At 41.4% G+C, this 144,179-nt stretch overlaps 2 protein-coding genes and 1 long non-coding RNA gene across 6 annotated transcripts; 2 read left to right on the forward strand and 1 right to left on the reverse strand.

Annotated features, from left to right (window-relative positions):
* Window positions 1-675: 675 nt before the first annotated feature.
* TRANK1 (tetratricopeptide repeat and ankyrin repeat containing 1) lies at window positions 676-60,999 on the forward strand. The gene is made up of 24 exons (XM_072853694.1): window positions 676-725; window positions 14,117-14,251; window positions 15,888-16,011; window positions 17,402-17,552; window positions 18,560-18,678; window positions 20,890-20,973; window positions 24,464-24,602; window positions 25,195-25,326; window positions 27,440-27,607; window positions 30,957-31,115; window positions 31,495-31,746; window positions 32,604-32,780; window positions 34,257-37,136; window positions 37,745-37,944; window positions 38,412-38,549; window positions 42,354-42,491; window positions 43,813-43,969; window positions 44,552-44,640; window positions 48,747-48,850; window positions 50,490-50,622; window positions 51,516-51,661; window positions 53,421-56,497; window positions 58,085-58,186; window positions 59,425-60,999. Exons 2-24 carry the CDS (start codon window positions 14,118-14,120, stop codon window positions 59,535-59,537), a joined length of 8,916 nt encoding a protein of 2,971 aa, XP_072709795.1. The 5' UTR covers window positions 676-725; window position 14,117; the 3' UTR covers window positions 59,538-60,999.
* Window positions 61,000-76,348: 15,349 nt separating this feature from the next.
* On the reverse strand, window positions 76,349-81,679 carry LOC140648151 (uncharacterized). Its single transcript, XR_012041126.1, has 4 exons — window positions 81,491-81,679; window positions 78,076-78,174; window positions 77,236-77,405; window positions 76,349-76,659 (listed from the first exon to the last, which is right to left on the reverse strand). It is a non-coding gene; the product is annotated as an uncharacterized lncRNA (long non-coding RNA).
* A 2,228-nt stretch (window positions 81,680-83,907) lies between these two features.
* On the forward strand, window positions 83,908-116,932 carry DCLK3 (doublecortin like kinase 3). 4 transcript variants are annotated; one of them, XR_012041127.1, is made up of 6 exons: window positions 83,908-84,104; window positions 97,669-99,542; window positions 107,086-107,218; window positions 108,143-108,310; window positions 109,231-109,658; window positions 110,351-116,932. XR_012041127.1 is itself a non-coding variant. In XM_072853695.1 (5 exons), the coding sequence occupies exons 1-5, from the start codon at window positions 84,035-84,037 to the stop codon at window positions 109,425-109,427; spliced, it is 2,442 nt and encodes an 813-aa protein (XP_072709796.1). In that variant the 5' UTR covers window positions 83,908-84,034; the 3' UTR covers window positions 109,428-116,932. The 4 variants fall into 4 exon arrangements, 2 of the variants coding, with proteins under 2 accessions (XP_072709796.1, XP_072709797.1); XR_012041128.1 differs by having other exon boundaries at window positions 109,231-109,644; XM_072853695.1 differs by having other exon boundaries at window positions 109,231-116,932.
* The last annotated feature ends 27,247 nt before the right edge of the window (window positions 116,933-144,179 follow it).

Here is a 144,179-nt window from a genome sequence, read left to right on the forward strand (position 1 = left end):
ATGATTAGCAGAAAGTCATTTTTATATGAGCAAGATGTGGAGACGGTAATACTTGGTGAGAGAGAAAAACCCCATTAAAAACGTGGTTCACCGAAAAGCGGATTATTGAATGATCCCTTGTAAAGTATTCATCTGTGGCTTATTGATCCGCTTTTCCCAGTGTGACAAGACAATGGGAAATGATGAATTGGGAAACAAGTACGTTACAGCGGGAGAAGCCTCCACTCCCTAGGGTTTCCTTAAACCGTGGAAGACCAAAGCAGTAGCCGCTTCTCCTGAGCAGTGGGGTTGTCTTGAGAAATCACGGGTGACAGTAACGCGCGTTGACTGAGGCGGGGACGAAGGCTGGTTTTGCACGTATGCTGAAGACACTGCTACGTCATTTAAAGAAAATGGCATTGACACGGTGGGCGCACAAAGCCGTCTTGCAGCTTTCCGAATGTGCTCTTCGGAGATGCGTGCCTGCTCCCACCCAGCTCCCTCCGCGCGGGGGACCCCCGGCCGCGACCCGCCCTCCCCGGGACCCGGCGCGGGGGGGCGGGGGGAGGGGGGACACCCCCCAGGGCGGGGCGGTCTCGGTTTCGATTCCCCGCGCGCCCCCCACTCCCGCGGTGACGCGGGCGGCGGGGGCGGGGCGGGGGCGGGCCGTGGGGCGCCCGTGTTTAGGGACGGCGGCCGGCGCGCGCCCCGGGCGCCTCGGCGCGCGGCGGCGGGGGGACAGGCAGGTAGGACTGCGCTCCCCGGGGTACGCGCCTGGGGGAGAGCGGGCATCGGCCGCCCTGCGCCCGCCGGCTCGGCTCGGCACGGCTCGGCTCGGCACGGCTCGGCACGGCTCGGCTCGGCACGGCACGGCTCGGCACGGCAGAGCCGCCGCCTCTGCGGCCGCTCCGTGCGGGGTTTGGGGGTGCGTCTGACGGAGCCGCCGTCGGGGTGTCTGCCCGCCGCGGCGGGAGCTGCCCGCTCTGCTCTGCACGGCCCTTGCGTGCGTGCATTGCGCGGGTCGCCATGCAGTGCACGGCTCCGCGGGCACGGCGGTGGGAGCCGTTGCCCCTCGGGGGCGGCTTCCCACCTTGGTCGAGCTTACGCGAACTTCCCGTGCACTTAAGCGGGAGGTGCCCGCAGCTCAGGAGAGGGGCCGTGCTTCCCTGATAAGGAGCGCGGGGCTTGGCGTGCGGGGTGGCGGGCAGCGAGGGTGGCTGTGCTGGTCGGGAAGCCGGCCAGGGAGTGTGTGGGGTGGTGGAAGGAGAAGAAGGGAAAAGCGCATTCCTGCTCCTGCCCGGCGTCTGGGAATGTGTGTTGGCCTGGTACAGCTTGCACGGAGGAGCTGGGGGAGATGTGATGTAGTATCTGTGCTTGAAAAGAAGAAAGAGAACTCCTTTGGCACAGCCCTGAGCTACGCATTGTCTTCAGTGGTTTTGGATCCTTTCCTTGAAAAGCAAAACTGTTGTACAAGGTCGTGGAGCGGTCACTTAACAAAACGGGCTTTTTCATTTGAAAAGGAGTTTGGGCACAGTGTGCACTTCAGAAGAAAAAAGGCAAAAAGGTCTGTCATCAGTCTTTGGTTTTCTTGCCCAGTTTACAGAAAATGAACTCCAGGTTGATAGAGTGGGTTTATTGCGAATGGGAAGAGGCTTTACTTTCCCAAGAAGTCATGCAAAAGGGAGTGTTTCCTGCCAGTGTTTTTACCAACAGGCAGTTAAACTTGTCAACTTGTCACGTTGGCTGTGAACTGCAGAAGCTTGAAAACCTCACTGTTAGGGGAATCTTGTTGTTTTGGTTAATTTTTTTTTCCCCCATTCCAGATGCGATATCATGTTGAGCTAATCTATGCAAAGGAAATATTGGGACTGTTTGTTGCCATTGCTTTCTTACCTGTTCAGCTCTGTTTGATGACAGGAACATTGCTAGGCTGAGCCAACAACTGCAGCAGTGTAAACACCTCCCTCTTGGACTGAGATAGGGCTTGTATGGCTGAGCTGGACTAGGGATTTCAAGATTTTTTGTGTTTCAGAGGATAGGAAGCAGGGTTAACTGTTTACACTGTTTTGCGAGGTTTTGGGTTTTTTTTTGTTTTGTAAAACAGTAATGACACTGTGTAGATAGCATATTGAACATGTTTTTGCATCAGTTTTTCTGTATATAAAATGGGAGATGCAAGTCCCTTCTTAGTTTATTAAAAAAGTGTTGCTATTGGAAATCATAAGTATGTGTATGTATACACAGAGTTTTTCCTGAAAATGCAACTCCACACTTGCCTTAACCGTATGTTCTCTTAGGTATAAATTGTTGCTGGTAGGTTACAAAGAGGGGAGAATAATTTGAAACTGAAAGCAAAAAAGCCTGTTTTGTTTCCCTTAGCAAAACAGGATGTGCTGGGGAACAAGGCCAGACTGTCACTGGTGCAAGCTGTGAAGCAGTCTTCAACAAAAGCTAGTCCACGTGTGCTTGGCATGAGTTCAGCTTGCGGGGAAAGGAGGAAGGATGTTCCGAGATGCCACCGTAAAGCCAGGATGATGTGTCACGCCCTTGTGTGAGGACCTGTGTTGCCAAATTAATCAACAATGCGTTGAGGTCTTGCCCAGAAACTGAGAGCGCTGTGATTTTTTTGTCTTTCAGTAGTGTTATTTTTACTTGTAATTTTTCTAGGGGGCTTCCCAAAATGGGGTGTAATTTCAATGACCTGAAGATACCTTATGGACAGGCTCAGGACATCCCAAGTGGTCTGTAGGAGCCAGTCTGTCAGGTTTCCGTTGCTCTGCTCATGGATGTAAAACGCCAGTTTCACAGGGAGTGCTCACAGTATAAAGCAGGTACAGAGCTGGTGTCCTGGGGTGTATGCAGCCATCTTGTTTCATCGGAAGTGTTGTCCTGTTCTTAGTGACATGCTTTTGATTTCCATTTCCTTGTTATGTTGCTTCCTGGCCTAGTACCTTTCCTGTGTGAAAGTCAACCACAAATCCCTACTCTAGAGGATTTATCTGTAACATTTTAGTAGCGTCCTTGTCTTGAGGTTTTGCTTGGATTACTGTGAGTTGGCAGGGCTGGCCCAATACTTCTGGCCAGGCTTGGATCCTGTTTCTGTGGTCTTGTTTGCTGGTCATGCATCTGAAGAGGAACTGAGCTGCTAAGCAGTGTCAGCTACGTGAGTTTGGTATGTGGCTAGCTGGAGACATCAGGCAGCTGGGCTTAGTTATTAGTAATAATTACTTTATAACAGTTTGCATAAATAGAAACCAACATACAGTGGTAATCTGGAGAAGGAGGACCTTGGGAGGTCATTCAGGCCAGCCCTGCCCAGAGCAGGGTCCTAGGCAAGAGCTTGAGTTTTCTTGTGTTTGTAATCCACTTGCTCCCCTTGTTTCACCCAGTCCTTGCACACATCTCTTCCTTATCTAATTTGTACATAGTGTTTGAGGTATCAACAGACCATTGAGACGTCTGTGCTAATCATATCCTGGGGTGCGTTTGCCAAACGATGATAAGGATGTATGTCTTGTTTCTGACAATATCTGTGCCCTACAATCATCAGTTTACTACAGAGCATGTTTCCAGGGGAAAGCTTGGTATGAAATGAAGAGCAGCCTGGGATGTTCTGTCTCACTCAGTGCACCAGCAACCATTTAATTTCTTGTCCTGGTTTTGGCTGGGATAGAGTTAATTTTCTTCCTGGTAGCTGGTATAGTGCTGTGTTTTGGATTTAGTATGAGAATAATATTGATAACACACTGATGTTTCAGTTGTTGCTAAGTAGTGCTTACACTAAGTCAAGGACTTTTCAGCTTCTCATGCTCTACTGACTGAGAAGGCTGGAGATACACAAGAAGCTGGGAAGGGGGCACAGCCAGGACAGCTGACCCAAACTGGCCAAAGGGATATTCCATACCATATGACGTCATGCTCAGCATATAAACTAGGGGAAAGCTGGCTGGGGGGGCCGCTGCTTGGGGACAGGCTCGGCATCAGTCAGTTGGTGTTGAGCAATTGTTTTTCATTTGCATCACTTTTCTTGGGTTTTACTTCTCTCTCTTTTTGTTATTTTCCTTTTCATTATTGCCCTGGTTTTGGCTAGGATAGAGTTAATTTTCTTCCTAGTAGCTGGTATAGTGCTGTGTTTTGGATTTAGTATGAGAATAATGTTGATAACACACTGATGTTTTAGTTGTTGCTAGGTAATGTTTACACTAGTCAAGGACTTTTCAGCTTCCCATGCTCTGCCAGGTGGAGGAAAGGGACAACCGGATTTACTGGACTGTGTGGATTTGATGGCCTGGCACATCAGACCCACGGGAGTATAAGGCTCTAGTAGACACCGGTGCACAGTGTACCCTAATGCCATCAAGCTATGTAGGGGCAGAACCCATCTGTATGTCTGGAGTGACAGGTGGATCCCAACAGCTAACTGTATTGGAGGCTGAAGTGAGCCTAACTGGGAATGAGTGGCAAAAGCACCCCATTGTGACTGGCCCAGAGGCTCCGTGCATCCTTAGCATGGACTACTTCAGGAGAGGGTATTTCAAGGACCCAAAAGGGTATTGGTGGGCTTTTGGTATAGCTGCCTTGGAGACGGAGGAAATTAAACAGCTGTCTACCTTGCCTGGTCTCTCAGAAGACCCTTCTGTTGTGGGGTTGCTGAGGGTCAAAGAACAACAGGTGCCAATCACTACCACAGCGGTGCACCGGAGGCAATATTGTACCAACCCAGACTCCCTGATTCCCATCCATAAGCTGATTCGTTGGCTGGAGAACCCAGGAGTGATCATAAAGACTCATTCACCCTTTAACAGTCCTATATGGCCAGTGCAAAAGTGTAATGGAGAGTGGAGACTGACAGTAGGCTATCGTGGCCTGAATGAAGTCACGCCGCCCCTGAGTGCTGCCGTGCCGGACATGCTAGAACTTCAATACAAACTGGAGTCAAAAGCAGCCAAATGGTATGCCAGAATTGATATCGCTAATGTGTTCTTCTCAATCCCTTTGGCAGCAGATTGCAGGCCACAGTTTGCTTTCACTTGGAGGGGTGTTCGGTACACCTGGAATCGACTGCCCCAGGGGTGGAAACACAGCCCTACCATTTGCCATGAACTGATCCAGACTGCACTGGAACAAGGTGAAGCTCCAGAACATCTGCAATATATTGATGACAACATTGTGTGGGGCAATACAGCAGAAGAAGTGTTTGAGAAAGGGAAGAAAATAGTCCAAATCCTCCTGAAAGCCGGTTTTGTCATAAAACAAAGTAAGGTCAAGGGACCTGCACAGGAGATCCAGTTTTTAGGAATAAAATGGCAAGATGGATGTCGTCAGATCCCAATGGATGTGATTGACAAAATAACAGCCGTGTCTCCACCAACTAGCAAAAAGGAGGCACAGGCTTTCTTAGGTGCTGTGGCTTTTTGGAGAGTGCATATTCCAAATTACAGTCTGATCTTAAGCCCTCTCTATCAAGTGATCTGGAAGAAGAACGATTTTAAAAGGGGCCCTGAGCAACAAGTCTTTGAACAAATTAAACAGGAGATAGTTCATACAGTAGCCCTTGGGCCAGTGTGGGCAGGACAAGATGTAAAAAATGTGCTCTACACCACAGCTGGAGAGAATGGCCCTACCTGGAGCCTCTGGCAGAAAGCACCAGGGGAGACTCGAGCTCGGCCCTTAGGGTTTTGGAGTCGGGGATGCAGAGGATCCGAGGCCTGCTATACTCCAACTGAAAAAGAGATATTGGCAGCATATGAAGGGGTTCGAGCTGCTTTGGAAGTGGTTGGTACTGAAACACAGCTCCTCCTGGCACTCGACTGCGAGTGCTGGGCTGGATGTGCAAAGGGAGGGTCCCCTCTACACATCATGCAGCTGACGCTAGGTGAAGTAAGTGGGTCACACTGATCACACAACGGGCTCGGATAGGAAACCCCAGTTGCCCAGGAATCTTGGAAGTAATTATGGACTGGCCAGAAGGCAAAGATTTTGGAATATCATCAGAGGAGGAGGTGACGTGTGCTGAGGAGGCCCCACTGTGCAATAAACTATCAAAAAATGAGAAGCAATATGCCCTGTTCACTGATGGGTCCTGTCGTACTGTGGGAAAGCATCGGAGATAGAAAGCTGCTGTATGGAGTCCTATATGACAAGTGGTAGAAACTCCTGAAGGAGACGGTGAATTGTGCCAATTTGCAGAAGTCAAGGCCATCCAGCTGGTTTTAGACATTGCTGAATGAGAAAAGTGGCCAGTGCTCCATCTCTATACTGACTCATGGATGGTGGCAAATGCCCTGTGGGGGTGGTTACAGCAATGGAAGCAGAGCAACTGGCAGCGCAGAGGCAAACCCATCTGGGCTGCTGCACTGTGTCAAGATATTGCTGCCTGGGTAGAGAACCTGGTTGTTAAAGTACATCATGTAGATGCTTATGTACCCAGGAGTCGGGCCACTGAAGAACATCAAAACAACCAGCAGGTGGATCAGGCTGCTGAGACTGAAGTGGCTCAGGTGGGTCTGGACTGGCAACATAAGGGTGAATTATAGCCTGGTGAGCCCATGACACCTCAGGCCATCAAGGAAGAGATGCAACATATAGATGGGCTCGTGATCAAGGGGTGGACTTAACCATGGACACTATTGCACAGGTTATCCATGAATGTGAAACATGCGCTGCAATCAAACAAGCCAAGCGGTTAAAGCCTCTGTGGTATGGAGGACAATGGCTGAAATATAAATATGGGGAGGCCTGGCAGATTGATTATATCCCACTCCCACAAACTTGCCAAGGCAAGTACTATGTGCTTACAATGGTTGGCTGGAAACATATCCTGTGCCCCATGCCACTGCCCGGAACACTATCCTGGGCCTTGAAAAACAAGTCTTATGGTGACATGGCACCCCAGAGAGAATTGAGTCAGACAACAGGACTAATTTCTGAAACAACCTCATAGACACCTGGGCCAAAGAGCACGGCACTGAGTGGGTATATCACATCCCCTGTCATGCACCAGCCTCTGGGAAAATCGAACAATACAACGGACTGTTAAAGACTACACTGAGAGCAATGGTTGGTGCGACATTCAAACACTGGGATACATATTTAGCAAAGGCCACCTGGTTAGTCAACACTAGAGGATCTGCCAATCGAGCTGGCCCTGCCCAATCAAAGCTATTACATATTGTGGAAGGGGGTAAAGTCCCTGTAGTGCACATAAAAAATATGCTTGGGAAGTCAGTCTAGGTTACTCCTGCCTTAGGCAAAGGCAAACCCATTTGTGGGATTGCTTTTGCTCAAGGACCTGGGTGCACTTGGTAGGTAATGCGAAAGGATGGGGAAGTCCAGTGTGTACCTCAAGGGGATTTGATTTTGGGTGAGAATAGCCAATGAACTAAATGGTATGATGTTAATTGCTATATAATACTATATGACGTCACTTTTATGGTTGCTGTATGCTGTATCAATGATATTACAGTAAGAATCACCCAGATTAATGAAGAATGAACTTTGATGAAACCAAGCAAAGTGCAGCAATGATGGAACCAGAACTGGCTTCAACATGCAGCAATCCAACACCACACACCATCTCTCCTGCTCTGAAGGACTGTTACGACAGATGGAGCCCAAGGTCATGGACTAAATGAAGTCAATGGACATTTTAGAGGGATGGCCCATAGACTAAGGGAATGATATCTGTGTGTATATATCAAAAGACAGGGAAAGTGGTGGTGATTAATTGGAATGTATTGGAAAGGGTAGGACCTGGGCATGACGTAGATGGTTTGGGTCAACTGTCCTGGCTGTGCCCCCTCCCAGCTTCTTGTGCACTTGGCAGAGCACGGGAAGCTGAAAAGTCCTTGACTGGTGTTAACATTACTTAGCAACAACTAAAACATCAGTGTGTTATCAACTTTTTTCTCATACTAAACCCAAAACGCAGCACTATACCGGCTACTAGGAAGAAAATTAACTCTATCCTAGCTGAAATGAGGACAATTACCATTTTATTATTATTATTATTATTAATAATAATAATATTTTATTTCGATGAAACTGTTCTTATCTCAACCCACAAGTGTTCTCACTTTTACTCTTTTTTACTCGTTTACTTTTTACTCCCCATCCCACTGGGGGGAAGAGTGAGCGAGTGACTGTGTGGTGCTTAGTTGCCAGCTGGGGTTAAACCATAACATATCTCCTGAAAGCACAGCCAGAACTGAGAAGTCTCACAGCTGACTTTCAAAATACAGACGTAGCGCTTGCACGCTAGACGCAGTGCAGGTACGAATCCTGTCTCAAGAGTGAGAAGTGCTTTGTGCTGGCAAGGTGTGCTGATTCAGTGTGGTGCTGTGCTGGTGGAGCCACAAAAAGGTAGGTTGAGTTCTAGTACTAGTTTTGGCTGAACACTTAGGAGGGAAGTGTATCTGGAGAAGCAAAACTCTAAGTGGTGTTTAGGGTTGTTTGTTTCCAGTTATGGAGATTGTGTTCTCCAGTTCAGACTGAAACAACCTGATAAAGTTTGCTCTCTGTTCATTTACCTAGGAAATTGTTTTCTTTGTCCTTTTAGAGGCAAACAGCTACAGAGATGCATGGTGTCTTCACCTCTGGAGTACTGCGATGCATAGGACAGTGGCCAGCCACAGAGCCCAGAAGCAATAAAGAAACTTCATTTGGTCCAATTTGTGCTAAGTTCAGGGCAACATACACCGATAAGAAGCTATCACTATGCTGCTCTGCTTGCCCTAATCTGTTTGAAATTTGACCTAGAATCTCATTCTTTGTTTTCAAAGTGGTGCTGGCTTTTACTGGGAGCAAAGGGTCTTTTGGCACTTCCAAGCTCTGGTATGGATCTGGCAAGGTGACTTGTTACAGCAATGTTTTTTTTGTTTCATAGGGCAGAGTAAGAATCTATCTAATGATGATAAGCTATCCCTATCTATCTGAATCTATCCCTAATGATAGGGATGTTTAATGAGAAGCTATCTAAATTATAGGCTTTTCATTTGAGTTGATCAGCTTCTCCAAGATGAGCTGACATATTTTACAAGGACTGAACACATTCGTCATGAGATACTGGCTGAAGGTTCGATTAAAATGTTCAGGTAATCACAAATACCACTATGACTTTTTCCAGACTGAACAGATCCATGAGGATGGCCATGTCTAAATCTCAGCTTCTTTCCCCTCTTCTGCATGGGATTTTCTAATGTGTCTGCTTATGGCCTGGTCAGTTATAACCTGTTCATCCTGATTGCAGAACTTGTATTTTTGTCTCTGCCGTTTCTCCAAGGCCCCCTCTGAAAGTACAGGCGATTTCAAGATTTTTCATTTGCCATTTCAGCATTTGATGGAAAAGCAAAGCTCCTGAAAGAAGCACATTTTTTCTGCTTTTCACTGTCAGGGTTATGCTTATATACATTCAAAGGAGGCTGTGTTCTGTAAATATGTCTTTGGTAGCTGTTGTTGTCAGGAAAGCAAATAAAACTGGCTAGCAGGCAGACCATTGCCTCTTCAAGTTATGGCCTGCTAGAGCCTTCTCATCCTGTAATTTTCCTCTTTTCTTGGGCCTGCCCTGACATTCACATACATCTGTACCAGGACATACTGAACGTGTCATTCAGAAGACCTATATGCAGTGTCCTTGTGCTGGGTGACTGCAGGACTGCCTGGACAGATGGTGCCAGTGGTGGTCGCATGGCTGGAGGGGTCCCTCTGATGTAGCAGGTCCGGGTGACACAGCAATTCCTTCTTGGTGGCACCATGCTCTCGGAACCAGTGTGCTTTTGTTGGGCAAGAGCTAATGAGGGCCTGGAGGTTTCCTGATGAGAAAACATGAAGTATTTGAATGCTGATGAAATGTATTTAGTTGTCACTCAACCATAGTTTAGATGTGCTGTTGGGCTTTTTCTCTCCCTACCTGTTGCCAGTTGGTAATGTCTGCCTGTTAGGTTAAAGGAGAAGAAGGAAAGATTATTTATTCCTCTGCTTAATAGGAGTGAGGAATGCACAGTCTTTAGAAGTTGGATTTCCTGGAAATAGGAGGATGCTCATTTTTCACCACTATTTTAATTCAGATGCAGAGCCTCCTGGGTTGCTATACTTCATTTGTTGCTAGCATTATGGAAAGCTACTATGCTCAAGAATAAAAACGTTATTCTACCACCAAGTAATGCCATAGGGACGGAACGTCAAAGCTTAACTTTCAGTATCAACAATAATTAAAAGCATGGCTGAGTAGACCTTGCACTTTTTCTCTGTGAATAAGCAGTGTCACACAGTTTCTCTTTTAAAACGTGTAAACCAGATGCAGACAGAACAAACCAACTGCTTGGGTTCACTCTCAGATTTATAGTTTTTAGTATTGCCAGCTTCAGATGTTCAGAAAGCACAAGCTGGCCTCTTGAGACTGATAGATGGCGTAAGGAACACAGCATTTTTTCAAGAATGACAAATGGGTTTTCTGGGCAGTGTCTGTTCGTGTTTTCAAGCTTCTCTGCTGAAGCGAGAGGAATCAAAACTTAGCCTTGTAAATCCCCCAAACTGCCCTGCTTCTGAGGACAGTTGGACTGAAGCAGTTCAGTGGGACACTGACCATCACAATAACGTAAGAGTTGGCAACATGTGATATAAATGGGAATTTTGCCCACTGGCAGCAGTAGGGGTTGGAGCCGATTGTTTCTGATTTAACTGTATAATCTTTTGTTTTAATTCTTTGAGTAGAAATTAATATGCTTCATTTTGCTGTCACGGTCATGCTGGTAGCCTCAGGAGCCATAAAAAAAGTGACGAGAGTAGACCATCTTGTCTGGTTTTTGTTTCTTTGAAGGACAACGTCTCAACAATGCACTGGGAAGGGTCTCCCAGACCTTAGGGTGTCCCTGCACATTTATGCATTTCATGGACTCCATAGCTTAGGAGAAATTCCCACTTTATGAGGGGAACCTGTCTTACTCTACTGTGTCTGGCTGGGATGGAGTTAATTTTCTTCATAGTAGCTCATATGGTGCTGTGTTTTAAGTTTGTGACCAAAACAACGCTGGTAACACACTAATGTTTTAGCTGTTGCTGAGCAGTGTTTGCACAGTGTTGGTGCCTTCTCTATTTCTCACTCTGCCTCCCCCACTGAATAGATTGGGGGTGCACAAGAGGTTGGGAGGGGACACAACTGGACAGATGACCCAAACTGACCGAAGGGATAGTCCATGCCATGTAACGTCATGCTCAGCAATAAAAAGGGAGAGGAGGGGATTTTAGGGCGATCAGCCATCCCTAGCTAGGGAACTGGCTCGGCGTTGGTCTACGAGTTGGAGGTGGTGAATGATTGCCTTTGCATCTCTTGTTTTGTTTTCTTTCTCTCTTCTGCCACTTCTCTTTTGCTTATTAAACAATTTTTATCTTGACCCACAAGTTTTCTTGCTTTTACTCTTCCTTTCCTCTTCCCCATCCCACTGGGGGAAGGGGGGGAAGCAAGCACTTAGCTGCCCACCAGGGTTAACCCACAGCACTCACCACAACAAAATCTTTCATTAGTTATATTCAGATGCAGCTGTGACCTTTACCTGTGCGGGTTAAGCCAGAGTAATAGACAACATTTTTGTTTAATGCTCGCTACGCTCAGTAGACTTTATATAATACGTCTTCAGTTAGTCCACTGGTTTTGAGTTAAAATTGTTTATGCTTCAGGAAGATGTTAGGCAATAGCAAGACACGCTGTGCTAGTCAGCACAGCAATTCTTTTGGATCATTAACTTAGATGTCAGATTTGCATGTATCTCTTGGGTCTGCAAACTTGGGTGTAGTTGCTAAAGCCCGCAGCAGACATCCCAGTTATTTAAATGACCTACAGTTTGGAGTTTTGGCTGGGAGACTCCAGTGCTGGAAGAGGATGGGAATTTGAGTTCTGCTGGAAATCCTGCCACCCGGAGCAGGGAGGGGATGCCACGTCCTGATCTGAAAGAGGGAGTTCAGTTCCAAAATTTCTCAGCACAGGACACGTTTGAAAGTCCTTTTAAAATGTATGTTGCAATTGGGCGTCTTTTGCTGTATTGTGGGAAAAATAATCCTTTAAATGTCTTGTAAATGCCTTTTATTTGTAATTGCACTTTAAGTAGATTCCAAGGAAAAGTAAGGTAAATATAATTCTGGGTAAAAATTTCACTCTAAGTAGAAGCATAGCCTTCTTAAAAAAAAGAAAAAGCTTGAAATTCAACTATGATTTAGAAAACCACAGGTTCATATGTATACCTACATCAAGAAGCTCATGTGTAATTGAACTGTTTTGGTATTATTCTTGGTGAAAATAATTTACCTAACCTTCTGATGCTAAAAAGTTGAAAGCTGAAGGAATTACGAAAATACGAGCTAGAACCATCTTTTAGCACTTGCTTTTTATTCTTTGCACTGTTGCTCTGTTATTTTCCTTTTCTTCACCTCAATAGTGCTCATACTGTGCAGTGTAAAAAAGTCATGCTTATGCTATGAGTACACTTGATTCACTGTCTGGATAAGTAGTATTTTTAAAATAGATACTGTATGCACATTGCTCAATGAAGTGATGATTTAATTTACCTAGGGTAAATGTCATAATTACTCCTCTAGCGTGACTCATCGTTGTACCTCCCCCCTGTAGATGGGAGCTATTTTTCTTCAGTTTAGTTTATAGCCAGGAATTTCATCTGTTCTTGGTGCTTCCCTGGAATTAGCAAGGAGATGTTTGGATTGCAGACATCATCACAGAGTAACTTCTGACAGGCCTTTTCCCACCCGGCCTGAAGCAGTCTGGATCTGAGCTTTGTGGTTGCACCTGGTTCTTCTGCTGTTGCCTCTTCAGAGTTGTGGGCTGCTGCTCCCCTGTCTGCTTAGTGCAGATGTCATCCTGCCGAGCACCTTTTTGCGCTTGGATAAACGAAGGAGGCGCAGTGCCATCTGTAGCGTGCCTCTTCATACGTCTCTGTTCACAATACAGTACTGATTCTCAATGTTTCAGGTTCATCATGGGAATACTACAGAGAAAATATGCCGGTAGTATTTCTTGGTTTGTCTGTAGGTTCCTATACTTAAAAATATCTAGTTTGCTCTGTTGTGAAGAGATCTCGCAGATTATGTTAGCAGGCTGTGAAGTTACAGATTGTTACTGTTTTTTTTCCAGGCCTGCTAATACCTGGATAGTAAGTAAATCTGTGCATTCCTTTTTGGTGAATTAATCTTATTTAATAGTACTGAGATTTGTGAGATTCATACAGGTTTTTGCAGGTAATGGAATTGGCTTTTAATAATCAAATCCATTCGTGAAGAATGGTTCTACACAAGGCTTTAGCATTGGATTTTTCTCGTCTGTGATTTTGATGTGCTGTTTCTCAACGTACATGTAGCTGGTTTTCCTCTTGTGTTTGTTTCCTTTATCTATCTGCTTGACCATGTGATTAGTTTTATGTAATGAACCTGATTTTACAATTTTAATGGTGAAATTTTTTTTCAACCAGTTGCAGTTGATGCCTGTTTCAACCTTTGTTTTCTTCAGGTTCTTGCTATATTCATTTTAATAACTGTTTTAAATCTGATTCGAGGTCCTCATGCACTATTAATATACTTATGTTACAGTATTTTCATGCAGTAATCAAGTTTCAGTGCAGTTTTGTATACATTGGATTATTGAATGTCTAGCCAGAGAGGCTTGACAAAAAAGTCATAAAGATAAATAAAAAGCAAGTAAATTAGTTTTGTGTTTAATTAATTGAGATGTATAGCTTCATGTATTTCTTAAGCATATGAACTCTGTTTGTCCTCTCGGATATTTCCTCCGGCATTTAGTGTGTGCACACACATTTAAATGATTTGGAATCTTAATTTAAAAAATATGGTTTAAGACTTGAGGAGAAAAACTGAAAAAAATGCATACCAGTGGTAGATCTGGTTAGCTGCAGTTGATTAAAAAATAGATGGGAAGCTGAGGGATCAACAGCAAAGATGAGGCTATCACCTGAGTTATATTTTACTATTCCAACTGCAGCAAACAAAAAAGTTGTGCTCTTTTGTCCTCCTTTTCAAATATGCAAAAACTAAGGTGAAAATTTAACTGGATTTTAGGGAAAGAAGTGTCTCATAAATCAATGCTTTTTTTTGATTCATTTTTTTTTCTCTTAATTAGCATGGATGCCATGGAATATGCACAGCATATGAGACAAGCTGGGAACCAGGATTTTAAAAATGGAAATTACTCTTTGGCCATCAGAAAGTATGATCAAGCTCTACATATGCTCGGCTATTTAATGCAATGGGTCCCGTAAGTATTCTTGAATTACAAGATGTAAACCATAAGACAAGTCTGAAATTTGTACAGTACTACAGTTAACTCAGAACTGTATTTCTTGCCCTGACACCTGATTTTCTTGTATCTTTTGTCACATTCTTTAGTGTACCAGTTTTATGATTAAAGAGGAATTGCTGTTCCTGACATATATGTGGGAGATTAGTTAGTGACTGTAATCTGAATATATTTATATAAGCATCAATTATAAATTAGTGTAATTAAAGCTCAAATTAATTTTCCATAAACCTTGTTGGTTTCTGTTAAATTACTTCTGTTTCTTAGCTGACATGCTAGATATGGATTAATCTTGCTGTGATTCTGCCATGTACTGGTCATGTCTATGGCCTGTTGTTACATGGGTCATCTGATTATCTTTAAAAAGATTCATGCAAATTGCTTTGTTCTTGTTATTTGGTCTTTCTTAGTATTCTCAGATTTGTTAGAAAATAATTTTTCAGCAGAACAGTTCTTTGAGTATTTCTTTCCTAATGTTAAGTGCTTGTTTTCATCAGTTAACATCAGTTGCTAATGTTATTAGTGATTAAATAGTTGAGTATTATGTTAACTGTTAAATACTCATTACTACCATGTATTAACGCTGCTGTTAACCTAATTTAACACCAGCCATTCATTTATTTTGACTATTAGCCATTTAGACTAGTAGACAAGTAGTAAAATAAGTCTGGAGCATATGCAGGGAGTAGGACCGAGCGAGGACAGAGCCGAGCAGGCTACCTCCAGCACCTGCCCCTCGCAGGCAGTGGGGCTTCGTCATACCGCAGGGATCTATCTGCTCCTGAGCATCTCCTTTCCCCTTGCCATAGGTTGCCTCGTCAGGATTTGCTTGCTTGCAAGAGTGTGCTCTGAATACATTCACTGTAGTTAAAACAACTTTCTTGAGTGTAAATTAGTAGATAGGAGTAAGATGAAGGATGCAGCTCCGTGACATGTACTATTTGTTTGAGCGTAGGCAAGACAGGCTTTCCAGGCTCCCCAGCAGGCCGTGGACTATAGTCCTGTAATTTGTGTGCAGCTCTTTCCAGAAACTCTCTTGGATCCAGCGGATGCTTTATATATTTTAGTATATTCTGTTCTCTAAAATACATTTCTTTATTTCTTAGCTGGTGTAAATGTGGATAGTTCTGCTGACTTCATCAACTGGTGATACAGTAAAATGTGTTTAGGTTGTTTTTTGGTGACCAAAATGTGTTTAGCATTCTTTCCATCTAGCAGCTTCCATTTGTGTGTCTGTTTTCTCCTGTTCTTGGACGCTGGCTTTCACTGAGCCATATCTAGGTGCGTTGAGATGGTCTAAACACTTTCTAAATCCTCATTCTGCATTAGTCCAGTGGGTTGGCTTTCTGCTTCAAAAGAGACCAGGATATCACTAAGGGTATCGCTAAGGTATCATTTAGGATGTCACTAAGAGATTTTATAGCTGATGTTCAAATCATCTTTATTTTCTGCAACTCCATTTTTATCTCTAATTTTGTTAGGTGGGTGATATGTAGACTTTTTTCTTTTTTTCTTGTTGCTAACTATGAAGTAAGATGCATCCTTTTTCAAGCAAATAAAGAGCTATGCTAAACACCTAAAAACGTATTTTTAGGTGTTCCAAGGACATAGCTGTGTTACACTGCAACAGATCGACTGCCTTGTATAATCTTGGTAAATGGAGAGAAGCAGTGTGGTCAGCCTACCAGAGTTTACACTGGGACCCGGAGTATGTTAAGGTATTCTAATGTTTAAGCTGGCAGTTTTTGCATGCCTTACTTTTAAAAACAAGTGTCAATATCTGCTTTTTATTGTGTTTTGGTTTTGAGGTGTGATAAGCAAATATAGCATAAAATTCCAGAATCTGTGTCTGACTCTGTACATGAGCATCAGAATTACTGCTGTAATAGTACCCTTAATAAAATGAAGCAGCTCTCTTTTGCACCAGGAGATGCTGGTTCTTTCTGAGTCCCAACAAGAGAGGCACCAACGCTTTCAAGGAAAATAACTATTTTATTAATACCCCAGACAAGGTGATAGCAGGTAATAAAATCTTACGTGCCCTTGTGATGCTGGAGACCTGGGGATGATGCAGCACCGGCCAGGTCTCTGGTCAGGCCACAGCATGGTGCACAGATCCCGTCTGTGGTGAGGGTCACCAGCTCTGTGTTCACTTGTGGTCTTACAGAGCCTGGCTCATGGTACAGATTCATCTGTCACGGACAGCAGTCAGGTCTGGGATGGGGACTTAGCTTTGAAGGCTCCCTTGAGCAGTGTGCCCTAATATTCTTTACACGTTAATAAGCCTACAGTTCCTGGGAACAGTACGTGGTGATGAAGGTCATATTGTATTTCCAGTGGACAGAACAATACACTACACATATGCTCGTGGTTGAGTACACACTGATTAAGTACACATTGACTCAAATACTCATCTGTTAGAAATAAGTAGCGGTTGCACAGTATTTATGATACGGAGGCATACACTTGGATTGCCTTTTATGTACAATAAATAGTATTCTGGACTAACCACTACAGGCTCCCAGAGACTTTAGTAGGAGTTATTTGATTTACATACGGTAAAATTGCATGCAAATATCAATTTAACTTGCGCTGTATTGCAGCATGCCAGTTACCTGGTTTGAACAAATTGACTCCACTGTGACTCTGAGCCAGTACAACCTAGTTCAGTGGTGAATATAAACATGTTCAGGTGCCATTGGCTGAAGAATATATGCATTGTGGTAAATAATATCTCCTGCCAAAATGCAGTGACATGGGGACATAAACATCTATTCTGGACCTTGTGGCAAAAAAGAAATCCTGTCCAGAGGAGGTTAAAATATAGTTGGTAACAGTATGTCTTTCATCCTGTAGTTATTTTCCAAGTTTTGTATTCCAGGATTTATCACACTTCGACAGTATCTGTGATGACATCAGCATATCATGAATTTCAAGGGATGTTTATTGAACTTTTTTTGGATCTGTGTGTAAGAAGCTATAAAAATAGTACTACATGTCATTTTTATAGCATAATTAGAGAATTTAGGAAAAAATTATAACATTTGTTTTGTAGTAAAAACCTCAATATTTTCCCAACAATGGTCTTTTTTGTTCTTTTTTTCTCAGGCTTATTATAGAGCTGGCCACTCATTGATCAAGTTATCAGACTTTTCTAAGGCGATTTCTATGTTTCATAAAGGATTGATTCTTTTGAATGCTTCTGCAGATCGGAATGAAGTTGCTGATTTTGTAGTAGGAATCTTCATGAGTGTCAACGGTAAACTCAAATTAAGAGCGTAATTTTTCTAAGAGCCTTTCAGTAGCGATGACAACACAAGTCCTTGGTAGGGCGTCCTTCGTGAGATCACTCATTTGGTCCTTAGTGCCACAGGTCTGTTTAAGGATTATGAATATGTTGAGTGGCCTAATCAAAAGAATGTGGTGAACTTGGTCCAGTTTGTATACAGCAGATACCAACAATCCCAAGACACTGTGCAGGGGAGTGTGTGTCCCACAAGAACACGTCAGTTCTGGAATAGTTAGAAAAGGTCGAAATTCAGAGTCAGGGAGACAAGGTTGGAGATTTGGAGCTCCAGACCCTAAGGCTTTAGTGGGTTTTGTCCCAACCACTCTGCTTTTCTTTTAGCTAGGTAGATTTGAAAATAATTAGAAGATACTCAGCTTAAACTTGAGTTTACAGTGCAGTGTATTCCAGTGTGGGGGACTTTCCCTCGGCTAGTAATGGGCAGCAATGAAAAGAGGGAATTTGGCCTTTCTGTGGCATTGTGTGGGTTTTTTTGAGCAATGTCCTCCCTATGTCTCCCTGCCCTCTCCTCAGTCTCTCCTCCTCTGCTTTTGTCCAGTTCACAGGCTTTGTCTGATGGAGCCTGCAGGTGTGCCAGGAGATTTCAGGTTGTGCCCCTGCTGCATTTACTTGAACTTGTAGCCCCATGTTAAGGAACTTGATTAGCTTTAGCAGCATCTGTAGCTGGGCTCACCCATAAGTGGAAGAACCACCACGAGGTTCACAATGTCTTGGGGCTTAGAGGTGTTTCTTGAGGGCAGGGATTAATTTTTTTTCCCCTTGTTTAATGAAGACTGGCTGCTGATAACAAGGTGCTGTATCAGTTGGGTGGCCAGGGATATTTAAGCCACCATTTGGCATTCTCCTGGGTATTAATCAGTGCTAAAATTGCCATTGTGCAATTAAGTAATTTAGTTAAGACCCCAACTTTAAAAGTGCCATGTATACTAAATAGTTTTCTCGATTGCTTATTTTTGCAGATGAACGAGTCTTTCCACGAACCTTTCCCCCTGCATATGATTATATTTTCAGTGCAAGGTTTGATGCACTGATTTGGCAAGCGGTGATAGAAAGGTTGGCCCAGAAAGGGAAGTTGCGGGTAAGTATGTCACTGCATTACGTACTGCTGCATGGTAGGCACTCATGCCTTACCTCTTCAGGGTAAGCTTGTGTTACCTTTAAAATCCAAAACAATGGGTATTTATTGTTCCCTGCTTCAAATGTCTTGATTTTTAAGACTTGAAAAATACTTTTAGTGATAAATAATTCCTGAAATTCATTTCCCGAAGGGATATGATGAACTTGAAATCCCGCTTGTCTCTTGCTGTTGTCTCTGTTGTAATTACGGTGCCATCTGGTGTCATTATTCTTGAAAGAAATTAGAGGAAAAAAAAAATCCATGTTTCTTTGTGGTCCCTTTTACTTTTCCTTCTGCATAACAAGCTGGACTTCTGAAGCTGTCTGTGAAAGACCCACAAATAAAGGAGCATCTCAGTGGAAGTACGTGGTTATTAAACAAAACCAGATCATTTAGAAAAATCAGAAGGTGAATCACCTGAAATTATTTTAATCCTCTTTTCTATGGTGACTGTATAAGAAATTGATTGTTGTCACAATTACTTGGGTGTTGGTGGCGAGGTGCTGGCAGTGGGGGCTGCAGGGGCCTCTGTGAGGAGAGGCCGGGGCTGCCCCGTGCCAGACATGGCCGGTTCCATCCGGATCCAGCAGGCCCACTGCAGGGCATGGCTGAGCCTCTCAGCCAAGAGGGAGGCCTCTTGGGGAAAGTATGTTTAAGAAAGGGCAAAACGCTGCCTGGCAGAGTGAGGGGAAAAAAGTGAGAAGCAGCCCTGTGAGCACCACAGTTGGAGAAGGAGAGGAAGGAGAGGGAGGAAGTGCTCCAGGCATGGAGCAGGAGTTCCCTTGCAGCCTGCGGAGAGACCATGCAGGAGCAGGCTCCTGACAGGAACCCACGCTGGAGCAGGGGAGAAGCATAAGGAGGATGCAGTGACAGAGAGGGACTGCTATGGCCTGACCACAGCCCCACATTCCCCCATCCAACCTCCCTGCTGTGGGCAGGGACATTTTTCACTAGATCAGGTTGCTTAAAGCCCTGTCCAACCTGACCTTGAATACTTCCAATGATGGGGCACCCACATCTTCTCTGGGCAACCTGTTCCAGAGCTGGACGCAGTACTCGAGGTGGAGTCTCACCAGAGCAGAGTAGAGGGGGAGAGTCACCTCCCTCGACCTGCTGGCCACGCTTCTTTTGATGCAGCCCAGGATGCAATTGGCTTTCTGGGCTAGAAGCACACATTGCCGGCTCATACCCAATTTTTCATCCACCAGTATCCCCAAGTCCTTCTCCACAGGGCTGCTCTCAATCACTTCATCCCCCAGCCTGTATTGATACTGAGGATTGCCCTGACCCAGGTGCAGGAGCTTGCACTTGGCCTTGTTGAACTTCATGAGGTTTGCATGGGCCCGCTCCTCAAGTCTGTCAAGGTCCCTCTGGATGGCATCCCTTCCCTCAAGCCTATCAACTGCATCACTCAGCTTAGTGCCATCTGCAAGCTTGCTGAGCAATTGAGTGCACCACACAATCCCACTGTCTGTGTTACTGAAGATACTAAATAGTGCTGGTCTCAGTACGGACCCTTGAGGGACACCACTTGTTACTGGTTTCCACTTGGACAGCAAGCCATTGACTATAACTCTTTGGATGCAGCCATCCAGCTAATTCCTTATCCATCCAACAGTCCATCCATCAAACCCATATCTCTCCATTTTAGAGCTAAGAATATTGTGGGGGACTGTATCAGAGGCCTCACAGAAGTCCAGGTAGATGACATCCGTAGTTCTTCCCTTGTCCTCTGGTGAAGCTAGGTGGGTTTTCAAGGAGCAAGGTAAAGTTTTTAGGGAAACTGAGAAAATGGAAAAAGATACAGTGTGCATTTCTTGCTTTCTGCCTCAGGATGTTGGTGTAGCTGGGGAGTCTCATCCCCATGAATGTAAAGGTCCACTGCTAAAGCAAAGGGTCACTTCCAAGGTGTATTGGAGAGACTTTTAGGGCCTGACCTTTCTACATGTTTTGTATTTCTGAGGAACCTTTCATTGATCATAGCTTCTCACAGTCCAGTGTATATTACATTCATTCAGTTGATAAATGGAAAGGGAGATTCAGTAATCTTACGATCTTAAAAAAAGATCTGAAATGTTGTTAGCCCTCAATTGCTTTCCTATGAGATCTGATAAGGCAGTGAAAACCAAAGTTTCTAAGTGTGCTTATAAGATCACTAATATTTTTTTTCAGTCTTGTCTGTTGTTGTTGACTGAGAAGAAAGAGTTGCCCACCAATCTCAGAGTCAACCAGTTATCACTGAAGAATCTCTTTGAGGTAAAGTAGCATCCTTTTTTTTTTCTTTTGTCTTTCTTTTATTCCTGTTCACTTTAGTGAAAGATTTTCCATCTTGTTTGCAAGGCTAAAACAGATCAAAATAAAATAAAATGGAAAATAATACATGGATTTTGTATGATTATATTAAATCACCTATTTTGTCCCTTTTCATTTGAACATTAAAAAATCCTTAATTTGCATAACTTCTGTATGTAATTTAGTGTTTCCTTTAATTTGATCAAAGTAAACCATCTTCCTCTCAAGCACAGCAAGCTATTCATGCCATGCTTGGAACCTGAGAATTTAATGCTGAAAAATGTCTGACATCAGTTAAGTTGGATATGTTTTCCAACCAGGACAATTTATGATATCCCTGGGATAGGGTATTCTTATACTTTGCTAGCCTGTCTGTGGACTGCTTCATGGTGCTGAGTATGATTAAAGAGCGTTGAGCTGGGTGCAGTTTTAGAATTTTCCCTTCCCTCAATGCCCCAAATTTTTGGTAGGTTGCCTTATACCTAGGCCGCAACTGCTAAACATTCTCCCTACAGGCTTTGACACTTTCCAAATGACTTAGAGGATTTTGGCAAGATGGAAACACGTAGTCGTAGACCAAGTAGCCACAATTCCTGATGCCTTTCACTGAGATGATGGCACCTGCAGACAGCAGAATTTTATCTTTATGTTGCTCTTCTGAAACTTGCCCTTTTATTTATCTTGTGATACCTTATGTTCTGCAGCATTTGAGAACTTCCAAAGCTCTCTATGCTGGCAGGATAAAATAAAATCTTGCAGCTGTCATAAACTGCCATGCTCACGCATACTTTGACTGCTGCTGGCTGGCTGTGCCTGCCTGGTTCACGTGCCATGCTGTGCACGCTGGTACACCCCAGAGCCTCTGCTGCCCACATCGCTGTGGTGGCCTTGTAGGGCTCACTGCTGCTTGTCTCTGCCTTTGTGCATGGGTATCCTGCCAAAATGCTTTGAATGCATGAAGGGGTGTACAGTCATTGCTTCTGGCCCCTTTGGAACCAGGGGGTAGCCGAAGGCCGACTGTGAGCCAGGAGCTGCTGGGAGTTCACCAGCTCTGCCACTCAGGAACAGCTGGTGTCCGTAGCAGTAACATACCAACTTTCTAAAGGCACCTCACAGTGTATGTGTCTGTTACCACACAGTGGATGCCCAGTCTGTTTCAATTGCAGTTGAGTAAATAATCTCTTATGGACCATTAAAAAATTCTTCTCTGTATGCATTTTTTTTGTTTTATTTTTCCATTTCCTTGTGTGTATAAGTTAATTAACTATAGTTCTGCAGTATGTAACCTACTTTTAAAAGATATGGTTACATATTCATTGAAAAATTCCATTAGGCTTTATGCTGAAGTATACTAGATTTCTTACAGCACTGTGGTTTTCCTGATGGAAGCTTTAGAAGATGTTAACTGTAGGCTACACAGTACATTTGCTTGGCATTTACGGGCTGGCAAATTAACAGTTTAGGGCATATTGATGGAATATGCCAGAATTTGCTATTTGGCTGTTACAGTGCTTGTGGTACTTCTGTCATAATCATTTCAAGTTGGGGCTTTTTCCATAAATGTATTTCAGTTAGGTGCCTGACAGTGAGCGGGAGTAATTCTGAAAAAGAAAGGTAATGCAAAGGAAATAAATGGACATCTATTCATAGGCTTGTTTATAGTGATAGCAGAAGACTTAGTGGATGAATGTGCAAGCATGCCTTGGTTAGCTATCATTAGGCAGGTACGCAGGTATGCCAGCGGAGTAGCTCATATGGGACTTCATGCTACCCACCATCATCCCTCATGTGTTTGCTCAGTTTTTTGCAGGAAGGGAGGGTGGGTCAGGGTTCAGTCCTGGATCAGCCAGGCCCATGGCCAGGCAGCAGCAGGGCTGTGGTACTAGAGCAGCATAGCTGTGTTGGGAACAAGGCATGAGAGCCTCGGATTAAAGCAGCTCCCAGTCAAAGGTGCCCGCTGCCGCTGCCGTGGTTTGCATCTCTTAGCAGCACCCTGGCCTGGGTCACAGCAGCAAAGCAGTCCTGCAAGGGGTGAACGTGCTCCTCGTACTGACAGTAAAGCATGGCAGTGCAGTAGAGGAAACACATAGGGTGTCTTAGCAAAAAAATCATCCTTCCTAGGCAAGCAAATCAAAATGCTTCATTGAGAGAGGAGGATAAAAGTGGGTTGCGTTTGCAAAATAGTATGTCCTTCGCTGCTGAATTTGCCCCACCAGTCTTCACTATTCTAGTGGCTTTGTTGTACATATGGAAGACTGAAAGAATCAAGATGAAAGATCCCTAAGCACTGCTTCTCTTTTGCAAAAATTAGACAATGTGGCTTTCTGACAACTCAAACTTCCCCTGCTGCCACTACATACTCCCTGTAATTTGTTGTATTTTGATTTTGTAACTGCACAAACAGTAATTCTTGCCAGTCAAAATTTGGCATGAGGTGTTAGAAAAAAAGATTTATTTGTGGATGTTAGAAGCATGTGTGAAGACTGCTATTTAAAAAGATGACTGGCACAAATGGAGAAATTATGTCTGAATACTGTTTCCGAGCATCCCGTCATGTCTTGATCCTTCTGGCATATTGTCTCAATTTCCATCTGAGCTTCCTGTGCCCATCTCCAGGGTTCCCCCTATTGCTGTACCCCTTGTAGACTGTACTTCGTGTTCATTAAGTCCTTGCTGGAACATCCTTTTTCAGTTCAGCTGCCTCCTGCTCAGGCTGTGTGCTTTCAGTCTTGGTCTGTAAACTTCCCTGTAAATTCCATACTTTTATCAGATCACCTTCTAAGAATTTATCTGGCCAAAAATGTGTCTCCTAAGGCCTAACACCTTTTCTTTGCGTGAGCAGTCTGTGTTATCATTGTTGTCTTAGTAACACCAGATGCTTCCTGAGCTGGATGAGAGTAGAGCTTTGTCCTGCTCTCCATCCATGGGGTTCCTGAGCTGTAAAAGGACTAGTTACCTGAGTTCCCTAAGCCTCCTTCCCCCAGTCTCTAACCCACTTTTCCCAGTTTAAAGTATTTCTCCAGCCTTTTCTTGCTTTGGGGTAACTGCCTGCATAAGCTGCTTCATCCAAGCTTAAAAGGCACAGTATCCAATTACAGCGATATTTGCAATGAGATACAGTAACATTTAATAGACAAGTGTCAGGCAGAAAGTTGCAGTCAATTACAGAGAAGAAATACAGAAATACGTATTATAAAGTAGACCTAAGGGTCAGTGCTCATCAGAGCAGGACGAGATTCTTTTAAGATTCATGAACATCTCGTAGGAGAAAAGTATTTGTTTTGAGCTTCTACTGGAATTGTTACATATATAATAAATGTTTCATTTTACAGTGGATATGGCTTGATTGCTATTCTGCTGATTCTTGTCATAAAAAACACGGAAATAGGATTAAAAAAGAAATGCCTTTTGTGTGTGTAAAATAATGTGTTGTAATTGTTCTCTTTGTTATCAGACTTCTGAGTTGTACGGGCATGGTGAGAAGATGAAAGAAGTAGCGGAGTTAGTCAAGTGGCTAATTTCCATTGGGGCGAAAGTTGAAACCATCGGAGTGTATCTGCTTCATGCTGTTATCAGACTGTGTATCAAAGCAAGTGAGTGACATCCACAGCTAAAATGAAATGATGGTGGCCTTCATCAGAGAACTGACAGATAGAGCTTTTTAATTTTTTTTTTTTTAAACTAGTGAGATGAGATCATCTAGGTATAACCTTGCATGTGCCAATTAGGCACTATTTAAGAAATGTTGTAAACACTCTCTTTGATCATCTGTGCCTGATAGTGGTATGAACCTAATATGGTGGTTCTCTTCCGTGGTTTGAAGTGGAAGTATGATTGATGTGGGTCTTTCAGAACCTGAATATATCAGCTTTGAAAAAAAGACAGTATTTCTTCCTGCAACCTCAGTGTGGTGCAACAGTTTCTGTATGTGCTAAAGAGTCATGAGTCAACCTCAAAGTTGCACATGCTGCGAATCAGGGAGAACATAGCATCATGTCTCCCACAATGCAGCTGGCTCTTACCATGATTTCATTTACAGGTTTCTCCCCTCTCCTACTCTGTGTGTTCGGGAAAAGGTTTCATACAGATGCATCTTGCCACTCCATAGGGGAAAAAAAACAGGATCTGTTTCTGCTGTATCTCTGTTTACCATTTATAACAAGCGGGGTGTTTTGATCATTTCAGGAAAGAACCATCTCTTCAGGTGGTTACTGGCTCAGAGGCCAGACTTGAAGGATAGGATCAACGAGCAAGACAGAGATGGATGCACTCTCCTGCATATTGTGGCATCTTCCAGTGAATATTCCCAGAAACGCAGTAAATACAATTCTTTTTTTTGTGTGTGTGGTGTTTTGTTTTCATATGGAAAAATGAATAATGGAAGAAAATTTCAGACCCTGGTGTTTACTATTTCATGCTAAGGAAGAAAATGAGAAAGTTCTGTTATCTGAACGTAGACTTTGTAATGGTAACTAATATTTAAACATTTCAACAATTCCCTTTTAAATTTGTATACCTGATTTGTGACCATTTTCTTTGCTCTTTTGTTTGACTGGTTATGATTTTCCCACAAGTATGCTGCAGTTTTTAGAATCATAGAAGTTACCTTTTAAAGTTTGATGTGCCCTTAAAATCATATTAGACCACCTGGAGACATATCCTGTTCTTTTAAATAGGTGAAGATTTAAAACCTAAATAACAGTGTACCTTCTCAGAGGAAGAAAATGAAGTGTTTTCCTTTACGTTTTTTGTGGGGTTTCTTCTATGTTAACTTTCGCCTGACTTTTTTTCTTGTATTTCTTACTCTGCCCACTAGGTGGCAACAGGAAATGAGCATCAATGCCAAGATAACACCAGACTTAGGTCATTAAACGCGATGACATTCTGGTGGTTCTCGTTAATAGTATGAGTGAAATACACACAACCTATATCTAAATAATTTCATTTTCTGGAACGGTGTAACACGTCTTTTGCAGCAGTTCTATCTGTTGCTAAATGACTCTCGCATTTCCAGAAGAGACTGTTTGGTTATTTATTTATTTATTTAACTGTATGTATTTATAATTATATTTATGTAGTATATATTATATAGAGAGTATACATTTTTATATGTATATATTTATTTACATTATATATATATATTTATATGTATACAACATATAAATATATAATACATAATAAATAGTACATATATGTAAGGTTATATAGTATGTATATTCTCTATGGAATATATTTATTTAAAGTATACATTTACTTAATAAAGTTTATTTATTTATATTTATATAGTATATATATTATATATAGCCTATATTTATAAATATATATAAATATATATATATAAAATAAACCCTTGCACCCATCTGTTAACAAAAAATAATCCCTAAAATAGCTTGAATGGTAAGGCTTAGACAACCAAAGCAAGACATTTGTGTTAGCCAGCATGATTTTTTCCTCATCTAGGTTTTGCCTTTGGCACATGCAGTAACAGAGGCTGTGTGCTATGGTGGTGTGCCTGGGGGAAGTGTGGTGGTCTAACACTTACTTGCTCACCGTCGCTCAGTCTTCTCTTGTGTGACTTGGTGGGTTGGTGCTCCTGTACTCTCCCAGCTGTTCTCAGGGCACGGTTTATAGCAAATGTGCCTCTTTGAGGCAAGAGGAGTACAGGCAGCTGCTTGCAGGGCTGTAAAGTTTCCCCTGGTAGTGCAGTGTGACATACTAAGAAGGGAGCATGTCATCTTCCAGAATATTAGATACTGTGTTAAGGCTTTAAATCACCACTACATTTATTGTGTTTATGTGTGATCGGTAATACTTGTTGTGACTTGTTGTGAAATGCTATAGAGGATAGTAATTTCTGTTCAAAGCAATGGTACCTACTGTTAGTCAAACTCGACATCTTTATTATGAGGCTTATTACCAAGAAAATCATGTGTTTTATGTTGCATAGGAAAGAAACTCAGTGCTTAGCTGTGTATATTCATGCCTGAATATGTGAAATATTCTGGTTTATTGAGTCACCTTCCAAACAGTAGCAAAATCCCTTGGTTTGTTTTTTCTTTATGTACAGAGCAGTTTGCCTAGAGCCTGGAGAACAGGGTTGGGGCATACGGGAGGAGGTGAATTCGACATACTGCCTCTGGCCAGTGAGATGCTCATGAGGCACCCAGTCACTTTCTGTTTCTGTACTCCCATTTCCCAATTAATAATAATGACGATAGAGTTTTAATTTTTTTGAAGGGGTCTCTTTTGGGGAAAAATACCTAACAATACCTAATTCTTATGACACTGGGAAAATTTAGATTTTTTTTTTTTTAATTAAAATTATGCTAGAAATTGTGCCAGGAAATTAAAAATACAGAGGAAAACAGAACAAAACCCCTGAACAATGAGAATTATTGTTCCTCTAATGTTTATTCATGTAATGTTTTAGGCCAAACTGAAGATGTGATCATGCTCCTGAATTTTGGGGTTGATCCCACTGTTCCAGATGCGCGGTCAAGATATGTCATAGATATCTTGAAAAAGAACAAAAACTTCGATGCTGTAAAAGCAGTCAGCAATCACATTGAGAAACACACTTCCTCTGAGAAACAGACAGGTACTACATGGACCATGTGCTTTTCCTGTTTTAAAATTGCATCCTTTAGATACAAAATTGTTTTATTTGTACTTGGTAATACTAGGTGGTTTTTATGTAACTTTTCCTATGAGTTGTCACCCTGATGTCTTATCAGTCAATGATGAATGTTTTGTCCTTGCCTGAAGGTGACTGCTGTCCAACTGATGTTCTCAGTATATCATGCAATAAGTAACTACAAGTTGCTCTGAGTTACTATAAGGCACTGTTTTTTTCCTCACCCTTAACATGAGGCTCCCCCCACCATAGAAACTGCTTTTTTTTTTGATGCTTTTTCAGTTTTAACCTTTTACGTTCACTTTAGTTTTTGGAAAATGAAACGTTTTATTGAAGTATTGGTGGCATATTTAAAATGCTTTTAATAACAAAAATACTGAAAAAAAAAAAGGGAAGCTCTGAAATTATGAGAATGAGTGAAAAGTTGCTGACGTTTTTAAAAACAAAATAACATTTTAGTAAGAGCTCTTTGTTCACAAAGTTTTAGCCATCTTTGATCTATGTTGGTGATATGCAGATAAAACTCCTGTATTACCTGGAAAATTTTAACCTCTGCACGTGTTTAGGGAAATGAGTAGCAGAGCACACTACACTATCAGACTAAAACTACGAGAGCTTCTCATAACCAAAGCAGGGGAACTAAAATTTAGTTACACTCTTGGAGTATGGTATGATATTTCTAGGCAGTTTGCAAAGGACCTGTTGTCATACAGAAAGACAAATCTTAATTGCCCCAGTGCTAATATGAAATTTCATGAACTGGGGTGATAAACTGATTTCCAGTCTGCTTTTTTATAATAGCCTGTCAGTTCTGAAAAGGATTCTGCCTTGTCAGGTTTTTTATCATTTTCCATTCTGGAAACTAATGTATCAAGTGTGATTGCCCAAATAATGGGAATTTCCTCTTCCACGCCAACAAATGAGAATGAGAAAACATACAAATTGTACAATACCACCCCAGTGTGACAGTATCGAGACTGGCTAGCCCTTATATAGCTTCTTGTCTGCCGTAACAAATGGAGCAAGCCTGAGCTGCCTGTACTGCAGTATGGTCAGAGAGATGCTAGTGGGAGCAGGAGATTGGGAGCTGTCTACCCTCAGGACTGGAGGGTCTCTGCAGGATGCACCTTCTTGGCAGCATGGCACTACAGCTTGGTTGCTACTTACATCCTAGCTCTGAAGGAGACTGTAGTAGGCCACAGACATTTCCAGCAGAGGATCCACTCATAGGAGGCCATTCGGAGAAGCTCTTGTGAGTATCCACATGAGAACTGATGGATTGGCTGGTGAGGCAAGATGTTCCTGCAGGACTCAGGTTCAGAAATTCAAGAGGTGGATCCTGCAGCTGATCTTTTCAAGCCATGGTTCAGACTGCTGTTTAAAAATAAGTCCCAAGCATGGACATTGTTCATCTTGAAAGCATTTCCTCAGTACAGTCTTTCTGAGATGGATTGGTGCCTGATCTGGTTGTTTTCCTTGGCACTAACCAACCAAAACTTTAAGGTAACACCTGTATTAGCATTATTACTGTATTAGCCCGAAGCATAACCTTTTCAAACCAGAACTTGCTCATGTTGTGCAGATCTCAAAGCACAGATGGAGCAAAAGACTGCACAGGCAAATCAAACTTGGCAAAAAGCAAAGTTTTTAGGGTACATCCCCAGTTTCATGTGTGTATTGCATATAAGTTTGCTGGAAAGCACCAGATTTCATTGCATTACCATCTTATGGGTCCTGGCAAGCAGATTCCCACAGTTCCTCTTTCTTTACTGTAGAGATCTCCTGCCCTGCTCTGGAGAAGGTCTTAGCCCATTGGTTCTCAGTTAGGAGGTTAACACCAGTCCCCCTGTGGTGGTAATGGCTTTGGTTGGTGTTCCAGGTAGCTCAGGCTGTCTTTTGTGGTCAGATGGGTTTTTTTGCCAATGCACAGCCCCCAAGAGTTTTCTAGGCTTAGTGCAAAATGAGAGGCTGGAGAATAAGCCACTGCTTTACAGATAACAGTCTGAGGTTAATCCTGGTTGCTAAAAAGATGACCAACCTTGTCTGTCTCTTTGTCCTAAGGGATAAAGCTACTGTCATGTTTGATCTTTGATGTACTTGAATTCCACAAAGCTTTTAGGAAAGTCAGGCCAAGTCTTTCAGTTTTAATTTAAGGGCATTTATTAGGACGTAATTTAAAATCTGCCATTGCCCATTACCTAAGTATCTCTTAAACTTGTAGGTATGATTTTGGTGTGGTGGGTGGTTTTTTGGTTTTGTTTTTTTTTATTTTTATTTTTCTTCTTTTAAGAGGACAAATTATTTTATGGCTGTATTTCCTAAATGCCACTGAGGAATCAGACAAGCTCACTGTCATGGTTTAGCTTCACTTGGCAACTAAGCACTACACAGCTGCTTGCTCACCCTCCCCCCCTCCACCCCAGTGGGATAGGGGAGAGAATCTGAAGAGCAAAAGTAAGAAAACTCATGGGCTGAGATAAGAACAGTTTAATAATTGGAATAAAATAAAACAATAATAGTAATAATAACAAAAACAAAAATAGTAAATTGTAATGAAAGGGAAAACAGAGAGAGAGAGAGAGGAACAAAACCTAGGGAAAAACAACAAAAACCCAAGTGATGCAACTGCTCACCACCCGCTGACTGATGCCCAGCCAGTCCCTGAGCAGCGATCGCTGCCCCCCAGCCAACTCCCCCAGTTTATATACTGAGCATGATGTCATATGGTATGGAATAGCCCTTTGGCCAGTTTGGGTCAGTTGTCCTGGCTGTGCCCCCTCCCAGCTTCTTGTGCACCTGGCAGAGCATGGGAAGCCGAAAAGTCCTTGACTGGTGTAAACATGACTTAGCAACAACTAAAACATCAGTGTGTTATCAATGTTATTCTCATACTGAATCCAAAACACAGCACTATACCAGCTACTAGGAAGAAAATTAACTCTATCCCAGCTGAAACCAGGACAGTCAGGATACCTGATTAAAACTATGCTGAAAACATTACTGTTTTTAGTCATCTACTCTAAAAATTCTGAATAATGATATCACTGCAAGGCAGCAGTGGCCCGCCTGCATGCAGATCAACTTGTGAACTATTACAATTTTCAGCTTAGTGTATTATGGTAAAGAGTGTATCAAATATCCTTTGGGATATGAAGTCCATCACAGCACTGGCTTTGGCAGTAGGAGTTTCAGCCACATGATTTTAACCTGCTACTACACATTTCTTAGAGCCCTGAGACGTAACATATTACAGTCCTGCCCTGAAAACATGCCAGCAAGGAACTGGATTTTCAATTTCTGTAATGTTTTGCAGGTGGGAATGAAAGCAGAGCCACAGCTGATACAGATTCTCTCCTGGATGTTCTAGAACAGTTTGTCCAGTTCTACAAGTTTGAAAATGGAGCACATAATAAAAATGTATTGAAGGAAGATGCAGTTAAGCGATTTCTGAAACTGCTGTCTTCTGTGAAAGGTACAGCGAGTTCCCATTTCTCCCTTTCACAAAACTTAATCGCTGTGAAAAATGTGTTTGATGCTAACATATAGTTTTTGCTCTCTTACCCTTCCTTCCCTGCCCTGTTTCTGCAACTGGTATTACTGGACCACTGTGCTTTTGCTTATTTTTACTGTTGTGTTTTGCACGTAGAACCACTGGAATATGCACAAAATTTCAGCATGATGAAATCAAAATGTTCAAACTTACTTGGCTGTCAGCATCAGGACAAAAAGATGAAAGCATTGCATTTTGCTGTTCTGTACTTTCAATTTAATGAGTTCATTATTCTGAAATTAGTTTACAGTGATTTTATTATGCGGTTTGAGTGAGTTATGTTGTCTTGACTGTCTTGCAGAAATCCCTGAAGGGGTAGTTTGCAACATCTCCCATGACTGTGCTAACAGCTTCATAAAACAGTTGCTGGAGAAGCAAATGTGGCATAAAGTTTTGCTGCTGCTAACAGGGAAAGCCAGTGGGGAAGACACGTCAGGTGGAGGACTCTTCAAAAACTGCAGTCTTTCAGATGTTGACATCGGCAACGTTATCCAACAGTGTGACAGATCGGATAAGCAAGTGCATCTCATAAGATGCTTGATTGAACAAGGAGGTGAAAAACTGTGTTATTATTAATGTGTTATAAGAGGTCCGATATTTCATTTGGCATGTTTGGAGCAACATAGTTTCAGAAATACCAACACGTGTTTTTTGTGGCTCTGTATAAGTGCTTGTTGGAGTGCAGTCCATTGGCTGCATCCACTGCATGCGACATGGGGAAGCTCGTAAGGCTATGTGGCATGGAAGATGTTTTTCAAATGAAATTTGGCTGTCAGGGTTGGTAAAGGTAAAAGGCCAAGGATTATTGTTGCTTCTTTCCTTGTAGTTTCTTTGGGTTTTAATTTCTCTGTCTTCAGCCACAATATTATCCTGATAGAAATTGTAACCCACAGTCTTTGGGTTCAGTCTGTTGTTATGTTACAAGTAATTGACTACTTCAGTGATTTCAAAGGCATGACCAGATGTCTTCTTTTTCTTTTTTTAGCTAGTGTGGACATCATAATTTTTCTTGTTTTGCATGAGGTTTATTCCTAGGATTACTCTTAGCATTTTTCATTTCATTTTATAACTTGACGTTAGCTATAAATTATGGACACACAGTCCTGCTGCAGCCTGTGAGTGCCAGAGGTGCAAGGAGGCTTCTTGTTTCGGTCAGTGAGTGACTGACTTGAAGAAGATATGTCCTGGCCTTTCTGTCTTCCTATCACAACAATGGGATACCAGAGGAGATTCCGAAGATTTTCTTAGTCAATAACTCTTTAACAGATACTTGTAAAAAGCTGACAAAAAAATTTAAAATGTTGCCTGCTCAGCAATCGGCATGTACCTTCATCTGTTTAGAACTTTCTGTAGTTTGCAGATCTGGCGTATCAGATTTAACCCCTGATATTTTCATGTCCTTCACACCAGCTCTGCCAGATGGGATTGGAACCAACTCTGAAATACCACTGCAAATATGCCTCGAAAAGAATTATTTTGAACTGGTATATTTGCTGCTGACCAAAGGTGCAGATCCTCGAAATGTCTCCATTGCGCAAGGAGATACTCCTTTGCATGCTGCAGTTTCCATCTGTTTAAATAATAGAGGTAAGGCTTTTGTGTGCCTGGGCCTAGGGGACACAAAGGGCTCTAGCAGACGTGCACCATTCATTTTCATAGCAACTGTTGAAAACATCCCTATTTCTTACCTCTCTGGCCCACTGCCCCTTCTGCTGCTGTGTACTGATGTGATAGCAGAGGCAGCAGATCAGGATGTTTGACTGTGTCTCAGCCCCCAAAGTTTGCAGGCCAGAGGATGCACACCAGTCTTTGTTAAGCTGATGTGTTCTGCTTTCTGGTTGCAGTGGCTGGGACTATGAGGAGTGTTAATGGCGGCTCAGGTGACCATGGGAATCAAGCAGCTGTAATGTCTCCATCAGTTACTGTTTTGTGAACATATTCTTGATTAATCAAGCTGATTTAGAAAGGAAGGCTCCTCTCTGAAACCCTGTAAAATATGTACTAGGTGGGAATGAAGTAAACGGGAAGGATCTAGGAAGAAACAAAGGTAAAGGCAGAGCAATGGCAGCAGACTTGGAAGGAAATCCTACAGTGACATCTGAAATCTGTTTCTCAGTTTTTGTTCAGTTGTCAATCAAGCAAAGTTTTGTTCAGAGGAGGAGTGAGTGAGAGGACTGTAGGGCTTACATAAAAATGTGAGAAATTCAGATAAACTATCAAATTAAGCCCCAAAGTCAGGTTTGATTTTAAATTAAGAAAAAATGCATTTTTGAGTTGAAGGATTAAAATAATTAAAAATACTGAATTTATTAATTTTAAAGCACACACATTTCATATAATAGATTAATGAACTATTTAATCGATTAATGAAGTATCATTTAGAGAGATTAAAAGCATAGATACTGCCAATTGTAAATTTTAGGAAAGAAATGTTTCACATATATTTTCTGGTTTAAATCACATATATTATCTGGATTAAACCCAGAAAGCTGCAGAATATCTCTTTTTTTTTTTTTTTCCCTGGAGAGGTATTGAACTAATCTTATTTTGTAGGAAATTGCTTTAGGGACCTCAGATATTAGGAAATAATTGGCATTTGCCACAGGTTATTTTAGTAAACCAGTTATCTGCAGGAGATTACTTCTGGGTGGCATATTAAAATGAACCAAATGACCCCAGAGCAGTACTCAGAGCTGCTGCTTGTCCAGATGACCAGAGTCACCAGCCTACCTTGGGTAGCAGTCAGGGCTGATGTTGGAAGGTGAACAAATCTGTCTGCACGTGGGGGTTAAAAAAGGAATTAGAGTGATGCTACAGGAACAATTGCAGCACTAGGGATTTTTAAAGCTTTGCTGCCATTGCTGTTTTACCTGGATATTAGAAAAGCTGAGTTCTGAGCCATTTCAAATAAGCATGTTTTACAAACATGAAATGTAGATTTTTTTCTTTTGAAAGCAAACTGATTTTCATTTCATAGCTGCAGAAAAAAAGTATTAAAAATTGTTGGCCTACAAAGCAGTCTTGTAAAGCAAGTGATTTTTTTGTATGTTCTCTTGCTTTCAGATGGCACTGGTTTAAACATCCTGAACTATCTACTTGATCTCTTTGCTTCAAGACCTTCTGACTTTCCATATCTTAATCCAAACATACAAGACGAGAATGGAAATACAGTGATGCATATTATTTTTCAGAGAGGATTTTCAAAACAAGCTAAGAGAATAATAGATTCATTGGCAAAATTTGATATTAACTTTAATATAAAAAACAAATTAGGAAGAGATGTGAAACATAGAATTAAAAAAAATGACCCACTGCTACTTGCCTGGAATAATGCTGCACTGGAGAAAAAGAAGTACCGGCAGGATATGGCAGGGCAGTTGGTTAAAACATCTAAGCCCGCTCCAGCCTCTGAGATTTCACAGCCAAAGAGCACAGGGCGTTCTTCATCTGGGTCCTCATTAAAGGCACCATCTGGCAACACAGCACATAAAGATTCAAAACCCCTGTGTTCTGTAAAGACAAAAAAAGATCAGTTGGTGAAGCAGGAAACAGAAAGCATAAAGAGCCCTTTAACACTGCAGGAAAGTCTAGTGCAGGCAATCACAGCTTTAATTCAGCAATTGAAATTGAGTGATACCGTAAGAAAGGATTGTCCTCTGGTACAAAAGCCATCTTCAGCTCAGACTAATTTGGAAAAGGGAAAAAGTGAGTCCTTGCAACCTTGTGGAAGCATAGCTTATCCTGAAGGAAAAGGGGATAATTGGGAGAAAAAGAAAGGAGCAGAGAAATGTAGTATGGCTCTGCCTAATGGAGAGGAGGAAGAACCAGAGGAAGAGAAGGGGAAGATTCTGGATATTGAGGCATATGTGCAGGAGTTTGATAACATGACCTGGGAAATAGAGTGCACTCCTGAAATGCTGAAGATGTTGGGCAGCAAAGCTGTGCCTCATTATCTGAAAACTAAAACTATAATGACAATTAAGCAGCTTGGCAATGGGGAATGGACTAGGGGCCTTCAGAAGCCACTGAAACACTTGAAAGCTGATATCCAGCTGTATGAAGCCAAGTTGGGCAAAGGTGCAAGAATGCTATGGGAACTTGCAATTGACTTTTCTCCTCGTTGCAGCGAGAGTGCGGAGAAGATTATGGAGGCAGAACAGACAAAAAATCTTCCAGAAAGATCGGGTAGAGTTTACACGGAAATAATCAGAATTTGGGCCATTGTTCTTGACCACTGCAAGCTGAACCGTGTCTTAGATAATATATGTATTTCCTACAACCGTGGCTTATCCTGCATCTTGAGGAAAAAGCTCAAGGGCATAAACAAAGGACATCAGAACCACAATGTGACAGCACAGAAGCGCATTCCGTGTTGTTATGTTGAAGACACAGAGGCAGAAAAATCGAAAGAACATACCATACCTGAGTATTTCCCTCCAGCCAGTGCAGCAGAATTGGAATACAATATAATGAAATTTCACAGCTTCAGTACTAACATGGCGCTTAACATTATAAATGATGTACATTCCTCTGTTGAATACCCTTTCCGAGTTGGGGAGTTGGAGTACGCGGTAATTGATCTCAATCCAAAGCCCATGGAACCAATCATTTTAATTGGGCGAAGTGGGACAGGGAAGACGACTTGCTGCTTGTATAGGCTTTGGAAGAAATTCTATTCATACTGGGAAAATTCCACCTTGGCAAATGGTCCTCTGCTGGAGAGGCAAACATGGCAGCAAAGACAGTGCAGTGAGGTTGAAAAAGCTAGCTTAGAGAAGGAAGAGAGTGAACTAAAACAGGACAGTGATGATTCAAGTGAGGAGCAGGTGAGCGATGAGCAAGACCAGGACAGCGAGGATGAAAAGGTTCCTGCAGGCACAGCTGGTGCGGAAATGAATTCATGTGATGACCACGAAGAAGACCAAATGTGTCGTGCAGAAGCATCGAACACACTGGAGCACCTGCACCAGATCTTCGTGACAAAAAATCCTGTCTTGTGCCAAGAAGTTCAGAAGAGTTTCATTGAACTTAGCAAGTCTTCCAAGGTAACCAGTCACTTCAAGCCTCTGGAGCCAAATGTTCACAGGCTACAAGATGTTAAAGATGAACATTTTCCACTGTTTGTCACCTCCAAGCAGTTGTTGCTGTTACTGGATGCATCCATGCCTGACCCATTTTTTCTGAGAAACGAAGATGGAAGCCTTAAAAGAACCATTGTTGGTTGGAGTCCTCAGGAAGACTTGGTGGTACCAAATTGGCAAGACGAGGATGAAGAAGGTAATGTTGAAGCAGAACATGGTGATGATGAAGGAGCTGCAGATGCATACTCTAGGGAAAGTGATCCTCGGACTTTTGTGACTTACGATGTATTTGCAAATGAAATATGGCCAAAAATGGTAAAAGGTAAAAGCTTGTACAATCCAGCACTGGTTTGGAAAGAAATAAAATCATTTCTGAAAGGCTCTTTTGAGGCACTGAGTTGCTCTGGGGGTAAACTTACTGAGGAGCAGTACAAAAAACTAGGTCGAAAGAGATCACCGAACTTCACAGAAGACAGGAGTGAAATCTATCACCTCTTTTGTCTTTATCAGCAGATACGATCACAGAGAGGTTACTTTGATGAAGAAGATTTGCTGTATAATTTATCTCAAAGACTCTCAAAGCTCAGGGAGCTGCCGTGGTCCATCCATGAGTTTTATGGTGATGAGATACAGGATTTCACCCAAGCTGAGCTAGCACTGTTAATGAAATGCATCAATGACCCTAATGCCATGTTTCTAACTGGTGATACTGCCCAGAGCATAATGAAAGGAGTTGCTTTTCGGTTTAGTGATCTGAGGTCACTGTTTCATTACGCAAGCAAGAACTCCACGAACAAGAAGCAGCGTGTTAGAAAGCCAAAAAGGATATATCAGTTGTACCAGAACTACAGGTCCCATTCAGGTAGAGTAACAAATTTGTTTATGATCTGATCCTGTGCTCTTCAGATGTCACTAATGATTGAAATTTTCTACTGGCCAATTCAAAGCATCTTTAACCAGCCGTTTTTTTAAGAGATCAGATGGTCAGCTTTTTCTGACATGCAAATTCTGTATTTTGACATCTCAACTGGAAAACCAAGAATGAACATTTTTTAAATTGACATTTTTTGAACACTCATGCTTACTGCATGTTTTGACTGTATTTGTTTGAAGGAAAACTTAACAAATAATCATACCCATTTCTGTTGTCCCATCTCCAAACCGCTAGACTTCACAGCATTGGTGTACTACTTCTGCTTTTCTTATTTGTTTCTTATTTGACCTTCACTTTGTGAGGACACTGCTAAGCCTTTGTAGCATCGTTTCTGATCTTCACAGACCCAAGACTGAGGTCCACTCAAAATGGCGGAAACATAAAGTGGACCTTACAGCTTATCTCTTCTCTGGCTAGTGTTTTTGTTATGATATTTCTTGATTTCAAAATTCTAACAAAAACTTTTAAAAGTGTGTTTGCGAGAGAGTATGAGACGGTCAGACTGAAGTTTAAAATCTGTATTCTGGTTATTACAGGTATTCTCCGTTTAGCATCTGGAGTGGTTGATTTGCTTCAGCATTATTTCCCAGAATCTTTTGATCGCCTTCCTAAGGACTGCGGCCTCTTTGATGGACCAAAACCTACGGTCTTGGAGTCCTGCAGTGTTAGTGACCTAGCAATTCTGCTGAGGGGCAACAGAAGGAAAACACAACCCATTGAATTTGGAGCGCATCAGGTTTGCTTTTCTTAGGTATATGGCTTTTTGCAGATTCTTCCAGCTCTGTTGCTAAATCATCATTTTATATGGACTGCCCACAACTTTCTTTTTTAAGCCCTTGTATCTCACTGATAAATTATGGTTTTTAAACTTAGAAACCTTCATTGTGTTGGTTTGTGTTTCTTCTTAACACGTCGGGCTCTTTCTGTTCTTTTTTGCATCAGGTGTTTCCTGTCCCATTCCTTTCTAACTCCAAATTTTCTTACACCAGATCTATGACTGTCCTCTCATACCATGCATTTGTCAGTCTTCTAGTGGCAGCTTTGTGGCCTTTTTTGCAGAGTGTGCTGGAATGTCCGTGTTAAATGCTGTCTGGTTTGGGGAAAGCTCTTGCATTATCGTAATGTCTGTGTGCTCTCTCTATGAGGCTGTTATCTTTTTTTTGCTTCCTAATATATTATTTTCATTAATGTATTTTACGACAGGTGGTATTAGTGGCAAATGAAACTGCAAAGGAGAAGATACCTGAGGAACTCAGTTTAGCACTTGTACTGACAGTTTATGAAGCAAAGGGGTTGGAATTTGATGATGTACTCCTTTACAACTTTTTCACAGATTCAGAGGTATTTAATTCTTACCCATTTTCTGCATTTTTTGTTAATGTCTTGATTTTACAAGTGGTCTAATTGGCTTTCCAGCTGGGGAAGGATTCATTGTTTTCTCTGAAGATGGTTGGTTTCATCACAGTAGAAAACAGAGCTCATAGGTTTATGAGTTAACACCTCTTCCCTTAATGCTGCATTTTCCTTCAGACTAGCTGTTGTGATTTAAAGGAGAGCCTTGTGTTGCCACACAACAGCATGCACACACACACACGCTTCTGCTACTTGTCAAGACTACTGCGCTAGCTTACAGCATGTCCCTACCAGCTGTTCCCTGTTCAGGTCAGAGCAGTTGGTGGAGAGACACTCCATCCCCCTCACATACCCTTTATCTTACAGCGGGGTTCTGGGTTCCAAAAAACACCTTAGACCCCCTGCTTTGCATCACCACTCTGTTCACAGTGCGATTTTTTTGGTGTGCTAGCTCATAGACTTGAAATCATTTGTCAGCCCCAGACAAAATGAAACAGAATGATTTTTCTTTTTTAAATTAAAAGCTTAGTAAAACAATTATGTTTAGAATCAAATACTGTGTGTATGTGTTTGGGGGGAGGGAAGGGGGTGTAGCTATCCACAGCTTAGCTCCAGAAAACTCAATCTGGTCTAGTTCAGGAGTTGTCAGGAAACAGGGTGGTCTTTATAGTGGAGACCATTGCCTGTAGAATGGCCTCGGTTGAAGAAGGTGTTTTGTTTTGTACTTTTTATGTACTTCCTTTTCCCCCTTAATGGTTCTCCAGGGAGCTCAGACCCTGCCCCTTCAGAGTTTCCTGTAACTCTAGACCTGGCAGGGTTGTGGTTCCTGAGGCTTCTCGCAAAGAGCTGTCGACCACAGAAGCCTCACTGTTGTTGCTGGAGCATCACCGAGCCCCCTGCCCCCTCCCCACCCCAGCCAGGCAGTAGGCAGCATCCTTACTGAACATGCCTGCAGAGACTCGAGAATGCTCACAACTGAGTTGCTCTGCAATTAAACATTCAGTGTGAACATCTCTGTTGCAGATGCCCTCTGCCTCTAGCCCTCAAAACAGTGTCGCAGATGTGGCTTTCGGTGGATGAAAACCACAGATGTATAAAGGAAAACAGGGCAGCTTACTGGTGACTCTTCATAGAGGCTAGCAGACCTTATGTGGCGAGGGTGGAAGGAAGGAATTTGAGGTGAATGACCTTAAATCTTGCTTACTGAGATGTGGGGACAGTATTATAGTGGCTGTCATGATAGATTTCTCAAAGTTGATATGTTTCTGGTGATGCAAGTTGTTGTCAGAAAAATAATCAACTAATAGCAGAATCTGGAGTTGAGTGTGTTGAGCATTTTAACTCAGCTAGACTAATGTATGTCAGGCCTGGAGAACTGTTCCCGTCTAATTCTTCCATTTTCCTGTGAGTCATGAGCAATTGAGCTGATTTGAGCAGTTAAACAAGCAGGCAAGAAAGAAGCTCACCCTGAGGTTTTCTAGTTTTGAAAAGCTGAATCTGTGAACTAACTGTTGTAAACACAGCAAATGTGGCTGTGTGCTGTTTGTAATTTGTTGGGTTTGCTTGTCATTGGCCTTGAAAATGAGATATGAAATGAGTCTTGTTTCATGAAGCAGGTTTGAATGAAGACTCAAAAAGGGAAGAACTCCAAACCCTCAAAACCCTGCAAGCTGTTGACCAAACTGATACCATTAGCTGGTTGTCATTTTATAATCCATGACAGGCTTAGGAGTGTTTTGACTGATGTTTTATTGCAATCTTAACTTCAAAATACATTTTGCAAGAAAACGTTCCTTCATTTTTTTCCCCTTAGGAAGACAGTTAACCTGTATCAGGTTGCTTAAAGCTCGGAACTATATGTGTATGTATATATATATTTATATAGAAAAAAATAATAATAAAGAGCACTATTTCAGCCTTGTTATGATTATTTTTGAGTTTGTGTCAGAAACTTGGCACTATGTAATCAGGTTTCTATTAAATACCAAAAAGGGGGAAAACATAACAACTTAAAATATACTTATGATTTTCTGGATTGTTAGTTTTATGTGGCATCAGGAAGCTGCAGAAAGGTGTGATCAGACCTGGCACTTTGGCATTTGTTACATGGCATGAGAGTGCACACCACCAATCTGCCGCCACACTTCAGATATGTTTAAGCATGTTTGTGCACATTTGTAGAAATTCGTCACATGTACGTAGGTCAGAGGTACATAGGTCAGTCCAATATTCTCTGACCACACTTTTTTAGATATTCCACATGAGTATTTTTTGCTCATGTCTGAGCCTTCTTCCAAGGGGGGGGGTGTTGGCCAGTGACATTCCACTCCCTGGCTCAGACCAGCACTAGCGATTACTGGTGGTGCACAGTGAGCTTAATACATTCATCACATGAATGACCAGCCGTCTTGCCTGTGCACAGTGAGGGTGAGAATACATGCCTGAATGGGATACCGGTGGGTCCACCTCCACGGCTTCAACCCTTTTGTTTTGTCCATGGCTGTGCCTGCCCCCTCCCTCCCCCGTCTCCCTGTCACAGTTTACATAAGCAGTGATGACTTGCATGCCAAAGGTGATGTACCAAATGGCTCTCTTCTTAATCCACTGCCTTTTCCTGCCAAGGCAAGTGATCTGGGCCCTGTTCAGAGAACTGCCTCTTCCGCGCACCAACCAAGGGACAGCAGCCACTTGCCTCTGCTTGTATGGATCCTGCTTGCTCCAAGTCTCCTTGGTGCTAGAGGGACGAGGTTCGGTGAGTTGTGGGCCAGCTGGCCTACAACTCACTGAGCTTGGCAGCTGCCCGTCCTGACCTACAGGCTCAGATCTATCCAACATGTCTTAGCAGATTTTAGCATGGCAGTTTGCAGCTCATGAGCATTATTCCACCACTATTTATCTTTCACTCTGCCCTGGGCTGGCAGGGAGCTGCATGGCCCAGCAGACAGCACACCCCCACAGTGAGTCTGCCTGTTGCAGTATTGGGGTTTGTAGGAGAATCCTCGGCCCTAGGACTAATCCTGAAGCCTCGTCCATAGTGAGGGTAACCTGATTTTCTCCTTTTCCCCATAGATGGGTTATCCATTCTAGGGGTGTATCTCCAGGTTTAGCTGAAAATGTATATTCCACCCAAGGAGGTTTTCATGTTTAATACCAAATTTACTTATTTACATTAGGCGTTGCATGTGATCTGGATTTAGATGAGTAATACAGCAGTATCCTGAAATCACAAGACAAGCATAATATAACAATGGCAATATACAGCAAAATCACAATACAAACATGATTCCCGTTAGCAGTCCTTATATGCTCCACCATCATGATGCTGGACATCCCCAGTCGCTGGGAAGTAATATGTAGCTTGAAGCCAGCTCAAGCCAGTTGCACTCTTCCAGGTTTGTTTTATTTATTGCTCAGTTTTTACACACTCTGGGCTGAGCCACGTATTCATTTCCCCCATGTTGGTCTGGCTGGCTCAGGAGGACATTACTCTCTACTAGCTATTTCAGGGAAAGTTGTTTATTCAGCCTGATGACTGCCTGGTACAGCTGTGTATCTCAAACAAAAGTTACCCTCCAATACCACTTGTATTGAGATGAAGTTCAGCTTTCTTGAAGAAAATTGGTGGTCATTCTTTACATTCTTCCCTGAGATAATTTTTGTTTTCTGCCCATCTCCTCTGAGCCTTCTTCACTTGTGGGGGTGTGTTGGTCAGTCACAAGATATGACCTTATTTGCATACGTGGGCAGTAGTGATTGCTGCGTACAAGTAACCTCATTCTCTTGACATTTTAGGCTAGCAAAGAATGGAAGATCATTTCTTCTTATACACCTGATTCAGATGTGCAAGTGGGAAGCAAATTGCTAATCGAAATGCCTTTAGAGGATGCTACTGGTATGCAGAAAAGAACTTTTAATGTAGAAATGTACAAGGTGAGTTTTACATAACATTGGGAATAAGAAGGATAAACTAAATTCTTAAATCTTAAAAGTAGGGGAATTTATTCAAGAAATACTTTAATCCTGTAGTTCCATGTTTACCAAGGTTGCTTTATCTTTTTGGTGGTTGTTCACATTTGTATAATATAATATTGATTTTGAAAGATAAAAATATTTTGCAAATGTAATTTGATAAGAGAATAAAAACTACGTGTAATAGACTTTTAGGTATATTTACAGAACAGTGATGGTTAAAGCAAATAGCAAATCAGCTTGTCAATATTTATTATTACTTTAGTCTGGTTTCAGGTAGATTAAATTAAGGAATTTATTCTTTACCTAACTTAAATTAAGGAAACTTCTTAGAATCTAGTGAGTCAGATATTTTCAGGATTGTATGGTAAAAAACTGAGGGAGGTGAGGTGACCCAGGTCGAGGGAGGTGATTCTGCCCCTCTACTCTGCTCTGGTGAGACCTCACCTGGAGTACCGCGTCCAGCTCTAGAGCCCTCAGCACAAGAAGGACATGGAGCTGTTGGAGCAAGTCCAGAGGAGGGCCATGAAAATGATCTGAGGGCTGGAGCACCTCTTCTACAAGGACAGGCTGAGAGAGTTGGGGTTGTTGAGCCTGGAGAAGAGAAGGCTGCGGGGGAGTCCTTATAGCAGCCTTCCAGTACTTAAAGGGGGCCTATAGGAAAGACAGGGACAGACTTTTTAGCAAGGCCTGTTGTGACAGGACAAGGAGCAATGGTTTTAAACTAAGGGAGGGCAGATTTAGACTGGATTTAAGAAAGAAATTTTTTACAATGAGGGTGGTGAGGCACTGGAACAGCTTGCCCAGAGAGATGGTAGATGCCCTATCCCTGGAAACATTCAAGGTCAGGTTGGATGGGGCTCTGAGCAACCTGATCTAGTTAAAGATGACCCTGCTCATTGCAAGGGGGGTTGGACTAGATGACCTGTAAAGGGCCCTTCCAATCCAAAGCACTCTATGATTCTATGATTTTAAATCAGTAATTATACGTGCAAGTGATTCGAAGGAAAATGGACTGTCACGCCTGCAGCTGCTAGGTTTGCTGTAGCAGTAGTTGCATGCAAATTAGCTGGGCAATGGCTTATGTAATTGAAAAATCACATTTTTAATATTTAGACTTGCTTACTTAAAGATATTTTCTTACTTGTTACTCATTCAGTATATATTTGCTGTTTTCTTATAACTACAAAGTATGTTTCTTTCTAACCATTTAGCTCATCTGGCATTTCTTTTATTTTATTTTGGTGTGTTGTTTTTTGGGGTTTTTTTGGTTCTGCTTCAGATGCTGAATGGAGAACTAAAGCAATTGTATACTGCCATTACAAGAGCCAGGGTCAATCTTTGGATCTTCGATGAAGACAGGGATAAACGGGCTCCAGCTTTTAAATATTTCATTGAAAGAGAATTTGTTCAGGTTGTCAAAACAGATGAAAAGAAAGGTAAAGTTATCCTAAAACTTCCTTAAAAGACTGTCAGACAGGACAGCCTACTCATGGTTTCTTGCTTTTAGGCTGTGTAATAAAGAAGGTTAAATCCCTTGATCCCTCTAACAGTACACATTGATAACTGCCCTTGCAAATTTCCACTGATTTCAGTGGGTCTTATTTCTTTTGGCTGTAAAGATCAGTTGTATATGTTAATACATAACTTAATTGCTAATTCATTAGTATAATTTTTCCTGCACAGTAATGAAGCCTGTTCATAGAAAACCATCCCAGCTGAAAGAGATTTATCAACTGAAAGAGTCTGGTTTCTGTAAAGACTGGATTTACTCAAAGTTTTGTCCAAAAACCGAGCACGATTTTTAAAGGTCTTTCAAAACCAAAACCAACTTCTTGATTTTCAGTGCTGATTTTGAGAGAGATAAAAGTTATTTAACTCATAGTTACCATTACTGGTGTGAGCACAAATCATAAAGAGTTTGGAACATTATGAGATGTTAATGCTTAGTTTTGGTACATGATAAGTGATTTCTGTTCTTTATCCATTCTAACATAAAATTACTACCCCTGACCTTCTAGACTTAGATGACAGCATGTTTGCTAAAACTTCAACTCCAGAAGAATGGATTGCACAGGGAGACTACTATGCTAAGCATCAGTTCTGGGAGGTAGGAGCATATGTTTATCTGAAATAAGGATTCTTGTCTATTCTGAAATCTTTTTTTTTCTTTTGCATCTATAAAATTATCTGTAAACCTTCAGTTGCTCTGTAGCAGTGTATCTTAGTTTGTGGTTTGTAGTTGTGTAGGTGTCTACAAACTACTTGTAAATGACTTGCAAGAAGTAGGGAGAGCAAGTCTGTTGTCTGTAATCTTAAATTCACTACCTAGAAATTTGCAGTCCAGTGAGGGGAAAAACATTTTAATGCGCACAAATGAAAGATGGTTGGAAAAAACAATTATTAGCAACAACTGGAATTGGCTGGAATTTGTGAATCTAAACCACATGCTTGACAATATCATTACACGGTACTGTAGGAAAACAAAAACATTTATTGGAAGTTTATTGATTTGGGTGATGATCTCAGAGACCTTTTATGTTTTTTTGGACAGTAATTAGGGATGGATACAAAACACACATTAAGGAACAGCATGTAAGAACCAAGGGAGCACTAAGAAAACCGCAGAGAGAGTAGCAAAATGTTGGTTTTGTTCCCTTACTATTTAAAGAACATGGAGATTTTACAGTCTTTTATTTCCAGATTGATAGTTAATACAATCCAGATAGGAGATGACAGTTAATGGAACGGAAGCAAAACCCAGCCAGGACAACAACAACAATGAATTATTCTACAAGGAATTAAGGGATATTTCTAGATCAACTGCCCTTGTCCTTATGGGTGATTCTAACTTCCCAGACATCAACTGGGAATATCATACAGCGGACACAAACAGGTCCAGGAAATTTCTGAAGCACGTTGAAGATAACTTCTTGGTACAGGTACTAAGGGAGCCGATTAGCAAAGGTGCCCTCCTAGATTTGTTGTTTGTAAACAGAGAGGGACTCGTGGGCAAAGTGATGATTGGTGGCTGTCTTGGTCACAGTGACTGCCAAATAGTTGAGTTTCAAATAGTTGGCAATAGGAGAAAAACTGCCAGCAAAACTTCAACCCTACATATGGGGAGAGCAGACTTCGGGCTGCTGAAGGAGCCAGCTAGTAAGGTCCCCTGGGAATCTGCTTTTGAAGATACTGGGGTCCGTGAATGCTGGTCACTTTTTAAGAGCCCTCTCTTAAGAGTGCAGGAGCAAGCAATTCCAAAGTGTCAGAAGTCAAGCAAGCGGGGCAGAAGGCTGGCTTAGCTGAGCAGGGATCTTCTTCTAGAATTTAGGCAGAAAAGGAAAGTGTGTGGACATTGGAAGCAAGGACAGGTGACACGGGCAGACTACAGAGACACTGTTTGCCGTTGTAGGGAGAAAATTTGTGCAGCCAAAGCTCGATTAGAGTTCAAGCTGGCCAGCACTGTGAAGGACAACAAAAAGGGCTTTTTTAAATAGGTTAACAGCAAAAGGAGGATCAGAGATAGCATTGGTCCATTACTTGATGAGGTCAATCACCTCACAAATAGGGACGTAGACAAAGCAGAGACGTTTAATGCCTTCTTTGCCTCTGCCTTTAACACCAGTGACAGGCCCTGGGACCCCCGGAGCACTGTGTTGGAAGACTGTGACTGGGGGGGATGATGAAATCCCAGCCAACCCTGAACTTGTTCGAAACTTGCTGCTCCAGCTGGATGCGCATAAATCTATGGTGCCTGATGGCATTCATCCCAGGGTACTGAAAGAGCTGGCCGATTTTATTGCAGGACCTCTCTCCATTATTTTTCAACAGTCTTGGGAGTTTGGAGAGGTCCCAGTCAACTGGAAGCTGGCAAATGTCCCAATATTCAAGAAGGATAAGAAGGAAGACCCTGGTAATTACAGGCCTGTCAGTCTCACTTCAGTGCCTGATAAAATTATGGAGAAGGTTATTCTGGGAGTTATTGAAAAATACTTGAGAGACAATGCGGTCATTGGTCATAGCCAGCATGGTTTCACAAGGGCAAAGTCCTACTTAACCAGCTTAATTTCCTTTTATGACAAGGTCACCCATCGAGTTGACCAAGGGAAGCCAGTAGATGTGGTGGGTTTGGATTTTAGCAAAGTTTTTTATACTGTCTCTCACAATATCCTTCTGGACAAAATGTCCAGCACACAGCTAGACGAGTCCATAATACGTTGGGTGAGCAATTGGCTGATGGGTTGGGCTCAAAGAGTTATAGTAAATGGGGTTACATCAGGCTGGCGGCCAGTCACCAGTGGGGTTCCCCAGGGCTCAGTTTTAGGGCCAGTGCTCTTTAATGTTTTTATAAATGATCTGGACGCAGGAATCAAATGTACATTAAGTAAGTTTGCTGACAATACTAAACTAGAAGGAGCTGTGGACTCCCTCGAGGGTAGAGGGGCCTTACAGAGAGATCTGGATAGACTAGAGATGTTGGCAATCACCAACCCTATGAAATTTAACAAGAGCAAGTTCTGGATTCTGCACCTGGGACGGGGTAATCCTGGTTGGATGTACAAACTGGGGGACGAGAGGCTGGAGAGCAGCCCCGTGGAAAGAGATCTGGGGGTTTGGATTGATGACAACTTGAATATGAATCAACAGTGTGCCTTGGTAGCACAAAGGGCCAACTGTGTCCTGGGGCGCATCAAGAACAGCATAGGTAGCCAGTCGAGGGAGGTGATTGTCCCACTCTACACTGCACTGGTGTGGCCCCACCTCGAGTACTGTGTGCAGTTTTGGGTGCCTCAATATAAGAAGGACATCAGACTATTAGAGTATGTCCAGAGGAGGGTGACCAAGATGGTGAAAGGTCTCGAGGGCAAAACTTAGGAGGAGCGGCTGAGGTCACTTGACTTGTTCAGCTTGGGGAATAGAAGGCTGAGGGGTGACCTCATCGCGGTCTACAACTTCCTCAAGTTGGGCAGCGGAGGGGGAGGTGCTGATCTCCTCTCTCTGGTGACCAGAGATAGGACATGAGGAAATGGAATGAAGCTGCATCAGGGGAAGTTCAGATTGGATATTAGGAAAAGGTTCTTCACTAAGAGGGTGGTTGGTCACTGGAACAGGCTCCCCAGGGTCACCGCACCAAGTCTGTCAGAGGTCAAGGAGCATCTGGACAATGCTCTTAGTCATAAGGTTTAGTTTTAGGTAGTCCTGCAAGGAGCAGGGGGTTGGACTCGATGACTCTTATGGGTCCCTTACAACTTGAGATAATCTATGACTCTACGAAATAAAATTTTGGATACTTTTTTTGATCGTGGCAGAAGGAAGGCTTCCATTTTTTGCTGATAGCAACATACAATTTTTTGTATGGAAAATAGATATTTATAACAAGGCAAAAATTAAAATAATCTGCTGCCACTATACAGACAGTCTTTATCTCCCCTTGAAAAAAAAGGCACTTTCCTAAACGGAGAGAAAAGTGTTTAGACAAAAACCACAAAGCTGAGAAAATTTCATCTTGAAATCTGAAATGTATTAGCTATATTATCTGCTATTCTGTTTTCTTTATAAGCCTGATCTTTGCTTATCATTCCTACATTAAGAAGAAATTATCTGGTGAATTTGGCAGTTCTAAGAGTGGCTTACAATGTGCAATTTCCAAACAGAAGCAAATACTAAATTAATGGATAGAATAAAGAAATAATGGTGTTGCAGAATGAGCAAGGTGATAATGAAGCAAACCTTGCTAGGGACATGGTAACTCCCAATGCTTCTCTTTAGCTTATCACAGAAAGGGCCTGGTATGGTAAAAGCATGAATAAATGTTCCATGTTTTTCAATTTAACTTTGCACACATTGGTTTTCCTAACTTTTATTAATAGAATTTATGTGGCAGATGCCTGGCGACTTACCAATTAATGGTTTAGGCCATCATTCAAATTGCATGAGCTATGTGTTATATCAGCCTACGAGGAATTTTGCTTTCACTACTTCCATGTAAACCACTGTAATTAAAATTCTAATCGTGATAGTCACATGTGGACTGACTTTAAAGCTTTTCTTTTTGTCCTAAAAATGTACTGCAATGTTTTACCTTTTCCTTCTTCCAGGAACCCTGCCAGTCTTTCTGTTTTTCATTACAGTGACTGTAAAATTAAGTGTTGCTTTTATGTGATAACCCATGGGCTGGATGCACATGTGTGAATGCTGTGTATGATTTCACCCCAGGTGGCAGCCAAATGTTACCAAAAGGGAGGAGCAGCTGAGAAGTCAAAACTGGCCCTGGCACATGATGCCGTTATCAAAGTGCACTCAAAGAAAAGCAGCCCCAGGTAAGTGTAAATGCAATGAGTGAGTGTCATTCTGTGGTGCCAGTCCTCATGGGTGTGTGCAGAGGGAGATTCCCACCACAGTTGTGGGACTGGACTGGAAACATTGGATGACCACGCAGGTGACGTGTCTTCACATCTTTGTCTGTGGGTGGCAAAAGAGATTTAAGAAATTGGAAAGTCTAGCACAGTTCCAACAGGATCTGGGGCGCTGCTCCCTTTGGAGAGTAGTAAAGCAGTTGTATGCCATAGGCTGTCCAATCCAAGTGTGGCCATTGAAAGGGCTTACTGGTTATGTGAGAGAAAAGCAACAGGATTTGCATTACCTCAGGAGGCTTTATATTCTTAGATATAGATAGAAGAGCATATGCCATCAGCAGTGCTCAACTCCAGTTAATCCCACTGCATATTCACTTAACAAAGAAGAAGGAATGGTGTAGTACATTGGGGAAGAAAAGCTGCTAACAAAAAGTAAGCTTTGAGGTAAAACTAGTGTTAGAGTCAATCTAAACTAAACAAGTAGAACTAGGTTTGAACCAAAGGGCAGTTTTAAAGGGACAGATTTTGAGATGAATCATTTGGTTCATGCTGTCAGCTGGGCAAAATAGCTCAAGGGTTTAACAGGGGAGGAAGTGTGCAGTATCCTGAAGAGGCTGAAAAACTGTCTGGGACTTGTCTCAAGTAAGACAGGAAAAAACTTCATGGGGAGGACTCTAGACCTAAGTGAATTAATTTGTGTTCATGCTGGGGAGGCTGAAAACCAGCAGTGATAGCAGAGTGGGTAAGGAATGACTAGCGCAGAGGTAGCTAGCACTGAAGGGAGAAGGGGGAAGGTCTGGAGAAATGTTATGGCAGGAATTAATCAAGATTTTACCTTTTTTAATTACCTGTTTTATATTAGTGGCCCTGGCTAGAAGTATAAGGATACTCATAAAATTTTGTGATCATAGAGAATTTGTTGATGGGAGTGAAAAAACTTTTTTTCAGTTGGTGTAAGCTGGGGTGCTTGTCAACTGGATAAAATTTGAGGAGAAGAAATTGGGAATATTAGGATACATTAAGTTGACAGAACATATGTAATAAGCTGTGAAAGTGGTGGTTTTTTTAGTAGAGCTTTAATGCTGGTGTACAAAGCATAAGTAAGATTCCTGTGTGCTCTATAATATGAAATTCTCTCTACAGTTCTGATCCTCCAGGCTCAAGAATGATAATTTCAGACTAGGTCTGGGAAGAAAATAGACATGCTGTGACAATACCAGAAAGGCTAGGCTTGTTTAGTTATACAGAGCAAAGGCTGAGAACAAATTTTATTATTGTCTTTAATGGCATTGAGGCTAAACAGCAGAAAGGAAGAAGGAGTAAGTTAAGCTAGAAAAGAGAAGCAGCACAAAACCACACTAGTTTACTTAGTTTGAGAATTTAAAAAAAAAAAAGCTTTTTAGTGCCAGAGCAGTGAGATTCTGGAACAGACTTCTGGACAGAACAGTGTCAGCTCAAAATATAACTAATTGTAACGTAATACCTCATCAGGTTATATATGAAGAAGAACACATGATGTCAGTGTTGGTTGGATTCAGTAACAGATCATGTGATCCTAAACTTAATTTGGATGTAAGCGGTAATTTTCTCTTACTTTCTACAGGGAAAAACGGATGGAATATATGCAATTGGCTAAAACTTACTTGGAATGTGGAGAACCAAAACTGTCACTAAAATGTCTGTTTCAATCAAAGGAGTTCCGGCTTTGTGCAGAACTGTGTAAAAAGTTAGGAAAGGTATTAAGTCCTCTAAACTATCCTCTCCTTATCACTTTCATTTTCCTAGCTTTTTTTCCCCTCATATTACTCATAAGGTAATAGTATTTTTCTGTGACATGGTAGGAGCTGAACTAAAATAGCTCTTTAAGCTGGGCCATTCAAGAGGAAGCATTTGTCACAGAATAGCCAGAAGAGGAATGAAGAGGACAATGATACAATTATGCAGTCTAGGTTTATTTCTTTGACTTTCCTCAAATGTCACCATCAGTCATTTCTGCTTTGCAGTCAAAAGTTAGTTACGACTGATTTAATGAAACTTAAGCTGTTACTTCATTCAATACTCTGATGATATTGAAACTTCACTGATTACAGCCATCTAAACGGAACCTTGAAACTTGCAAGGATTAAGTAATGTACTAACAATAAATTTCTAAGTGTATGAGGGTATTTAACATTTTCTATTTGCAGTGCATTTCCACTAAAAGACTTTAAAGTAATTGTTCCCAAATATTTAAAGTTTAAGATACAAGGTTGGGTTCCCATTCTGCATCCATAACTGTTTTAATTTAATCCTGTTGATTCTGAGAAATTTGCAAGTCAACAGAAGTGTGTGTGGTGTTATAACAGGCAGAGCTGGGTGAATAAAAAGTACTTTGGAAATCCTGTATAATACCTTTAATTTTACATTCTCAGTTTTCAGATACAAATATTTTGAAGGTTTTTAAAAATCTGTTCAGTTTTAATGATGGTTATTTTAATATGTATTTGATTACATTCAGATACTTTAATTACATTTTATTAACGTGTGCTTCTCTGAGACACCTACATGATGGAATTACTAAATTTATTCTATTCATGTAGTTTTGACTGTTTGGAGCACTTCAGTTTCATTACTGACTTCTGCATTGCAGATGAAAGATGCTGCAGTTTATTATCAGAAAAGCCAGTGCTACAAAGAAGCATCTGAATGTTATGAACAAATAGAGGAGTTTGATCTGGCAATTAAAATGTACTGTCAGGAAGAACTCTATGAAGAAGCAGCAAAGGCAGTTGAAAGGTATGTCTTCCAAGATGGTATTGGAATATAATTATCTTTCCCATTTCCAAATTCAGCATAATACAGCTGGCTCACCATAAAATTTTCACAAGAGTTTTGGCTGGTGACTTTGTTTTGTATGAAGTTAAATTACTTTGTCAGAATTCTCACTTGGGTAATGATAATATGGTGAAAACATTCTACTGCATTCATAGCTGGAGCAGTGACTAGCTTCATTTTCCTGGGAATTTTTTCCAGTCTGTATTTACTAGTCATGCAAGTTCTCCTTTAGCCAGTCCACTGAACTAGGTTCTTACGGTAAATATGACAAAAACATTTAATAGAAGTATTAAATACTTCTCTTTTAAGAGTGAAATAGTAATGGATTTAGCCACCTAGTCACTGACTTCTGTAGGATTATAACCATTAGATGTGTGGTATATAATGCAGCAGTCATTGTGGCAAATGAACTATTTGTCTCTCAAAATCTCTAACGTAGAGCAAAGAATAGTAATTAAAATGACCAGCTTGTGCTGCCTCTCTGACAGATTCTTGGTCCTAGTCTCTGAGATGAACTTTTCCATAGCATCTCCCCTGTGTTGGCTCAGGGCAGTTAAGAAGTGCCTTGCGCTGTGCTTGATAAACTGATTTTATTAGTATCTTTTTGACAGAACTTTGCCTCTGGCACCATCCCTGAGACCTCATTAGTACATTCTTGTGTAAACAGTTCATTTATTGGCCACACCTTTCATTACACGTAAATTGATTGATGACTTTTAAAGAATATATACACTAATTACAATTCTAGCAAGGTCTACAGTTACACACCTTCGCTGAAATCCTTTGTAATGTACCTTTAATAATGGCAACTGTTTTTTGAAGGACTAAGGTTGTTTAACATGTAGAGATAGTTTGATCAAAAAGTTCAAGCATTAAAGTCACCTTACCAACTAATGATTTTTTAAATCACCCTCCCCAAATCATTCATGCAAATTCATCAGCATAGGTACAAAAATCTGCTCTCCCACATTTATCATGAAAAAGATTATAATAAAAGGCTAATGATAATTTACTCACCCATCAGGAAAAAATTACTCATTCTCAGTATGCAGGAGAGAATACTTTTGCAAGACTGGCTTAGGGGATATCTTAATAATTTCACATCAGCCAATAATAATTAATGAGTGTTTTAAAGTGCATGTTTTGAAAGATGCAACCAGGTACTTTGCTCAGGCACTCAGTAAACAGCAAGGTATATGTAGATACATACAACAGAATTGAAAGAGTTCTCTAAACTGAGCAGTTGATGTAAATTTTACAGAATATTATCTATATTGGCCTGTGGAGAATTCATTGAAATTCTGATTTATTTCATTCTGCCTCCTGTTCATGTAAATAACCATTCTATATTGAGGCTTACTTTAATAAACAGAAGATTATCACTGGCAAAATGTGATTAAAATAATTTGTGCGGTGATTTGACAGCGTGGAGAAAGATTCACTAATGCTGTAAACCTTGTGATCTTGTTTGTACCAGAAGTTTTAATGATCTTGCTTCAGACAGCCTTATGTTGTAACTAAATTCTTTCTGTAGATCTTTGAAGGTGATGTGATTGTTTTTTGCATGACAGACATATCACTTGAAATAGTTGGCCTTTTTGAAGGAAGGGCTTCTGGGGGCAGCTATTTGTTTAATGGTTTGGAGGCTTTTTAAAAATGCAGTATTTTTTTGTCTAGGTTAGTCATCTATGGTAGTAAATTGATGTATCTATTATTTCAGATATGAAGAGATATTAAATACAAAAGGACAAATGGTTTCCAGACTCTCATGTACAGCAAATCAGTTGTATTTGGAAGCAGCTGCAAAGTACCTAAGTATGAACAGAACTGAGGAAATGATGCGAGTCCTCTCAAAACTTGAGACAGAGGATCACCTTGAGTTTCTGAAGTCTCGTGGATGCTTGCACCAAACAGCAGACTTACTGAAAAGGGAAGGACGAGAGGAAGAAGCTGCAAAGTTAATGAAACAACATGGGTTTGCTCTGGAGGCAGCCAAGCTCACAGCTATAAAAGAGTTTCGTGCATCGTGTTTGCTTGCTGCAGCTCGTGCCAGTGTGACTCACTGTTCAGAATTGGACCTGGTGGACGTGGAGGTCATCCTAAGAGAAGCCCTCGAACTCTGTGAACAAACTGAGCAGAAGTCTGGCATTGCTGAGGCTGTCTTTTTGCAGGGAGCTCTGAAGGGAGACTTCACAAAGCTGAGCAGGGCATACTGGCAGTTCCTATCTCTGAATCATTCTGCTGGTGCAATTGAAGCTCTCTTTGCATTATCTCGCTGCAGTGCTCCTAGCCAGAACATCCTCTTTATGGCAACGCATGGCTTAATGGCTCTTCTGAGTCTGGTTAGGGGTTTGGACAAAGTAGCCACCAATGCGGAGAAAGATATGGTGAAGTCATGCTTTGCCTATTTTGGGATTGTCCCAACAGGTGACAGTTGCCAGGTGTCTCAAAATGAAGCTGAACCCATTCTCAAGTTTTTGTCAGACAAGCCAAGTCTAAAAGAGAGGAAGACAAAGGGTGATTTCTCAGTAAGCATAGAGGAGGTAAAATCAGCTTTGAAGCAGCACTTGTTAAGCAGGTTGTGCTCTATCACCCATGAGTTACTGAACAAGCATTACCCTGGTATTTGTATGAAGTTCATTGTTGGCTTGAACTGTGAAGATAAAACCTGTGAGGATTACCATAAGCCCTTGCTGCGCCATGAAGCAAAGAAAGTATTTCAGTGTAAAATGCATCTGGTGGCAATAAACGGACTGCTGTTGGAAGCCACACGCACTTTCCCTAAAGAGCTACTGGATCACCGCAAAAGTTTGGATGACATTTTGACTGCTGACAGATATGCATCGTGTAAAGCCCTCCTAGAAATGTTTTTTCCTAATCATTTTCATTTGAGAATACTGTCTGAGAACCCAAAGGCATGCAAAGAAATACTGGAATTCAGCAACGTTATTTCCAAACCCTATAGAGCGGTGTTGAAGGAGTACATCACATTTAAGTTTAAAAATGAAGACACTGCAGCCAGAAGAGAATCAACTGACTTGTGGCTAACTGCCATGCAAGTTTTCATCTTATCTTCAGGATATCCTGAAGAATTTGAGAAACTTCTTTTTAAGGAAGAGGATGATTATAACAAAGAGCTAAACTTTGCTTTGTCAAAGGCAAAAAATTCCCCAAAGAGTAAAGGCCGAGGAGGAAAGGTCAAAAGAATAGAGGGCAGACATGGTATGTTGCTACCTGACAAAAACGCCGAAAATGCAGGGAGAACGCACTTGTGCTTCATTCGACTTCTTGAAAATTCACTTGAGCAATTCTATGTTCATAAGAACCCAGAAAACTGTAAAAGTTTTTTTTTCCGTTTTATGAACGTCCTGGTCAAGAAATGCACGAGATACCTGATTCCAAGCATAGGAAATACAGTGATGTTGTTGGAATTCCAGTATATTCTCTGTTGTGCTGTCCTGATGCGTCTCTCCAAGAACATTACTCTCTGCTTTCCAAAGAGTTACATTGCTCTCATTCATTACTGGGAGTTTTTGTTCAGAAGCAAGGACCATAACAATGAACTTAGAGACACATTTTCTATTATACAGGAGTATAGACCAAAGGACAGATATGTAGCCATACAGAATTTCAGTTTTCATCTCTGTTACCTAGCAGAAGTTTTGTGTGGAGTTCATGGAAAGTTCGATGTCCTTCTGGATGCCTTCAAGGATCCTGACTGCATAACTTCTGGGGAGGCTGAGCGGGCTGTAGTGCTGTGCTTAGTGATGTTACTGAATGCTGACCAGGTGCAGAATTCTAAATATAGATCCCTCTTATGCCACCACTTCCCTGAAATCAAGGCGATGCTGAAATCGATGAGAAAAGACTCTCCCTCTAAAGTGCCTGAAAGATTGCTGAGGGTTGTGGAACAAGTGAGTGATGCCACACATGTAGGAGAAATCGCTGCAGGCCTGCAAGAGCTTCTGACAGAGAGAGATACAGAGTACTTGGTTGACTGCCGATGGAAGTGGGACTCTGCGTACGCTCAGGGGCATCCACCCATACGGGGCATCCTGTATGAAACTATAAACCTTGACAGGTTTATGACCTCTTTGGATAAGACAGAATACGCTAATGAGCTAGAAAAGGAACTTGAAAGGGTTCATTGCTTAGAGGACCAAAAGGATCCCCTGGAAGTCATTGCACTCAGCAAGCAACAGAAGCAAGAACAGAAAGCATCTGCTCAACGCCACTTGCGTCGGGTCTTCCATTTCGTTTCTCTGTGCATGAAGTGGAAAAGGAAGGCCTGCTCCATAGCTGAGCCTGTTGCAATGGAAGAAGAGGAATTTTTATCAGAGATCTTCAAAAAAGCAGATATTGACCAAACCCAGTGTGACCTCTGTGGAGTCAGATTTATCCAGAGCTCTGAGAACTATTTCAGCCAGTCAGAAAACATGGAGGCAGACACTTCTGAGGCTGTGACACCAACAGAGATCAGTGGGGAAGAAAAGTTGCATGCAGAAGGAAATGCAACTTCTGTGGCCAGTGAGGCTTACATAGAACACAGAAACACAGATGAACACATAAAAAATAATGCTGCCTACAAATACTACGCCGACTTTTTCAGAAGAAAGATAGATCCAATAATATATGATGGACTGAAAGTAGTGGAGGCCATTATGGAAAAGACTCACACCCAAGAACATTTAGCATATAAAGAAGGTTCCAATTTACACCAGAGAAAAATCAAAGAGAATATTAAGAAGATTTCAGATGCAGTAGAGGAAATCTATGAGAGAAAAGTCTGGGCTAAAGGTAGGACCTTTCCAGTTTTCTTTTGAACAATTTAATATGTCATTTGTGGTCAAACTGCTAGACCTGACAAAGCTCCATTTGAAAATCTTAATGTGGTCAAGAGAAAGGTATTTCCTGGTATTTCAGGTAGCTGAGGAAAAGAGGAACTGAGACAGTTGAAAATATTAAAAAATATATTCTCACCTCTTCCAAACACAAAGTAATACATCAGATAGTGCAGGTAAAGTGAATAGTGGTGAATTTTAGTAAAGTGAATTTTAACTACATGATCAGATGTGCTGTGTTCTCTGAATTTATACAGTCCTACAGCATGCTGTTACATTAGACCAGGTCATCTTTACTAATTTTTCTACTATTTCCTAATTATTTCGTTCTGCCAGCCATAGTAATTTGGATATGCAGGGGTAGAGTGTTAGGAATACTTGGAGTCTTTGGTTAAGGATATCTCTAACTAGTCTGCCCTTGAACTTGTAATTTTGCTAGGGCTGAACAAAAGTGGATACTTAACTACAAATCTGTGGGGTGTCAGGCACTCAAAGGCAACCCTGGTATTATAAAGTCCAGTAAATTATGGTACTTAAGAGATATATATTTTGATGTTTGATATATCCTCCCCCCCCCCATATGCTTAAAGCATTATTCTATGCTGATTTTTGCAAGTCAAATTGAATCACTGAATGAGTAGCCTAGGAGCAAAATTGTTTGGGGTACTTGCTGTGGGAAAGTGACATCTTAAATCAAAACATTGTTACTGGCTTTAGTTATAGAAATCCACCAACCCTGTCAAGTTGTCACTTTGCCTGTGATGTCTGACAGTAATGAAAAACTGTAATATTTGATATGTTCATCAGCTCTGATCAGTGAAATACGTTAAATTTGTAACTAAAAGTTAGGTTGTGGTCTTCATGTGTAAGCTTTATCTTTACTCCTAGTGAAAAGCTTTTACATATGGATGAAGTCCATAAAGTTTTTCTTATTTAGTTGGCTTTCTGCTCAATGAACCATGGTCATGATGAATATGATATATGTAGTAGACTTAATTAGGTAATAGTTGATTTTGTTATGACAATTGTGTGATGAATGTTAACCTTGTTCTTCCACTCAGTGAAAATATATTTACAGAAGTTATTTGCCTTTGAGATTACTTTTCCCTTGCTTTATAACAAGCATTTTTCAAGTCCTTAATGGTGCAGTTAAGCAAGGGCTGCAACATCTCTGGTCCATGTTTTACTTTGACTTGTATAATTTCAGAGGGATTATGAAAGCCAGGAAATTTAATACCCAAAAATAGATAAACCATAATGTTTTCAGGAGTTTCAGGTATACCTTAAAAGGGACAGTGCAAGGATGGAGAGCTTCTCCTCTGAGAGCGCTGGCAATGTTGATTGGAATGGGGAGTAATACATAAAGCATCTTCATCCCCAGTAGTGAATTTGCCTGCACACGAGAACTGGTGGCTGAGACTTCTTGCTTTGCAGCATCATCATACAGCACAGCTCTGTGTAACTTCGCTTTTTGCTTGGCTTTTAGCTGCTGTCCATCTCTCCGCTAGTGTTCTTACAGAATGTACATTGTGCTCCATTTCAGCTGAAGAATTATTAACCAAACATGCCAACAAATTGATTGCCACCATTGATGAGGCTCGTAAGTGGCTGAAGAAAATGGACTCTCACAGGATAGAAGAAGAAGGTATGTCTTCAAATTACACAGGTTTCTGTGCCCCCTAGAGGACACTGTTCGGTAATGGTCTCTTAGCATCACTTTAGTCTCCAAGTCAGCAGTGTTGTGGATATTCATTTACCCTCTAGGCAACTAGAAACGGGCATCTCCATAGGGGCACTCTGGAAAGTATGAGTTAACCAGTCTTCCCTCAGTGGCTCTTTAAAACAGAGCATGAGCCTCGCAGCTGGTTACAGCGTGGCCAGAATGGAGCAAGCCTCCTCCTCTGGCCCTCAGTGGATCCCAGCCTGCATAAAGTATGCATGTGTTTGTGCACATGGGCACACGCAGATGCACATGTAACTATGGTTCAAGTACAGTCTTCAGGATATAAACTTGGGCAGGGGGGACAGAAGAGAAGCTATCTTCATCTTCACCAATAAGATATTGCTGTTTCTTAACTCTCTTGCAGCAGTGCATTTATGGGCAGTGTGGATCCAAGTTCTTGGAAAGCAGCTTCCTAACAAAACTAATCCTTAGCTTGCTTTTAAGATTTGTGTGGAAAAATATTATATGCAGTTGGTTTTCTTTTGTTTTCACTTCCATTCCACTTGGTTTCACACCAAAAGTAACATACATTGATGCAGTCTATTGCATCACAGACCTCTGAGGACAAGTTGGACTTCATTGTGCCTACCTCTATGTTTAGGTTTAAGCACATATTTAGGTGGTGGGATTGCAACAATTGCACAAAAAGGCAGCAACGAAGTCATCAGGCTTACAAATTGCACTATATGTAAAGCATTAAAGTAGCTCTATTTTAGAAAATTTGATTGTGATAAAGCCTTGTGTTACACCTTCCTATGTCAGAAAGATACAGTTAATAAGACTACATGGGATTGCTCTCATAGTCTCACAAACAACATTATAGTCTGTCTTTGAAGTCAGTAAGCAAATATATTGTCTACTGAAACTGACCCTTGGGAGAGGAGAGACATACTTGTTAAAAAAGTCGAAAGCTGTAACAATAGAAACAGATTTTCAGTGTAAAAATTAATTGCTAGTGCAGCAAGTGACTTAGTCTCTGCTTCCTAGCAGAGCTCTTAAGCACATTGTTATATTAAGCCCATTACTTGTTAAACATAATTATACACATATGAAGGTATATTGCTGATATAGAAAATAGCAATGACATAGCTTGTCATACTATTAAGAGGAAAAGGTGTTGGGGTTTTCCATTCTGCATTAATTTCTTATTTTTAATATAGGCTTTGTGCATGATACAGACTTGGAAAATGAAGTGGAAGATGAAAGCATGGCTTTTGAAGAACTGGTCTCTAAAAAACGCTCAAGAAAAAAAGGAAGACATGGGAAATGGTAGTTAGAAAAAATGTGCAGGTGGCTTTTCTATCCTCTTAACAATCTAATTTTAGAATAAAAACATTGTTAAGAAAAATAGAGGGATGGGGTCAGAAGTGGGAAGAGTCTGAAGAAGAGCAACTTATGCTATTGTTTTTTTATCACTTGTATTGTGTCAGAATTATTACTTATATCGTGATGATGTAATTGTTAAAACCTATGATAGGACAAATTTCCTTTCAAACCTATGTGGTAGCTTGAAAGTAACAAAAAGCCAAAGAAACAAACAAGTAGGAAAAAATAATGTTTCTGCCTTATCTCAGGGGTATTTTTCCACTCAAGTCTTTTTCTTCTTCCCTGTTAATTTACATCATCATTCTTCTGAGCTGGAATACTCAGAAAAATAGAAGGATACTTTCTCTGATTTTAAGAGGTTTTAATCAGTGTTTTTAGGTTACCATTGTAAACCTGTTGTGTTGATTCTTCAGGTGAGGTACTTACAGTATCTCTTTTCTATTTTTATAGACAAGAACAGTTATTTGTAAACACATTCATATTTTTGACAGTGTACATAATTCTAATTATGTAGGTATGAAAGTTATGAATTGTCTTCTTTTGATCAAGTTTTGATCCAAACTGTTACCTGTTGTTGCGGATAGAGTGAGAGTGCACTTGACTTGTAAGAGAGAAGCAACAACATACTTTATTGATACAAAACGCTGAATTAACAAAGTGCAGTGGTAAATGTGAGAGTGGTTGAACAAGATTCGATGGCAAGATACACTTGATTATTTACTGCATAGAGGACAGGGTCAGGCAAAACTGTCAGGGAGACCCTCCCGTTGAGTCATGAGGTTCAGAAAGGACCCCTGTGCTTCTTAAACTCCTTCTCAGAGAGGAGTCTACGTGCAGCTGCATCCAGTCCTAGTCCCAGATTTGGTCAACGGTTTATGTCTAAAGGATTATATATGCACAATCAATCAGTTATATCACTTAGCTAAGACTTCAAAGTTTAGCACGCTGTTAGTCATTTACTGAGGACCTGTTACGGCAAGGAATCTCTCAACCTCGAGGAGTAACCTTGAGAGGCATCCCTACTCAAGAGAAGATCCTGGCGGGCAGCCTGCTGCCGTGCAGCCCGCTGCTGTGCAGGAGAGCTCAACAGGCCCTGGGTTGTCCACTATTTATGGAGTAAGATGATTGATTTATAGTCATATTTGCATACCAGCAAGACGTCTGGGTCACTAGGCCAGACAGTCCTCGGCTGCTGTGTTGTCATCTGTCCCCAAAGTCCAGCATAAGCTGGATGCAGCCATCACGACCCACACTGGTGATTATTGCTAACTGTGGTGGGTGGGAGCACACTGCCACACCTGTACATATTGAACTATAATCTTTCTTTAAAAGACTATTACACATTTTAAGTGTTTTGTAAGTTTTAATTGATAAAAGGCTTTTTGTAATGTATAATAATGTTTTTATAAAACCTGTAAGATTTTTAAAATCACTTGATCTTGTCTTATTTTTTGAATGCTTTCTGAAAGCTGTATGTGACTGACTGCATGAGTGAGATTTACAAGTTGGGTCCAGAGTATCAGTTCATACTGATGCTGTTTTACTTCTGGGATGTCAATGTCTCCAACACACTGTAGTCTCCTTTAGCAACATTTTAAATTAATGCATTTGCATGTTAAACATAATTAGTTAGAGTATTATTTAGTTGTTGAAACATTTTGTCTTTAAAAGGGAGACACTTTGTACACATAACAAATTGTTTCAATAATTACCTTTTGCCAAAAACTTAATAACTTTTTATTATGCTCAATGTTGTGCAAGTGGGACATTTTACATGGGTAAAAATGAAATGCTACTGTAGAATGGAGCAACGTGGGTGGCAGTAATAGTCATCTATTGCATTGTAATTGCTGTTGTCTGCCAGAAGACTCTTTACTAAGTGCTTCTTCTTAAAGAAGTCTTGTTGCTTAAGCAAGCGTCTAGAACATAGTTTAAGAACATACATTGATGAAATGTAATGCTAGTCACTTGCACTGTATAGAACTCAATAATGAAGAAAGTTGGATCATTGATGTAACAACTTTGGCTTTGTTTTCTATAGCGATGTGTATTTTGCATTTGAGATTACTCCAGGAAACTTTCCTGATTAGTTTCTCGGCTTGAGTATTTACATTTGCGGCAGTAAATGCTACCTAAGCTTTTTAAGGACAATTACAATTTAAAAATCCTTGCTGGCCACAGTTTAAAGATCTAGTGATCATACTTTTTCTTTCTCTTTATGGAAAAAATGAAGCTTTAAAAACATCATTGCCAAACACCAAGCAAAGAAAAAACAAAGAAGTAAGAACAGAAGTTATATTGCATGGAGAACTTAATCTTGGGTACATTTCCTTGGTGCAGGGACCTATCATCCTTGGTATGGTTCAATACAAACCACTGGTCATTCTCTGACTTTGAATCAGCACTCGCAGATGGAACTTACTTAAATGGTATGTGAAATACTGACTGCTAGCCAAAATTAATGACAATTCAAATTTCAGGGCTCATGGTTTCAGAACTATATTAGGCCAAGATTTCAGTAACGTTCAAGCAGAGATGGGAAATCTAGTTGGATATCCAGCCCAATATCAATGCTTAAAGGGTTTTTTCCCCCTATGATGGTAGGCATAAATAAACATAAACCTTTATTTTCCATGGCAGTCTCTTCAGATAATAGTGATCTGTGCATTAAGCCTATTTGTTTAATTAGCAAAAAGGGGGTGTCCAGATATACCCTTGGGGGGGTTTTTTGTTTATTTAAAAATCTTTCTCACCCCTGGTGGAAGCTCCAGTGTTCTGGCACTAGCTAATGCCTTTGACTCAAAGGGCTTAAAAGCCATGACAGGTGCCTTGGTACGTGCGAGATGCATATTGCACTGAAACCCTTGGAGCTGAGTAGTGGATGCAGGCTGTCAAGCTAATCCACCCACTTCTGCCTGTCTAAGCCATGTTGAGTTGAAAAGAATTTAGAAAAGGCTTTAAAAGCACAGAAACTGGTGACTTAAAATCTCTCTCCCTGGTGATACAAAAATGACACCTAAATGAAAAAGAAGAACAAACTATTTACTGTAGTTGGAAGACAGCGGTGTGGTCTAAAAGATGACAGTTCTCCAAATTCCAAACTCCTCAAGAATAAAATCTCTTGCTTGCTTGAACCTCATATTAACACAAAGGACTGTGTGGTAAGTGGTGGGTACTTTCCACCTTTTTCCTTTATTTCTCTTAAAAGCATTGTTTCATAATACTGCCCACAGCTTTATTCCAAAATATTTTCCTAATGAGTAGCTGTTACAAACTCTGACTCGGCAAAACATTTAAACACTGGCCGTTTTTTAAGTATTTGCTTTCATTCCTAAAGGGAAGCCTTTTGCCTTTATGCTCACTGAAAACGTAGGAGGGAAGAAATTGTCTTATCTCAGTGTAAAGAAAATAAAAGGTTTTCCTGCCAGCAATCCCCGTGACGTTATTTGCTGAAAACTGATTATGAAGCACCCTTCCTTATATGAAAGGGGACCACAGACACTGCTGCTGAGCTTCTACCTTTGTTGTTGGAGCATTCAGTTTTCATGAAAACCTTCACATCTGCACTTGCTAAAGTGTCTCCGGGTCTTCCTGTGTATTAGATTTATGGCACACCTATTGTTCAGGCTTTCAGTTAGCATGTAACTCAGAAATGTATTAGCAAAGTACCAGGCAACACCCCTACTCTTTACTTGTTTATCTTGGTGTAGTAGATGTCAGAAATTTTGAGTGTCTTCCCTGATGCCCATTTATAAGAGCTGGTGTGACGGGGAATGGAAGAGTTTACATATTGTATTTTGTAGTTTTCCTTACTACATTGGTATGCCAAGATTTCTGACAGTACATATACTCAAATAAAGTCAATGTGAAACACTTAGAGTCAGATACTTAAACACCAAAGCAGTTAAATTTTCAGATTAATAGCCATTACAAACAGATACTCTGAGAATTAGAGCATTTATTTCAGTTTTCTGGTGTGGACTTCTGATACTGCTTTCAGCCTGTGTATGTGCATAGGTGGTGTGTATTCATATTGTCATCTTCGCTGTGTTGACCCTGCCTTGTTGTAAGGGGATGGGTTGCAGTGTCTTTGAAGTCTGTTACAATCATTCTGTGCTGCTTGATCTGTGGAAACAGTGTTTGGAAAGAAATTGGTAGAAGACTCTTCCCTACCTACAGCCCGTATTCTGTTTAGTCTGCACAGGAAGTTTCATGGTTTAAGTAAAGATGCAATTGCTAGTGATTTAAATAATATCAATACTCCAGACACTTCAGAAGCTACTTTTACTGGGCTTCTGATCAACTGGTTTCTAAAGTGTCCTGTGTATACCAGTGCTGAAATTTTAGCAAACAATTGACGGGTTTACCTCTAAGACATTCTGCAGGAAAATAAATAATAGTGATGCCAGAAAGCAGTTTTCATTAAATCTTGTGGAAGTAAATCCTTGTAATTCCCTTTTGTGAAGGGGCAAGTAGGCCTTTGCTGAAGCTGTGTCACACCAGTTCAGTGCTATATGCCTTCCTGCAAACTATTCATTGTAACGTTTGCTTGTCTTGTGCTAGACATGCTTTATGAAAGCACGGGATGAGATTTTTACCTTTGAACAATCAGGGATAGAACATCTGAGCTGTTTAAAAGTTGGCTGCTTCCCTAGAAATAGACAGGTTAGAGCAAAACATTTTAAAGAGACTTGCTGCTGACTTGCCTTGTCAGCTTAGATACGCTGAGCTTTGAGTTACTCCAGTGCTAGTGATGTCGCAGTGAAAGTCAGTATTTGTGTAGTTTGGAGCACTCTGTGTGCATTATACAGCCTTTCTCTCAGGAAGTTTACATTTCTAGTGGTCTTGGACAGGGTCCCCAAAAAGAGAAGAGCCCTTGAACATGGAGCTGCCTAAAAGGACCCTGAAGCAGAAGTGGATGAGGTGCCTATTTCCTATGGAGAAAGCTGGGTACCTCAGTGTGGTACATGGAGCAAAAGCGCACTGAGCTGAGAGGTACCGGTGATTTGAAATGATGTTTGTCTGCAAAAGACATGCAGAAAGGTGAGGTTCAGACCCTCTGTATCTTTGGAGCTTAGACTGGGGGAGTCCTGGAGTAGTACTTCTCTAGGCTGCTGAGACGGCCAGGTTTCAAAGTCGACCCTCCCAGGAGGATGCTCTGAGCCATGTGCTGATTTGCCTCGAGGAGCATTCACTACAGCTGCTGCTGAAGGTGACTTAATTCAGGATTTTTTGGGGCCAGAGAGAGCGTGGAAGAGGGACCCGTTCAGGAAGGAAAGACATGCATTGCAGTTGCAGGTGTCAACACTAGTAGTCCTACATTTAAAAAAAGCAACCAGCCCTTGGAAGGGGACCTGTAGCTCCAGTGTTAGTGGTGCTTGGTCACCAGGGCAGGGTTGAGCCCCCTTTCTCTGATAAGTGACTGCTGAATTAATTGCGCAGTGAAACAGCTTCAGCAGGAGAGGTGGAAAAGCCAGCAGCCAGGTAGCCAGGCTCATCCTCTGCTAAGCTGTAGGAGATGGGGAGTTAAACCTGGATCTCCTGCTCCCTGGGAGAACACTCTGATTCAGAGGCTAGTCAATAGTGACCATTCTATGTTTTTACGGGGATGCCCATGGTGTGCAAGAACCTTGGGGAGTATTTTACTGGACTAAGGTAGAAGATGAGAAAGATGCATTTTCTGGATCCTGGTTGGACTTACAGGTAGGTAACATGCTGAGCTGCTCAACCTTGTCAAAATACGGTAGTTCTGGGTGTATAATGGAGATACTGGGTCACACCAAGGATGGTGCAGCCGGGTATCTTGGTTTTGGTATTGGCCAATTGCTAATCCCACCCATTTTCTTCTGAAACCCTTTCCCTTCCTTCAGTCAGTCTGCTCCTTTACAGGGTCAAGTTCAAAGTGACATTACCATCAAGGCAAGGAGTGCTCTTTCAACAGCCCACCCCCATGGTGATGAGGCTACTCCTGCCCTTGTGTCCATTAAATGCCGATAGTAATATTGCTTACATAACTCCCATCAATTTTTAGATTTGGGAGATTTTAGGACAACTGGTGCTTTGCAATCTTATATGATAATTTTTCACTTGAAAGTGATGGAGTAAGTTAGCAGTGCTGTTGTATTTATTTGAACCATGATTATCAGGCAGATATAAAGCATTTAAATACTTTAACAAATCATGCAGGACCACATTTTCCACAGTTCCTAGATAAAACATGGTCAAGTTTCCTTAAGGATGCACTTTGAGCAGTTAACAAGGAACTCTTGGCTGGAGACCTGCATGAAGAACAGAGGGATCAAGCTGAAGTGAATAAGTAAGTAATGAAAAAAACTGTCAGCTTCCAAGTCACTCTGCTTGTCTCTGTGAATAACACGCCTGGGCAAGTCTCCCTTTTTCTTGACCCTGTCACTTTGAATGTGTCTGCTGTTCAATCCGATGCTGTTCAGACAAGATTAAACACCTGCTAATAGGAAGGAATTTCCCAATGTTACATTCACAGTTTCTCACCACTCTACTTTGGCTGGAGGAGTCATTGATGTTTAGAAAAGGAATAAACTTGTAGTACAATGAACTGTACCTGTGAGCTGGGGTATTTATAGCTCCGTGCTCTGCAGGAGTCTTGTTGTAGGGGGGAACACAAGACTTTGGTTATTGTGTGGAATATTTTTTGCGTTGGGAATTAAAACTAGATCAGTTTGTTACTGAACTGTGAATATGGGTGTGGAGAGAGGAGAATTTTGCCTATTTCCACCACCAGCCCTAAGGACATCAGTCCTTCTTCATCCCTTCACCTTGCCCGTTTTGTGTTGTCTAGTTCAGAAATAGCTACCTCTGCCTATTTTTGCTGGAGGATCTTTTTGAAGCTCTTGTAGCTTGTGAGTCATCAAGATGAAGATGCCGAATCTTCAGTAAGTACTGTTTTGAGGACCTAGGTCAGACAACCAGGAGGACCTATAACTCTTTTGAGTAGCTGTTAGGATTGACTCAAGTTTGTCCAAGGCTGGAGCCACCACTTGGGACTGACTGCCATTCCCCAACCGGAAAACATTCCCTTCTAGATATAAAGAGCTTTTAATATGAACTGTAATCACCTGATAATATAGCATGGGCCTTTAATTGGCATCAATGATGCATCTGCTTTTCTGGTTGAAGCCTTTTGATAGGAATTGCTACAACACAATCTGAAGAAGTTGTGTTCTTATAGAAGAAAGGACACAATCTTTCCCGGTTCAAAGCTGTAGCATGGGCCTCCATCTCCATATTCCTGATAACCAAAATTGAGGTGAGAGAGAAGAGAAAATGCCACTTCTTGTCTGACGCTCATCTTCCAGCCATATCCCCATTTTGTACTCATTCTGCAAAGATTACTAAAAAATTAGCTGAAAATGTGGGATAAAATTATCTATCATCTACCTCGATTGATAGATAGACCATTATACATACTTGGGAAAGATACTTCCTTTGACCAATCAAACTCAAAAAAGTCACAAACTATACAAACCTTTCTCTTTATGAAAGCTGCAATATTCAGAATAAGAATGAAGTTGGGAGGTTTTACCTCGATGATAAATGAGGCAATATCTCCCTTTTTCATCTAATTACACTTGTGCTTTCTCTTTAAACAGTATGTCAAGCCCAGTCCTTGAGATCTGGACTAGAATACCATCTGAACACAGGTTTTTATATTCCCTTTAGTTACACATGGTGGGCAATATTGTATTCATGACCCCACGCTTTCCCCACTCCTCATAGTGCCAATTCCACAGATTTAGAAGTGTTGCACACTGGCTTAAAACCAAAGGATTATATTGTGTGTTTAATGAATTTTGATGCTTTCTATATACCTTTGTTTCCTGAATCTTTTAGAGTGTCTTCAGCCAAACCTCATTTTCCTCCTCAGCCAGGGGTGCTTGCCTTACTGCTTTCTTTCAAAGAAACGGAAAATCTGAAGTGACCACTTCCTTCCAGGAGCCAGGTATTAAAGAGTAATACCAATTGGTCATGAGACTCAGGATTAAACCTCAAAATTTGGAAATAGTGAGGCATATGACTGAAGTGGACTGTTTGTGACAGGGAAAAGAGAAAGAAAAATAGTCTTTATTGTCGGATATCCTCTGTTCCTTTCTGTTACTAAGAGGTAGGGTGGAGATGATCAGCAGTGAACACCATGTGGGATTTTATAGCAGGTTTTTAGTCAGCACCTAATAAAATGTGCTGTAGAAGCCTCTTCTTACACAGGGTGTTAGCTAAGAAGCGATGTCATATTTCAAAATGAAGCACTTGGGCAGTGGGTGTGTGTGGAGGAGAGAGTGGGATCATGCTGTAAAAAGTGCTCACATTTTTAGCCAGACAGCACTTCTGCAGCAAATAAAACCTCTCTCTCCAACAGATGGAGGAGAGGTGAGTGGGAGGGAAGTTTGGAAGCGCACTTTGTCATTTCTGTTCGCTCACTGCTTCGGCTGCAAGGGAGAGTACATGAAATACCAGTCGATAAAAGGGTGGATTAAAAAGTGCAGCAGCATCAAGGAGGTAGAGGCAACTCTCCATAATTACGGAGCAGCTTCCATCTGGGGCTGTCAAAATGCTTTACAAACATTAGGCAGCTGAGCTTTATGATATCCCAGTGGACACGTATCGATCATTCCTATTTAGAGATGGAAAAATTTGGTAATAGAGAGTATGTGACACATACTTTAGGTGCACAAGAACATTAATCTGTAGGGCTGGACCTCGTGCTACTAGCATCTTCCGCTCCCAGTCCCTATATGTGTTGTTCAGACTCAGACTAGCTGCCTGGCACTAACATGGACAGTTCTGTATGTGCCTGACCCAGCCTTCCCCTGGAATACGCTGTCATTTACTTTCCTTGATCAGGCTTAATTTACCTGTCATTTTCCTTAGAACTAATGACTTTAAAGCTCTCCTGGAAAACAAATTTTCTCATGTGAGAATGGCAGGGAGAGAATCACTAAGTGAGATTATTTGTACTGTTTCCACCTGCAAAATCTTAGTTTTTCCCCCTCAACAGTTGTTTTAAATGGGAAAAAAGCATCTCTGATAATTTGTTTCAATATAAATGAATTAGCTTTCCACATTTCCTCAAAAAAGGACTGCTGTTTTAAAGCAAGGTCAAAATCATGGTTACATGAAGATATGTATTTGGGTTAAATGTTTAAACATGAGCTAAGAAACAGATCTGTAAATTCTGCTGTCCATGCACTGGAAGTAACTATGTGAGTATACTTGCACCCAGCATAAACCCTTCCAGACACATTTTAATCTTATTTATACTTGTGGGAAAGTAGAGTAAATTGGTAAAAATCAGGTGAATTTCACTGGTATAAAAGGAAAACAAGCAAAACCAGAGTCAGATTCTTCAAGTCGTAGTGCAGGGCAGTCAGGTCTCAACGTACAAGCTGAGGTGGACCTTCTGAACCACTCTGACCTGTTCATCCAGACAGAAATCAAAAAGGGGATGTTCTCTTGGCAGTTCGGCTGGACGTCAATAGTGTTGAACCGCTGGTGAAGGCTACAGGCCAATGAACCTCTTGCTTTCTTTCTCAGGTTCTAGAAAGTGTTTATTTCTGTGGCTAGGAGAGTGTGTGTCTGTGCATATGAGGATTTCTTAAGCTAAGCTTCTGAAGCATTAGACTTCTTGGCTGTTTTTCTTTGCGAGGTGATTCTACCTCTGTCACACAAGGGCCTGGTGTTCTGGCTGCTTGATTAGGTATCCAAAACATGGATTCAGCTCCTGGGTTTATGCTTTTTAACTGTGGTATCTCAGACCAATCAGTCCTGTTTGTTCCTGCCTTGCTAAACTGGGGTAGCAAAATACATTCTGCAAATGTCTGGCGTTCATCATCTTACTATTTTTATAATTGCAAACAATTTGTGTCTTCAATGCTGACTCATAAAGCAAGGTATTTCACTGAAGCTGAAAGGGAAATGACCCTGCATCTTTTCCAGCTTATTTGTCATCTCATTTTTTTGTCCCTCTTTGGGGATCTCTGCCCTACTTTCTGTCACACATATTAGTCTTGGCTGATTGATATGAAGAGATAAAGAGCCTTGAGCAAAACCAGTTTTATAAGCAAAGATAGAGAATTCTTTTGCTTCATTTATAAGAAAAATATCTTAAGCAAAATGAAAGAGCATTAACTGACCCATTTCCAGGCCAGCTTAGGAGTAGATTAACAAAGAAACTAAAATGTAAGTTTGAGGGTTTATTTTTCTGCCTTGGTGTGAAAAGACAGAATAAAACAATGGTGGCTTCAAAACAGACCTGCAACTGGGCCCATTGTCATGCATATTTTCTACTAAAATGTGTTTACAGTTTATGACCTAAATATTGCCATGAAAATGTATATTGCAGATTAGATTTATTTATTAAATTCTTGTAAATTACACCTAGAAAAAACTCTGTATTTGTTGTCAGTCACAAAAGTCCAGTCAATGGAACAGGTGAAATCACCTCTAGTGTTTTTGTGTGTAGAATTTGCTGAAATAATATATTATATATAGATACTCTTACTTTTTGCTGCATGAAAAACTAAATTCAATGCGAGGACCATTAGAACTTGACAAGTGATTGGGAGTTGAAACCTGGATAAAGAAATTTAACAACCTGATGACAAAACCTAGTAGAGGAGGAGTTAACCTCCTCTGCTTCTAGATATCTTGAAGGACAGAAGGCCAGGAAGAATTCCTTATTCAAATAGTTTTAACTTCAAATATAATTAAATAAATGTTTTGTTATTATTCATAGTATTCCATATAATTATATTTAATTGATTAAAGCATATCAAGTTTTTGCCTTTTATGTGTAATTGAAATTTCCATCCAAATTAGCTTAACTCAAATCATGAATAAAAAGGAATCCCCTTAGAACTAAGAAGCATTATCTGCCTTTTTCTAATACAATACAGTCTAAAAATTAAGTTACCTAATTATACATTCTTCTAGTTACCAAAGAAAAAGTACCAGATTTAGTAAAAACACCTCACTTACTTGCAAAACAGCATGTCTTAATAATTGCTAAAAGTGAGAATCATCTTCAGAAAAATAACTAAGTATAACAAATGTGAGATAAGAATAAAGCCACATTTTGAATCAGGATCTGTTCTTTGCTCAACTAAATAATGTTAAAATTAGCTTTTTCAGCCTTACCCATATGTTACCTTTCTATTTGAGCTGTTGTAGGCTTTGCGTGCATTTGGTGATAGCTGCATTTCTGAACTTAATTTTTTTAGGTTTTCTTTCTGGTATCAGCTGAATAATGAATAATTAATAGATGACCTCAAATGATGTGGTGACCTCAAATATGCATCTTTCCCTCTTTTCTATTTAGTGAAAGCACACTAAAGACAATGTGTCTGGTGACTGTTAGGCACTCAAATACTAGGTGCTTGGTTCCATAATGAAATCTGAAATCCTCTGTTCAGAAATATATGCAGTTCATGTAGAGAATAAGACTCTTCAGGATGCAATCCAGTGCAGCCATTACACTGATTTGTGAGATCAGCTAAAACATAGAGCTGCCTCCAGCTAGGCATGTGGAAATAACGGAGAGAAGGATGAACCTGAGGTGCTCTGGTGTCTATATGGGATCCATCTCTCTTCAGAGTCTCCTGAAGCTCCATCCTGAAGGCAACACTGAAACGGTGGGAGCATTTGGACACAAAATGGGAGCACGGTCAGCCTCTTCCTCACCCAGGATATTCAGACCAACATCTCCCACCTTGAGATCATTACACAAAGCCAAGCTGGAGGCAAGGTTCCCTCTTGGACCTGGCCCTTTCATGCAAACAGTCATTAAGAGACTTACTGGGGTACAGTAAGGGAGGGGGTACAGGGACCAAGACCTTGCAGCCTAGCGCTGAGATCACTCGGTTATGAAGCCTGCACACCTCTCAATGGTTCTGCATTTTACACTAAACAGCTTCTAGATAAAATGAAGGTGCTGACAGCATTTAGGGGTGGCTGAGGGGAAGGGGAGATGCTCAAGAATGTGATTTTGGTTTGGTGAACTTAAGTCTCACTTCTGTGACCTTTAGTTCTTTCTTAAATCTAGCTCTTGGTCACTCCTCTGAGAGTTTAAGAGTAAAAGAACTGGCACTGCTTTGTTTCTCAGCACATGGATACTAATTGTTTCCCTTTGGATTTATGCCATGTCATTTAAAAAAAAATGCAGTGAATAAACAAAGCTGTAAGTCATGTGCAATCATCCCCAACCTACTGGAGTTATTAACAGCACCCGCACATTGACTTTGTAACAAAGAAATTTGGCTTTATTCTGAAACCTCACCTCAAAGAGTGGCCATAGAAAAACACAGGCTCAGATAGAGCTCAGATTCTATTCTGAAATAATTCTTATTGAAAACTTCCAGTATTTACCATAGGTGATTCCTCTAAATTGTCCTCCTTTGCAGCGCTCACTGAACACTCAAAACTGCTAAGCTGTTTTCTATGCCATTGCAATATAGGTGCGTGTAACACAGAAATTTGATTAAAACATTTATTTTTTTAAAATGTCTAAAATAAATGAATTCCCATTCCTGCCTTAAAAAAAAAAGTTTAAAACATAAAGCAAGAATTTGTTCACATGGTGCTGCTCTTTACCTTATCAGCTTGCTGGAGAGGCAATTTTTTGTTACAGTTCTGATTTTCAAGTGCAGTTCACACTCACCACAGGCCATGAAGCACTGAGTAGAGTGAATAATGGGTGTAGCCTCCTTAAATCTTCCAGTGGAAAGGGCAGGGGAACAGCTAGCCTGAACTCTTTTCAGAACATAATGTTAAAGACAGTTCTGCACAGACTGAATTCATTTCCTCAGCTCTAATTCTTGGGAATTTTTCACGCACTGGACAGTATAGATGTATGACCAATGCATGCATTGACACATGTATGACCTATGTATTTAATACAATCAGTATTTTAAAAAGTCTGAAACTCCAGATAGCCTCAATCAATTTCTTGAAGTGGTTAGAATTTATGCAGGGAATACCCATTTTCTCTTTAAAGAGTAGAGTCTCTAGGTTTGTCCCTAAAATGAGCAGTTATCCGTAAAAGCATCTCATTTGGTTGGTTTCAGCAAACAGGCTAAGAGTTTTTACATCTTTAGTTAAGGCTGACTCGCTCTTTTATTCATCTTTGATGGCAAAACTCAACAGATAATTCTAATTACTCTCCGATACAAAGATGGTGTTTTGAATCACATCTTTCACGCGAAGGTGTAAGGTATGCCACATTTCAGCACCAGCTTCACGTTAAGCGAAATGCATCCTTGCAGTGCTTTTGACAGTCTTATGGTGATCTTCAGCACAGGCATGGGAAGATAAAGCACTGGCTAAAAATTCCCATCAACTTTTCATTGTAAACTTCACTCCTTTCTTTACAAAAACCATCAGATAGGTGCTGTATTTGTATCTTGTTAAGTAAATAAGACGTAGCTGGTGAGATGCAGGGTTTTTCATTCAGATTAGTTTGCAGACGCTACCCACAGGGCTTTACTGATGATGTGAATAAGTTGCCTGGGTAGCAAAATATCATCCCCAGGCTCCCAGGCTGCGAGCAAATACTCCATCGCAGGCCCCTTCCTAACAAGTGTAGAGGGATTAGATGCCGTTTGCTTACTTTGAACTGTTTCACTCCTGCTTCCTTATCTGAGAGAGATTTATGGATCTTTTAAGGGAGGGGAAAAGTGGTATTCACAGGGGACATTTTTGAAGTGAACTTAAATTTTTGAGTGACATAGCATGTTTTCCAGGCAAACTACTGCTTGACTAGATGAAGTGACACAGGCAGCTGGCCCCCACTGCTTTGTGGTGCCTTTGCATGAAGTGCCACATGGGGTTTTGTGAAGTGATCTGCAATGGATTTAAGATGGCTTTGAAGAGACTGAATTTTCTCAGAGGGAAGGAAATTGCCACGTGTTTTTCTTCTGTCACCTTTTCACCACTGAAATGTCAAGCCTAGTTTTCCTTGGTTTAGACAGAGATTGAGAGGAACACTGTTGAATGAGAAAAGTATAAATAAAAGGTTGTAGCCATCTGTAGCCATAACAATAAATAGCATTGTCTGTAAATTTAAATACTTCATCCATGTCTTCTGCCTGAGAAGACTGAAAAAACATTAATGTCAATGCACTATTCCTCATTATCCAGCATGTACAGAAAAATTTCATCCCTTTCAGCAGGAGCAAAATTCATCTAGTCTTAGGTCTCTTAGTTCAAAGCAGTTTAAAAGCTTGGCCTAGCTGTTTAGGAATGAAATTTGAGTGGAGGCCTGGTAGAACGGTATTCTTTGTCTCTTGCAGAATGGCTAATTTAACCCTGTAACAGATCATGTCTGCAACAGTGCACCTACATTAACCATTTGAATTTGAGCCTCCAGTGAAAACAAGAGCTTACAAATAGCATTGGACAGAGCACTAGAGAATAAGCTGGGACCACAAATCTGGGCCAGGGAAGGAGAGACAGAAAACTTCTTATCCAGAAGATCTTATGCCACGTTCTGTTCCAACAAGATGTCTCTGAGATAGGGGCAGCTCTGATCTGACTGAGCTGGGAGGGGGGACGTGGGATTGTGCCCATACCGTTTGATGTGTAACGTATGTAGACAGGAGCAGGGAAAGGAGATTGCTTCCCTCTCCCTCTCAAAGAGCTTATTACTGTGTCTGAAGGTCACATGGCAGAGGAAAGGCTATACTAGGCTCAGTCCTCTTGGCTGAGTAGCCATGGTTTGGGAGGCCCCTCAACTTTTTCTCCACTTTCTTTCACCACACCACAGGGAGAAGGGCAAAACCAGAAAAAAATTGGCTTGCTTCCATGTGTCTGTGTGCTAAAACACCATCTCCATAAAAATCCTAATAAGGCACTTAATTGCCTGCTCTTGCCTTTTACATCTTTCTCCTTTACTTGGGTATGGGTAGATTGGCAGCTATATAGAAGCACTTTCAGCACTTCAGCTTCCCCTGTGTTCTCTGGGGTTGAGCAAAGTTCATTAGGGCCAGTGGAAAACCATACACTTTCTCATTTTTCATCTTGTCCAGTTATGTGCATCTTTTGCACTCTTGTTTTGCAAGGCTAAGTCAGGAAAGCAATGAAATTAATGCATAAAGAGCTCAAAAGCTTGTAAATAATGTAATACCGCATATTGGCACAGGAAGCAAAGTGCTATCAAAAAAGGTGGCAAGAGTTTTAAAGTGTTTTAGAGTTTTAAAGTTTTCTCTGAGAGGTCAAAATTAATGCCATGTGCTCATTTTACTGTGTTCTTCTAAAATTGACAGAGTGTCTGTGCTGTGGTGTGGCCCCTACCTTAAAATCAGTGAGATTTAAGTAAGTTGTTCTGTGAGCAGTGGGACTAAACAATCCTCGTTTCCTATGAATTGTACTTTGCCTCCAGTCTTTTATCTCCCCCCCTTATGCTTTCTTGCAATTTGAATGAAGTTACCATGTGGTGTTGATGCAGCAGCTGTCAATGCTTGCCCTGAGAAACAGGGCCAGGACTAATGTGAAGCTACCCATGGATGATTACCCATGTTTGACTGCCAGTTGGTTGTCAGCAGTTGCATATGCGAAGAGCAGCTACATCCTAGTTGCTTTGCCCTCGTGAGGGAAAATAATTCGGCTTGTTGTGTGCTAGCCTGCTTTAAGTTTTCACAAAATGTATACAAGACAGCTATATTTCAAATGTCTACCCTTTTGTCAATTTTGGTAGAAATTAGCCAGTGGTTTCAAAATTATTGGGTGAGGAGAGAGAAAATGCCAGATAAGACAGGTGGAGAAAATCACAGCCTCAAAAGTCTTTCTTCCTTGCGAAGTCAGGCTTGAAGCAGTTAATGCCAGTATTGCGTATTTGTCTGCTCCTTCTTCAACCTGTAAGGTTGATATTTTCAAGATACTCTTTCTCAATCAGGAGGGTTGAGCATTTTTTTATGGTAATACAAATTCTCATATAACTGTAGCTGAGGCTTCAAAAATCATTGTTATATTGTGAGATTAATTAAAAAAAAATAAAGTTGCCAGAACAGGTTCTCCTGTTTTGGTTCTGTTGCTGATTTGGTGTCTTGTCCAGCAAAGTCCAGTATAAATAGCTAATTCTAACCAGGGCTACCAAAAGTTATGGAGTGGCACCAGTCGTCCTAAGCATGCAGAAAAGGAACAGCTGGTGACTGTTTTTACACACCATCTTCCTCTAAATGTTAGAGGATGCTTTGCAATGTAATATTATTATTTGTACTTCAGTAATACCAAGAGGTCCTAGCTGAAAGTGGAGCCTGAAGGTACTATTTTTTGTATCTACATGCTGTAGGAGATAATCCTGTCCCCAGTTCCCCTCTATGCCTCTCCCTCAAAATATCATAGCTATTTAGGCAAAGAGTGGAAGAGGAAAGACAGGCGCCACAAAATGAGGTGACTTGCGCCTGGCTCCAGAGCAGATCGGTGTCTGAGCTGAGAACAGAGCTCAGTCTCCTGCCTCCCATCGGAATCTCTTCCCTGATCTCCCCTGCCACATTGCAAGGTCCCAAATAAAATGATGCATTTTTAATACAGTGTTACAAAACTCAAAGTTTTAAGGAAACATTATAAATACTTAATAAACATAGAAAACTGTGCAAAACACTTGAAATACACTGTGTCTTGGGATATGGCTGAGCAGCATTCATTCACTTTTATGCAAGTTTGTTAAAATCTTCGTTGAGACAAGGGAAAAAAGGGGGGAGAAAAAAGTAATTTATTTCAAGGATTCTGCTTCATCACATGCTTTTCAGACACTCATGAATTGTCATGTTGCTGTGACCTCTCATGAGAATTATATTCTCATTAAGTATATTTGTGTTTGCATTGTCTTTAGCATAAACGCGTGAACACTCTATGCATTTACCATGCACAGGCTTGTCTTGTCTCTTGGCCTTGTCAAAGTGATACATTTTTTTCCCCAGCACATTCTTTTCTTTAATACACTTTTCTCTCTTGTAGGACTTTTCTTTCTTTGTTACTGACTTGGGTCACAAATGGTCTTTTATTTCCCTATTCTTCTGAACTAAATAGCTGAATGAAGGTTCCTGTGGATATGAAAGGGGTTATGAGTCCTACAAACAAAAGTATGTTAACTTCTCCTTGTGTGGGTTGTAATCCATTAGAAACATTCTTATTCCATGTAGTTTAACCTTGTCCTTTTTTCCTATTATAACTGACAAACCATGATTAATTAAAGTGTAATTTTGGACCCAGCTCATCAGATTGTTAAACCTGTTTGTTGCAATGCATTCTTACAATTCCAGGTGCAAAGATATGCCACTTCACATCATCGCTTCTCAGTATTACTGTACTATGATGATGATGGATTGAATAACTGGGATTGCAAGGCAATCTTTTGGGGGCTAGGGTAGTACAAGTGAAGGTAAGCTACATGTTCTGAATTATCCTCCCTATTGGGTGCAAAGCAACAGATTACCTCCTGTTGCAGGGGCTTTATATTTCTGTATAGAGGTCTGGCTCTTTTCAGCTCTCATGAGGATACAGTAAGAGGAGGCTGGTCCCATAGGCTGTCTTCCCAGATGGTTTGACCTTCCTAACGTAATTGCCAAGGAGTCCCGTGGAGGTTTGTGTCCATGAGATCACTGCCTGTGTAGGCTTACCTCATGAATTCTCCTTCATGAGGGAGAGGGGAGGGGTGGCAAAATGCTGAATCCCCGTGTGCCTGAGTTCCCTCCATGTCATGCGTGCTTCTTATGGAGAGACTGAGAAGGCCACCAGGAACTCCACCATGGTCAGCACTGCAAAAGCATGGGGAAGCAACAAGTTCTGTCTGGAGAACAAAGGGAAATTTTATATTGCAAGCAAGCAGAAAGCAACGGTGATAGTTCCCTGTTTGCTGTCTGAATTTTAACTGCTGTGGAATGTATTCAAGAGTGAGGAGGAAAATACGGATTCCTTATCCATCTTTCCGAAGAATTATAAGCATTATTAGTTAGCCTGGACCTTGCACAAAAGACAGTTTTCAAGTGTTCTTAATGAAGGCACAGAAGATGGGATGTTTCTTACGATGATGCAAAAGCCCACATTTTATATTACTTGGGAGGTTTCTCAGATCACATCTGTAGTTTTCAAATTCTTGCTTTTCACACCAACCATAAGCCAGGGCATTGTTTATGTGACAAGTCCTTATTTCAAAAGATAAGCTTTAATTTAAGTGAGAATTAATTTAAGAAAGATCTACTGCCATATTACACAGAAGACTGACTGCAGTATCTCAGTAAGTCCCTCCCTTTTGCGTACATGATCATGACAGGCTGTGGCCACATTTCCCAAAGATGCACAGAGGCTGGGCAATTTGAGTCCAGTCCACCTACTCCTGGAAACAGAAATACTTCCCTGTTCCAGCCTTTTCATTCAATACGGAAGTGAGGAATTGAATTTACTCATCAAGCCCAGCTTCTGAACATGGGGAGAGAAACATATATCGCCCATCAAGTTACCTGAAGAGGTGCACAGAAAACCAGTGATGCCTCTCTTGTCCTGTCAGAAGCAGCTGGTTTCCTCCAGTGGCACTCAGAAGTCTGTTCATCAGTACTGACCTGTGTTAGATTAAATGACCTTGAGGTAAAAGATGGTGTCAGATTGGCACTGTTATTTCCGGTTTACTGATCTGTTTTTTCCAACCATCTTTATTTTTCTAGTAGTATTCCATTTCTACAATAAGAATACAGACATGATTAGTAAATAGAAACTGGCTGCTTCCAAACACTATGAATTGTGTCATTTAAAAATGTATCTGCACAAACACTGTCTCACGCTGTTTGCAGCTAAATTCTCTGTTGCCTGAGCCGTTAGTGGCAATGAAAATTGTGTCTCCCATAAGCTAAAGTTCCTCTTCACTTTACATGAGGGCATGAAATAAGCTGATGTGTAGCGAGTAGAGGTATTCACAGCAGGGAGAATGTTCAAAACTTCTGAGCAAAGAAGGGAGCGTATTTTTAAAGCTATGTTGTCAACCAGGGAATTTGGCTTCTTAAAAATCCACAACGAGCTTATGTGTGTACATAGGTGTCTAAATACCTAGGGTGCTTTCAAGAAATGCATCCAGCATCAAATATTGTAATAATAATGGTAAATATTGAGGCACAGAAAGTCAGGCAGTTTGGGTTCTGTTTCTATTTCTATTTCTATGACTTGCTGTGACCCTCGTGGAGTCTCTTTATGCCTCAATCTTCTCACTTCTAATATTCATTTAAGATAATAAAATAAAATAAATAAGATAAAATAAAATAAAGTTTATACACATTAACTGTTTTTCTCCAGCCCTAGGTTTTGATCATGGGATCTAGGATTTGAACTCCTATTAATGAAGTTCACATGTGCCTTACATCATTGTGTGAGATTTCACTGAATGTTGATGAGCTTTGAGATACTTGAATAAAAGTCATTATCAGTATATAAAATGTCTCCCTTGAGAAGTGTCTTAATGACAAACATGCCATTCTGTGAGTCTTCCTAGAAGGCAAGAGTCATAATCCTGTATGTATTAGTTTAGCACAGGCAAAGCACAAATGTCAGGGGATGTCAGGTGGTCACAATTTCTACTCATTTGATACCAATGAGTCTCTCTTAAAATAATACATTAAGAGTTTCTAAAACAAGTCATTGAGAATTATCCCACATCATCAAAACGTTGCCATTTATAATACACCTATTATCAATGCCCTTTTCCATTGCAGCTTCTAATTATCTGAATTTGACACTGATTAAGTATATTCATGACTTAGAAACTGAAATAAGGCAGTATGTTAGAGGAAGATAACACAACTTACTTTGGTGAAACTACTGTGTTTTTTTCTAAATATGCCCTTTAAACAAAAAGTTAATTCTGGAAAGAACTACAGAATTATGTTCATTATCATTATTCTTGGTTAGGTAATAAGAAGTTGCCAAAGTCTGGTTTTTGTTTTGAGCATCTGCTGGTCTGCTGACTGACGCTGAGGAAGATTTGGATCCTGATCTTTTTTCTTGATCTTATGAATTTGTTCAGTGCTTTTGTTGTTTAAATGACTATAATATCACTGTTCTGGCAAAATGGTACATTGTCTTGGTTCCACTCAGGTATTAGGACTTAGTTTCTATTGGGAGCTATTTTCTTCATTATATTTAGCATACATCTAAGGAGTAGCATAGATGTAAATTATTTGATTTTTTTTTTTAATTTATTTTTGAGGGTGGAGAGTAAAACCTGTATTGTTGACATATAGTTTGGCATTTGTTTTTTGTGGTTTGAATAATGCCTGTCATTTTTGTTATTTTACTGATGGCTTTTGATTTCTTATTGAGGAGGTCTGAAAAATTTGCTTCTGGAGTTCGAACAGCAGCTGACTGTGAGCTACTATCACCTTTATTCAGATTAATTCCTTCATCTTTTGCCCCTTGTATTTCATATACTCAAGCCATAGAACATGAGATAGAAACATGGTTTGGAGAGAACTCAGTCTTATTTTTAGGCCTCTGTAAAGGTCAGGGGTTTTGTCTTTATTTTTATATTAAATGCATTGGGTTTCTCTTTTTAAAGGGAGCCATATTGACTGCTGTTTTATTTACAATATAGATATTTTTGCAAACATGAAATCATCCTTGTTAGTTCTGCCAGTAGCAGCAGTGTCAGGATGCCTGTCACACATGCCTGTATTTCAGGCTCTGTGTCGGCGAGAGCTACTCTACGCCACATGATGTGACAAGTTTAATGTGCCCAAAGCAGCCATCAGCTCCTGGGTGTTTGGAATATCACAGCGCCATGGGGTATTCAGATTAATGTGAAAAGGATACGCACACTTTTCTTTATAGACTAAGGACAGATTATGTTACAGCACTGGGCTTCGAGACTTCAAACCTAATTTGCTTCCTCAAGGACTATTACCAAGCTGGAAAACCACTGTGTATGAATGACTTTCACATATAAATGAGAAGCTAACATTTTTATTATTGAAACCACATTATGAAACTGCTACTTTTATGCTGATTTCTTCAATATTCTAGATTAAATTTCTGGACATTAGGAAGACAGCTCTCATCAGACTTTGTGAATAAATTGATTAAGCTTAAAATAGCTGTTTTCTTCTTGTCAACGGGCAACCGTAATGTCTTTTAACTTACGTAAAACAAATAGAGGAAAGTAAGTATATATAGTTCAATTGTTCCTCTGCTCTTGCTACTTTTTCCTCATTTGATACGATAAGTGTGTACAGGTGATTTATCATTTTCAAAACAATGTGTTGTGATATCAGAAGGGACGATCATATCTAGGGTACAACTTAATAGGTCCACCATGAAAAAACGTGGATTTTATTTTAATGATATTTTCCTGAGAATGTGATGAGAAACACACAAAATGCAATCTCTGAGCATGATCATCTAGAGAGAATGATTCCTCAAGAGGATCAGTAGGATCTTTTGTTTTACAGATCTCCTTTAATTTAACTACAGCCCTTGAAACAGAACAGGTGCCAACAGAATCCTGGGTCTCAAGGGAGGGAAAAAGGGGTGGAAAGAATAGGTGATTTCTAAGACAGAAGGAAATAATTGATTTTAGGACAAGGTTAGGACAAGGTCAAAAGAAAGCAGGTCAAAAGAACATCCATTTCCAAGGGTGTACCAACATACCTGTTGTCTGTCATAGGCATATGTAGATACCGTGTATGACCTGGGTGTGCAACACACGGAGACATGTATTTGACAACTTTCTGCTAACTTTCATTAGCCTGTAATTTCAGTTTGTGAAATTAAGCATTCTTACAGGGTAAAAGGCTATTATTGAGAAGCAAATCTTGTGGTTCTTGTTTGTGCTTATTAAGAAATGGTAAGGAAGCTGCAGATGGTTTAGTAGAGGAATGGGATGATTGAGATTACCAGCTGGTTGAAAAGTGGATTAAAGGGAAATCAGCTTCACTGGCTGTGGAAGAGAGAGGTGACAAATTTCTGGAGGCAAGTAGGAATGAGATGTCTTCAGAAGTCTGTATTCACTCTTCATCTGTTTTTCATTCTACGATAAGAGATGTGAGTACTACCTCTGCCCAAAAGTCAACTACTACAAAAGTGTTGACTTTTGAGTCATGTTACATTCTTATTTCAGAAAACAACTGCAGGGACTAATACCAGATAATTACGTTTGACACTTACCTCTTCTAAGGATTTTGCATCTATAGACAGCAAATCCCTTTAACTGGTGTCATTATCCACATTTTCCAGGTGGAAAAGGTCACACACAGAAACGTGGAATAACCTGACGGAGGAGTCCCAGAGCCAGGAACTGAACACAGTCTGTGAATTCTTAAGACAGTGTTAAGTCATTGAGATGCCAACAACCGCAGAAATTAGTTGTAGCATTTTTTTAAAGAACCATGTGAAAGATGGGGAAGAGCAGAAGACACCTCCCATTGACTTTAGTGAAGCCAAGATTTCACATGGGTGTCGAGTGTGATAGAAGAGGTAGCCTGTTATACCATACAAGCTGCACGTGTAAAAAAAAAAAAAGACTGAAAAGCAACACTTCAGTTATGCTCCTCCAGGCAGTTCTAATCCTGAAGACCTGTTATTTGAAAATAACTTTGACACTCATGGCAAAGAGATAATGATGACTGTAGGATTAACAAGCTCTAGACAATAGGGTAAGGCAAAAATAAAAAAATAAATATGGAATTAGAGAGCATTTGAGATTTTAAACAAACTGGAAGATTTTGAACGGAAGTGGAATTATGCTAAATTTTCAGATAGCAACTTGTTAACTTGTTATTATAATGCGTTGCAGGTGTTGACAACCTGGGTTTTGACTGGTTTACATGACAGTTTTTGTCTACGCTTTTATTTTACATGGCTTCATTCATCATTCACCTGTGCGTCAAAGAGCCAGAAAAGATATTTGAGCTTTCTGTCCATGTCATTACACTCAACTCCTAAAAAGCACAGTGAAACACATTTCATGATAAATATTGATCAAGATCTACATTTACAAAGGTGTTTGTGTCAGATTGTATTGCCTCAAAAACGATGAAATACTGTGGGAGTAAAATCATAAAAGAAAACTTAGTTAAACAGGGCAGCAGAACAAAACTTTCAGTAAATGAGAAACCAGAAACCAGAGTATAAGGGGTGTGCATTTAACATATTCGGCTTTGTCCTGTTCATACAATTTGAGGCCAGAATGATGGAGCACTAAGTCTTTTAGTCTGACCGACTAGATATCCCTAGCCACTAAATTTTATCCAATTATACCAATGATAAGTCAAACTACTTCTATTGGGATACAGCCTATTTTCCACAGAGACATCTTGTTTTATTTGAAGATTTCCGGAGAAGAAGAAAACACAACCTCCCTCTGTAATTTGTCCCAATTACTCGATCCCATTGATAAAATTTCTAATTTGAATTTGTCCAACTTCAGCTTCCAGATGTCAAGTCTGATCTTCTTTTCCTCTACAAGATTAAAGGGCCTTTTAATTCCTAGTATTTTCCCTTATGAAGGTATGTACATGCTGTTATCAAATTGCATCTCCTTCTTAGTATGGTAAGCGGTCCAACTTCTTTTTATACAATCTGTAAATCAGCTCTGTGGCTCGTCACTTCACTCACATATTTTTCAAATGTGCCCCTACGACTACGTGTGCCAGACACGTAGCTGGCATCCCACGGAGCCTGAATGCTACAGCACAGGGAGATGAAATTAACTCCTTGCTCCTCCTCACCTTCTCATGCTTTACAAAGACGCTTGGCAACCAGTTAGTTCCTGCGTCCAACGTAAGCTTTATTTACATCACTTAGCACTTGTCTTTTTTATTAATGACTTACCAAATTAATATGACTTACCAAGTCTACTTGGCACGTAAGGGGCTACACCAAAAGCTCCTGCACTCATGAGCAGCCTTGCCGCTGCGCCTGGCGTCCCGCCACGCGAGGAAACAGCCGCGGGCACGCGTGAAGCCCCGCCACACAACAAACTCCCGTGCCGGGCAGGTGGGCGTCCGGCCGAGGGGGGAAACGGGGACTTCTCGGTGGCTGGCGCCACGCACGACGTCGCCGCTGGGAGCCGACAGGAGGGGGGCCCGGGGAAAGGCGGGAAGCGGCTGTGGCGCCGGGGGAAGCGGCAGCGGAGCGCGGCCGGGGGTGGGCGGCCGCCTGAGGAGATGGCGGCGGGGAGGCGCCGTCCCGCGGGGCTGCCCCGGGAGGGCGGATCGCTCCCTCCCGCCTGCGCCGGGGCGGGGTGCGGAGGTGTGACCGCTGGTGTGACCGTTACGCGGCACCGCCTCCCCGCCGGCTCCCCTCCCTCTCGCTGCCCTCGCAGCCGGGAGGCGGCGCGGAGGGACCGCGCCTGCGGTGGGGCGCGGTGCGGACAGCCCCCGGCCTGAGCAGCCCTCGGCCCGAGCAGCCCCGGCCGGAGCCCAGCCGAGCCTCCGCGCCATGCCGGCCGCCGCGCCGCCCCCGCTGCACCCCGCGGCGGGCTCCTGCTGCCCCTACGGCCACTGCGCGGGTGAGTGCCCCCTTCCCTCGACCGCCCCGCCCCGGGGAACAGCCCCCGGGCCCCATCCCTGGACCCCCTGCCCGGCAGGTCGCCGGGGGTGGGGGGTCCTTCTGGGAGGAGGGGGCGAGCCGGGGGCGCCGCGCCCCGGCTCCGGAGGGCGTGAGGCGGCTCCGGCGGCGGCGAAACTTCCTCCCCTATCCTTGCCTGTCTGTGGGGTTGCCGTGAGCGCCGTGGCGTGCGGAAGCGGGGGGAGCTTTCGGTGGCGTCTGGGCTTGAAACGGGGGCTTGAGAGGGACGGAGGAAGGAGCGATTCCCGCTTGGCGGCGGGATTGAGGCGAGGGCTTTGGGAGGGAAGGAAAGCTTTTAAAAAAGGGGGTCCGCGAAGGTGTGAAGTTGGGGTGGTTATTCCTCCATGCTTATCGCCTGGCATGTGCAACCTTCAATTACTTTTCATGTTGATTGAAGAGAAGCCCCCCCCCCCATGCCCCGCTCTGTATCGTAATCGAAACTGATGAAGTGAATTCGTTGCACAGCCTTTGGGAAGTGGAACAAGAGGCCACTACTACACGGAGAGCAAGTCTCTGCTGCTTCCCACAGGGGTGCTGGGGGTCAGGCTATCTATCCTCCCTTTTCTCAGGCTGAGAGACCACTTCAGTAGCTGTGTCAGATACAAGAGCGAGCTTTGAAGTCTGAACGTGAAGTCAGTGTTTACTATTCCAAAAGGCACACACAGCATCTGTACTGAAAAAAAAAAAAGATTAGAAGTAACTTGCACTCTTAATAGTCTGTGTGAGTGTAGTTCACTCGGAATGAATGCTCGTGGGCTGCTCAGAGAGCACCGATGCGCTGCAAAAACATAAATAGCACACGATGTAAAGATTTTAAGCTGTTGCACAACTGTGTGTTAAAACACACTTAAGAGTTGTGAATTTTCCCTCAGCTGGGAAATTACTACAGCTGGAGCTACATGGGTTACAGGCACGGGCATGCCCTTGTATCCCCAACTTCTGTAGTTATATCGGTTATGCTTGTTCCTATTTAATAACAGAAGAGGTATTTATAGGAAAACTATTCCATAACTTTTCACTGCGCAGCATTATTTTCTGCCTTCCTCAGGGGACATTCAGTACACAATGTCAGCGGGACTGGATGGGCCACTGCTTTGAGCTAATGAACAGTTTTCAGGTTGTGAGACACTGTGTTTGGAAACCACTCCATAAACTGAAACTTTTGCTGCACTGTGTACTGAAAGGTTTCCTTTTTAAAAAAAAGGGGCAAACAAACCCCTTGCAACAGTGTAACAAAATTCTGGCTTCTTCCTCTGAGCATTTAGACTGCAACCTATATTGTGTGAGGGGATAATCTAAGAGTTTATCTGCAAACCTGATAGCTCATCATGCATGCTTTTGCTACTAGCTTTATATAGAAATGAAAATGTACGTATATGCATGTTTACATGCAAGTTTGCCTTCCCACCTTCTTGTCTCCTTTTTCTCTAGCCCCTCTTTTTCCTCTTGATGCTTCTTGTGTTTTTTTAATACTGTCTAAATGCAGTTTTGACTCTTTGAAATGCTGAGAACTAGCACAGAGTCCCAAAACAGTCAGCAAGTGAAACCAAGCTTACAAAACATATTACAGCTACTTTATGTAGTAGAAGTGCAGTTATTAAGCAACTCTGTCGTGCTCTTCTCAGAAGGTGGCTGCATGTTATATCTCTGGAAGCTGTCCTGATGCTCTCTGGATAAAACTGATCCTGCAGAGTTAGAGTCTCTTTCTTGTAGTGTAATGGGTGTGGATCTCCTGAAATGGCATGGCTCTTTCCATGAAAATTTTTGTAGGATGTTAGGACACATCAGCTGAGAGCTAGCTTCTGGTAAATCTCCATCTGTGGTTCATTAACCTGAATTGGTTAATTGAACTTAAACTGTCAGCAAAGATAAGATAACTTGGTTTTAATTCAAGATATTGGCAGCTGTTCAAGCCTCTGAATTTGAGCTGTGCTAAAGTTACCTTGTCTTTATTGGTTTTTTTTATGCTCAAGTTAATTACCTTGGGCATGCTAACCTGAGTTTTGAATGTATCTTTTTCTGGTAGTGTCACTATATGCTTTGTATCTGTCTGCACTGCTACTTTTTCTAGTCATATTCTGCAGAGCTTCCCAATTTTGGCATCTGCGGGACTTTCAGCGTGTGGTGACTAAGGGAAGTTGTGTGGGATTCATTTCCCCATTTCTAAGATTACTTAGCTTAGTTTGTTTTTTGCAGTAACATCTATAGTTTTGTAGAAATCAGGGAAGATGGTGGTCTTTCCTTCTTTTCTAACAGCTCTAGGGTGAATTGAGTTGGTTTCTGTCACTGCTTTTCCTCTTTTCCTTTGACTTCCTAAACATTTGACAACATTTGAAATCAGCGTTATATAGATTTTCTTGTAAATATAATTAGCATCAGAACATTATGGTGACTTTAGCAGCCTCAGTTAGATCTGATCCAGATCTCACTGAAGGTAATGTGACTATTTTAATTAGCTTCAGTGCAACTTGGATCAGAGCTGAAAATGTAGTAGTTGAAAGAGGTAATGTGACACTTCTTTTCTTAACAGTATACTGTTTTCCAGGTTTTTCTCATTTTCAGGGTATGGGGTCTGTCCTTTTGGAGTGTTCACCAGATACTGGAAGCAATGAAAAAAGGAGGGGGAGCTACTGCCTCAATTGGTTCTAATGTAAATTTGGAATTTTGGTAATGCAAATTGTTCATCTTACCTAGCAGTAGTTTGCATTCACTACAAATGAAATTCAGGCACATTTACCATCTTCCCTCTGTTGCTAGTATAGTTTACTCAGTCTAATTATTGCAAGAATGCAAAACAATGATTTATGTCATGTATTCTTAGAAGCTCTCAGTAATCATTCTGAAAACACCATCTCCCACTCAATCAGTATTGCTAGCCTGCTCATATACTCCATTTTTTGTTTTCTTGTCACCCCAAATAATGTAGTTAATAGAAATGCTGAGAAATGTCTGGTGGTGTGAAAATCCTGATCTTTCTGCTTGTCATCATGCTTTTAAGTCTAATTAGCACTGGCTTAGAGAAACCCATTTTCTTTTATAAGTTCTGCAAAACAATTTATTTTGCAATGTTGACTTTAATACATGAGCCTCTTCTGAAAAAGTGGTTCTGTAATAATGGGGTTGGGAATTCTACATTTATATACGAGTTAACCTCTCTTAAATGTGCTAAATTTCCAAACTTTTGAGTAATTGTCCCTTTTGCAAACCAGATGGAGAATCAGACTCTGGTTGGGTCTTTTCTTTAGTTATACAACAAGGTTATTGGTAATAAAGGATCTGGAAGCCTAATTAAACCCTCAGTGACACCTCTGCAAGCTTTCTTATTTTCACTGGGTTTGCTCAGTTGCAACCGATTAGTCATCAAGTTGAGATTTAGGAAGCAATGCAAATAACATTTCCCACAAGAAGAAACAGAATCCTGCTCCTTTTGACTGAGGCAATGTTGGCTAACAGGATTAAAAAGCGGTGAAAGCTTACTTTGTGATGAAACATGAATAATTAATTTGAAATATATGGTAGTTCAGGAGTCAAGAGCATCAATGTGAAAGTGAAACTCCCTTTACACTGAGCCTTGAGAACCACATAGAGGGCTTTGCCAGATGGATCCTGGCAAATATCACAGTTGTGTAAGATGTTTTTTATTCCCTCTGTCAGTTCTGTCCCTCTCCTGAAAGATTCTTGATGGAAGGTCCTGGACTGCAGAGCTCGCTTCCCTGGTTACTGGGGCAGACTCTAAAGCTGTCAAACTGCAGAAAACAGCCATGGCTGTTCCCAATACAGCCTGTCATCTTTGCAAGAAATGAAATAAATTAGCAGTTTAATAATATTCTTTTTTTGGTTTTATGCAGGGTAACAACTTAAACTGAGCCTCACACCTCCAAAGGCACTGATTCATTTCACGTGCAGTCTTACATTTCACTTAGTCTTTACTGATTATGCATGTGTATACTTCTTTAAAGGGCTTTCTTTATGCTCGCTTTTTAATTTGCTACCCTTAAAATGTCAGAAAGAAGATAATGAAAGTGGGGTTCTGCTCTAAAAAAGAAAGAAAAAAAGTAAAAATGATGGCACTTGTGACTCATTACCAGACTACATGAATTCTTTACCTTCATCTGCTGCTCTGGGGGTGATTCAGCTCAGTTTAACACTAACACATGGCAATAGCCATCTGTGTTTGCTGTAAATATTTTATTTTTTTAATTACAAATGGCTTGATTTAGAAAATCTTAAACTGTACAGTGGGGTGGCTGTGGGCCTGCAGAGTAAGGAGGTGAGTGCCTGGGAAGGTAATTTTTGCCCAACCACTGTTGCCAGGTTGGAAAAGGGAGCGTAACACTGAGAGAGCAAACCAGGCTGCCCTGCAGCAGTCTGGCCCCTGCTGCTCCATCCTAGGGGGAGCTGGACAGGAGAGGGCCAGCGCAGGCTGCAAAGGGGCTCTGAACATTTAGCGAAGGAGAAGGAGGGGGCGGAAGAGGCAAAGAAAACCCTGAGCTTATCTTCTTTGAGAAGAAAGAAGGAAAGGTGGCTGCTGAATGTCATTTATCCCTCGTGGTTCTCATACAGTAAATACGGTCACATGTTGCTGCATGCTGAGCCTCCTACATGCATTTCACTGCAGGATGGCACCCACACTGGGACTGGGGGTGACACAGAGGCACCACCCATCCTCAGAATGAAAAAATCCAGAGCTCATCTAGCCATGGCGAGGGATCCAGTGTGGGCATCCCTCAGGCTCCCTCCCTCGGCTGAAGTCCAGCCAGCTGCAAGATTTTCCATCCAGGCTGTCCCTTCAGACAGTCATTCCCATCTCAGGAACTCCTTTGCTACATCATCTACCTGCTTTTTAGCTGCTCTGGTACTCCTTGCCCTCTAGGATCTCCCATAAACTCAGAGGTCTACGTCCCAAAACTGGCAGTGAAAAGGGAGTGAGAGAAATGGGCAGGGAAGGGAGTAGAGTCCCTTCTTTCTTTCTAGAGTGAAAGACTGGGGAAGAATGAGAATGAGCATTTATGGGACTGAAAGATTTGGAGATCTTTAGTTTCCAATTTACATGACATAATGGATGTTTATTTTAGTCTTAAAATAAAAAGCAGATATATTGAAGATATGGTGTATGATGCAAAATCTTGAAGTCTTCTTGCCTGCCCTTATGAGCGCAGGGAGTGGGTACAAAGGTGTGCATCTCCCATACTCTTGCACTCTAGGAATAGCCACTAAGGACGTTTTCTTTCCTTGCAGCTGACACTTTGGCACTCACTTAATGGGACCAGACATATTTGGCTGGGAGAAACTTTAGTTCTGTTGGTGACATGTGGGACAGAAGGAACCCAACTTGACACACAGCTGAGTTTGCAGGGCCGACAGTTAAAGGAAAAATAATACTGCATGCGAATTTAAGCATGCTTTATGTGAAATTGTGAAAGATAACAAACTTGGAATCCCATCATACTAATTTTATAGGATCTTTTGGGGCTAAAACTGTATATTTATGACATAGAGATATTATTCTGGGTTTTTTTCCTTTTCGTAGATGAGCCCAAATTAGTTTTTCTTCAGTGAACTTAAAATACTGCCTGAGCTGCTGAGTGATTTTAGTTTTCTATAAATTGGGTTAGACTGGGTCAGCGACTGATCTCCATTACACTAGTAGAAACTGGACGTGGATGTGCTGGCATGAGTATGACTGGAGATGCCCATTAGGGTAGCAGAAATTATGTTATATAAATTAAACTGATTCCCTTTTTATTTTTTTTTTTATTGTGACAGTATTAAAACTCTTCTTGAAAGATTCCAGCTGATAAATGGTATTATAATATTGAACATGGTTTTGTTTTCCTTCTGCACCAGTAGCTAATGCAGATAAGAATTTGTGCAAATATCATGATGAGTTAATTTTTTTGTGTACTTGGATAAAATATGCTTTAGTCTTCTAAAAATACTTTATTTCATTTAGTAAACCATGGTTATAATACCATATGACTTACAGTAATATTTTATTGTATAGTATACCTTATAACTACCTTACCATCAAAGGTATTCTGAACACATACAATTTTTTCAATGTATTTGTTCAATTTATTAAAAAAATGTATTTCTACGAGGCCAGGTACTTATAATGTAATGTTATTCAGGTTACAAAGTCAAGCCTTTATGACTATTGATTAGCAGTGCTGTCCCCCCAACCCCTGTTCCTGTGCATTAAGATATAAACATTAATTACACTATCAGATACTGCTTTTTTCCCCCAGGGTCTCTGGCTCATCAGTGCATATGATGGACAAAGCTTACCTAATGAACATCTACTTACTGTTTACCCTGGCTCTTCGTGCCTTTCACTGTATGCTTTTTGAACCCTGCTGTTAATACAGGCTTATTAACTTGGGGGCTTTTCTGTCATGGTTATTGCTATAGCAACAAACATGGATTAGCATCTCTGTGATACCTGTAAAGAGAGGGCATGAACTGCGTTCAGTGGGAGTCAAGGTTCAAAAAATAAAGTCGAAAGTACTTTAATTTGGGGAAGAATGCAACTTGAGATGGCCAGGTCCTGAATTTTGGGATGATTTAGCATTATCTATGTGTTGTATTACCTTGTGTCTGAAGTACCTCTTCCCATATATTCTCTTGCAGCTGTGAGCGCTGAGCAGGTTTGCGGATCAAGTCTCAGGGTATTGTTTTGGCCACCAGAATGTAATCCTCTCTGAGAAATCTAGATTAAGTCAATTGCTTTGAAACTCTAAGGAATTGGTTGAGAGAAAATCCAGTTCTTCAGGGCTGCACTGCCTTACACAGAGAAACTATTCTTTTTCCTGTATTCTTTCACTACACACTTTTCAGCTCTTCTAATTACAGAGGTTAAGGTCCCTATGGACAACAGATTTTTTTTTGGCACAGTCCTGACTCCAGTTTATCTGTAAAAGAGGATCCACTGTACCCTGGAGTAGACATAGAAAAAACTGTGTGCACATCTAAACTATATTGTATGCAAGGAAAAGGTGAATTCAAGTCATGCTGACAACTTTAATTTTCTTCGGTCTTAATGATGACCTTGGTAATGTTCTCTTAATGTAGTCACCTGTTTGTGTGCATGTAGTTTTTCCTGTTCCTTAAAAAAAATCCAAAAGATCAAGGTGAACTAATACGGTAAGTGACAACAAAAGCAGGTGGATGTCCTTTATGAAGAACTGCAAAGGATCAGACCATGTGAGGACAGTTCTGTTGCTTGCTCCCAATCCCATCCCTTTGCCTAAGTTCAGCATCCAACCGGACTCCCAACCTGCTCTTATTCTCACCCTCACGTTTTACTGCTTCCCTATTACAGTATACATCTTCCACTGTGTCCGCAAAAGTTCGTAGACATTGCTATCAGCCAGTATCAAAGTTCATAGCAATTGCTGTCAGACAGTGTCTAACTATGACCCTGTTTGCTCCATTCCCTGCAGTCTGTCCCAGTCCCTCTTACAACTTCTTTTCTCTTATCCTCCCAGTCCAATTCTTCACTAGGTTTCCTTTTTCAGTTTCAGTGTCTGGCCCTGCTATGTGCTGGCTGGCTTCTGGATGGTGATACCAGAAGAGCAATGCCCCTTCCAGTTCCCTCTCCAATTCCCAGCCCTCCTCTCCCTGCAAGTTCCAGCTTCCTCTCCCAGGTCCTACTGCATTGTCTCTCTCCTTGGCATTTCCCCAATCAACTTAAATTTTTAATCCCTTTGCCATACCCTGTTTTATAAGAAATTTCTAATCCTGTCTCTTTGCTGGGCCGATTTGTCTTCCATAACACATGGGAGGACAGAGTGACCCCCTTCTCCCTATTCCTGTTTGTCTGTCTCTGTACATGTTTGTCTATAGTCTTAGTTTCCTATGGTAGCAAAATCCCTGTGCTCCATGTTTTCTTCCAGTCTCCCTTCTGACAAGCCATTTCCAGTCTCCTTGGTTTCCCTTATTGACTCTCAGTCTCTGTGTGAGAAGCCCAGCCACCTTTACTCAATCCCAAACTTTTGATTCAACTGTTCAACTTCCATTTTTTCTTATTAACATTACTGTCTTGGCCTGATAGCTGGCGGGGTTTTTGAAAGCAGCCAGACACTGACCTCCCACCGAAATGGCTTGCATAAAACCTCTGAATGCCCCATTTTCAGATGTTCCTTTCCTTCGTGATCTGCTTTGTCTGCTTTTGTCTGAATTAAACAGCTTCTACACAGAGGAGCACCATGGGATTGCCAAGAGGACAGAGGGACAAACTGTGTCCTCAGTTCTCATGCTTGACCCTCCTCTAGCAGTTACTGAAGTAGCTGTTAAGGGGCAAAGACATTTTTGAAGCTTGGCTTGAAGCATGCTGGGGTCCTCAAGGTCCACCATACCTCTGACCTGTGTGAGCCTTTGGAGCTTGCTCAGGCTGGAACTAGCAGGGACTGCCCTGCTACGTTTCACACTGTCTCAATCCAGTCCTTGAGAAATTTGACTTTCTTTTTCTACTCAGGATTTTATCTGGACAAAACTGACACAGTGTGACTGCCCTTCATTGTTGCTGAAATAACCACAAGTCCTGACTCAAACAAAGTCTCTGCCCTAAAATGCTGTAAAGCATGGCAGGGAGGCAAGGATGAGCGGGAGGGAAGGAAAGAGAGGGTGCTACAGCTACGGCTCTTCAGAGAAAAATTCACCAGTAGTGTTTCCAAGAGTAGGGCTGTAAATAATGCCCATGTAAAATTTACTTGTTGTAAAAGGATGCCTGTGATCATATTTTATTTCCATGTAACTAATTCAGTACACTGCGACTTGTCATACTACTACTTGTCTTGGGCACTAACGGTGTGCACTAGCCCTGAAAGTTGCAATGTTTAATAATTTACAGCAAGAAGAGGAGATCAAGATGGCATACCTCTAGAGGACCAGATTGCATCTTGGAGCTGACTGCTGATGCACACTGGTAACCCGTGTGAATTACATACTTGGCTGCTCTGAGTTAAAGGCCAGAGACATTCTTCACCCTCAAGTACTTTAAGATACTTGTTGATACTTTGACATGAATTAAATGTTTTGGGTTCCCATTAAGATTAATTTTTTTCCCTATGGTCTTTGTTTTGCATGCCCTCAGCAGGAATTGCTGGGGCATAAGGAAAACCAGACATTTTTAGTGCTGTTCTTTCCCTTCCCATTTGAAACAGTATTTTGTTTATGCTATATTGGGACCGATATATCAAAATGACTCCCAAATACACAATTTCTGTCATGTGCAACTTTACTTGTGTGAAGAATGCTGGTAAAGTTTTGAGGAGTTTTCACTTGTTGCTTTTGTAAGTGGAGGCTTTCATATTGATCCAAGGCCCTCTAAAGAAATTGCAGGTCTTAAATAACACCATCTTATTCACAGAAAGCAATGACATAACTAGATCCTATTTTAGCGTTGCCTTCTGTTTTAAATTGTGTTGTAATACTCCTTGTAAAAATTTAATTCCACTGCAACCTGTGACTTGATAGCAGAATTAGCTGCTGGGTAAACCATTCAGTTAATTACTGAAACTGTGATCTCAAGCAGGAGAGCCAAGAAGGAATGCAAGATGAGTGGAAATATTTTAATTAATGAACAAAAACTTACAGCCTGGTCAAAGGAAGGGATAAGTTTTGAAGGACAAATGGCAGCAATACATTTTTAATTGCAAGAATAGGTGACCTCTGGCAAACCCCGTTACTCTGCTGTTGTAGGGGGTGTTGCCAGGCAATTCCTTAAGATATAGATTGGTTGAAGCTCTGCATACACACCTTATTCAGAGCTTAAGTATTCTGAATTCACTTTATTTTACTCCAGGTCCAGAGTATGAGCCAAAACCCTACAAGGAAAGGTTTTCTAGAGGAAATTTTGTAGTTTCCCCCTATGCATTCGACCCCTTCAGTGGGATTGACTGTGGCTATCACAAATGGTTCCTGCATTGGCTTTTAAAAATGAACCACAGAAGCTGTGCTCCCTGCAGCAACCATTTTCTCTCCAGGGACCACTTGTGCTCTGGTCAGTAGGTGCTAAACTTCTTGTTCCTGCTACCTGTTTGAGCCCCCAAATTCCTGTTTGTCCCATCCTCCCTGCTTCTCTAGGGATTTGGTGTGATTATTTACCCTACAAGATCATCGTGTCTTCATCACCTGCAGCTCTGTTTTGCTCTGTGAGTCTCAGTTTTCTTTGTGCCCGTGTGCGCAGCTTAAGTGGCATGCATGGTGCCCTTGGCCAGCCGTGCTGCCTTACCCCTGCCCTTCCACAGCAACAGTCCTCAGCGGCCTCCTCAGCCATGCTGCTCCCCTACAGTTTTCTGCCTTCTTACTCTTTTGCATCATCTTGTGTATTGATACTTTGTGATACACAAGCATATATAGATAGATGCGTATACAGATAAAAATAGACAGATGCATGCATCCATCCATATTAACATTTATAAGAAATATGTATATTTGATAACCATTAGCTCTCAGTAAGATAGTAAAAGAAAAAAAACCACATTTTATTCTCTGATGTATAATTTGCCAGTACTCAGACTCATTGAAGTATGTTTCTGATCCCACCTCCCTCTTCTTCCCTCTCCCACTTGTATATAAATATGGAAACAAGATTCTGAAGCAATATAAACTGTAGCTATAGGATTTGTGTATGTGTGTGACCTTTGAAGGCTTTCTAGAAATGCTTGTTACTGCTTTAACTGTGTGCAGTTTCTTGACAGATTGAGGCTTGCTTAATGTATATCAGTTAAAATAAAGATAGCATAACTGGAAAATAACAAATTATGACTGAAATAGGTAACAGGCAATTGAAATTGATTTTTTAATCTTATGTAATAGGTGGATTAGTCATTGTGATCACCCCTTTGACAAAATTTGACTCTTCCCCTTTTCTCAGAAAGCATTAGGAGATTCCTTTATGCATTGATTTAAGCATTCATGTAACTTCCTTTTTTGTCTTAGAAAAATATACAATATTATTCTTACTCCTAAAATGATTATATATTAACTTGTGGCTTGTGTCAAACTGTTTTTGGCTAGGAATCAAGACAGTTTAAAAAGCACGAAAACACATTCCTGAATTGTTCTTAATAATTACATAAAACTGCTCTTATTCCATTAGTTGTAGAATTAAAAAATAAACTTGGTTTCTGTTTAAAGCTTACTCGATTTAGTGAAGAAAAGAAACTTAATTGATGTTTGGATAATTGAAACAATCAACAGTGCAGCCAGGCACTTAAAATGAATGGTTTATAGAAAGGTATGATAATAGCGGTATAGCTGGGGGAAACATAATCTGTGGGAAAAGTCATTATTAGTGCAGCATTGTTTTTATGTTGTACCAAGATTATAGGCCGTAAAAACGTCACGTGCTGTTCCCATAAGCAAGGTAATGCTTTGATGACAGTGGGTACACAAGAATCTGGAAATGTTGATTAAATTCAGAGCTTCGACAGTTCCTGGTAACCAACATGTTCTGGGGTTGATTTAGATTTCAGAGAACTATTATTACATCTGATTTCCCCCCCCCCATCCCATTCACAGTAGGCTTTATTCTGGGTGGAATGTAAACATCTGATTGCTGAAAAATCACTAGCACATATGTAGTCATCGTTTGATAACAAGAGATCAAGCAGAATGAAGACAGAAATAACTGGTACAACCACCAAGCATTAGTCACACGTAGCTCTTATATAATGCTTACGTCTTCAATCAGCATGCTGGCAGCTGGGCTTCTTTGTAATATTTATTTGGAGAAGAAGTATCTGTCTCATTTGGCAGAGGAAGAAAATGAAGCCAAGAGTTAAGGGACATGCGGGGAGGCACACAGCACTTAGCTGGTGAGAGTATTACAACTAAGAAGTGTCCATCAGCATACATCGAACAAATCCAACAGCAGAGTGGAGGTCTGTAGCAGTGTCTCCTTGTGTGTTTTCCCCACTCAACCCCTGGCATTTTGGATCCGCTATTTTTGAGGCAGAGTGAGTGAATGCTGCAGCGCTTCTTGTAGTTTTCCCTTTTGTTATTGTAAGTGAGGAGGCGTATTTCCTCTTCACTCTATTACACTTTGATGAAAAGGACAAATAAAAACACAGAGCTTGAAATACTGAAAATGGCTTTTTGGCAGTTGAAAACCAAAATGTAGTAGGTTTAAGCTTGCCAGAACTCTTGAATATGGGTCTGTTAACCCTAGCACCAAGAGGAACGCTCATATGCGCAGATTTTCCTTTGTGGATTTGCCCACTGCGCTGTGACTATCTAATGTATGAAAATGGGTAGGATTTTCTGGGAGATAAGCCATTTGTGTATGGGAATTCCTTGTAATGGTTCAGTAATCATTCTGGCTACTTTCTTTTGGCTTGATCCTATTAGTTCATACATACTGAATGTTCCCAACTGAACTGCAAGACTATTAAATGGAGTTGGAAGCACTCTGTGATCGCATTCTGAAAGTTTATTTGTTGAGGCTGAAAAGAATTGCATTGTAATCAAGTTTTAATCTTAATAAGTACAAGAAATCAGAGTATTTTAAGGGGACATTTTTATTCTTAGCTTATTTTTGTGTTTATAGACAGTGAATTATGTTATTGCTTGGCTTATTCATAATCACGTGTTATGTTTTCGGTTCTTCCTTTTCAGAATTACACGTAAAGAATGGTGCTCTTTTCTTTGGTTGGTGTTCTAAGATGAAATATTGGAGGGAAAATTGTTAATGTCCCTAGAGGATATTCAGGACTTTGTGTGATTTTACATAATTTTTAGAATAAAAAAGTAAACCAAAAATATTGGAAAACTAGGACTCCAATTATCAAACAAAACTAAGATGGCCTTTCTTTAAGGAAAAAAGTTAAATTACATTACTATTAAATGTACTATAAAATTGCTGTAAAATCATAGCCAAAGTAATACTTTTTAAAAATAATCTAATTTACTTAATTTGTTATAGAAGTCTAGAAACTAAATGAACGGTCCAGGGAAAGTGAAGAGGAGATAATTATAAGAATATACGGTTGCACACACATAGCCATCTGGTAGCAATTTTAAACCAAAAGTAATTAATTTCTTTTACTTCCTGCAATGTAATTGTGGAACTTGTTGCCACAGGGTTTACCAAGGCCAAAATTGTAATTGGGTTCAGAAAGGAATTGAGTTCATGGTAGGTAGATTCATAAGAGGATGCTAAACAATCTGGATGCAATCCTGGCACAAGTAACCCCATTTTTTTGAGGATTTCTGGAAGATGGGAGGATTTAGAAGAAGGATCTATTTGTTTCCAGTGTTTTTATTTTTTTAATAGCATTTCTCTGTCACAAGGTGCACGTACGTTTTTCTGACAAACTTGAAAATGTTTGTAGTTGCATGTATGTAGAGTTACTCCTTAGTGGTAGTTAAATTTCTTTATCAGCGTTGAATGCATGTACCCTTGCTCTCTGAGGTCGCATACACTGCTATGTAGAAAACTATTACTCAGAAAGATATGATGATGCAAAATTAATTATATGCCTACTCTTTGTTTGCTTTAGGACACCGAGGCTTGTTGGACCATTCGTCACACAACGTGAGCTCAAAAGTAAAAGAGAGGAAACTACCAGGGACTTGTCCTCCTGTTGGTCGTGGAAACTATGTAAAACCATGTTTGAGTGAAAGCAGTCATAGGTCTCCATTTTTTAATCCCCGTAATGGTTTTCACACAATACATTCAGAGCACAGTCCTGTGAAGCCAAGGATTATTACAGTGGTGAAACCTGGCGGACACACACTCAGAAGGATAACCTTGCTTCTCAACAGGAGATCAGTTCAGACCTTTGAACAGCTGATGGCTGACATTTCAGAAGCTCTGGGATTTCCACGCTGGAAGAATGACCGTGTGAGAAAGCTTTACAATCTGAGAGGCAGAGAAATCCGAAGCGTTTCTGACTTCTTCAGGGAAGGTGATGCATTCATAGCTATGGGGAGGGAGCCCCTCACTTTAAAGAACCTCGAAGTGGTATTACAAGAGCTTTATCCTGAAAATCCTTATGCTGCCAGTGCTGCCATTCAGCAGAATGAGGAGCAGTCCCAAAACCTGAAGAGCAGGCTGTATGACAAGGCTTCGAAAGTGGACAGTGGCTTTGATGAGACAGAAATTACCAAGAACTGCAGCGATGGCATGTCTCCCAAACTGGCAGCCAGACATGAAGGAAAAAGTCAAGCCAAGACAAAGCAAGAAGAAAAAATGAGAACCAAAAAAAAGTGGACTAGAGAGAGCTGGGGTGGTGAACAAGGAGTGAAGCCTTCTAGAAAAGCCCGAGAAAACGAGAGGTACCTTAACCACGAGAGGAGTCCTGAGGAGGGATTAGAAGAGAGTTCAGAGGGGATGGTGAGGTGTGAGAAGTGTGAACAGGAAAGGCAGGCCAGACAAAAATTACAAAGGGAAAGACAGGCTGAGGCCTCATTTGAGAACACGGGTGCATGTCAGAGGTACCATGTAGAAAGAAATGTGAAAATCAGGAATTGCCGAAAATCTTCAGAAACTTGTCTGGAAGGTGAGGAAGTTGGTTGGAAAGATAATGGCTGTAGGAGGACATGGAAGCCTCTACATAGGAATGTTAATGAAGGGCTGGAGAAGCAAAAAAGGAGCATTGAGAAGGAAAGGGATGTGGAGAAACATGAAAACCATGGAAAGGAAGTAGTAAAAATCAAGAAGAATGCTGCAGAAGGGCTGCAGCTAACTCATGAAGCGAAGGAAGAGAATGGAAGTAGCTGCAGAATGAGCCAAAGTGGTTGGCTAAAGGACACTCTGAGGGACGCTGAGAAACCATCTAAAACACATAGGGAGGGCAGAGAGGGACAAAGGGCTAAAGAGGAGGGTGCCAGAAGAGAGGGGAATATAATGTGTAGAGAGAGGGACATGACACGACGAGAAAAAACAGGGGAGCGCAGAGTGAATAAAGAAGAAAACAAGGCTCAGGGACTGGAAAACACAAGTCGGAGGCATGCCATTAAAAACAGAACTGATGTGGAAAAACAGTATGAGATTGGCAGAACTATTGGGGATGGGAACTTTGCAGTGGTGAAGGAGTGTCGCCACTGCGACTCCAATCAGATCTATGCCATGAAAATTGTTGATAAATCCAAGCTGAAGGGGAAAGAGGACATGATGGAAAGTGAAATTCTGATCATTAGGAGTCTGTCTCATCCCAATATAGTAAGCTTAATTGAAGTGTATGAGACAGAAGCTGAGATATACCTAATCTTGGAGTATGTCCCGGGAGGGGACTTATTTGATGCAATCATAGAAAGCGTGAAGTTCACAGAGCATGATGCTGCTGTCATGATCACTGACCTGTGTGAAGCACTGGTTTATATTCACAGCAAGAACATTGTCCACAGGGACCTCAAACCAGAGAATCTTTTAGTAAGTATTGGCAAACACATTGCATGTGTGCAGGAGTTGAATTATTTTCCTTTTAGTTATGGATCTTTGAATATTTTTAAGCAAATACTGTGCAGAGATAATGTGCTGTGGCAGGATTGTTTGGAAAAATGGGTGCAATTTTGAAATGAAACAACAATTACAGTTTACTTGATGTAGATCTGCTGTGCATTGCAGATAGCAGTGCTTGCAGATAGACATTAAAATAAAAATTACCTGGCTTTCAGGGGTAGTGAGAATTTGTATTTTTCTGGAAATCAGGCCTATTAGCATCTGACTTTTAGGCATGCAAGGATGAATTTTTTTTTGCATGAAGCATGGACTGAATCATAAGGCATCTTCTTTGCAGACCAAAATTCATTAAAATTGCTAATTTAGCTTATTTATTTGGTGGACTTTTTGTCCACTGCAGTCAAACATCCTGCAGACTGCTGTGCTAGTCCTCTACTGCAGTGATTTCTCTCTTGTGACAATTTATTTTCTTAGGAGCAGAAGTACGATGCAGTTGATAGAAATAATCTGACAGTAAAATGTGAGTGTTGTGGTAAAATACAGCACTAAAGTCAGCTCGAATACTAACTTCATGCCAAAGAGAAAAGTTCTTTTTTCCATCACATTTCTGAGGCTACATTCTTTGCATCCAGCACTGAAGTCAATAGAGTTACTCACATGTGTGAATATGCATAGAAATGTTTGCAGTATTGACACTTGACAAGACACCCATTGTAGAACAGTAACAGTAAGCCACTCTTCCTTGCTAATCATGTGTAACACTCTTGTACTAGGGTTCCAAATTTCCTGATAGATAGATACCAAATATTTGCCAGTTTCTAACAAATTAGATTTGATCTGCTGATGGAAGATCATAGTTAGGCAGAAAAAAAGGTAATAGATGATTTGGTCCTATGTGCCATTCAGTTCTTTAAGGGAATTAATTTTGGGAAGAAATCAGTGTGAATTTCTGGTGAAAAGCAGCAGTGTAGCCTGTAGGACATGCAGAGATTGAACAAGGCTCGGTCTGAAAGGTTTGCTCCCAAACCTTTTGACTAACCAATAGCATCTATACTAAGTCCTGGTATGCATCCTGCTTAATCTGATGAAAATCCCTGGTACGTGGTCTGTGTGTAAATAAAAGACAGTGAGTGCAAGTGGCTGGTTTGCAGGAAGAAGTATGCATCTGGGCCCTGCCTTCACACCTTGTTTTGCCATTAGAACAAAACCTCACTTAGAACTGCAGGTCTTTCTTCCAGAAGCTGATTTTCCGTTATGAACCAGGCTCTGCTCCTTCCTATTTGCTGGAAATAAGCTAGTGCATGTGAAACACCTGAGACCAGACTTCTGTATATTTTTTGCTTTATTTCCCTGTATAATATGTAATCATCACAGTGATGCAGGTAAGCAAAGAGGCATGGTACAGGTCAGTTCTGGTTGTTTTCACATTTAGTTCACAGCACTGCAAAGCAGAGATTGCTGGGCAGTGGCAAAGTTTTGTAGCACTGAAATAATCATGTTATTCTGACAGTCAGAAAATATTTTTCAAGGACCGACTGGCCCCCAGCCTGTAGGTATTTTGTCATATGAAAACAGTGTTACCCAAACACTATGTGAAAGAAAATTGTACCAGTTCCAGTTTCACCTTGCTGCTAATTGGCTGTGAACACTTGTATTAATATAATTTACAGAAAGCATCCTTTTGAAAAGTTAGTCTGTTCAACAAGCCAGATGAGTTTATAAGCTCTTGATGGTGTTGCATAGCTCACATGCTACCTACTAAGCATCCCTATAAATACAGGACATTTGAGCAAGTTTCTGGCTTTTTTGACTTGTTAATATGCTGCCTCTGACTCTGCAGAGTGACTGGACGAGTAGCAGCAGAGCAGGAAGGAGAGAACTGCCACTAATCTTAACGTCGGCCAGTGCTGAAAATAACAAACAGTATTGAAGCAAATTTCATGGGTTCATCTGTTGTTGGTGGGTCAGGGGCTGGGGCCTTCTGGAGAGGAAGCACAGTGCTGGAAGTGCTGGCATCCTGCAGGGATGTCCTTGGCTGTGGGATACCTCTTGCTTCCGATTCCTATACTGCGGATGTTTAAGTCTGAATTAGTCTCCCTAGACTTTCTTTGTACACAGAGAACAGAAATAGGTACATACTTCTAGGCTGTTTATTTGTTTGTCCTATTTAGGTGTCTTCTTTTGGTCAGGTGAATCCCGTCCTTTCTCGTCAGCTGTTTTTCCATACTTCCTAGCCCTTTCCAGCAAATGGGGAATGGAAGAGAAAAGGTCCTTAGTCTGTTGTATTAAGAAAATGTGTTTGTCTGCTGTAAACCTGCTTTGTGTGAGAATCTAACCCTGTTCCTAGTGGCTTTTGAACCTACTGGCTAATTTCCATCAGAGCTGACAGAGAAGCAGCAAACTGGGGAAAAAATATTTCCATAAATTTCATGAAAATAAGCAGCTGGGGAAAGAAGGGAAACCTTTTCTCTCCCTACAGAGAAAAAGGTGGAAATACACTTTGTCCAGTGAATTGCAAAATTATTGACACAGGAGAGAGTTGGAAACCTGGTTTAATTATTAGTTCACTGCACTACTGTTCCTCCTGTGGAACTGTCCTCTAGTTATAAACTTCTGTAACAGTCCATCATCATCGTTTTCTGTTTTCCCCCTCCCTCTTTCACTACTGTGCCTGCCCACAATGATCAGACTCCCTGCAGCATAGCTGTGAGGCAGAAGGGTGGTGACTTGTGCTACAAAAACAAAATCTGTTTGACAGCTGGTGTGAAGACAGCGGCTCCGACTGCCTCCTGTCTGCTAACAGAATCACCTCATGTAGGACTAGGTGTTCAGCAAGAAAACCTTTGCTACCAAGGATGAGCAATGTGGTGTAATTGGTCCCACAAAAGAAGCCAGTTACTTCTTTAATGCTACTTGGAGGAGCAGAATTTGCTGGCAAGGTTTTTAGTTAAGGGACTGTTTAATTCTACAGGTGCTGGCATTTCTTGACTTGTGGGTGAGGAGTTAATTTCAAAGTGTAGTGGTGTTTTTCCAGGTTATAGCTGTAAAAGACCCAAAGCCACATCCTTGCTCCCTTTTGTGTGTGTGCATTTGTGATTGTAAACTCATCTCCTTGTACACTTCCCAAACGTGCTAATGTGGTAATTGCTTAACAGACAGCTTAATAAATCATGGAAGTGTTATAGCTTTTTACGCATTTGAGGTTTTTTCCTCCCCCCCCCCCCCCCCTTTTTCTCTCTCTCAAGTTTTCATATATGTATAAGAACTTCAAGTATAGCCTTTCTGTCCTTTAACTTTGCTTTTGTGACACTATTTACATATACAAAAAGCACTGTCAGAGGTTTCTGAGTGCATTTGAGTTAAAATCCTGTTTAACCAGTTACCTGTCAAGAGCTTTCAGTATGATAAACCTACACAGGGAATTTTCTGTAAGATTTTTCATAGAGATTCTTTTAGCTAGCTAGCACCAAGGGATGTCTGAAACTCAAATGCGTAAGTGGTGCTTTTTTTTTTAGCTCTGTCTATTTCTAATATACAAAATGTCCCATGGGCTAGCTTGCTTTCATGATGTATATATGAAGAATCTGTGCTACCATATATATGCACATACAGAGAAATATTAATGCTATAAATCACCTTCTTAAACACCCTGATAGATTTCACAAGGTAGATATGAAAACAAATGAGCATAAAGAGCTGGGAGTCATCAACAGACAGGAGAAAAGGAAAAGATCAATTTATCCCTTCTTTGAAGATTAACTTGGCTTTGTATTATAGTATTATACATATAGTGTATTATAGTCTTCTGGGTGTGTGGTTGGGATAGCTAGAAATCCTCAGACAGTATTCTAATATCCTGCTATGGCATCTGCATTTGAGAGAGTAGTGAGAAATTCTGGCTGCCTTTAGTCCAAGACAAGCACATACTGGCTTCCCTTGCAGTTGAAGGACACAAGTAGTTGTATGGCCTAAATTGGCTGTCTATAGAAAGTGTACTGAATACGGGTCTTTCTTATCTCAATTAATTCTATAGGCAGGTTAGACAAGGCAGCACTTTTAAATGGACTTTTGGAACCATTCTTTGTAGTCTTGAATGCAGAAAAAGTAAGAGCTGTCTTTTAGGTGTCACAGTAAGGCTAGTATGTTCATCTAATGTTACCATTTTTGCTTTGTTCTCACCATTTCACAGAGCATGTACTGTAGATGTCAGAGGCTAGATTTCTCTTGAGCAGGTTGTACATTTCTGTGATACTGCTATGAGAGAGTGATTAGTCTGGCCTCAGGAAGGAATAAGAGCAACCTGAGAAGCTTTTGTTTCTACAGTGAAGCATATCTGCATGCTCAAGGTGATGCCAGGTGACAGAAAGGTAGACTGGAGAGTACAAAGCTGGGGATGAAGGGAATGCTCACTCTGCCCAAGCTGACTTTGAATTGTTCTGAGCACAGTGTTAGTGCATATGCTGAGGAGTTCTGGGCTGAGGTTTTCAGGTGTGCTGACAGGTTACATGCTGTCTTTGAAATGATTGTCACAAAGCTGTGAAAATATACCCACGGTGCATGCTATTCCTACCTGTTCGGTTAAGTAAAATGAAAGCTCATTGGTTTTGTCCTGGAAGAACAGATGGTGCAGTGTTGCCACCTTGTGCTGTGACGAGAGATTAGGAGTCTGGCATCCTGATAAAAGAAAAAGTGCAACAGTGTATTTTACAAAGCAAGATGCTTCCTGCTGATTTTGGGATTGGGATTAAGATCAGTGTGTTCTCCACCCTCCCCATGCCCCTGCTGGTTTCTAAAAAGTTATATAAACATTTCAGTATTATTTGTCTTAGTACAGTAGCATGCAGGGTATTAGTTGAAATTCCACGTGACATAATTTTCTTATATAATTTTAAAAGCTTTATTTATACAATAGAAAAATATGCTCATATTTTCATAGCACATATAAAATTGAGCATTTCAATTGTGAATTTTTGTAGCAATCTATCACTATTACCCCTATTGTTAGAATATAAATCCTGTGGATAGATGCTGCTCTAGAAAGTAACTGTTACCTTTGTAATTTATTTTTCATGTTTGTCAGCTGTTGCATCCACAGTGCATCATGGCAAAAAATTATTATGAAGTTGACTAATGTAGTAGAGAAAATGGCTGTGGCATCTTAGCTCTCTCCTGCAGAAGTTTTGACTAAGTGGTTGTAGTAAACTTTATTTTCAGTTTCATACTGGAAAATATTTTTTCTTAGAAAAGAAAAAAACCCAAAAATGTTTTGCTTAATCAAAACTAGAAGAGTGCTTATATTTTCTGTAAAGAAGATAAGAAGGGATTAGTAGGCTATAATGTATTATTTTGTAATATTTTTTCTTAGAAAGAAAAAACCCCAAACCTTTTTGCTTAAGCAAAATTGAATGAGTGCTTACAGTTTCTATAAAGATGATAAACGGGGATTAGTCAGCTGTAATGTAGGAGAGCAAATTTTGTCCCATCTGTGCCCTTAGTTGTCTTGTAATAGAAGCCAAAAATTCAAGATGGTCTTCTCAAGCACTGTCTGATGGCAAAGTATTGAGGTGTTAAAGCATGGAGTATACCTGTCGCATTGTACTCCAGTTTGACCATTAAAAACCGGAGTCCAGATTTCCTTGGCTTTCGTGTAGACATTTTAGCTGCTGATCTGTTCCCCATAGTTCCAGAGACAGACCATTTTTCATTTAAAGCAAATTCATGCCTTTTTTTATCTCTTAAAGAATATTTGAATATCAGTCACCAGTATTAAGAATACTGATATGTTTAATTATACTGCTGCATTCTTCCTGACTTGACCTTTGAATATAGAATCATAGAATAGTTTGGGTTGGAAGGGACCTTTAAAGGTCACTAGTCCAACACCCCTTGCAATGAGCAGGGACATCTTTAACTAGATCAGGTTGCTCAGACCCCTGTCCATCTTGACCTTGAATGTTTCCAGGGATGAGGCATATACCACCTCTCTGGGCAACCTGTTCCAGTGTTTCACTACCCTAATTGTAAAAAATTTCTTCCTTATATCTAGTCTGAATCTACCCTCCTTTAGTTTAAAACCACTACCCCTTGTCCTATTGCTACAGGCCCTACTAAAAAGCCTGTCCCCGTCTTTCTTATAAGCCCCCTTTAAGTATTGAAAGGCTGCAATAAGGTCTCCCTGGAGCCTTCTCTTCTCCGTGCTGAACAACCCCAACTCTCTCAGCCTTTCCTCATAGCAGAGGTGCTCCAGCCCTCTGATAATTTTTGTGGCCTTCCTCTGGACCCGGTCCAACAGATCCACATCTTTCCTGTACTGAGGGCTCCAGAGCTGGACACAGTACTCCAGGTGGGGTCTCACCAGGGCAGAGTAGAGGGGCAGAGTCACCTCCCTCGACCTGCTGGCCATGCTTCTTTTGATGCAGCCCAGGATACAGTTGGCTTTCTGGGCTGTGAGCGCACGTTGCCAGCTCATGCGCAGTTTTTCATCCCCCAGTCCTTCTCCACAGGGCTGCTCTCAATCCCTTCATCCCCCAGCCTGTATTGATACTGGGGATTGCCTGACTCAGGTGCAGGACCTTGCCCTTGGCCTTGTTGAACCTCATGGGGTTCACATAGGCCCACTTCTTGGGGTTGTCCAGGTCCCTCTGGATGGCATCCTGTCCCTCAGGTGTGCCAACTGCACCACTCAGCTTGGTGTTGTCTGCAAACTTGCTGAGGGTGCACTCAATCTCACTGTCTATGTCATTGACATATTTTGTTTCTTAAAATAATGTTTCATTAACTGCATTACAAATTAATGCTAAAGACCCATGCATACAAAATTAGAATGGGAAGAAGTGTTTTGATTACTTTCCAGGTGGATGTAGGAGATGGGAACTGCTGAAAAGACCTATTTAGGAGGACATTCTGCATGGATCCATTTCTCCAACTCTTACTATGTGATGACTGTGACTCATTTATTTTCAGGGCAGCAGGTAGAGTAGCAGAGTAATTTGCAAAGAAAGTAAAGCTCTTGTTTGTTTTGGTTTTTTTGTTGTTGTTGTTGTTAGACCGGTATGATGGAGATACGCTTTTCAAGTGACACTGTAAAGTCAGTAGCTTACCTGGGAATATTGCATTTAAGCATAAAGGTGTCTACAGCATTCTTCTTTGCTTTCCTAAGGGAAAAGAAGGGTTTACTTTCCCAAGAGGAAATAATGACATTTAATTGACTCTTGGTTATTTTTTGTCTTCTTCCTTTTCATTTCTTGGAAATTACAGTGTGCCAGAGTTCGTAGAGCGAAGTTTTCTTTTTTTCTGTTATTGCTTGTCCTCTTAAATATATGCACCCTCTTAGTATATGGGGGGGGAACATTTTCTGAATACTGTTTATCGAAATACTGTTTCCATCTCATGTTGCTTTACATGAAGGCACTATTATTAGAACTTTGTTCTGTTTATTATTAACTACTTCCTTTATCTTTTGATGTCTTAAAATGCATCTGGACTGAATATATGTATTTTTTGTTGAGTATAGGTTCAGCATAATGCAGATAAATCTACTACACTGAAACTAGCAGATTTTGGCCTTGCAAAGCAGGTTACAAAACCCATATTTACTGTGTGCGGAACACCAACGTATGTTGCCCCTGAAATACTTGCTGAGAAGGGTGAGTGTATATATTTCTAATTTGTCATAAATCATACAATTAGTCTGAACTTTCCAATAATGGAAATATTCCAGAATGTTTCAACCTACTGATATGTCTTTGCAGGGTAGGAGGCTGGCTAGCAGTGTAATCTGTGAAAGGAAAGGAAAAGAAACCTTTTAGCTTTTGACAAACACAAACATGACATCAATCATGTTTGCATTATTAATGTCTATGGTAATATAACGCTGATTTCCAAGCAGACAAGCCATAAAATATCATAGATGGTAATTGCCGAAGTGGGGAAATGAGCAAAAGTTCATTTTTTTTGACTGTGAACACCATTTCATGACTGTAACCCACACAACTTTCCAAGGCCCCTAATGATGCAAAAATATTGTGAACATGTATGTTAAACTTATGTAACAAGCCAAAACATGTTTTGCATCAGAAGAAATTTTGGAAATTTCATATCCAAAAAGATTCAGACCTGAAAAGGAGTCAGTTTTGTTGATGACTCAAGCAAAGCTATTTCTGGTTTTTGTTCTGTGGAGCTGGGTTGCACATCTCCAGTTAAATCCAATTTCAGTGGAAAGTTGGCACTCTTAGTGCTTTTTTGAAGGGAATTGGAGGAGGACTATTTTTGAAATATATGCTGCGTTTTCTCAATTAGTGTCCAATTGACACTGGCCTTGTAAGACAGTGTTTGTGAAACATGTTGAAGAAGAGAGTCACTTTGTGAGAGCTGTAGTTATTAACACGTAGAGCAGCTCAGCTTGTAAGCGTGGTGTACCAGCCACTTATTCTTCTGCTGACCTCATCTTTTTGAGAAACTGAGCAGAGCTTCTGTGTTTCTTGGAAAACAGAATGAAAAAGAAACAGTTCCTTACCAGTTGTGAGTTTTCTTTCTAAAACAGAACTTTTGGTTTGTCTTTTCTTCCTTAGGCTATGGGCTCGAAGTAGATATGTGGGCAGCTGGTGTGATCCTTTACATTCTGCTCTGCGGTTTTCCCCCTTTTCGCAGTCAGGAACGTGATCAAGAAGAGCTGTTTCAGATCATACAGCTGGGTCACTACGAGTTCCTTTCCCCATACTGGGACAATATTTCTGCAGGTAAGATTCAGCATGTATAGCAGATCTGAGAAGTGACAGACTTCTTCCCTGGAGTGGGAACAACTCCCTTTTGTTCAGGACAGTGAGCTCAGTGAACTTGGGGGTGCCTTACAGGTCTCTTTGGTGTGATTCTGTGTTTGCTTTAAATGTGAATTTGGCCCTCTGGTAGTATCCATGGCTGTGAATCTGAATATTAGGTCTGATTGATTTAATGAATTGCTCCCTTTCTGAGGCAAGAGCAAGGATTTTCCTCACCTTGCTTATATGAATTGTCTCTGTAGAAAAAGGTACCAAAATAATCTCCAGGGTTATGTTAGATTGTAAAGATGTGCGTGATAATCTCAAAAGCTGAGAATAAAATCCTTGCTCTGCAGAATGCGGTGTGGATTTTCTATTGAGATCAATGGGGTCTGCACGTAGTAGTTTTTTCCTTCTTGCAGGCTAGTACAGTGTCTTTTGTGCACTCTTCAGAATCAGAAACCCTAAACCCCCTGTACAGTCTTTTAAAGAACATGCTCAACAGCATTCTATGACTTTTATGCTCCTTGAGGGATGAGGTACCCAATGCTAATTCCTGTGAATCTGAACACCTAGCCTGATGCCTTCAGCATGCTCTCAAGATTAAATTCCTTTCACTTTCTCCTCTCTTTCTGAAGCGGAGAATGATATCAGTAAAAGATATGCTGGAGATTTAACGTCTCTTGTCACTAGTTCTATTGTTAGAACTAATCCAGTTAGAACTAATTAACTAATTCTAACTACTAATCCAGTTGTTAGAATATCTCCTGAGGATAGTCACAAAAGTCATTATCGTAAAACTAATAAGAAAAAATAAGAAGGATGTTTTGTGTAGGTATAATTGTCAGTATCATCACGTCACTGTTCTTTTCCTCTTTCTCCTTTTCTTTCTTTCATAATAGCAGCAAAAGACCTCATAACCAGGCTGTTGATAGTGGATCCCCAGAAGCGCTACACAGCACGACAAGTACTTCAGCACCCTTGGATCAGAACAGCTGGAAAAACTAACAGCAGAAATTTGCAGAGGGAAGTGACAATAAATATTGAACGTCATTTCCGGGCCCAGCGCCGAAAGGAAGTTGCAGATGAGGACACGTGAAATGTCTTCAAGCTTGTTTAGTCGTCTTTTTATTGATTAACAAATTATTTATGTTTTCTTTTCTAAATGAATTTGACCTTTAGTGTATAGCTGTTGCTGGCCATTGCCATGCCTTTTTTTTGATTCTGAGATTCTGAAGAAGGACAGAGATCAAATTCGCATCCACGTCCGTCTGATGTTACTTAAGAGTCTCTCTGTTGACAGCAGGGGGGACGAGGTATTTCCTGAAGGGTATCTATTATTTTTCTTTAAATACTGATTTGGGCTTTTACATTACGTAATGTATATCTTCTAGATGACAAATGTTTGCTTCTGTGGCTGACACTAGCGATGACTGTGAAATGCTTTCTCTTGTCTCTTTTTGTATGATACCTTCCAGGAGTTTTGTGTTTATAATATTTTGTGTTTATAATGTTTTAAAAATAGCTATCTGCATACACATCCTGCACTAATTCTCTAAACTGTCTTTTCACCAATTCTTGCCTGCAATGGAGAAGGTGATGGAACAAAAAAAAGCAAATATATTTTTTAGCTGTAGGATATATTAAATAAGCAGCAAGATACTATTTATTAAGTTGTGAGGGAAGAAAAATCCTTATAGACTAAATTAGATATTTTATGATGTCTCCCTTGGCAACATCTTTCGTTGGATGTTCTCATGGACAGGGCAATAGACTGTACAATGTTTCTGTTAAACTATGGTAGCGCTGTGTAGTATGGTAGTTTCATTTGTTTATGAGAAGAAGTGGGAAGATATCATGGCTGATAACTTTTCAAGACTGTAATAATAACTTTCAAAGTGCTTTTCCTACTCTGGGAAGTAGGAAGTTAAGCAATTCTAGGGGAACTTTGGTTCTTTTCCCAAAGATGTATTTATGGAATGATAACCCAAGTGTTTTCTTCATACTGACTTTTTTTCTTAGGAGCCATCCACGTGCATCTGTGACTCTTCCATGCTGATGGAGAAGAGAAAGCTGGGAAGCTGCTTTTGTGACTTAAGTTAACCCTACCTTCGTGGTTCCCCTTTCATCAACACACTTCACAGTTGAATTCCTTTTATACACTTTTTCAGTGTAGTTTAGCAATTGTTTGGGTTTTTTTCCCTTTTCCTTCCCTGGGGACTCTTTGTCCTTCCATGAGAATGGGCAATGGGATGAAATTACAATAAAATTCAACTCTGGGAAAAACAACAACTTTTTGGCTATGGAAAGACCTCCCAGGGGAAGTTTCAGATGCTTCATTGCACATGTTTTTTATAATTTGATTGGATGCAGTTTTAAAGAAATCCTGGGGGGAAAAAATAAAGTCCTGATGAGAAGGGCTGTGACCTAGAACAGCTTTTGAATCTCAGAATTTTTGGTTAACTAATCAAATCCAGAAAGCACTTGAGTTATCTGTTTTATAATGCTTTGTCCATGAGTTCCATGTGCTAGCAAATAATATTGACGTTAAAATATCAGTGGTATTAGCATTGAATTCATAACTTGTAGAAATGAATGAGGGTATTTTACAATTGCAGTGCTGCTGCTCTGCCTATGTATTTCATAATGAGAAATGTCAGAAGCATTTCAGAACCAGTAGAACATTTTCATAACTGTATGAACCAGAATATTATTTTTGGTGAGTGCTACTATTTTGTGTGAACTTTCTGAATTACCAAAAAGTGTGGGGTGCTGTCATCATGTTTCTGTTTCAACTTGTGACAGTTTTGCTGGAAGAATGATCTATGAAAGTAGAGACAACTTGGCTTTTAAAGGAGAATTGCACTTTCAATTGAACTGGCTTATTTTTAATACATATTGGAATAAGACTTGCTGTGGAGTTCAAGAATTTGTGAAAGAAACCAGTCAAATATTTACTGTATGCCCAAGTAATATGTATATGATATGTCATACCTCTGCTTTAGAGGCCCTGAGTCAGGAAGACCTTCCCTTTTCCTGAAAACAAGAATGGATTTAAGTGCTTTCCTGAGTTAAGGGTATGTGTAACCTCTATTCTAAATGTATTATGTGGTCTTTGAGTACTAGTAATAACTTCTCCTCTGTTAATTTAAGTCTATTTTGGATAGGAAGCTGTGGAAAAATAGCTTCTGACTTGCAATATTATATATTGTAATGATCTTATTTTTAATATAGTCATTTAGGAATAAAGTTTGAAGTGACAAAAAGAATACTTTATCAGCAATGAATCTGACAGTTTGGAGATTGTGTTACGAGTTGCCTTTTTCACCTTTAAGAACCCATCTATAGCCTTGTTCGTACTGCAGAAGATAGAGAATTTGCTTGTAATTAATATAAAAGTAATTATTTTTTTCAAAGATTTGTTTTTTCTCTCAAGTTCTCTGGTTCCCAGACAGACTAAACATGGACTCGGTTGTGTGCTGTCACTGCATTGCATCTGTAAGTATGCAGCAATCTGTGGCAGCACCGGGGGACTGGTTTGTTGGTGTTGCTAATAGACATGTGGCATTAGGCCCTCCTTCTTCAGGTTGGAGGCTGAAAAAGCTTCCAGGTTCTTCTCAGGGGTTTTGCTTCTTTCTTTCTCTCTCCTACTTAGATATTCCTTCTTTCTTCCCATTGCTTCCAGTGTTCTTGCTCTGCCTCTGTGCTGCTCTAAGGAGTCGAGGCCCCCAATCATTACGGTTTGTTTGAAGCAATGAGAACACATGATTTTGGTGAGCTCAGCCTCAAGCATTGCTTGCTGATGTTGAAAGTTAGTAAGATTAGAGAGGACTTGGACAAAAAAATGGTGAAAATCCCTTATTGGTCTCAAAGATCTCCAGCGTTCCCTCATCTCCTACTGCCTTTTCTCAAGCTTTTCTCTTCCCATTGCGTGACATTCCAACACAGACCTGATCCTTACCCCCCTGTAAGACAGTTTGTAATACATGAACCAAATTCACACTCTAGGGGTGAGGATTTTTGCTGTTCTCTTCCTTTCCTGAGATTTTTCTAATGATTACTGTCTCCTTGGGTTCTGGAGTCATCTTCCCCTTGTGCTTGCATTTCTTGATTGGTTCCTTTGTCTACAGGAAGTCTGAGGAAGCTCAAAGTTGGGGAAGATTAAAGTCTTGCAGAGAGCAAGTTCTTGCTGATTTGTTAGGAAGAAGAAATATCCCTCCTTGCCCTTCATTAAATCTTTGTGATTTAGACTCTCATATGGCCTTATGTTCCACTGTAAGTGAAACTAGTTATAGTGTCCCTAGCTCTTTAGATACTAACAATGAAGCAAATCAGAATGTACCACCAAGAAAAACAAACAAAAACCCCCCAAAAGCTAAGTGCAAAGTATGAATTAATATTGCAGACCTCAATAGCAAACACCCACTTTCAGAGGATTTGCTAGGTCTAAGGCAACAGAAGGGAAGAACCTCTTTGTTTCCTGAAAGCTTTTGCAAATCAGCTGAGTAGGAATCCTTTCATGCCTCTTAAAGGTGTTGGTTGGTTCCTGTCTCACAACCAGAGATCCTGACCAAGTAGGTGTTGGTTGGTTCCTGTCTCACAACCAGAGATCCTGACCAAGTTCTAGTCATTCCAGGGTTGTTTCATTACTATCTGGTATTGACTATTCCAAAATTTTTCTCTCTTTGGAAACCAGAGACCCTGACTCTCCATTGTCTTTAACCATAGATATGGTTATTCTCTAGCTGGTTGCAGTTTTTAAGCACTCTCTCATATTTTCACACCCTAACTGTAAGACTTCTCAGACTTTTGAGGCACCAAGATCCAAACATATAGAATTGGGTCATCAATATTTCATTTCCTAGTGACACACGTGCCTCATAGTCAGAGCTGCCTTTTTTTTTTTTTTTTTTTTATTACTGGGTCAGCACTTAAAATCACAGTCAAGGCTTTCAACTACAGTAGTGACAAAAGTGGTCACTGCAGGATAGTTGGGGTCTACATAATGATGTGCTACTCCCAGACATGAGCCAAAGAGTCCTATGAAGCATTTTGAGCATCCTTGAAAGCCAGTGTTACTAGCTTTGTGCATCATAAACTTTCCTGGCTGTTGAGGGAGTTTCTGAAGATTAAGTCCAGGCTTTTAGTCGCTGCCTGTGACTGACTACGTAGTAACTCTCTCCAGGGATACACTTTCCACTGTCTAAAGATAAAGCAGTCCCTGGATGTCCCCCTCCATTTGTCCACCAAGGTCTACTTCTTCACTTTCACATATGCTATTACATTTCATTATCCTAGACCTCGCCTACCTATTTTCTATCACCTATTATCTGCCTACTGTCATCTACCTATCTTTTCCCCTCAGATGACTCATTACTGAAAGGTGGTGAAATCTTCACATATTAGTACGCTTTTCTTCAGGGCATGCTGGCCACATATGAAAGAATTATCAGAAATAAGAATGTGGCCAGTGCAGGAAATGAACAAAATTTTTTGAAAGTATTTGGGCATCTGAAAGTGTGCAAAAGATACTAGCATTTCATGTTGCATAGTGCTTAACTGCCTTAAAATGAACAATGAGAATTTGGTCCCTGTCTGTACTTCAGTCATCTAATACTTAAAAATGTGTGCCCAAGAGATGGAAACTTAGCAGTACAACAGAGACTGTATTTCCTCTGAGACACAGACACTCTAATTTCTCTTACTCAGGGACCCCTCTTCTTCATCTAAGATTTGTTTAGCTACTCTGTGGATTAGCTGAACTCAGAAACAATTAAATCTGCCACCTCAGTATACTGTTCTGACTGGCACGATAGGTGCATCTGTTGTATCCCAGTTATTAAAATTTTTCGCTGTAGGGTAAAAGAGGGGTAGTGGAATGTTATCCTCTGAGCTTGAGTCTTTTGGGTTATGGTCCTACTATGAAAGTGAAATTTCTGGAGTTGACTGCTTGCTTTTCTGCAAGTATCTGGATTTGGGGCAGTATTCAGTCTGCTTGAGAATATAGTAAATTTGCTGTGCTTATAAACTGATCTTCCCAAAGACAAGTAAGTATCAGTCTGAAATCTTCCTCCTGTCATTTCTTCTGTCACCTAGATTTCTTTTAATTTAAGCAATGTATGGAAAATGCTTTTTATGTTGCTGGGCATGCATTTTTCTGTCCTGAGTCCACCAGTGCAACTCTTTACCATTAACATTCTTGCTCCTGAAAGGAATGTGGGCACTTTAACTGGGCTAACAGTGTATATTGGCACTGTTTGTTCTACAGTATGGTTTATTTGCAACTGGGCTGAAGGTGTCATTTTCTAAATTAAAATACATTATAGACTTCAGCAGAAGAATGGTGGTTCCTGCCACCGATAAAGGCAAACTATATTTCAATATTTTTTCCAGGAAATTGTGAAACAATTGTGTGGCCAAGTATTTTGAGTTGTAGTTTGTTGTTCCCCCCCCCCAACAATTTATCTATTTGGGAAATACTTGTTTTAAAAGGTTTGCAATTTTATTAAGTATTGTGTGTACCTTCATTTACACTTAGAAGGACCTATTCTAATGCTGCAGTCTTTTGAATACTTACAGATGTGTTTTTCTTTGCTGCTGTATGGAATCCCATTAAAATCAACACAATTCTTTGCAAAACTGGAGCTGAGATTCATTCTAACACCGGTTTTGTCCCTGTACTGCATTAATCATGTCTGCTATGATGTTAGAGCAATCATGACAAGCAGAGCTGGTTTCATTGCAGCTTGATGCACACAGAACTGAATTCTCCCATCATTAATTCTTATTCTGTAAAATTCAGGTTTATTTAGAAAAAGATTTGCTTTGTTTGTGGAAACAGGCATTCTGGTTGACATTGACTTGATGGCAAAAATAGCTTTTTCAAAGGACAGAGTTTCTTAGTAGCTTGTGTATATTTCAGTTCTGTTATTAAAAATGGTATTTTCCTGCATGACTGCAGTATCAGCTGAAGCAGTGGAAATAAAAATGCATCTAATATATTGATGGTGGTTTTCAAAGAAACTGCCTTCTCTGGATGTAAGCATGTGTGATAAAGTGGCTGCCAGTGAGAATCAGTTCAGGCGCTCATTTATTACATACTGGTACTTAAAGAGCCTCCCCACTACTCTTAGAATAGCTGTAGACTGTTAGGAATGACTGGCTTCTATGATAATCACACGCAGTTATTGCAGTGCATTTTAATGGTGTGTATAGGCAGCTAATTAAATCTGATTGAATGCTTTGCTGTTAGGAATGGGATTCAGCTGTGTTTCCTGTGTTACTATTAGTTGAAGTCAGAGTCTGGCAATTTTTTTTTTTTTTTAAATGGGCCACTAAAGTTGTCACTGCTACATGCTATGTCTTTGGAAAAGAAGAGATGACCCTTTGTATCATCCAGTTTGCTGATTCACTCGGTTGCCTTGTGTTATAAACAGATGTTGTATTCCTGTAGAATTTTATCTTTTGAAATTAGAGTTGTTTTGATAATGTAGCAATTGGAAAAACAGAAAAAGTAAAGCTAATAACCTTGAACTGTCACTGGAAATATATTTTGTTTTCTGAATTCAGAAACTGAAGCAAAGAGCTGGAACCGTCTAAAAATTTAGAGGCATGCAAGATTATTCCTTTAGTAAGTGTTTCAGCAATTCAAGCAATAAGAATATTTGACCTAGTGAGAACACCGAGCCATGCAATACATTGCTACGGATAAGTAGGTGCTACAACAGCCAACTTCTGAAAGTGTTTGAGATTGCAACATTGGATAAAGGGTGCAGGACTGAACAAGGGGTACTCCTAATCACTGGAAAAATGTGACGCATCATAAACAAAAGGTTATTACTGCGTCATTGCTGTGTTAGTTGGTAAAGCTTTCTACATTTCAGTGACAACCATTCTATTGTAGGAAGGCATTTCTCGTGAAGAATTTCAGTGTAAAACATTTTAGATAATGTTTAATGTCAAGGATTTCAGTAATGAAGACAATTTTTCTAGCAAATGGAAATGTATGATTGTTAACTGTTACGGTAAGTTGTCAAGTAAACCTTATTGCTGGATTTTCAAAAAGAGTGCAATTTTGTGGTCCTAAGCATTTGCAACTACCCAGCTTGCAATGTTTACAGTTTTAATGACATTGTAATGCTTCAGCATATAAACTTATTATTTAACAGGTTCAGAATAAACCTATGTGCCTAGTGTATGGATGGAACTAAATGGGTCGAATACATTTTATTCACTTCAGCTTGGCTGCAAACATACTGGCCACAGTAATGTTCACATGGTGACTGATGGGCAAAACATGTATTACTGACCAGTATTTCAAATGAAAGTGTAATGTTGTGTCCTTAAAAATGGGAGCATGTAGGCTGTTTGGCTAAAGGCCAGCACGTGTCCTGGTAGGGTATTATTTCTATGTACTTTAAACAAAGAAAGAGAGTGGGACACCATGTAAAGTAGCCCTTCACCATTTGAAAGAAAAAAGATTATGAAAGAAAAAAGTGGAAAAAAAAAGAAGAGGAGGAAAAGCTGAAGAAAAACTTAACTTTTTCCAGAATGTTTTATTTTCTTAAGTAAATCAATGCTATGGACAAGTCTAACAAAGCTTTATGAGTGAAATAAAAAATGTCTTTTCCCTTGCTGGTGTGTAACATTCCTGTGATGGTTCCCCAGTTATTTCTGTGTGTCTGGGGATAGCTGATTCCAAGCAGACACTATAGCAACCGCTAGCTTTATCCCACCTGGATCGTAATTCCCTAACAATGAGACAGGAGGAGAATCCCTTAAAAGAAATAAAAGCAAAACTGTTCCACCATGTAAATAACTCTGAGCAATTATTCAGCCACACAAGAATTTTATGGATGTTTATTTTTAAAAGCTTTCATAACTCACACAGTTAATGTTCAAGGGACAAATAGTCAGAGCTGGATGCTTGAATGTAACAGTAATAAACCTCTCCTGACAGATGAAGCCTCACATAAATTAATGGCAAATGACTGGTAAGGTTGTAAAATTAGAATATTCCAAAACCTGTGTTTAGGTACACAGTTCAGCTGGGGAAAGGTTGCAGGAAATATGAGGAAAACTTGAACAAAGATATGCAAATAAGACCCCTAATGACCAGGAAAATTAATCCGTTCTCTAATTGCCAAAACAGGCCACTAAATGTGATGGTCCCTGAAAATGATCCTGTATTTCTTTTATGATGAAATATTTCTTTTATTCATTTTAAGCTCTGAGGGTGGGATCTTAAAGGCCACCAAGGGTTTTAGATTATCACTTGCTGTGAAATAATGGCATGATTTATGCTTCTGCAGTAATTAACTTTGAAAATCCCACCCTCCATTTAAAATATTTTCTGCTGGTTGTTAATCCAGTTTTTAAGGAAAACAGAAACAGATTTCTACGACATTAAACTTGGCTCCTATGTACTTGCAATCAGCAAAAATTCCTTCATGAATATCTTCCAAAATGTATATTTTGAAATTAAAAGATCTGCTGGTGTTTCTGAGGGCATTCCTGTGTGTTTCCATGGGTTTGAGCTGGTGTACACTGAGGGAGACATTTTCCCCTCAGTTGCACATAACTATTGCTTGAGCCTTTTCAGGTTAGCAGCTTCTGGGGGGGGTTGCACGTGTGTTTTAATGATATAAATGCTGTATTCTGTGCTGGCTCTTCTGTAGTGTTAGTTCTTGGAGCTATCTGCCAGTGTTACTACTTTTCCACATAGCAGAAAAAGAATGTTATTCAAAACATGCTATCAAAAAGAGTGTAATCAGATCACTGTCTTAATGAATCAGTGATGGGACTGATGAATTGTACCAACAACTAATCAGCCTTCACCAGGAGGATACTTTGGATGAACTCTTGGACAGATCCTGTATGAGGGGTTCTGGGAAGAGAATAGACAAAGAATTCAACAGTTTAATTCTGGCAAGGTAAGTGACCAGGAACCCAGATTTGCTGTCATTCAGTTTGTTTTCAATGTCAAATAGACTGATAGAGGAAGGGTAAGGATGAGACAGCTTTGTTTTTTAAGTGGAAGTCTCCATATTGGCAGGCTACAATGGTTTGGATTCTGGGGAGGTTTTTTTGTGCCAGTCCAAACTATATTTTTTGAGTCCCAAACTAGAAGCTTTTCAGTTCATGTATGCATACACGTTTGCAATTTTGAATAGGACAGTTCTGTGTGGGCTGAAAAAAAGCATTCTTTATTTTCATTGGTTTATTAGCTATTATACATAGTTATTTTACTGGTTTTCAGGCATGGTCTTTTCTGGCGAAAAATACAACTTGCAAAACAGGATCGATATTTAACCCCATATAACCACAGATATTTATGTTTTCAAGGTGATGCTTAACTTTATATATGCTTCTTTGGAAAGAGATCCTTTGCATTGCTGAGGTGTATGGAGGTTTCTTGTTACCATGAAGCTTTCCCACATCTGTGTTAGCTAGTAATAATAACATTGATGCTTCTGGGGTCTTCAGAGGCCTTAATGAACTTTAGCTCTTGTTTATTTATTAGGCATTAGTGCCTTGATGCCTCAGTGAGTGGCTTTGCAATAGGCCTTCTATAAAAGCACAGCAATCTGAGTTTCTTCCTGGAAGGAACGCTGGAGCACGGGGTGCAGGACAGCTGGGATCCAGTATTCACTCCTGCCCTGCCAGCTGAGCTGATCCCGGGCTGGCTCCGGTGTGGGGAAAAGGGCTGTGCGGAGGTCTGCAGGTCAGGGGCTCCTGCCATCCTGCTGAGGAGCAAGAGAGGCTTCATGAGCGCAGAACAGCAGTGACCTTTAGTTAGAGCAAAGCCCTGTCTGCTATCGGTCTGTCCTCTCACTCCTGCAGCTGTGGTCCCCAGCAGCCTTGGGTCAGGGTCGCCTTCTGTCCTTGAAATCCTTCCTCCTTGGCTTTGCCATGTCCAACTTTGAAGTTTCTGCTATTAGGAATGGTGAGAATAGCACTTAGTGCTTGTACAGTGTTTCATGCATTCAAAGCTCTTCAGAAACATTAACTAATTAAGCCTCAGCAAGTCCTTATGAGGCAGGTATTTATTCCAGCTGAGTGTTTGCATTCACAATTAAGAATATGCTAGACATAATCCTGCTGTCAATCAGCCTAATTGACTTAAATGTCTAATTGGGTAGATTCCCCCAAGTAAGTTCAGTTTAAAAAAGGTTAGCCTGGGGAGGGGAATTATGCAGTGGAGGAAAACAGAGTTCAAGAAGAAATCCTCAGTCAGGGAAAGGCAAGGGCGGCTGTCGGTGGTGGTTTTAAAAGCAGCCAGGGAGACCGGAGCTATTTTGTCATTGCTGCAAAGTATCTTCAAAAAGGCTTGAATTAACCTGGAATTAAGAATCAGTCTTCGTAACTGGGTTTGTTTCAACAGGAGAAATGCAAAGAGAAAATCCCTAGTAGTGGCAAGGAGTAGTAGTAGGAGCAAGGAGAGCAGCAAGGGACTGAGGGAGGCCACTCTGTGCATAAGCATGGGTTCAGACTCTCTCATCTGGACTTTCGTTTTGCTAGAGAATGACAGCTTCCCTTCACATCTTGCAGGCCAGCATGTAACCTGCCTGAGGCTGACATGCACCAACATAAATATTTCTTACTGTGGTGTTGAACGGTGGTTAGTATATAAAGTGCCAGTAGATGGTACTCAAAAGATGAAATATCTTCTGTCTGGGATACATGAGTTTAAGGGCAGTTGGAGACTGAACGATAAGCAGCATTTTTTAGTTATAACCCCATATAATAATGCATGTTATAAGCATTATGTGTATGATGGATACAGTGAGCAGGTGCAATTATTACTCACTTTTCCTAGCCAGTCAGGTACAGTGGTGAGCTCAAGTCAGAAAACTTCTTTACTGAACAGATCCACCAGACTTTGTGCAACGAGCCTGGGACTCATGTACTCAGCTCCCTCCTTTGCACTTCCCGCAGCCTGGGCCGGACACTGCACACTCACGCGATGCAGCACCATAAGCTGTGAGCCCATGTGCCGCAGGTCCAGGCTGTCTACTATGGGGGTGTGGAGAAGGGGAAAAAAGTGACAAATGGGAGACCTGAGGCAGCAAGTGTTACCAAGGGAAAACCCCAGGCTCAAAGGGGTAGCTAAGAGCTTGCTTATCTGCTGCAGTCTCCCCTAGACATTTTCTGTGACTCTCCAGGGAACTAGAAGGCATTTCAGGAGGTCACCACTCCATTTTCTTCCAAGGTAAGATGCCTGTGGCATTCCTGATGGACACTGGCTAGCCTGTTCTTTAAAAGCTTGAAGAAAAAGATCTTGTATGCTTTTCAGGCAATCTGCAATAGTATTTTGCTCTTCTTACTGTCAGAAAGTGTTTCCTAATTTCTTTCTTGCCAAGTGAGTCTCTCGTGCCAAAACCTTAGCTCATTGCTTCTGCTCATGGCCAGAATGGGTTTGGAGAACAGGGTATTCCCTTTCTCCTTCTGCACCTGAAGGTTGTTCCCTCCACAGTCCCCTCTCTAGAGATGTGACGGGGCTGGCTCATGCCTTCAGCTAGAAAATACTTGGGAGATGGGTAAAAATTTTGACATCCTCAGGTCTGTTCTCCAGTAGGCTTACAGTCATTTTCTCAGATATTAACAATGGCTTGAGCTGATCAAGCCTACAGTGGGATCGATAGCTATGCTTAAGCGCATGTTTCATCCTACTTCACTGCCTACACTTCATTTCAGTGCTGTGTGTAAGCTACAAGCACTTTCCAGGTTGGGTCTTGCCTCCCCCTTTGCACCAGTCTCATTCCTTTACGTGTGGCTGCAGCCCATACAAACCTTTATAGCTTGGGACATTGCTGCTGGAGAAATAATTTTGAGAAATGAGATTTAGTGGCACTTTATATGAAGATTTTAAGTACTTCACTTAGAGCAGTACTATGAGCTTTAAGAAAAAGGAGGTCTACAAAGACTATTTAAAATGCCTTCTGTGTGGCAGCATCCAGAGACCCTCCAGGGTGGACTGTTGTTGTGCTGGGGGAGATACAAACAGGGTGTAAACAGCAGCTTACACACAAAAAAAATCCAATAGCTTTCTTCAAAATTTTACTACTGAAAACAATCCTTGTGGAAATTCACAGTGAAAGTGAGCAGCAAGTAATATTTTTGCAGTTGCTGCAGAGAAACCATCTTCTTGCCTGGATCCTTTGCTAGAATCTGCAAACTTGGCTTTAAAAAAATAGATGTGGCTGTAGATTCAAGCTGACAAGTGTTACAGTGTGAAATGCATTTCAGAGGGGAAAAATGACAATACAAAAAAGTATGTTTAGGAAATGATATGGCTTAGGAAACTAACCTGTTGAAAATGTTGCTTTACATACTGTGACATCAGGAATGTTGATGTCAAAGTAAAATCCAATAATGCTACTGTGTTTTAAAAGCAAATGCTGCTTTTGTGATCACCCATTTCTTACAAACAAAGGAATGGTGGTTTAAAACAAAAACATCTGAATAAATTCCCCAAAGAGCTTTAGGCATGAGACAGATAATTTTGGGTTCTTCCTTATTTTTTTTGTGTTCTGATGAAATTTCTATGATGATGTTCATCAAATGGCTGCTAACACCTGGAAAAAGCATGTACTCGGGTAATATTACTCTAAGTTTCTAATTAGTGTCTAATTAGTTTCTAATTAGTTCTTTTCAGTGTCTCCCTATAAAATTGGGCCCTTGCAATTTTAGGAAACTAAAGCTTGACACTACGTTTTGTTATACAACATGTGTGTGCACGTGCGTGTTGACCTTAATGATTGTAGGGGTTTGTACTTATCTCATTTTTTTCCAGTGATGCTGACTTGTCCCGGAAACTATACTGCTCAGTACAAAACACTTGAGAGGATTTTTCTATTAACTAAAATGACAAAGGTTTACTGCGCTGCAGTGTCTTGAAGTGTCTCTTGAAGTGAAGAGCCTTTTAGGTAAATCTAGATTTACTAAAGCACTTTTGATATTTTAACAAAAAAATGCCTCTTATGATGTGGCTGTATTTAGGCGAAGTGACATCCAGAAGATAAACAGGACAAGTACATGCTGGATGTATTTATCACACATTTGTAGTACTTGTCACAGCTAGGGCTGTATGACCTGCCAGCTGGTCTGTTTACAGATGATAGAAACCGTTCTTTCTAAACTCATAAGGAAAAAGAAAGTGAAAAAGACAGGAAAGGAAAGAGAAATGAGAGAGTCTACTGTGAAAAGAGAGGTGAAGGACTGCATAAGCTGACTGAATGCTATTGCCACAGTTCCCATGACCTGGTGAGCTAAAGGTGCATGGGGTGACCTGAACTTGCACATCAGCTGGTGCTCTGCTGCCAGGCTGAGCTTGCGGGCATTTGGTGTAGGCTGCTTGCTCCCAAATTAGCCCTGCCTGACCCTTTCCTCCTTCATGCTCATACTGTTGTGAAGTCTTTATATTTATTAGTACTTCAGGTAACTGGTGAGTTCACTTGCCTGCTTGATAGGGTCTCCTGTGCCAGGCACAGTGTGGCTTGCTTGCACCCATTTCAATTTTCCCTCAGATCCATTCAGCTCTTATAAAAACTGCTCAGAGCAGTATACTAAAAGCACTGGAGCTTTCTCATCCTTTGCACATGGGTCTCGTGGCATAGCTACTGGGAATTATTTGTTAGATGGACATGCTCCTTTTTCATCTTAATAGAAGTGTGCATTTTCTTTTTCTTCCTGAAGATTTCCATTAACAGCCAATAACACTTGTATAAATTGTTTCCCACAGGGCTGTCTCCCTTGCCAGGACGGAATTATTTAATGTATTCCTGCTTCAGGCAGCTGGAGGATACACACAGAAACCCCACTGCGCTCAGGAAGGTCTTCTCTGGTGAGCGTGCCCCAGGGAAACCAATGAGTGCACAACTCCAGCCAAAGCCTGGGAGCTGTATGTGAAAAACTACTGATGAGCACATGCGAAATGCTCAGTTTTAGGCCCCAAGATCTTCAAAGCTTCAGAGAAATGTGCAGTAAGCCTGTGAAACACCCTGTGTAGAAGTGAACTGATAGTGGAAGGAGGGTAGAAATGGGGAGGTGGGTGCCCATTGCTGCCCAGGCCAGTGGTACCTGACCTGCCTTGGCTTGCTGATGCCCCGGGGAACTGCACTTGGAGCAGGGGCACGCTGCTGTGCGATGCAGCACCTTTGGGGTGGTAGTATTGCCCCCCACGAGCAGCAGGGCTGCTCTCCTGGGAGGTGAGGTGCTGGAGGAGGAGGAGGCAAGTGCCTGCCATGAGTGCGACCGGAGCTGGCGCTCTCAAAGCCTCTGAAGCCCTGCACATTCAGCCAGTCCCAGCAAAACCCACCCTGTGACTCTTCCGTCTTCCACAAGACATCTATAATACAGTATTTTGTTCATTGCTCATTTACTGGCTGCGTTTCATACAATAAACACACAGGGGGTTTGCCCAGCTTATCCATACAGCTCTTTGCACAACGCCAAGCTTCTGATTTTTCTTTTCCCTTCAAATATTTTAGTTTTATTACAGTTTCTCCAGGAGCGAGCCGTGGCCGGGGAGGCCACCGGGTGGTGCTCTTGGCATGGAAATGGGGCGACTGGGGCACTGCAGGGTGCTGCTCTCTGCACGGGAATCAGCTTCACATGAAGGTTTTGCTTTGGCTGCAGCATTAACTTGCCAATGAACTTTGACACGACCAGCTGTTTCTCTCCAGGATGCGCAAAAGTCCCCTGACTTTGAAATGAGTCCAGAAAAAAATATAGTTTAAATATAGATGTCTTCTTCCAGTGCCTCCAGAGGGGAAAAAAAAAATGGTTTTAAAATGGGGATCTTCTTGACACCCCCTCGACAGGGAGTGTGGCCCAGAGGATGGCCCTGATGATGCATATACTTCTGCATGAGAGAGGACTGCGTGCGCCGGTGTAGCTTTCGGGACATGCAGCACAGCTGAAAGCAGGCAGCGGGTGTGGAAATTTGATATTTTTGTTCTGAATCTCCCCAGGGAAAAATGCTGAGGGGATATCTTCCCTCCACCTGCTTCCCTGGGAAGCCTCTCATACTGCTGGTCCCAAGGGGCTGCTCCAGGAGAGCTCTCCCAGCCCCCGTCCCAGTGGGGAGGTCCCAGCAGGGATGTCGCAGCCCTCCCAGCAGCACATGTTAGCTCCCAGTAGCACATGTTAGCTGAGGGGTCTAACTGGGAGCTGCCTCTGTGGGAACAGGGCTGACACCTTGAATGCGGTTGCAAAGGCAGTCTTCTCTCCTCCCACCAACATGCCTCAAGGTTTCCCTGTTGGGAAACCCTGCACCCTGTTTTATCCTGGCATGGTTCCACTGGTGCAAACCGTCCCTGTAGCAAACACCCTTCGGCAGCAAACAATACCTTGCTTTTATACAATTTGAAGGCTTGGCCATTTTGGCCACTTTTTCGCCCTCACCTCCTGTTCAGCTTGTCTGTTTTGGAGATAAACGCCAAGATTTGTGCCCGTTGGTGAGATGAGCAGAAGACTTGTCAGAGAGGTGCTATCTGGCACCATCAGATACCAGGGAGGATCCAGAGAGAGGTGAACAGGGGACTGTCTTATAAGTTGTGTCTCTGAGAGATAAACAGACTGAGGATGAATGGAGATGCTGGAGATAAAATGTGTTATTTTGTTCTGTATCTTACTAAGCCCTGTGGGCTTTTTTCTTTCCTGTGAGTCACAGACAAGGAGCTTTGTCCCTGTGCTGCTGGAGCTTGGACTCCATGGTCCTGGACCAACCTTTTACAAGCAGCTGAAGCTGCTGGGGTAGGCAGGAGGCAGCTGAAAAGGGTTTTTTATCCCCAGACAGGGTCTCAGAGGAGGATGCCACAGGAGATGGCAGCCCAGTACATGGTCACTAGCTTTCATTTCAGGCATGGTGCAGGTGCTGTGATGGCACTGGCCTTTCCAATTACTTCCTGGAAGCACCTGTTCCAATACAGAAAACACTGACCACCAATGCTACCGTCATAGTGGGTTACATTAAACATGAACAGACACCAGAATGAAACACTGGAACGTCTGTGTGCAGAGTCATCCTTTAATGGCTCATCACTGCTCTTAACTGATGAACGGCCAGTGTCTGACAGCAAGTTCATTTCTTCCTTTATTTTCAGGTTGTACTCAAGGAGTCTCAGCTATTTCTTTGCAATGGCCAGAAAAACAATTGCAGCCACCTCTGGTTCCTGGAGACAGCATTTCTTTGGGCCATGCTGGGTATTCTGCTGGGGTTTTTTTTAGCCCAAATTTTGAGACTTGATCTCTCAAGTCATAGATTTAAGACATCCCACTGCTGCTGCCATCCACGGCTGCAGCGAGGCAGCGCTGAGGCACTAACTGCAGGTCCCTGTCCCACACTGACGGCGGGGGGTGTGCACTGAAGCTGGAGTTTGAGCCTGTGGAAGAAAGTACCATCGCCGAGCTTGGTGGAGTGCATTTGCTTTGCAAGGATTGTTGAATTAGCCTTGCACGGTATAAAAAGCTTTCTGATGAGGTTGTGATGACAATGAAGCTGTCCTTAGAGTTGGGTCAGGGTACATGAGCCCTTTGAGCACCGATATGCAGACAACTCACCTGATGCTATCATAGCATTCTATTTACTGAGGGCGCGCATATATAGATACCTCATGGAAGCCAGATTTACAGATAAACTTGCACTCTACATCAACCACTCTTACTGCTACTGTGTAATACACCCAGCTCTGCAACCAACCAAATGGAGACAAAGCTCTGTAAGATGCAGAAGGACTTTTCTCCTGGACTTATTTTAGAGAAAATAAGTTTCCATGCATCGTCTTTGGCTTTTTTGGTGTCTTTTCCTTGTCGTAATAGTTTCATTTTCCTCCACTGGCTGGGACTTGCTTATATTCTTACATTCTTCCTTCTTTATGAGCCAAAACATAGAAAAGATAAACTTTCAGGTGCTTGTAAAGCACTTTGAAAACATATATGGATCTGATTTCAAGTCTGTTGAAATAAATGGAAATTTTTATTTGAGCACAAAATTAACTTATGGTAGAAGCCATTGGTCAGGGTCCAAACCCTTCTGGGTCTCTCGAAGATGCAGAGGCTCTGTGCATCCCTGTCAGCTGCAAGACCTGGACGTATTCTTCCCACCATGATGCTGGTGGCTGAGATGAAATCAAGGGAGAAGAAGAGACCGGTATGTTTACTGAAGAACCCATTGGTATGGAAAGAGAGAAAAGAAGGAAAGTACCAAGAAGGTGGTGTTGTGTGTGTGCTTGCAGTACATCGTTATTTCACAAGAGGTCTCCCTGTCTTCTTCTAAAGCTCAGGCAAGCTGGATTTGGTAATAAAAAGTCCAGCTATGAGGGAGCCTCTCTGCAGGTTTGTTTTTTTTTTTAGTGGTTTGGATAATTAAAATGGTGCCAGAGGAAGACGGGATGTTTTGTACATTCCCCTGGTCCTTTTTCATAGGTAATCCCTTTTAGCAACATACATTGTTAGAGTTTTTAGATTTTAAAATCAAATGGAATTAAAGTTATGCTTGGACAGGAAATAGGTTATCTGATCTAGTAGATCCTCTGTTTCTTCTAGTAGATCAAGACTTTCCAGTTCTTGAGATTGAATGTACTGTTCAGTTGCAACTGAAAAATTTAATTTGAAATATTTGTCATATTCCCAGAAACTTGAACTACCACAATGACAGTGCTGCTGGCTCCGTGGCAGCTGACACTAGTTCAGGTTGTAAACAGTTCTGCATAGACTGCGTGCTCGTTCTGTGTGTCTCTGCCTTGTGCTCTGCTACTAGTTGTAGCGTGTGCCTGAAAGGAGGACCCCATATCGTGAACTGGCAGCATTTCTGGTGGAGGCCCTGCATGGGACTGTTGCGGAAGCAATGAAGTCAGAGGCAGGGATTTGTGCCCTGAGGTGGACCATGAGCCGTAAGGCTTGATGAAGTCCTCAGGGGTAGTCCTCGTTCTTGTGAAAATGCTTGTCACAAAAATAAGATGTAAGCAAGGGGAGACAAAATTCTATGAACGTAATGAGTAGAATGGAGGTTAATTTTTTAAAAATTTCTGTTCTCAGCTGTAGGTGGAAGTTGGAGCCCTTCCTGTGCTGGCAGTGCCTGAAGGACTGAGTCCTGCAGACATCTGGCCCTTGGGGTGACCTGCTTCCCCTGCCAGAGGTGGGCACTGAGCTGGCAGGAGGGTTTGCTCTTGGCTAGAACTGCTTTGTTTTCCCTGGTGTGAGTCCTACAGCATCTTGGCTGTCTTCTTGATACTGCTAGCTGTTTCTTGGTAAAAGGCACAAGAATTAGGTCTTGGGATTTCTAAACGGGGGGTTAGTTGAGAAATCCTTTGGTGGGCATTAAAAGCTGCCTCTGGAGGCAGGAGCCTACATGTGCACAGGTGAGGGATACATCAGTGTAGTACCAGCATAAGTAAAAAGACATTAGGGTACTGAAAAGAATCATAATTGCACTGATTTGGTGGCCTGGAAACTAAATGGGCTGATCTGAGTAGTTGGTAAGTAGTTTGCTTTAAAAGAAATTTCCTGTCTAGAACATACTTTTAACAAGAAATGATGTTCTGCTGATGCTCTTGAAAGAGTTCCGGGAGCTGTTCACATGCATAGCTTAAGGAAAAAAAGCTACATATGAAATATAATTTGCTTTGCACACCTTGAAGCAAAAGTGGCCAGAACTCTATGAAACCATGAAGAAAATATCTGTGTTTGTGCTACAGGCGCTTGCTACCTTGTCTGGCTGTTCAGGCCAAGAGAATGACGAGGGTGAGCTTCCTAGACCTGATGTACAGATTCTATTTAAAAGTAGGTCACTGCAGCACCTGAAAGTTCATTAGTAGTTGCCAGGTGTCAGGCATGTCCCTGTGACAGGGCTGAGGCTGCAGCGACAAGGGGCAGGGCTTTGATTTTGTTTAAAAAAATGGGAATTTTTTGAGCATCTGTGTGCATACATCATCTGTGAGCAGGTAGGTGGTCTGCTCCTTTTGTTGACCACTGAAAGGTGGATTTGATAGTGTGTTTTATAGACTACATGCAGCACTGAGTTGCCTACAAGGAATACATTTTGAAGGGAAGCGTTTTGGAGAGACAGTTTTTTTAAGCAAGTGCATCCAAGACTGAGGAGCTTTAGGGATCATACAGTTTTTATTAGCCTAATAAAGAATCTTGGGAATAAACAAATTTTCCCATGGTCCATTACCTGGAGCCCGGTTACATCCTTGGAGAACACGGAGAAACTTCAGAAGACAAACTAGAGACTCCTCTGCTCCATCAACCTCTCTCCCCATCCCTGTGCTACAGGCACTGTTTTGAGCCAGGTTTCTCCTGCAGTTTGTTTCCTACATAGAAAAAAAACCTCAGATCTTACTGACTGCCACCACATTTCAAATCTTGGTTGATACTCAGTTGATACACTGGCCTATGTGTACAAATTTCTCTCTTCCTGAGCTTTTCTTTAATGTTAGCTTTATAAATCCCCTGGATAAAAAACAGTGGGTGTAAGAAACTTACTGAAGAAAAAAAAATGTCAACACATAATTATGAGGATTGAGATCAGCCATACCTACAAGTTCACAAGAATAAAAATGTCAGGATTGGGTCCTTTATATATATAAAGCTGTTGTGGGGAAAAAAAAGGCTGCCAAGTAGTCTTTATTAGAGAATCATCTGATTGCACAAGTTTAGAAAAGGCCTGGCTTATAGCAGTCTTTATTATCCAGGCATATTTGGGTTTGGGACTGCATCTGTCTTGCCTTGAATGGAGCATAAAGGGCAATATGGTTCTGCTTGAAGCTACAGAAACCCCTAGGGTTTATGTAGGCTTTAAATGTTGAGCTCTGAGTTTATCTGTTCCCATTTGAAAAGGCACCTGAGTTCAAGTATCTAATCTGACTTCTTTCAGCTCTTAAAAAAATAATAAAACAAGATGGGTTTGAAAGGGAATCAAATATAACATTAAAAAAAAAAAATCCTCTGGGTGGTTTCTGTTTTTGCTCTGTCTGACTTGCTGGATAAGCACTTAAGCTCTGCTGGGGTTGATTCATAAGATAAAGTTGTAATGTGTTATCCAGTATATACCTCTGATTATCCTTTATGAGACGGAATGTCACACCTGCCAAAGTGTTAAACATAAAATATTTTTATATGGCATCTTTTATCTCAAAGCACTCTGTGAAGCACTGAAATGGTGCTCTAAATTTCCAGATGATGGGGACCATTACTGCTGGGTGAGTCATTTTTTCAGAGATGAGTGAAGGATTTGGGATCTGGACCCATAAGCCTGATCCTCCTCTTATGTTCTCCCCTGCAGTCAGGAAAATTTCTGGTGTGTCACAGGGAAAAACTGCTTGACTCGCGTGGTTTAAGTCAAATCAGGATCAAAGCACTTCATTGATTCATTATGGGTATCTAATAAACTGGCAATCGGTGAACTGTATATTCAGCATCAGTATTAGCAATACAACAGATAAACCATGGGAGTAGGTACTTACGTGATGTTAATTAATGCCTATAAATGACTAAATTCCCTCTTATAACTAACTCTCCTAACCTTCTGGCAGTGCTGGACTGAGGTTTTCCTGCTGCTGTTACTACTTTTCTCCCCACTGCTGCAAATTTTCATGCGTCTTTCACACTTGTTTCCAAGCTGACTCCTTTCCTCAAGTCTCTTGGGAATCCCCCACCTGTTTCTGTTTAATCCATCTGATTGTTGTCTTAGGCAAACTTTGTAATTATTAATTTCCTTCTGGCAGGTGAATTTTGGGACAGGCACCCTGTCAGCACAGACGTCTCAGGTCTTTATTTGCAAGCACTGCTGACTCCTGCATCCCTCTCACATCACCCCTTGTTATCCAGGTGCAGGTACCCCCATATTGCTGTAACTTCTGCTTCTTCCTAGAATTGGAAGTAAAAAAAATCTGTTGATGGAGTATTTTAAAGCACCTGAGTGGCTTAGGCACACCAAATCGTGTCACTTTGTGAAACTGGGACACAGGTTCCCAAGGTGCTATTGAAAAAGCTGCACACTGTGATTTTTCTAAGGACTCTTGCAGCAACGAGCACCTTGAGTGAAAAACGCTGTGAGCTCTCCAGCGTGCATGCAGAGCGTGCAGTTTCAGGTTTTATAGTCTCAGCTGGAGGACCCTCTGTCCATCCTACACATGGGATCCTAGAGCATCCTACAGCAGGGTGTAGAGAGGTAGGTTCCCTTCGGAAGACAAACAGCTCAGTCTGGCCAGAGCACTGCCCCTGCTGCTGCTGGTTTGGGGTTAGCAGCGCGATGTAGCGTCCATGTGCATTGTCCTATGGCTGGAGCTGAGGAAGGAGCTGTCTCGCTGCAAGCAACGGCTCACGGAAACCGCTCGTGTTTCGGGTGGCAGAACAACCTCTTGTGGACACAGGGAGCCTTGGCCCACATCCCAGCAGGGGTTGGTTCCTTGTGCTGGTGTACAGTTAGTGGGTCAACTGTCCTTGCATCGACTTGCAGCAAGGACCTGTGAGTTAGATGGCTTCCTTACAAAACGGCATGCTCAGGCACACAGGTGTTACTGAACCCTGAGGAACTATTAGGTCCCCAGGCAGCAACGCTGTTCTCCTTACAATTTCTCTCTCCTGGTGCATTTTTGAGAGAGAAGGTAGTGTTTATAGATTGTCTGTGCAGGTGTGTGTGTTTGCATTTTCATTTCTAAACAGAGTACAGGAGGCTCTTCCTGCTCTGGGCTGAGGAAGTACAGCCAGAAAAAGCACCAAGCTCTTCAACTTCATGGGAATATGGAAGCAAACAAAATGAGAAACATAAAAACCCATTTTCCTTTCAAATTCAGATGGCAGGGAATGAGTACATTTGATCTGTGTCAGCTTGCCACACGGAATTGTTTTCTGAGAGTATCCGTGGGTCCTTGCGTGGAAGTCTAATGTTTCTGCTCTAGAGAAATCATAAAAGATACCCATTAAATAGACCCAGAACTGATAAAGCTATTTAGACATCAGTTCAATAAACATCAGGCTGTTCTTAAGGGAGTATATATTCCATGAATAAATTTGCCTCAAACTCTTTAATTCCTGTGGTACGGGTCAGTCCTTCCAAGTTATCTATTTTCCTTGGAGCTGCTTGGATTTTTGTGTGTGCTTGAGTGAATCTTTCATTTAAGATGATGATCTCAGGCATCATCTCATGCCTGAGATGATGACAAGCTTCCTTAATATCTTTACAAAGAAACCTAACTAAAATCATCCAGCTACTGCAGTCCAGAGAGCTGTACACCAAGGATATATTTATCCTCAATGAACTGTTCTGGGAGTACTTGTTATGTAGGTGTGATAACGCCCTTCCTAATGATGGTTTCTCATAATGTCTGTTAGAGCTCTGGGGGAAGCTGCAGGGAACGAGAAACCCCCCTGATCTCAATGTTTCATCGTCCTGTTTTGGACCTGTGGCCTGTCCCGTGATGGCAGCTCCTTGTGCTTTGTCCTCCAACTATTTTTTCCATTGCAGAGGGAAATGCACAGCTCCACTTCTTTCTTAGGTAAAATGACAGCTGAGATACTAGTGAATGGCAAAGGGGCTGTTTTCCTTCAGCCCTAGCACTGTAGCTGTGCAGAGTCCTCCTCCATTTCCTCCTCTCCCCCTGTGTCTTGCTCTCCTTTGTCCTGGTTTCAGCTGGGATAGAGTTAATTTTCTTCCTAGTAGCTGGTATAGTGCTGTGCTTTGGATTTAGTATGAGAATAATGTTGGTAGCACACTGATGTTTTAGTTGTTGCTAAGTAATGTTAACACCAGTCAAGGACTTTTCAGCTTCCCCTGGTCTGCCAGGTGCACAAGAAGCTGGGAGGGGGCACAGCCAGGACAGCTGACCCCAACTGGCCAGAGGGCTATTCCATACCATATGACGCCATGCTCAGTATGTAAACTGGGGGAGTTGGCTGGGGGGAGCGATCGCTGCTCGGGGACAGGCCGGGCATCAGTCAGTGGGTGGTGAGCAATTGCATTGTGCATCACTTGTTTTGTACATTCTTTTATCATTATTATTATTATTTTCTGTTCCTCTGCTGTCCTATTAAACTGTCTTTATCTCAACCCCCAGGTTTTACTTTTTTTTCCAATTCTCTCCCCCATCCCAGCGGGGGTAGGGGGGGAGAGTGAGCGAGCGGCTGTGTGGTGCTTCGTTGCCGACTGGGATTAAACCACGACATCCTTCCACTGTGCGGTTCGCGTTGTCTGATCTGCTTGTGCAGCCTTCTGGGCTGAGCATTTTAATCACACCGCTGCAGGCAGGGGTGTCACATACTGTTAATGATGCTTCTTGGGAAATACAAATAACTTGCTGGCTAACTCTCTTTTCTAGCAAAACCCCATGAAAAGTGTACATGGATATGGAGAAGGAATACTGATACGGGTGAAATACAGAATAAAGCAAAAAAGCAGACAATCTGTTTTCTCTAGATTAAGTAGGTGAGAACCTATATGTCCACCTCAAACCTGAACTGATCCTAAACATGGTGTTTGGCAGAGTGACTGAGCAGTTCAGGTGTTTGCCAGCCTTTTTGCTGCTAAGTTGCTTTGCAACCCCTACCCTAAGTTAATAGTAATTAAGAGCCTAATCTAAAAGCTGATGGAAATCAATGGACATTTTCTGTGACTAACAGAGAGGTCCTTCCAGAAGACTGTATCTACTTTTTCACTTGCCAGTAGCCCAGATGAAATAGGGTGCATTTGCATGGGCTGCTGAGGGATGGAGACCTTATCTCCGGAGTGCCTGGTATCTTCCCTGACCACAACAAGAGCCATCTCTGCCCATCTTTCTGCTTTCAGGAGCTAAACAAACTTGCCTTGTGATTTAATGCAGGCTGGGGCATTTTGCAGAGTGATAACACACTTTCCCCGCGGCTGAAGGCAGGGTGTGCTGTCAGCCCTGACTCAGTATATCCTTCTGGGGGTCTTAGAGGATTTAAAGCTGACCTGCTTAGAAAGGAAATGCTTTCATTATATCTGTGCTATAAGGTGAAAAGTAGGTTTGAGAGCAGGCTGGAGTAGATTATTTGCTGGCTCTAGTTCCTGTTCAAAGCAGGCACTCTGTCAGCAGGAAGAGTCAGACAAGGGGTTAGGCTACTACATGTATCTGGTGAGGTTTAGTCACTTCTTTAACCAATTTTTCCCCTCATCAGGACTGTTTTGCAGGTAAGTGAAAGCAGTACAATCCCCTTTTCTCACCAGGACAGAGGTGAGCAGAGCCCAAAGTCCTGAGTAAAGGGAGTGGCAGAGCCAGAGATAAAACCCAGGAGTCGGACCTGCAGACCAGATAAGCATCCCTGCCATGGGAGGCTCCCATAAATCTGTCTCACCTCTGTCCATCACTACACCATGACAGTGATGGAAGTTCAGCCATCACTATTAACACATTGTGAGCACTTCTGTCTGCAGGGAGGCCAGTTTGCTGTCCATTGACAGAGCAATTTAACTATTAGGGAAACCTGTATTTGATGGGTAGCCTATTTGATCTGTTAAAATGAGTGCTTGCAGCATATACAATGGCTTGAATTTTGACCTTGATATAAATTACAATTTATTACAATGTGTGTCGTGCTCTAGAGTGTATCTGAGCTGGGAATGCTCCTTCACGATTACTTCTCCTGGGATACAGGGATTTTCAATGTATTCTTTTCATGGCAGTCGATACCCTATTAAGGTGATGACAAACCTTAATGACTGTAATTTAGCACTGAGTCTGAAGTAAGGTAACCAATTTGCTTACCTAATGATATAATCGATAGGCACAGAAATGGTGCAAGGGCAAGTCTGTGTTTTTCTGCTTGCTGCTGGCAAGGAAAGCAGCAATGTAGCTTAGTGAATTAAGTGACCTGCCTGTTGCGTGACTTGAGAGTCATTAAAGATTAAAAAAAAAAATCACATCTCTTTTGGGAAAGTTGCCAAAGTGTTTTGGAGGGCAGAGCAATGTCTCTAATCAATTGTCATTGGCAAAATACCATGTTGCATATCTTATGATATTCTTGTAAGACAGATACTTCCCCCCGCCCCGCCCCATCGGTTCTGTTGTCAGTGAGAGACCGGCAGGAAACTCTTACCTGGGTTTCTCAATGTTGAGAATCTTCTCTGTAGTAGCTAAGCCAACAATCAAGGCTTTTATTGTGTTTCAGGGATGTTCCTGTTCATTTGAAAGCATTAGCAACATTCTTCACAAGGAACTACAGAAAAGATATAAAAAGCCTTTTAATTCCTTTCTCTGCTAAATCGCCAGGAGCAAATCATGCTTCCTCCCAGTCCAAACCAGACTAGTCATACCCATCATCATTTGGGTGGACATTGCTTACTGCAGTTGCAAGTGTTAGTACTGCTAATGGCATTCTTTAGTCCCATCATTTTGTCACTCATTTTATCAAACCAGTCTTGCCAATTAATTAGTGCCTCTGCTCTCCCTTGGTGCCACATCTATGCCCAGGGAAGTGGGTAAGCTGGAAGTACCTGCAGTTCCCACGATATCGCACCATGATAGCTGCAGTCCCTCTGACCCACGCAGAGTCAGAGCCAGCCGTTCACATTTGTCCTTGTCTGAATTAATTCAGTGGAGAGGCATATGAGCTTTGGAGGATGCCAGCAAAAGCCCAGGCCTTTGACACCGAGCTCCCCTATCCTCCTATAAATGACAGCGGTGCCTGGGAGCACAAGGCACTAGTAACACTTTCTGCCTTAATTTCTTTGGAACACGCCTGGGAGGGAGGTGAAATGCTAGAACCTAGCATGGAGGAGCTAGTTAATGATCATATATCAAAGGCAGCCCTTAACTTCCCTTGTCACACGTTGCTGCCTTTTCCAACCCCTTCCACCAGCGGAGAGCATCGGAGCACCATCCTTGTTAACCACAGCGATGTTTGGTCTGCCATGCTCTTTCCTGGTCACGGCTCTGAAAGCCAGGCTTGCTCAGACACATGTGGTTTAGTACCTAACAGAGCACGCTGGCTCAGGCGGACGAGGCTAGCCCCGTGTGTCATCTCTGCAGTGTCCTGAGAACATGTGCAGGCTTAGCGAGAAAGCAGCTGCTCCTCTGCGGGAAGGCTGAGCTTTTCCAGCCAGCTTGGACCTCGTGTGATGATGGAGGTGTTCTGCAAAACTTACAATGTGTTTAGGCATCCATTCAGAAGAGCACTGAAATCTATTCTGAAACCGATGAGGCTTAAGCACAGTCTAACTTTAATGGCGTGTTTATGGCACTTTATTTAACTAGCATGCATTCCTGAATGGTGCCATTTTCTGCTTTTATATTAATAGGCTATGATAATTTCAGGGGTATGGAATAGCAAAAAGGAAGCATTTTTCATTTCAAAAATTCTTGCTGTCAGCAAAGGGAGTGACTAGTGCAATTTTTCACTTCTTTGTGCAGATTCTTTGCTGTTCAACACAGGCAGTTTACAGCAATTATATTTGTTTGCATTGCTCTTCATCCAATTAGATGTGGATTGCTAAAACTTGGGACAGTTATTTGCAGACTCATCAGATCAAGTTCTAAAAGGTTAAACTGTCCTAGGGAGACAAAAAAAGAAAGAAAAAAATGAGTAGGTGAGAAAAAAGAAACAAGTAGGGTGAGTTCTACTGGGCTTTAACCCTGCAGTTGCCTCACTTCAGATTTGGGATAAATTTGGCTGAGAAATACTGTGTATTATCATACACCTATATGCCAAAGACCCTATACTTTCATTCAGTCTTTCATAGTAAAGGTGTTATCCCTGAAAATTATGACATTAACTTTGCAAGAGAGGAGGGTCTCATACCTTGTGAGGTTTGGATGAGGGATGCAACCTCTGTGTATTTGGAAATTGCACTGTGCCCCATGCCCCATTCAAGTGTGGGTTGAACGTCCACTTCTTGTTCTATAATGCTGTTGGTTTTTTGCATTCAGTACTGATTTCTATTTATTGATCTCATCTGAAATGAGTTTAGAGTTTTTCCATTAAGCGTGTCTGTCTTTCACTTTTTTTCTTAAACTGAATTTTGTGAAACTGTATACATCTTAGGGTTTTTTTCCTTTCTTCCTAAGAAGTCAGATTGTAGTTTCTGTGGTAGGGCCCCTACCTTGCACAGAGATGACAAACTATGAAAGATCCAGGGGTGGGCCTCCACTGGAAAGTGTGATCTACTCTTTAAAAATGTGGTGGTACAAACTACAGATCACTACATCTCAGGACAATTTAATGCAAGGGTAGCACTGCCCCATAAGTGCAGAGAGGTGACAGATGCTTAACTGCGTTTCCCCATCCCCGTGGCTGCAGGGAGGGGAAGGCAGCTCAGCTGCCTGGTGTGGCCATGCACAGGAGGTGGTTAGTGTCTGGTTTTTGAGCACTTGGTGGTGGCTCCCGAAGCAGCAGGGTAAGGCTGGCAGGTCGTACTGCCCAAAGTACTGAATCTACCTTCTCCGTGCGAGAAGGGTTCTGATGTGTTGGTGCAAAGCCAGGCTGTGCTGCAAAGACTTACACCCAGTGCTTGCACTGTTTTGAAACATCTGCTGAACAAACTTAATCTGGCTTAAGCAGGTGCAGCTGTTTATCCTGGGAGTTACAACAGTGCAATTAGCCTGATCTGAACCAGATTTGAGCACATCGGTGCAGGCTCTCTGTGGCAGGTTGTGCTTGAGTTTCTCTGTCTTTTGTCCCAGTTCAAAGCAGAAACATGCTGGTGAAACACTGCTCTTGCCTACCTTCTCCAGGGTTGTCACAAGACCTCAGTTAACTTTTTGGAGACATGGGTTACATTTGCCTTCATCTGACCAGAGTGGACGGTTGGCTGTAGCATCAACCATGCTGACACTTCTGTATTCCTAAAGCCAACAGGTGTCTGACCAGCTGATCTTCCTGAGATACTGATTACTGAGTTAGACTCTGTCTGGCTGCAAATTAACAGCAGGGAAAGAATAATATCAAAAACATGTGAGTATTAGCCAGAAGAAGCAGTATTGCTTTGGTATCAGATCTTCACAAAAGATGCGGTGAAGGTACTTGGAAAAATTTCCTGCTTTGTCCCTTCCAGACTAACCTGGGGGGCTTCACAATGAATGGAGTGAAATACGTGTCTGGGGGGCAACCAGTCGCCTGCAGTCTCCTTTGCGTCTCTTTCTAATCTCCTTTGTGGTTCCCTGTTAGCTGTTGTGCTAGTCTTCACTCCCGTCTGGCTAAACTTGGTTGAGCCTGCAGCTATTTTTATAACACTCCCTTGAGGTACCCAGTCGGAAGCTGCCTGTTTGCCTCGTGTTAATGGCAGTCAGGCCCAATTATATGCATGTGGGGCATAAGTCGTTTCCTCTTACTCATAATGACTCCTGACCTTTCCCAGGATCTGGCTTGTCTGTTTATTCAATAACATGCTACCCATCACACTAAGGAGAGAAATGGAAAAATCCTCAAACCTGCCCACTGGCAGTCATCTGTCTTCTGTTTAAGCAGCTAAGGATGATAAAGCACATGTATGAAGCAAGCAGATATGACCGTCCAAGTGGGCAGGTTTGACCCTTCGGCAGAAGGAGCACTTCAGCTGCAGTATTTGATCGGAGCGTGCAAAAGAGAGCTCCCACGCTCAGCCTGGAGCAGCAGCACAGGGCATGGGGTGTAACAGTGCTTTTGTTCTGGTCACACTGGTTTACGTCTCTAGGGACCAGTCTCTAAGAAGAGCCCAGCCTTGTGGGGAGCACATCTAGGTGCAGGGGCTCCTCGAGCCGGCCGGTACAGTATCGTTGTGGGTGGGGATGTGCATTTGCCTTTGTGTCTTGGGGCTGCGACAATGGCAGGGGAACTGGATTTCTGCATAATGGTTTTGCAAGAGGAGAAGTGTCATGGAAATTCAAAACTTGTGCTCTTGAGTAGGATGTGAGTGCATAAATCACACAGGGTCTTTTGAAAACTTTACTCTCTAGCCTTTGGCTGTGGTAACTTTAATCCCAATTTTTCTCCTGTTGTTTTAATGTGTGTGTGTGTGAAGATGAAGCAGCTGCCAGCTGCTAAATTACTGGAACAAAGGCAAGCTTTCTAAAGCGTTTTATATAACACTTGTTCTCTTTCATTTGATGAATGATTCATTAATGCCTCTGTTTGAGGTAATTATTACGAAGGCTATAACCTTTTTCATTATTTGAATGAACACAAAACATTACAAAGAAAAACTCTGGAAGTTTTTCTGATAAAATGCATGCCTAGCAAAAGAGGTGCTGTTCTCAGCAAGTTGTCTAAGCGTGCATTAAATGGCAAAATCGTATTTACCTCATGGGCTGCAGAGCAACAAAGTCTCCCTAAATGTTTGTTTAAGAAGCTGATGCATTTCTGTTGATGTTTAGAAAAAATCTCCAGTCATTGCTTCCTTGCTGGTGTTTGTCCAGCCCTGGGTTTTCCTTGGCTGCTCTGGGCTCTGCTAAGCACAAATCTGAACAAACCAACGCAGTTAAACTGCTGGGGCAGGTCTGAGGGCTGGTCCAATGTATGACCATCAGAGTCTGTCTTTAGTTTCTATAGTTTCTCCCTACCTTGCTCTCCAGCCCCAGGAGTAAAAGTTTGCCCTGTGGAAGGCAGTGATGGTGTGTTATCCCAAAAACTGTGAGTGGGAAGGGGCCGGCACAGCCCTGCGGTCTGCAGGGGGAGTGAAAAAGGACTGACCACGCACGAAAGAGGAGAGAAGGGGGAAAAAATAGGTCAAGAAAGAAGAGTAAAGTAGCTCTTATAGCTGAGAGTGCTGCAGTCCTCTTCCACCACCCTTGGTGCAGCATGGTGCATCCAAAGGTCTTGAGGTGCAAGATTGGTCCAGTGATGCTACCCATGGCCCAAAAGCAGCATGAACCTCTAAAGGAGGATGGTTTGTTCTGGTTGTAATATCTGTGCTCAGCAAGAAAATTATCTCTGCTCTGTTAAATCTGAGCTGGGCCTCTTTATTTTTAGTCTTGGTTTTGTCTGATGGTTTCTGTGCCTTCGTAGGAATCACAGGGGGAGCACAGCCACTTGCTTCAAACAGTGTTCCCTCCGGTGTGCTGGATATTTTCTGACAGTTCAGTTTAAATTTTACTGTGTGTATTAATGGTTAGAAATGTTTTGAAACATTAGTGTCCTAGCCAGTTGGAAAAATGTGAGATGACGGCATCACCATTCAAAACCTTAATTGAGAATAATGCTTTCTAATCTGCTGCGCAGTTTCATTCATTTGAAATTTTTCCTCTTGCTTTCCAATGAGTTTCTTAGTATCAGTTCTGATTCACAGATTAGAAGGCCAGAAGGGCCATTAGATTGTCTAAAATAAGCCCAATTTCAATGAAATATTCCTTGAAAATACTATTTTTGAGTGCTGAAGCCTCAGGATGGCAACATCATTTTCCCAAAACCAGAATTTTTTAATCAACATTTCTAAACTTTCATTGTTCATTTTCTGCAACTGAGTTTTCCCAAATTCTCCCAGATAAATCATGTGTCCAACAGGTCATTTTTCATCACTTTATAGAAAGCCCTGTTGCTAAAGTGTTAGTAAGTGATAATTCAATAAGAGTTTGTCAGTTGGCATGAAAGTTAGTAACTCAATGGGTTGCTTGTAAACTTGCCTTATAATAAGTGCAGTAATAACAGATAGATATGTTACTGACACAACATCTCTTTAGAAGATCTGTAGGTGATTTTAACAATTTATGAATGGAAACTTGGTGTTAAATGTAATCTTACTGCAGTCTGTGTCATGAAAACTATGGGGAATAGCATTCTCATGTTAATGGGTGTGCTCTACCCTAGGAATGAGCAGCATTATCACAGGTGACTGGGAGCTGGGTATCAGGACTCCGGGGTTTTAATACCAGATTTACCAGTGATCTGTCATGTAAACACCGAACGAGGTAATTGCACTCATGTATCATCAATGATTAAGGTTCACAGTGTGTGGCTCTTCCTTAAATCGTGGCGAGCGGTACTCCTGAAATAAAGTCGGCAGTCACTGTGGTTTGAGGCAGTGGGCTGCGTGGAGGGCTGAGCAGGACAGCACTGCCCGTCCAGCTGCAATGAAAGGGCACCGTTGCCGACCGACAGACTCCCTGGGTAAAACTTCACAGGCAGGATTAGCGTTCCCTGGGATTAGCCGTGGGAGCACTGGGTGTTTGCTCAGGCACAGCAGTAGTTCTGAAGGGATCAGGCTCAGGCACGTATCTTCCTCTTTTGCCTTCTTAAGCATGATAGCTGTGTCGCTGTAACTCCAAGAGCAATTGTAGTTTCCTGATGCAATGGGATGCAGCGGTGAGGAGGAAGGGCACGATCCACTTTGTGAAAGGGTTCTGCAAGGCAGCCCGGCCCTGCGATTTCTTTTCTTTTTTTTTGGCAGAACAGGACTTGTTGAAAGTACATAATTAAAAAACATTGATTTGTTGATTTGATTTGATTTGATTTCTCTCTGCTGGACTGAAATGTTCCATGTATGCCATTCAGTACCTTTTATTTACTCAGGAAATGGAGCAACTGAAAGTTAAAAATTATGCACATGCACTTTTTGTTTCCAAACTGAAATGCTTCAGCCTAAACTCAAAGCATTTCCGGAACACCACTCTTCTGCTACATTGGAGCCGTCATTGCTCCAAACTCCCCTCCAGCACCATGGTTGTTCTCTGTCTCCCAAAGCTGCTGTGTAAGTGCTATGATCTCAAGTCCCTCTAGACCAGCAAGAGATACTGTAGTGAACCATAGGAGCTGTAGCTTGATCCAGATAACGCAGGCTCTGGGAGAAAATAAGGATGCAAGGCATCCAAAGTACAGCTTCTCCTAGGCATCGTGTGGCATTTCAGTTGGTGGTTTAAAAAACCACAAAAACAACTCCCCTCCCTCCACCTCCTCCCCCCCCCAACCCCAAACCTTAACATTAATACTTTTTAAACTTTTTCTTATAGTGGAAACTTGCCCCTCCCACACAACCCAACACTTTCCAAATCTCTGGGCTGGGATTCCCTGCATGGGAAGCAGGTAAAAGTCACAGTCATGTTGATAAGCAAGGATGCTTCATTGCCAGATGAGAGGAGCTCAGCTTGCAACTGGTGATGTGAAAGGTTAAATCCCAGCCTCCCCTATGCCTGGCATGCACTAGCATGCACATGCACTTTCATGCACTAGCATGAAATGAAGAGAGGGCTCACCCTCTAGAGAAGTGAGGATTGCTGGGGAGGTGCTGCAGTTATAGCTGGTGCACGTGAAGGTTTCAGGAAATTGAGGATCCACAAGCAATAGCCAGATGTGGTGGTTGATGACCTCTGGCATTTCACTCAGCATTGGCTTAGGGATTGACACATGTATTACATACACACCTTGCTTGCAGTCAAGCTTCCTTGGGACTGTGAGGCTGTAGGAGGTTGTTGCACATTGGGATTGTTATTTCCCAGGAGGAGATGCAAACCTTGGAGCTGTGGCAGTCGCTTAGGCTTCCCAAACAGCTGTCCCAGGTAGCTGCTGCCCTGAGCTCCCTGGGTCTAGCATCCCTCACAGAGGTTATTTGTCTTCCAGCTGTATTTTTGTCAACATGTGTGCATCACCAATCAGAACAACGTGTCTTGAAGGTTTAGTTTGACTGCTCACTTTACCTTCTTTCCTTTTTGTGGGTTTGCCAGTGGAGGGTACCAAAGGGAGAGAGCAAGCTCTGAGATGAGGTGGGGGTGAAATGTATTCAATTAGAGGAACATTTAAAGGATTTGTCTCCAAGAACAATTCATCCATAGTTTATCTATAAAAACAACTCTCAAGGTACTTACTGATGTGAGCTTTTTTGAAGGGTATGTATCCTTTGAGCATTTGTCCTATTTAATTAGGCAAAGTCATACTGTTGACTATTAAGTTCAACAAGAGACAGAGACAATTAGTGACTGGTCCCAGCAGGCTGGGAAGTGAAATCACACGTAAAAGCATAAAGGCATCTGGTCGTAAGTGGGGTAACCGAATCTCTGATAGAAATAATAGTTTCCTTAGTATTTTGTCCACAAAAAGATGCAGATAGTACAACGTATTTGCTGTTTACATTTTTGGGGGCTTTTTTGGGCTTGTTTTCTTTTTGTTTTGTTTTGTGTGTTTTGGTTTTTTTCTTGTTGTAGTTTTGTTTTGTTTGTTTTGGTGGGTTTTTTTTGTGTAGTTAGTGGGTTTGTTATTTTATCCCAGCTCTATGGGTGGGGTTTTATATGGAGGTACTAGTGGAGAGCTACCTTGATTGAGTCATAAAAATATACATCTAGAAGTTTGTGTTTGCCAAAGGATGACAAAGATATCAGGGAAAAATGGGCTATGAGTATCCTCCAGCCTGATTCAATATCATTTTCCTCTGGTGAAGGCTCCAGAAAGCTCTACAGAAGGAAGAGGGTCTCCATCCAATTGCCAAAAGGGGAGATTTGGAGGCATCTTAGTTTTTTTGCAGTCTGTACTTTTTCATATCTGACAGAACTGGATTTTTATTTGGAAAACTAATTATTCAATTAGTTTGGGAGCAGGTAAACAAAGAAATAGGTGGGTTTTGTCTGATGAACCATGCATAAAAAATTATATATTTACCATTGTTCAAGTATAAAATGGAAGGAGAGCACATATAAGATGTAAACTGCCAGCTGTTATTTTGATTCCTGCTTTCCACTGATGGAAAGCTAGCAAGTTCTGCCACTGCTAGTCCACAAGGCACGATTAGAAATGAATGAACCACCATGCCTATACTGAGAACCAATGTAAGTTGAGAATTATGAACTGAACCCTAAAGTTTTCAATTCTTTCTATTAAAAAGAGGTTTTTTTCATTTTAACAGTTTTATTCCTTTTTTTTTCCCCTTTCTGCTTGTATATGTAACATATGCACGAATAGGAGCAAAATTAGGGAAATGTAACATATCTTGGACCTAGAGAGTTTCTTGTCTCCACTGTTGTCAGAGCGTGGTTGAGCCTGAGGAACTGGAACTATTTTGTTGAGGCTAGACAAAGCCATTTCTATCCTTCCTTCATCTTTTCATGTGAGATAGGTAGGAAGCAACAAAGGAATTTTCCAGCCTACTCCTTACATTCAGGGAAGGATCTGGTGTAATACAGGGTGGTTAACCCTTTATTGTACGCTGGTGCAAAAGTATTTCCATGTGGCCCAAGGGTGGGATTGAGAATTGGAATAGTCCAAGTCTGTTCTTAGCTCTTTCAGAAGTGGAAATCAGGCAAGCTCATTTGATATTTTCATGCTTCTGCAAAATGGGGAAAGATACATTATTTAGCATGAATAAAGTTCATTTATTAATATCTGAAAAGCAGTTTGAGGTCTCTAGACACAAAGTATTGTAGGAAATGTAAGAAATGTAGAAAAGAGACACTATTATACTTCAGACAAATCTTTCTTTTCCCCTATCAATCAACTTAGTCTGCTCTGAAATGCCAATGAAATGTGTAGTATTGTAATAGTTTTAAGCCTGAGTCGAATTTTTAACTGGGCTAAGTCACCCTTGCAACTAGCCTGTGCTCTTTGGAATAAAGAGCGGCCAGTGAGAGACAGTGATGTATGGTGTGGGCTAAAGCGTGGTTGGTGGCCCAGGGGAAAGGAAAGGAAAGTTAGAATACTTTAAAAGTTTTCTGGCTTATTATTTCTTAGCTGGAAAAAATGGAAGTGACACATCAGTGACAGGACTAATACAGACCATCCCTGCACACTGTCAACCAAAAGCACTTCTGCTTCCTAGAATTAGTTGTGGTCAGTTTTCACAGACTTTGCTAAATACTGAAAGTTCCTGAGGAAGAGAGGGAAAGGAATAAAAGCCCCATTTCTCTCACTTGCTTGCCGCAAATGCTGAATGCGGCTCTATGCCTTGCAGAAGGATGACAGATACGGCTCGCCGTAATGGCTCTGTTGGTCCTGCACT

The sequence above is a fragment of the Ciconia boyciana genome, chromosome 2 (genome assembly GCF_034638445.1).
Source record: "Ciconia boyciana chromosome 2, ASM3463844v1, whole genome shotgun sequence".
NCBI classification, from domain to species: Eukaryota; Metazoa; Chordata; class Aves; order Ciconiiformes; family Ciconiidae; genus Ciconia; species Ciconia boyciana.

Bases quoted from the DNA above. Each gene is read 5' to 3' on its own strand.
- TRANK1 (XM_072853694.1), top strand. From the start codon at position 14,118: ATGGATGCCATGGAATATGCACAGCATATGAGACAAGCTGGGAACCAG. The intron at 17,553-18,559 runs GTAAACTCAAAT...TTATTTTTGCAG, and splicing joins AATCTTCATGAGTGTCAACG to ATGAACGAGTCTTTCCACGA. The intron at 31,116-31,494 runs GTACAGCGAGTT...ACTGTCTTGCAG, and splicing joins ACTGCTGTCTTCTGTGAAAG to AAATCCCTGAAGGGGTAGTT.
- DCLK3 (XM_072853695.1), top strand. From the start codon at position 84,035: ATGCCGGCCGCCGCGCCGCCCCCGCTGCACCCCGCGGCGGGCTCCTGC. The intron at 99,543-107,085 runs GTAAGTATTGGC...TGTTGAGTATAG, and splicing joins TCAAACCAGAGAATCTTTTA to GTTCAGCATAATGCAGATAA. The intron at 108,311-109,230 runs GTAAGATTCAGC...CTTTCATAATAG, and splicing joins CTGGGACAATATTTCTGCAG to CAGCAAAAGACCTCATAACC.